The following is a 104752-nucleotide window of genomic DNA, read 5'->3' as shown; positions in this document are numbered from 1 at the left end:
CACAATAAGCTTGGGCCACCCCAAATCCTACATCAACACCACCAGAGAGAGTGCCTTCTATAAAAAGGCCATTATAGCATGTGTGGCCCAATGCTGCTCTCCGTGGTAGGTCATCGTCAACAAAAAATCAGAACCTTCCTCCGGAAAAGTTTAATGAGGGCGGAAATGACTTTACATCAGAGGCTACAGCCTTGTCCTTTCAGGAAAACGCTAGCTTTATAGATGTACAACACGTTCATGATAGGAGAGTCAAGGCTCAGATTAGGCCTTCATTCCTGAAGGGAGAATCTCTTTGCAGTAGTCCGGATGTATTGAGTACGACAAGAAAAGGTGTTCACTAGTATTTCAACTGGGATCTTTCAAAAAAGGGGAAAATATGATAGTAAACTTTGTACACCAGGGTAAAAGACCCAGATTACAATTTGCTGTGATCTATCAGCATTCTCGGGAGTCTTGCTTGACCTCATATGGCTATTACCTAGCCATATTCAGAATATAATTGGAGCAATACATAATGCAAATGATAAAAGGGTAGCAAATGGAGTCTGGTAGAAATATATAGAGTACTAAATTACCATTTTTAATATAAAATAAAAATATTTTTAATTCTATAACAAATCCATTTGCAAAGGCAGATCTGAAGGTAGAGAATATGTGGGCTCCTAAATTAGCTCCTTCAATCTCACCAGGGATACTTTTTGTACTGCAGCCACCTTTCTTAGATGACGGGAAGAGAAGTTCAGAAAGTGAGAGAACAAATGAGAAAAATTGGAATGCAGGGTGTAAACTGGCATTACAATCAACAAATACAGGCGACTCTCCACTTTCACAGGGGTTATGTTCCAGGCAACACACACTAAAACGCCTCCAAGTGCCCTCTCTGCCGCTTTCTTGAATCAAGACCAAAAATAATGTGTCCAAAACCCCCCCACCTCAACTAGAATTGAAGCTCTGGGGCCGTCTGGAGAACGTGAAGGAAAGCTGCTGCTGCTGCTGCCGCCACTGTCATCTCTGTGCTATGCCCCCCATCAGCTGTTGGGCAGGGAAGCTGAGCAGCCTCAAAGCCCTGCTGCCCCTCAGGTCTCTCTGGCTTTCCTCCAGCCCCACTGAAGTCGTCTTGGGGATCTGGGGAGGGCCTTCTCACAAGCCACAAGGACACTCCAGTGCTCTCCCTCCATTTCCAGGTCGGAATCTATTTCCTGGCACTGCACATATACATGGTCATGCACACATCGATCACGCATAAGTGGGGGGGGGCACCTGGAGTGTCTCTTACATCACACCCTGAAGTTAAACTGCAAAGTGCCACAAGACCTTTTACTCTATTGGAAAATTTGATTTTACATATAGATGAATATACCAAAAAAATCTTTATCTACACTCTTATCAAATCATGAGTTAACAATTGGAGGTTGTAACTCCTTGAAACATCGGTGGGAATGAGATTGCAGAGGTAGAGTGGAATAATCTGTGGACTAAAAAAACCACTAAAATCAGTATCTAAATTCTGATATGAGAAGATACATTTAAATTATTACATGGGTGGCATTTGACACCATTACAGTGTAGGTATGTTAATAAAAGAATCCCACCTTTGTGCTGGAGAGGCTGCAATAGTATAGGTACAACATTTCACATGTGGGCATGTGAACATAACGCTCTTCTGAGAGAGGGTATTTACAGATAAGAGCTATATTACAGGTCAACATGTTGAATGTACCACAAGTTTGGGAACTATTTTTAAAGAAGGGCAATCTGACCTTTGCTATAAAGAACCAAAAACTTTTTTAGTAGCAGCATGCCTACTAGTGGCACAGAATGGGAAACAATTGGAACACCAGTGTATTTCTCATTGGGGAAAAAAGTATGGTTTATTGCTGTATCAGAAAAATTAACAAAGAGATTACATGCATTGTATTATTCAATCTATGTGATATCTTTGTTAATTTTTTTATATAGATGATTTTGTTGAACTATTGTATCCTTATATATAATATTGATAACCCTTCTTGTAATTGTCATACCGTATTTTTCGCCCTATAGGACGCACTTTTCCCCCTCCAAAAATGAAGGGGAAATGTGTGTGCGTCCTATGGGGCGAATGCAGGCTTCAGGAAGCTATCGGCAAGCCTTGGGAGCCCGCGGGAGTTCCCGCCGGGCTCCCAAGACTTGCGGACAGCAGCCTGTTCTGGGGGCTGGGGTTGGGGAAGTTCGGGCTTCCCCCGCCCCAGCCCCATGCCTGGGGTGGAAATAATTTTTTTTCTTTATTCCCCCCCCAAAAAAAAACCTAGGTGCACCCTATGGGCCGGTGCACCCTATGGGGTGAAAAACACGGTATATTGGAAATCAATAAATCTTTTTTTAAAAAAAAAATCCCAACCCACAAGTAATCTCTGTATCTTTACAGTCAAGACTAGACAGTAAGAGCAGCCTTGTCTCTTTCCTTTCTTCCTCTAGAACCTGTACGTTGTCCTTATTACCACATTCAAAAGAGATGCTGGTGATTTTATCACTACACACACACACACACACACACACCCCGATATATATATATATATGTATATGTATATATATGAATGAGATTGTGTTTGCTAGTTGCTTGCTTTTTTTAAAAAAACATGGCTTTTCTCTTGTATTATTTTTCAGTGCCCAAAGAGGGTTAGTTTTTGCAAGGTGTTAAGTGTTAATAAAAAAGAAATTCCGGGCCTCTTCAGGTGAGCACTTGTAAAATGCTGCTCCCACATCATCTGAGTATTCTCATGCTATCCATGTGTCCCAGGAAGGCAGCACATGGCAGTTCTCATACCACAAACCTAATGTAGGAAGAAGCGCATAAAGTGCGAGGAGCTGGCGCAAAAAAAAAAAGAACCACTGGAAGATCATATTTATATGCTCATCAAATTTTATCTGTTACTCTGAATGAGAGCTTCTGAATTGTATATCCAAAAAATTAAATTTTGTTAAAGGAACTGTTTCATTTCCACCCTGGGAAGCAACAATTATAGTGACAAATTTCCATTCCATTCATGAATTACATAAAATGTTCATTGTCCAAAACGTATGGTAAGATGGGCACAGGTAATGTTATTCAAATGGAAACATGGAGATGTTTGTGGTCAATGGGAAACAATTTTTATGCATAAACAGAAGATAAAATTATTAATAAAATTATAGTTTGCATAATTATTCCAGTACCGCTCCCCCGCCCCCGCCAAAGCATGATTAACAAACACTCACTACAATTCTGGGTATTGAATGCTTTGCGAAAAACAAGGCTATTTTTACTACATGGCAGCAATTCCTAGTCATAAAAATATTGTTGGAAATTTCAGGCATTAATGAAAAAAATGTTATTCTATCAGATCAGATCCACACTTGCTCTTGTTGATTTACACACAATTTAGTTAAGAAGAGAACATTGTAGCTATATGATAAAATTTTCCAGTTTACAAATGATAAGAGATCAGGGAAATAACGTAAAGCAACTATTGCCATAATTTCCCCCCCCCCCCAATGAAAGAAAACACTTCCATACACCAAGGTTGTCCACAAGATATATTCACAAGCATACACGAGGCACTTTTGGAGGTACCATGTGGAAAAATGTGTATTACAAAATTCGTGTATTCAACCTGTAGTCCCCAAACTATTAATTGCATCATGATAATAGTTTCTGAGGCTGCCAAGGCACAAAGGCAATGCAGTTTTTACAGTACTGGTGCATTAGTTTCCCAGTTATACCATACAACTTCATCCCATGCTATTCTGGAAACAGCAGTACAGTCATAAATAAATACACTTTAGGATAAGTATTTTTGGGTTCCGCTCTGCGGAAACCCGGAAGTAATGGAACGTGTTGCTTCTGGGTTTCGCCGCTCGCGCATGCGCAGATGGTCAAAATGACGTCACATGCATGTGCGGAAGCGGCAAAACGTGACCCGCACACATGCAGATGCGCTGTCATGTCTTATGTTCTGTTCAGGATGCAAACTGGGCTATGGAACGGATCCTGTTTGCATCCCAAGGTACCACTGTAACCTCAAAAAAGAATCTTCCTGTAGCTATCTTGTCATGCCCCACTCCCCTTTGCCTCCCTAAATAGATATGGGAGCCATTTACTTTGAACAGTTCAAGAAAGCAACGTTATGAAAGTGGTGCAAAAGCTGAAGTGAAAAAATGCAACATAGTGTCTCCTCAATGTGGTTTGCTTCTTGCCATAATAGGAAATTGTTGATTAGGAAAGCTGATGGCGAACCTGTTGAACAACAAGTCTTTTCCAAGGTTTATCCCAAAGCGTGAAGGGCTGTGGTCTTCCGCAACAGTCGCTCAGTCAATGGTGAATTTGGTCTCAGCTCATCACGTTCTAGAAGGAGGCACCTGAAAGTGAAGAGTAATAATAATAATAATAATAATAATAATAATAATAATAATAATAATAATAATAATAATAATATATTTATCTGCTGCCCATCAGCCTGGGGTGTGGCAGCCACTCTGGGTGGCTCCCAACAAAAAATAGTAAAAACACAATACAGCATCAAACACTAAAACTTCCCTGGACAGACTCCTTTGACTGGTCAATGGTCATCTAGGTTAACAGGCCCACTCCATTGTTACTGTTTTTTGTAAAAGCCTCTCCACTAAGAGCTCAAGTTACTTAGTTTAATGCTTTTGAGAACTGCATCCCATAAGAAGCTCCAAAGTGATTTATATAGTAATAAAAATCACGTTAGGAGCAGTGCTACCTTACCACGGCATCTTATCGATATTTCATCTACATTTGTGAAACAAACAAAAACCCCTAATGATAAAGCGCTTACCAATTCTATGACATTAAATTTAAGAGCAGAAGATGTACTACAGTGGTACCTCCAGTTACGACTTTAATTCGTTCTGGAGGTCCGTTCTCAGCCCAAAACCACTCGTAACAAGAGGGGCGCTTTCACTAATGGCGTCTCCCGCTGCTTGGGGCCCTCTGGCATATTATAGCAAACATTTATTTTATTTATAATTTTTATTTGCAATATTGATATTACACACATACAAAAAGAAATACAGTTATACAAATAATACAAATTACCTTAACTAACATGTACCCAAAAATGAATAATAAAAAGAAAAATACAAAAATACAAAAAAAGAAAAAGTAGGAAAAGAAAAAATAAAAATATCAAAAGAAAAAGAAAAAAAGAGGAAAAGAGGAAAAAAATTGACTTCCTTCAACTACTACATGGTTCCCATAATCTCATATTTTCGGTTGTCTGTAATCATTTTAAACTTTGTGGAGAGATAATTTGTTTACCTGTGGAGTTTTTAATCTAGACTGAGCCAATCGCAATTTGGGGAACCTACCTTCTTCATATAATTTAGAAAGACATCCCATTCTCTCCTGATTTTTTCACTTGATTGATTTCTTACTATTTCAGTTAGTTTCGCCAATTCAATATATTTGCTTAATTTTAGTAACTACTCGTCTTTTGTTGGAATTGTATTGCTTTTCCACTATTTTGCAATTGTAATATTATAGCAATCATGACAAAATGGGTTCTTGAGGGTATTGTGACACAGAACCACTTTTAATGTTCCAGAAAAGCAGGGCGAGATAAAGTGTGAGCGAAATATAATGCTTAGCTTCTCCTTTCCAAGTCTCTTTGAAAAGAGAGAAATGTGTGTTGTCAGAACGTCATGTACAAGATCTACATTTCTCTGCTTTGAGTGGAACGTGGTGAGAAGGGAGGAAGCGCAGACCACTCAATGTTTCCTCTTCTGCTTCTTTTCTGGAGTGTTTAAAATGGCTCACAGTGATGCTTCCTCCCCACTCAAAGTGCTTCTCTCCCGGCAAGTCAGGTGACGGCCAGCCCTATCAGACAACAGGCTATTGAGTCAGCGAGCTCAAAACTTACTAATAGTGCCACTGTATTCTGTTCTGGTCAGACCTCACCTGGAGTACTGTGTCCAGTTCTGGGCACCACAATTCAAGAAGGACACTGACAAACTGGAACGTGTCCAGAGGAGGGCAACCAAAATGGTCAAAGGCCTGGAAACGATGCCTTATGAGGAACGGCTAAGGGAGCTGGGCATGTTTAGCCTGGAGAAGAGGAGGTTAAGGGGTGACATGATAGCCATGTTCAAATATATAAAAGGATGTCATATAGAGGAGGGAGAAAGGTTGTTTTCTGCTGCTCCAGAGAAGCGGACACGGAGCAATGGATCCAAACTACAAGAAAGAAGATTCCACCTAAACATTAGGAAGAACTTCCTGACAGTAAGAGCTGTTTGACAGTGGAATTTGCTGCCAAGGAGTGTGGTGGAGTCTCCTACTTTGGAGGTCTTTAAGCAGAGGCTTGACAACCATATGTCAGGAGTGCTCTGATGGTGTTTCCTGCTTGGCAGGGGGTTGGACTCGATGGCCCTTGTGGTCTCTTCCAACTCTATGATTCTATGATTCTATGATTCTACTAGTTCTGTTGGGTGCCAGGACTGAGTAGTGGACCTAGCCTATGCCGGATGGGGACAAAACCCTCCCTGGAACACCTGAGGGCAATGGAGCAAGTTGGAACCAAAGGTGTGAACCAGAGCACTCCTCCTAGTTTCCTGCTGGAAACATATCTCCATATATATCATCCAGAAGGGAGAGAAGAACACAACACAATGGCAATGTATTGAATTGCCTAGAAGGGCATGATAAAAAAGTCCATGGCAGAAAGGGGAATTTTTAAAAAAAGGAGAAAGGGGGCTAAGTTTTGTTTTCTTACAGGATAAGCCTATGGAGAGCAGCTTTCACCAGCCTGGTGCCTGGGAGGCTGGTTCTATCCGCTTCCCTCCCTTCCTGTAACAGAACTTTGTCAATGCCCCGGTGGTTTTCTGTGCTTTGAGCTTCATTGCAGAGTACACCCAGATATCTAAATGAAGAAGTTTCTTCTATAGACTGCTGATCCAAGCCCCATCTGTAACTAGGATTGTGTCTGCCAAAAACCACAATCCTGGAGTAATTTATAGACAGACCTTCCCGTTTACAGTAAATGTTGAACACCTCCAAGAGATTTTTGAGACCCAGTTGGGAAGAGAGAGGATCACTAAATCATTTTCATACATAAATATGGAGATCTTTCTCTTCCTAATATTACTGGAGAGGGGGAGTTTGCATTGGCTAAATAAGGCACCAAATCATTAGAAGCCAGAATGCAACTGTGCTTTACTCCTTGTGACATTTTAAAAGCATCAGTCAAACCACCATTTAAACCAGGGGTCAGCAAGGCTTACCAGCCATGGGCTGGATCACTCCTACGGAGATTGTCTGTGGGCCGGACCAGCGCAGTGCTACACCGGAAATCGCATCTGCGCATGTCTGTGGCACCAGAAATCACTTCTGTGCATGCCCAGACGCCAAAAATCGCGCCTGCGCAGAAGTGATTTTCGGCACCTGGGCATGTGCAGAAGTGATTTCTGGTATCTGCATGTGCGCAGATGTGATTTCCGGTGCCGCTCGGCGAGTCCCTGTGTTGGTTTAGCACAGCATGCAGAGGACTTGCTGAGTGGGCAGCTTGTGGGTCAGTAAAATGGTCTTCGTGGGCTGGATCTGGCCCATGGGCCGCACGTTGCCGACCCCTGATTTAAACCTACTCTGACCCTCAATTCTGTGTTGCTGTTATTGGATCAATAGCAGAAGTCTGCAGCTGATGGCTAACATAAGCAGAACATTCACATTCCCCCTCAGGGGATATAAACAGGTAGGGCTGCCATAGTTTCAATAGAACGAAATTGCTTCAACTGGGCAGATTCCATCCTTCCTCCCTTCACTGGCCATTGCCACCCACCACTCACATTTATGAATACATCCCAATTCAAGTAATAATCAGAAATTTGTATTTTTCAGAAGGTGGCACTTACCTAGCAAGTTTTTGGTTAGCTTTAGATTTACATTTCAAAGCAGCATGAATCAGTAACTGGGCAAAAATATCTCTCTGGAAAAAAGATAACAGCACAAGATAAGTTATGGGGGATTGGCATTGGGAGAGAAATCCCAATTGCTATCCGTTTATCCATAACTATAGTTTGTATTTGCTACTGTTTTTGTGTTCACTTGCCTGTTAATTCCTTTAAATACCACATGGAACAGTAAATTAACATTGCAGCCCAAATTCCCTGAGTACATTGCTGGTAAAGTGATTTAACAAAGGCAACCAAGGGCTCATTTTGCCATCAATGAATACCAGACAATACCAATTTGCTTCTGTCAGGCACGCCAAGTAGGAGGGGCCCCTCAAAATTTTCAATGAAGGGGACACTCCTCACAAAGTTCCACAACAACCATACGCACACACCATGGGGCATCTGAGCAACACACCAGCCTCCCCCATGGTGATGTCAGCACACTATGGGGCATGCATGCACAGCACGACCACACTGCGGGATATACTGACATCATGCATGCACCCAGCAGGGTCTGCTTACGTCATGTGCACACTCCATGGGAAATGCATACATTGCATGCTGACATCGTGCGGGGTCAAGGCAGTGCATGCGATACCTGTTGCTACTGATCATAGGGAAACAGAATAAGACTGGAATTGTTGGGGAAGATCAGACTGCATATCAACTATCTATTATATTTGGTATATGGGTGTAAGCTGTGAAACAGGTAAGTGCCAGGTCAGTTCACCAGATGGCTCAGGAGAGCAAGCAATGCAAAATGCTTCAGATACTCAAACATTCCAAATGCATCGTTCAGGCAACACTCATTGATGCAGGGGTTATGTTCCAAGGCATCACATGTGAAATCATGTATATTGGGAACACCATTGAAAAAGCCTGAAAATAATAATAATGATGATGATGATGATAATGATAATGATTTATTATTTATACCCCGCCCATCTGGCTGAGTCTCCCCAGCCACTCTCTAAACCACTGGAAACCCTTGAAAAACCCTCTTGCTAAAGAATGGTAGATTAGAGACTGGGCCATATTGACCAGGTCCAAAGATGCTTTTTAAGAAGCGGCTTAATAACTGCCTTTTCATAGCATTCAGAGGGTGGCAGCATTTGCCCTCAGTGATCGTCTTTCAACCAGCGTGAAAGAATGGTTGCTTATTATGTCTACATTTGTAGAGTTACAGAGAGACTATGAAGCAGAATGGGAGCAGCTTCTAGCAGGAAAACACACCTTTAGCTAGGGGGAGCGCAAGCTGTCAAGCTCTGGGCATCTATGGAGCAAGATCACAGAACAGTTCTGCCATGGAGTACTCAATTAACCCTAATACAATGACTCTTTTTAGAACTTGTTTTCAAAGCTGAAGCTATGCCTTCCCTGTGCCCTCACCCACTCCTGATTATACGACTCTGGCCTCCATTCTTCATGCTTTAATGTCACTCCACTAACAATGAACAGAACAGTCAACAAACTGAGCATTAAAAAAATTCCCTCACCTGAGCATTGCTCCCTCCTATTTCGACAATTTGGTAGCGAATGGGATACAGTAATTCCACTGCCTTGTCATAATTGCCATTATCAAACTCTACAAATGCTTTCAAAAGAGGCAGCCCTAATTTTGGAACTAAGTTTAGCTCATGGTCTTCATCAGGTGCCCTGGAGAAGAGAAAGAGAGGGAGAAGCGAAAAAAGTAGATCAAAATATTTATAAACCAGTAAGTTGTTGGTGAATTTGCACATCCAGATACTCAGAACTCTGGCAGAAAACTGAACACCTATTTAACAAAACGGTCCAGAATATACCGTAATTACTGTAGGAATTGTGTTGTAATTAGCTGCTTTATTTTACCTGGATGGTCGTACACCACCAACCTGATGCATCAGTTTATATCTTTAAGCAGATTATATCCAGCTGTTAAGCAACACTCATTTTGTTTGACAAAATAATACCTAATTAACACTTCAGTATGGTGTGGTGTGCACAGACAACATCTTAAAAGCATCGCACGGAGACACACGCTTGGGACACATGGAAGATCATGGGATGCTGGGAAGCTCCAGCCATTCCCTGGACTTATGGGACAAAATGCCACAGTATCTAATTTGCTAATCAATTCCAATTCCCGAGTGGTCTTCCTCTGAAACTTTTTAAAATTAACTTTAAGGTCTGCTACAATATGTTGTGGGAGAAAGAAATGCTTCCCAGGCAGATTTCCAAGTGTTCCCTTTTCAAGTATCTCAACTGCGTCTGTCTATCTTCATATACAGATCAACCTGCTTGGCCTTCTGGAGGGACATTGTTGGCAGACAATGATATATATCACAACAGAAGATGCACAGATGATTAAGCCCGTAATGCTATGGTTATTGTTTAGTTCCACAATAGTACTGGAATGCTTTGACTTGCTCACTTATTTACACTAGCCATCTTGCAATGGCTATTTATCACCAGTGGCTAGTTGGGGACCAGGTCACACCCATGTTGACTGCATTTTACTCATTTGTTTATATTTCGTATCCCCTTTGCAGAGATTGCACAGCATTGACTCTTGCATTGCTTGAAATTTTGGCCTCATTGTGTTTGTTTGTTTTTTAAAGGCACAATTATTTTCTCCATCATGACCAGGTATTCATTATTTACCCATCTTGGTGATCATTTTATGTATCCGATTAAATGGCTCTGGCCCACAAATGCTTCTGCCACCAGTGCTGGGTTCAGGACGATGCGGGGGGTTCCCCAGCACAGGGTGCTGAGCTGAGGGGGTGCAAAACTGAGAAGATCAATAGCAGAAGTTCCATTTGGGGGCACCAAATTTTGGCCTTGCACAGGGCACCATATTACAGAAGATTACCAAAGTCCGCCCCGGACACTACAGTAAACCTTACAGCATCTTCAAGCAGCAACAAGCTATCACTTTTGAATCTCTGTTCTGGGTTCAGATAGCAAGGGCACAATGTAAGGGAGGCTGCTCTACCCCTCAACGTGGGTCTTCCTCCCACTGCATAGTCTGAGTGCCTTTCTGAGAGAACTGCGTTACTTGCCTGCTAGGGCTTAGCATTAAATTGGGCAATAGAGAAATTTCCATAATTTAGACAACATCTTACTGTATTGTGCTTATTTTTTCCCTTCCTGTGCTTGGGCTGAGCTTTCATGGTATTTCTGGGCTATACATCTAAAATAAGCAAACTAACCATTTCCCAACACATCTGTTTTGTACCCGCTGATAGCAAGTACGAGAGTAACAGCCAAATCCTCTCCCCTCCTGCAGCAGAGAAAGCACCCCATTTGAGATAGACAGGGTAGGCATGTCTCACTCAGCTCCACTTGGCTCTAAATACAAAAAAAGGTCTCCTTGTAGATTCTCCTAGCATGAAGAAAGGTTGGGCAGGGGTTAGGTGCAAGGTTGCCCTCAACCCTTTGCACATCTTCTTGAAGTCTGGCAGCTCTATCTTTACACTGAGTAGAAATTCTAAGGAGGGGGTTTCACATGGCATTCACTGCCTACCCAGTCCCCTGAAAGGGGGCAAAAGCTAAGAAGAAGAAATTGCCTATTCATAAAACTGTTTGCTGCTTACTGGGTGACTTCATGAAGAGTTGCTAAGAGTTCATCAGTAGTTTTGTGGTCCTGGGCTCCTAATGAAGACATCAGAATATGAGCATCATTGAAAACCAGGATGTGATCTTTGGCATGTTTTTTTGTCAGCTGGTTTACTGCTTTCCACCTGTCACCAACCTTCACACCTAGGAGAAAAGTTAACAGGTTTTTTAAAAAGCAATTTGGAATATTAAAAATGGCCATGCACATTTACTTCTGAGCAGACCCCACTGGAAATAGTGGGACATACTTTGGAGTAAAGATGCATAGCTTTTGCTGCAAAGCCACTGACTGCAAAACACTTTTTTAATATGTACTTTAATGTCTATACTCATACATAAGCATTTAGGACTTCTCCAGAGTGGTTTTTTGATTTTGAGATTATTCTGTAACATGTTTTTGACATAATAATGCTCTATTACTGGCTGATTTATTCTGCTTTAATTTGTTCTGCAATGCTTCCACATTATTGCTGTCTGGAGGACTATAGCACAACAAAACAAAAGTAGTACAAAAAACAACAACTCTCAGAATATTTGTCGTATGAAAAACTATGGGATTTCAATAGGACAATGCAGGATTGGAAATGAAGGAGCCCCAAGAGATTTGCAGGTGAAAGTCTTGAAAGTGGACTCACTTATGACTGTCCTGAACACAAATCACTAGGCATATGCAATAAAAGCGACGTCTGGAGGGTCCTTTACTGGCTATATGGATTCATGTCTCAGTCATTGCTGACTGGAAGCTGCCTCTAACCCAATTCAGTTGGTCTGGGTACCCAATACATTGAAACAAAACAAAAGAGATGGAGGGGCAGAGAAATGTAGCCAAGAAAATTGTGAGATTTGCTATAGTAGCTCATGCACAGTATTGCTCAGGCCAGCTCTTTTTCGGTCCTTCTTCTGTTTAGCCAGGGAAGGGAGTGAAAGGTAGAGCAAAGAGATTCAAATGCATAAAATAAAAAGAAAACTGTTGCCAGCCTAAATAGGCAAGAGCACAGCCTCTTCGGAGTTTCTCTTTTACCTTCTAACTGAAGCCGATACAGCATGGAGCAATTGTCAACAACATCCAGCATGGTTCCACTCAACTGGCACCTGGGAGCAATCTGTAAACCGCAAAGCATTCAGAATTTGGATTGGCCTCACAGTCCAGATTTAAGATTTCTAATATTCTCCTTAAGCTGTGCTTTAGGAGACAGCTATCTTGCACTTTGCACTTCCTCCATCCCCTTGTGAACCTCTGAGCACCATCCATGTCAGAAGAGTTTGCTTCTCCTCCTCCTCCTCCTCCTTCTCTTTACACAGACTCTTTTTTGCTGCTGCTTCTCCATCTCCAGTTCTTCTAATTCAATAAGGGACTGTTCTTTCACAAAACTGATTAGAAAGTCTCATTGGGAGAGAGAGAGCACCACATACTTTTGCTGTTCTTGTTGATCCAAAACCACATATAAAAATTAATAGAATCTTTGGAAGACTGAAATAGCCCAACAAATGCTTATGATAGGAAGAAAGACATGGGTGTTGATAAAGATACAAGGCACTTTCTATTTCACATACACAGAACTATAGAAAAGCTATTTCTCAGATTGCCAGGCTAATGTGGATCAGGAAGCTAGGATGTGCCAGCAACACACCTCCTTTAGAAGAACCCATAGTGCAGTTAATGCCCAAATTGTGACCTGGCCATAGCAATGCCACATGTAACAATGGGAAGTCTCATGTGAGAGATGAATGAAATAATGAAAAGGATTCTGTGAGCCCAAGGCTCCACAGAGGAGCCTCTGAAGGAAACCTGCAATTCTGTGAAATCCCTACATTTCCTACCCACAGAGGAGACTCAACAGTTGTACCTCTGTGTAAGTTGCTACCTTGAGTTTGCCTTCTTTCAATCAGAATGAATGTCCAGAGCAATAATTTCTACAAGGAGTTATTTCCTTCTGTTACATACTCCCAGGGTAAACCTTTCTAATGCAACAATGAAGAGAACTTCCAAATTTACTTCAGAAGAAACAAGAGTGCATCTTAACTATCAGAAACAACGTTTTCGTGCAAACTCAAGAGAGTTCAAAGCAGATGAACTATCCAACCCCCCAAACACTTGAGCTAACCCAGGGGTCTGCAACCTTTAAGACAAAAAGAGCCACTTGGACTCGTTTCTGAAGGGGGGGGAAAAACTGGGAGCCGCAAAACAAGCCAAATGTAAATAACCACACATTCTTCCCCTTCCCCCATTCTCTCTCTTTTCCCTGAGTCTATTTCAGATAGCAAAGAGGGGTATGGTACCTCTCATATCCATTTTTTGCAAAGCACCATGTGCATAGAGGGCATTATACAAATTAATACATAGAAAAGTGTCTGTCCCTCCCTGCAGTTCAACTCCCTCTCTTTTTACTAACAGTACATATCCATTCCTTCTGCTGGTGCAACTTTCTCATCATTTCTACATAGCAGCATTTACAGTGGTGCCTCGCAAGAGAAATTAATTTGTTCCGCAAGTTTTTTCTTCTTGCGAGTTTTTCGTCTTGCGAAGCATGGTTTCCCATAGGAATGCATTGAAAATCAATCAATGCGTTCCTATGGAAACCGCCTTCAGACCAGGTCCGGGGACAGTCTGTCCCCCGACCTCTTCTGAAGGCTGGGGGGGGGGGACAAGGGCTTCTCCGCTGTCCGGGGCGATCTTAAAATGCTGGCGGGCGGCATTTTAAAATCGCCCCGGGACAGCGGAGGACTTCTCCGCTGTCCGGGGCAATTTAAAAGCCCCTGGGAAGGCAGGCAGGGGGGACAAAGACTTTCGCCCCCCGCCAGCCTTCAGAAGAGGTCCTGGACCTCTTCTGAAGGTGGACGGGGGGGCGAAAGTCTTTGCTCCCCCCCCCGCCTGCCTTCAAAAGCCGTCCGGGACAGGCAGGCAGGGGGGAGCAAAGACTTTTGCCCCCCGCCGGCCTTCAGAAGAGGTCCAGGACCTCTTCTGAAGGCTGGCGGGGGGCAAAAGTCTTTGCTCCCCCCCGCCCTCACACACACACACACACACACACACACACACACCGCCCTGCCCTGCCATCTCGAGCGTGCGCTCTCTCTCCCCCTCACCTCAGGTGCCTCGCGCGCGGGGCTGAGGTGGGCCTTGGTGGGCGGGGGAAGCTATGAGCCATGAAGCCGCCTGGCAGAACTTCCCTCCGGCGGCAGAAGCAGCAGCAGCAGCCCTTCTCTGGCCGCCGCCGCCTCCTCCTCCATCCCAGCAGCCGCCGCCTCTCGAGCTCCGCTGCCGCCGCTGCCTTGCTTTGCCCAGCTCGGCTGCCCAGCTCCATCCCCCTCCTCTTTCTGGCGCTTCTGCTTTTCTGCTCAGGGTCCCCGAGGATCTGCGGAGCCGCGGCAAAGGTGCAAAAGAGCCGCGGGTTGCCGACCTCTGAGCTAAGCTTTCATCTTACAAAATCAAGGTTGTAAAGCAGAGCTACGTATATTCTGAGCTAAAACACTGTTTAAAAATGTACCAAATTGGCTCAAATTTTGCAACAAAGTAGGCTGGATTATCAAATCTGCATCTTTTATGTTGTATCTGGCTAATGTTGTAAAATCAAGCATGAGCCTGCAATCCTATACACACCTACCAGAGTGTAATTCCCCTTGAAGCCAGGACTTAGTTCTGAGAAAATATGTTCTTCCTGGTGCTGAAATTATAGTTATTTTAATGGGGAGTGAAAATGCCAGCCTATATACAGCAGAAGGAAAGGCACAAATATGGTTTCACATGTCTGTTAAGTATGCTGCTCATACTTACATGAGTGTCATAAATTGTCAAAGCAGCCTCGTAGTCACCCTACAAGAACAAGGAGGATTTCATTTTATTCATGCATTTGCAAACAGTCAACTCATCATATTGTAACTTCTGTAATTACCATGCATTGGGATCAATAAATTAGACTACAGTGGTCCCTCGGGTTACATACGCTTCAGGTTACAGACTCCGCTATACCAGAAATAGTACCTCGGGTTAAGAACTTTGCTTCAGGATGAGAACAGAAATCGTGCGGCAGCAGCAGGAGGCCCCATTAACTAAAGTGGTGCTTCAGGTTAAGAACAGTTTCAGGTTAAGAACGAACCTCCGGAACAAATTAAGTACTTAACCCGAGGTACTACTGTATCAGATTTCTGACAAACTGAAACATGTTTTAAATGTGCAGGTAAGAGAAAATGCAGTTTTGTTGGTGAGTGGGGGCACTGCACATTGGCTACAAAGTCACCGCCCTTTGCCCTTAGGGAAACAGCTGCTTCGGTGTTGAGGTATACAACCCAAGGTACTGTCTGCCACCAGAATGCAGTTCCTGGGAGTAGATTATCCCCAAGGGAGTGCAGCTCCCCATAGAGAGGAAAAGCCATACCATGATCTATAGCCATACCCACAAGTTGCTCCTTCATGTGTTGTTCTAATGGGGCTTCCCATGGCATCTGCTGAAGGTTCATGCCTATTTAGCCTGAGCAGTGCTGCAGAATGGTATGGAAGCACTTCATTTTCTAAACCCTCATTCAGCTGATTTTAGCGAAGATAATTGCAAGTGACTCGCAGGCAGACACAACCTTACTATAGAAATGGGCTATCACGTGTTATCATGCTGTGTTGCCATTGGTTTTACTGTATTCAAATGAGTTCTATTGCTTTGAGCACTTAAATGGAAGGAAGTTGGCCTGGAGATCAAATTTACTGCTTCTTACTAATTAAAGTCTCTAACTGTAGACAGACACAAGAGGCACCCTGAATGCAGAGCATTCAGGGCAGAAAAGAATTTAAAGACCCTAGCAAATATTTTGACCTCACCATGGATCACTATCTGGTTTTCCCAGCTGCAAAAAATAATTTATCACATTCCTGCACTGGTTGGGGGTGCAAAATATGAGGCGGTAGTGTACTTGTTCCCAAGTATGAGAAAACTTCAAGTCAGGTATCCAATACGAAGAAAAATGTCAATGCTCTCTGCCCGTAACAATTTTTGTGTGAATGTGAGAAACAAATATATTAAAGAAACTAAAATGAGATAAGGAACTTAAGTGTAAGGGTAGCCAAAGGATGAATGGTGAAAGGATAGCAGCAAATGAAATGTATTGAAAGGATTTTCTTGCAGACTCAATACAGTTACAGAAGCATCCACATACCTTTTCAATAAAATACAAAGCCCAGTGCCAGTAGTTATGGCAAGCAAGCATGTCACTATCCTGGAAAAGATGAAAGAATGATGAATAAATGTTAAACATAGTTTTTTAATGGTCTACCATTAAAAAGTTACAGAATGTTAACATCAGAAAGTAATCATAGATTGTCTAAGGGAAACTCTAGCATTTAGACTTGGCTAGTACAGTGGTACCTCGGGGTACATACGCTTCAGGTTACAGACTCCGCTAACCCAGAAATAGTGCCTCAGGTTAAGAACTTTGCTTCAGGATGAGAACAGAAATCGTGCAGCAGCAGCGCAGCGGCAGCAGGAGGCCCCATTAGCTAAAGTGGTGCTTCAGGTTAAGAACAGTTTCAGGTTAAGAACGGACCTCCAGAACAAATTAAGTACTTAACCCGAGGTACCAATGTAATGAAAAAAAATAGAGAGCTCCAATATAATGATCAAAATTAGGTTTTGAGAGCAAAACATTAAAGCATGCCAGAGGAAAAAAACTTTCCTATATTTAGGAACAAATAGCTAATTTAAATAAAGCATCTCATTCTTAGAACTGGAACCTGGCAAACACAGTGACCTGAGAATATGAAATAAGGATTAACAAACTAGAATCATAGAACTGCAAAAACAGAAGGGACTCAAGGTCCTGAGCTGCCACAGGAAACTCTGTAATAAGGACAGTCAGCTTAGATGCTCAGGGACTCAGCCTGGCCCACTGAGGAGCTGCTCGTGACCTCTACCAGACCTCCTGCAACCATAATCTTTCCACTAACCCTGTGTTGTTGTTTAGTCGTTTAGTCATGTCTGACTCTTCATGACCCCATGGACCACAGCACACTCCTACACCCCTGTAGGGAAGGCCAATTTGCATGTGACTGATGGAAAGGACTGAGGTTGAGAGAATACTGCCTTGTCTATCAATACCTTCAGCATGTCAGTTTGCATTTTTTGGTGAAGAAAATATTGAACTATTTGGTGAAGAAAGTATTGATCCCATTCTAATTGATTCAAGATCAAGAGTGTTCTGGAAGCTTCTCTGTGTGATACAAGTGGAAGTTTCTAGCTGACAAGCAAGCTTCTATTCCAGGGGTCAGCAAATTTTTTCAGCAGGGGGTCGGTCCACTGTCCCTCAGACCTTGTGGGGGGCCAGACTATATTTTGAGAAAGAATTCCTATGCCTCACAAATAACCCAGAGATGCATTTTAAATAAAAGGACACATTCATGTAAAAACACGCTGATTCCTGGACCGTCCGCAGGACGGATTGAGAAGGTGATTGGGCTGCATCCGGCCCCCGGCCTTAGGTTGCCTACCCATGTTCTATTCTGCCTAGAAAGAGGAAGAAGATTCCTGATGTTTAGGTTATTCCTTCAGAGAAGCTGAATAGCTGGTTTAAACTGGTTCTGTTATCTCTTTCACTCAAGGTCCTGCTCGAGGCCAGAAGGAGCTTGGTTTCACTTTATCTCTCTTTTATTCTGGTGTGATGTTCTGTATATAGTATGCTTAGTGTTAATGTTTTAGTCTTATTATAAGTTATTGTAAGTTTAAGTTAAGTCTGCTGCAACTGGATTTCCTATGGGCAGTGCCAATCCTGAATGTATTGGATTTGTGACCATTATGCTCATCTGCCTTCAGCAGCAGTTAAAACTCTGCTGAATGAAACAAAATTGCCCCCGGTATATATTTTTGGGAATCAAAACTGCAATGTGTTTCAAATTTTACTCTGTTAACTATATATTGGAAGCTGCTCTGGATCAATATGAGTAGAATTCTTGACACAGAAAATTTGATGACTGTGGCATGATGTGAACCAGGGATTTTCCAGCTCACAAGTAAACTACAACAATTCTCAAAACATGTGGTGCTTAATTCCTTATTAAAAATGTAAATCCATAGGAAAGTTTGAATTAAAAATTCCATGAAAAACATGTTCCAACACAATGCCCCATTTCAAACAACAAGGTATAAGAACAGGGAAACTAATCAGGTTTCCCAGAAGTTCTCTGAAATTGAAAGGTTTTGGCCATCTTTTCAAAAGATACATATGAGCACCCCAAATTACTGTATTTTTCGCTCTATAACACGCACCTGACCATAACACGCACATCGTTTTTAGAGGAGGAAAACAAGGGGGAAAACATTCTGAATGAAACAGTGGATGTATCATTTTTGTGCTTCATGCTGTGGCCACAAACATGTGATCTGGTGGTGAATTTGGGGTGACCCAATGCAAAAATCCTGAGGATCCATGTGGATCCATGCTTTTTAACCACGTTTTTGCACCATTGCAGCCCCAGGCAACAGTGGGTGCGTGATTTTGGGGGGGCAGGCTGTAGCCATGGACATGCTATGTGCTCTGATGGTGAATTTGGGGTGACCCAATGCAAAGATCCTGAGGATCCATGTGGATCCGTGCTTTGTAACCACGTTTTAAGTGGGGAGGGAAGGAAAAACATAGAAGGGAGAAGGAGCACTGAGAGGGGTGTGCGGAGAAGCAGCTGGCTAAGAATGCAGGAGAGGGGTTTTACTGGAGGGAGGAAAGGAAGGCAAAAGTTCCCCCAGCCACCCACCCAAGCCAGCCAGCTCTCTCTCTCTCTCTCTCTCTCTCTCTCTCTCTCTCTCTCTCTCTCTCCCTCCCCCCCCCCCACATGTTGCCTGCGAGTCCCTAGATGCACGGAGAGGAATTAGAAGGAAGGACACTCTGCTTTCCCCTCTGCTTGCCTGGAGGGGAGGGGCTTTCCCTGCTCTTTGTTCCGTTTGAGCAAACACAGCAACGAAACAGAGGAGGGTGGGCAGGAAGACCCTGAGGCAGAATGCAGGAAAGCAGCCGCTTCCTCTTTTCAGGTTTCCCTTCTCCGAGACGCGCAATCTGATTTTTGCCTCCACTCGCGCCAGTCGGCTCCAGGGACCACACATTCGCTCAATAACACACACAGACATTTCCCCTTCCTTTTTAGGAGAAAAAATCTGCGTGTTATAGAGAGAAAAATACGGTACAATCTGAAAAGGCCCTTTTGTCTCTGACTTACCTCAGAATGACAAGGCACCCAAAGCGTAGCCTCATCAGATGTGCTGATATTTATACACTAGTGGCTTTGCTCCGGCTTGCTCCATTTACACCCCCCATGCCATTCCCATTAATCACCTAGAGCGCCTCCCCCACCACCACATGCAATGACTAAGCCCACCCCCCCACTTCTTCCATCCTCCTTTTTTCCAAACTCTCCCTTGCACACAGATCACCCTTATTTCCATGCCTTCTCCATGCAGCCTCTTTTGCACAAACACACATACAACACACTTACACAAGCTACTGTATTTTCAAGATGAATAGATTTTTAAGAGCAATCCTGTCAATTAACCTATTCAGTTGAAGAAGATCAAGTTCAGTCAAGTTCAGTCACTTGTTAATCAACTATTTCTCTAATTACTACACTGAATCTGGAACTTCATGTGGAAGACAACACATGGTACCAGGAGTGAAAAACCAGATTGTACGAAGGTACTATGGAATATTTGAAGCGAACAAAACAGACCTGTGGCGTTTGCCCTCCTAGGTGACAACATGCTGGGTCCTAAGGAAAGGGTTAAATGAGTGTGAAGTGATTGACAAGTGGGAACCCAAGGGGAGGAGTTAGAGTTAGAGTTAGTGTTGTTGGGGAAGGAGTTGGGTGTTAGAGAAGAGAGAGGGAGGATAAGTCTGTGGGTTGGGATAGTTTGATGTGAGAGAGTGAGAGAATCTGTTAAGAGGAGTCAGATAGACAGTTGGGATAATCAGTTAGAAGTTATTAGGAAGGTATAGGCCAGTAAAGAAACCAAGATTAAGAAACTGACAAGAAAAATTATCTGAAACCATAAACTTGCTCATGTTTATAAAATAAACTTGTTTATTTGGTTTAATGTTAACAATTGTCTGTACTCCGTGTGTACCCGAGAGAAACGGGTTGGTGGCAGCGGAGAAGCAATCACAGTGGTGGCACAGGGATCAATAGACCGTCAAACGTCCGGTAACCCTGTGTGATCGCCACAAGACCTTTCCCCAGTTCGGATCATCATCATCATGATTTATTAATTAAATTTGTATCCCGCCCTTCATCCAAAGGTCTCAAGGCAGTAAACAGCTCAGAAATACAGAACAGCACCACAGACCTTGTTTGAAACTGCTGTGCACACAACCTTGTTCCCTTTACTCACGCCTCTGCCATTGTTTAAAATCACCACTTTGCTGCTCTTTGTTTCCTTTATTCAAATCTCTGCTTGATTCAAACCATTATTGTTGTTTTATACCACCTATTTTAAACATGCCTTCTCTTTTACTCCCCTCTCCCATGCAGACTTAATGCAAATCCAGGATTGTGACGAGGCACCACAAATACAGTGGTACCTCGGGTTAAGAACTTAATTCGTTCTGAAGGTTTGTTCTTAACCTGAAACTGTTCTTAACCTGAAGCACCACTTTAGCTAATGGGGCCTCCTGCTGCTGCTGCGCCGCCGGACCACAATTTCTGTTCTCATCCTGAAGCAAAGTTCTTAACCCGAGGTACTATTTCTGGGTTAGCGGAGTCTGTAACCTGAAGCATCTGTAACCCGAGGTACCACTGTACTACAATCTGGACTGCATGATGGCAGCCTTACATTTTTATGTATATAGGAAGATAACTTGCTATGCGGAAGAACGTGCCATGGAGCAGGCCTTTCAGGGTGAGAGTGTGTGAGCAACCACCTCAGAAAGCAATATATTTTACCTTCCAGTTGTTTTCAGTTTGCTTCATAAATGACAGCCCACTCTTCAGATCTGCCTTCATTTCGTTCACGTGAGCTATGGTGTGGACAGACCATGCATCTGTTTGGTTGATAGCTAAAGCCTAACAAAAGGTTAAGAGGAAAAAATTGTACTTGTTAGCTAATGTGCTCTGTTGCTAGAAAAGCATAAATAACACTTGGCTTGGTTTCCTCTTGGTTGAGTAACATGGTGGAAAGGTCATTCCAGATGCAACTGAAGAATATTAGGCTAGTACACCACAATGAGGAGCAGGTGAAAAGGATTCTAGAATGTTTCTGGAAAGAGTCCGTTGACACCTATGAGGAAGTCACTTAAACTGAGGATATCAGAATAGCAAAATGAGGTTGCATGAGATAAGGAAATGAAAATATTGTCTGCAGTATCTCCCAAGCTGTGCCCATTCCTGGCAATATAAACTGGGGAAGCCAGGAAATCTCAAAAGAGGCCAAAAAAACCATTCCTTTTAGTTCTTGATGGGCCAGACTGGCATAACTACTAGGGCGATTCATAAAAAACTTTTTTTGGGAAAATGCCTGCTCCAAAGGTCTTATCTTACTACACTAGGGATTATATAGCTGTATCTGAAATTTCATGCATATCACTTAATACCTTGACCCTGCTCCACTGAATTGAAATTTCAGCCTTCACGACATAGGGAAATGGCCAAATAAACAGCTATTTTTGTGGAGTAGGGTCAAGATATTAACTGATATGCATGAAATTTCAGATATAGCTATATAATCCCTAGTGTAGTAAGATGAGATATTTGGAGCAGGCATTTTTTTAAAAAAATGTTTTTTATGAACCGCCGTAATAACTACCCAGCTTACCACCAATTACCTCTCTCGCTCACCTACACAAAAAATAACTTGAACACCCCATATTTCAGCCTTTTTATTTTTTACCTCATAGGCAAGCTTCTCAGCACGATCAAAGAAATTGGTTTCCATCAGTCCAAAGGAGTACATGCCTTTTAAGTAGCTAAACAGAAAAGGTAAAAACTGACAGTCAATATGAGATTACTTAATAGCACCTTGATAAATACCTTAAAATAGAAAAGAGAATTTTACTTGATGAAACTACATAAGAACTAGCATTTGCAACAGGTTCTCACTAGAAATTAGTACATTCAGGGAATCGACACTTTATTCTTAACACATGAGAGCATGTGTCCAAATTTCACTTCAGTCTGTAAAGCGTGTCAGCTCCATCCCTCCTCTGGTCCTGGTTCCTCAGAACCCCAGATGGTCTCTTGTATTCAGAGGACCCTTGAGGGAGTCCCTTACTTGGTCGCATCCTTTTATCACAGGACACCTACTATGTTTGGTTCTTTATATCGTTTATTTTCCTGACAGTCTTTGCTCTCTTCTCTGAAGTAAACAGCCACAGACCCTTCCATATGCCTTCTCCCCTCATATCTGCCTCCTTGCTCTCCTGGGTTCCTCGTCTCTTCTCATAGTCCTCCTCTTCCCTGCTGGGACCTGGGCTGGGTGCTTTAAAGAGCTGCTGGCTGCTCTCTACTTCCTTAGGATGAATGGCATTTGCATGTAGGTCCTTCTCCAGTCCCAAGGCCTCCGTGTTGCATCCGACTGGCCAAGGAGCTGCCTGGAGACTGACAATGCCTCCCAGGCACCTTACACACAAGCCTTCTATTCTCTCAGCCTCAGATCCTCTTTCTAGAATCTTCCCCTCCATTTCTGAAGTTCAAAGGCAAGTGCCATCCATTATGTAGGCAAACAGCACCAACCACACACAAGAGGGAGGTAGGAGAAAGGCTCAGGGAACTGTTTGTATTTGTGTTTACCTCAAACAACCACCACTTTAGGCAGGAAACAGCTCAATGAGGAAAGGATGATGTGGGATCAGAATGCAGATTAGCAGTTGTCAGGTGGGGTTTACAAAACCATGGGGGATGGAATTGTTTACCATGGAGGAGGATGCAGATGACTGATGGGAACAGTGAATGGGAGCCCTCCAGTTTGTCACAGGTCTCACTTGCTTAAGAATATTAGTACTGGGGGGGGACAGTTATTCTGAAAATTGAGCTTCTTATTATGAATCTTTCTCTAAAATCCAGTTGTGTTGATTTACATGTACTTTTAGATTGTACACTTGTAGACTGATCTGGACACCTTTTTTGGCTGACGAGTAGGGTAAACATGTTTTAAAATAACAAACAAATAAGTTGGACTGCAAGATCTGATAATATTTCTTATCTGAGGTTCTTGAATTTGAGCATGCAGTAGAATCAGAGAGTGCAGCAGAAGCAAAATGATCTTACCTACTAAGAGGAATGTCTGGTGTCCAATAAGGATAGACTCGAGCAATGGAGTCTCTCATCTGGGTTTGATGTCCCAAGTAGAAATAAGTGTCATGTGCAAATTTGAGGGCTAACAGGTCAGTTGGGTGGTTCTGCAGGATTTGATCCCAGGTGTCAGAAGCTTTTGGGAGCTGCCTACACAGGGGGAAAACCCAAGGCATATAAATATCCTTCAAGGCGTATAAATATCCGTTCACATAGTTGGTGCCTATTTCGTGCAGATAACCAGGAAGAAATGCTGCAATAAATAATGTATCCCCCCGTCCTTTTAGCCAACTGATTATAACCTTGTTTGGACAAGAGGGTTAGTAAAAGTTGTTTGCACCACTGGTAACTTTTGTGGGTTTGCGTGCAAGACTTTTTCATACTATAAACCCGTATTCTTATATTTAAAGGTGTACAATGCTGCTAAAATAATGTGAATGAGACAGCGGCGTAGCGTGAGTTGTCAGCACCCGGGGCAACGCAAGTAATTTGCGCCCCCTAACCCGGGGCAAGGCAAGTAATTTGCACCCCCCCAACCCCTAACCTGCGAGTTGCCCCTGGCGCTGCCGCGCAAACAACACTGCTTGCCCGGAGGAGGATGGAGGCAGAAGCAGCCGCCGCCTGTGGCTGGGCCGAGGGGATGGCGGCGGCGGCAGGGTGCAGAGGCTGCCCGTGCCCGGCCAGGCGTCGGTGGCGGCGTCGGCGCTGCTGCAGCGGCTGCTCCTCCAGCGAGCAGTGAGCGGAGCGCAGCCACAGCGACGGCGGGGGGCGCGCGCGCTAGGGCGCAAGGCTGGCGGCGGGGAGCCCGGCGGAGGAAGGAACTTGTCCCTTCCCTCTGGACTCGCGCCCCCCCAGATGTTGCGCCCGGTGCGGTCGGCACCCCTGGCACCCCCCACGCTACGCCACTGGAATGAGATCTCCCATATTTAATTACTGATTACTTGTGACTTTCTTTTTTGAAGTACTATTTGTTTACTCAAGCCTGCACAGCTTATGACCCAGGCCACCAACCACCTAGGGCAGCCTGCCAGGTGCCGGGGGGGGGGGTTGCCAGCAGGCTCCTATGGGTGCCTGGAGGGCTGTGTATGTCCTTGTGGGACACAAGAAGCACAGGTACGTCTTCATTTTAAGAGCTAAATGTTAAAAGAAGTAGCCCAAAGGAACTGTTTCTAATCCCTCTGTGTCTGAAGGGAGCAACTAAAACTAATGGCACTAAGTGTTGAGAGCTACCATTTGTGGATGAGATTCCATACATTTAACAACAATAAGCTAGAAGCAGGTTAGACCCTTGAAAATATATTTTTCGTTTAAGAACTCAATTTGAAACATCATCTGTTATTTCACTCATTATATAGGGCTACCAAATAGCATTATAACATTATGCCTTATGGACAACGAGGAAAGGAAGTTATTACAAGAAAAGATGGCCCTAGTCTTTGTGAAAAAAGTTAAATATCTGGGGGTGAATTTGTCGGTGAAAACCTGAATCTATATAAAGATAACTATGAGAAATTATGGAATGAAATTAAGAGAGATTTGGAGATTTGGTTGAGTTTCAAATTGTCATTAACGGGCAGGATATCTGTAGTTAAGATGAATGTATTGCCAAAGATGTTGTTTCTGTTTCAAGCCCTACCAATTATTGATAATGTAAAGTGTTTCAAAGAATGGCAAAAAGCACTATCTAGATTTATCTGGCAGGGGGGGAAACCCAGAATCAAATATAAATTACTAACGGACTCGAAAGAAAGAGGGTGATTTTCCCTTCCAGATTTGAAGATCTATTGTGAAGGAGCAGCTTTTTGCTGGATTAAGGAATGGATACAACTAGAGGAAACTGATGTTTTAGATTTGGAAGGATTTGACAATGTGTTTGGATGGCATGCATATCTATGGTATGGCAAGGTAAAGGCCCATGATGGCATTAAAAATCATGTTTTTGCTAGACTGTTTTTGTATGCCACAACTGCAACTCGAATTTTATTAGCCAAAAATTGGAAAACACCAGAAATACCAACAGTGGAGGAATGGCAGATGAAGATGATGGACTTTTCGGAGCTAGCCGACCTGACCAGAAGAATCAGTGACCAAAAGGAGGAGGAACATCAGGAAGAATGGAAGAAATTTAAAGACTGTTTATCGAAATATGCTAAGATAAATTATATAGAAATACTTGCAAAATAACAGATAGGCTAATGACTTAAATATGTGAAATTATAAAACAATATGTTTAAAGTTAAGATGAAAAGAGACAAAGATGTTACGGAGAAAGTAAATTTTATGAGAAACTGTCTTGGAAAACCATTACAATGATATATAATGAAATTCAGTCAAGGGAATTTGAGGAAGTCATTTAACTATGATATTAATATTGGACTAAGTTCAGTTTTGATTTGTGTTTGTTTGTTTAAAAATGTGGAAAATTAACATTTTTTTGGTAAAAATATATATATATAACATTATGCCTTAGGTCCAAGGGTAGATGTTGCAAAGCTATTGTTTGGCAAAGGAAAAAAGCAAAATCAGAAATGTTTTAAAGGAAAGTAGGGAGGGCAGGTGCCAGGGCTTTTTTTACATCCAGAACTCACCAGAACTCAGTTCTGGCACCTCTCAGGTGGGCACCAATGTCACTGCAAGAGAATGAGGAGGTGTTCATGTTGAATTCCAGCACCTCCTTTTCTAGAAAAATAGCACTGGCAGGTACACCAAATCAAGTTTTTTACAACAGACATTGCCCCTGAGAAAATGAAAATAAACTGCTTGTTCTGCAGATTTTGAGAGCTAGTTTTTACAGAAAAGGCAAAAAAGCTTTCCAACTTCACTGCCTAAAATCCAAGGACTTACCCATTAGCAAAGAGCTCCAATGCAGAAACGTGTAATTTCTCTCGTTCAGTCAATGGCTGAGACTGTGACAGTGCCACCATTTTCTTTATTGCACCATCTAGTTTTCTGTCAAGTCGAGGTGAACTCCCAGTACCAATCAGAACCAAACCATTAGCAATCACATGACCCATTACTGCAGATAAAGTCAGAAGTAAAAACTTTACGTAAAAGATTATATCAGTGGACAAAACCTGCAGTCCTTTACCTAATTTCATGCAGATTAGGAGGAGCCTGGAAGGAGAGGAGTGGGGACGAAGTCAAAACTGATGGAGTGATGGAATGAGAAAGGGTGGCAAGCCCTCTGGAAATTATTCATTCAGACTTATTACAGGAGTGATCTGTGTGTCTGCTGGCAACTCCTTGGTGGGCAGGGAGAGAAAGGGGTGGCAGAAAGAGGGAGAGAGGAAGAAAGCGAGAAGGGAGCGCTCCCAGTTGCTTTGGGCTCGGGCATGCAGCCCTCAAAAGACTGCCCAAGAAAATGGGGCCCTCAACAAATAAAAGCTATAGTCATCTTTTAGTTATATAATAGGTTGTTCCTCAAACATATTTATTTATTTTCTCAACTATACAGACAGCCTGATTATAATGAACCTCTATGTGGTTTACAAAGAATAAAAACAAAACATTAAAAATATCAATAAAAGACTGTTAAAAACAGGTATTTAAATAAAAAAGATAGTTCAAATCAACAGGAGGTTTAAAAGATGTGTTTTAACCTCAACTTTTACATATGTGGATAGGCTTGCATAAACAGAAATGTTTTAGACAGGTTCCAAAAAGAGTAAAGTAAGGGAACCCGCCTGATGTCAATACAGAGAAGGTAAAAAAAAAAAAAGTTCTATCCATTTACCTCCAAGAATCACATCCAAAGTATTTTTCATCATATATTTGAACCCATGAAGACTAGAAACATTAGCTTTTCTTTTTTTAAAAGAAAAACAAAACTTAAGATCCGACTATGGTGAGAAACTGGCCAATCTAGATTCAAACCATGGCTTACAATGCAAGTTTATTTTAAAGTAACCATATATAGTGTTAAGAGAAGTTTTTCTGTTCAGATGAAATGACAAATCTCAGGTAACTAAAAGCGGAATGCATAAGTTTCTGAAGGAGAGAGGATGGGTAGGCAGGTGAATGAGCCCAGGGGCCAGCTGAGCCTGACTTCAACCATTATGGGCATCGGTGGTCCCAAAGAAAATAAGCATTGCACCCCCCTCCCTCCCTCCCTCCCTCCCTTCCTCTCCCCCCCCCCCCGACCTCTCTCTCTCACACACTTTTTGGGCCAATTTTTCACATTTTCTACAAGGAAACAACGTTAGGGCACACAAAGATGCACTGAAGTCATTTCGTTACTTACAAAAATTAGGGTCAGCTGCCTGTAGTTTTGAGAAAGTTCCTTCAAGGCCCCCTAAACTATTATCGTTTTTCCAGGTGACATACTGTAAGAAATACAAACAATACACTGGTTAAGAATTCAAGAAGAGATAAGTTTCTTTTCATCATCTCATGCAAGCGAATTTTACATTAAGCAGAAAACAAATTTAATATATTTCCACTTCTAGCTCATGTGGCAATCCACAGGAATATTCTTAAGGTGATTTTCTTAGTTCCATTAATACAGTATACAGAATTCAGAACTACTAACCAACTTTAATTCTGTTATTCCAGTCTCTGGGACAGATAAGTCCAATTATTCCTGAGTTGAGCTCATGATTCCAGGAACTAAGATACTACTGGGGGCAGGGGGGCTGAGCACTGCATTTCCCTGCAAAGGCAAGAAGGGCAAATAATATTGTTCCTGACCAGACTGCAGCACGAAGCTTTGCTGCTTCAATTGTTTTAACTCTTTTTAACTTGTGTGGTGGGTGTGTTGTTGTTTGTTTTTATTGAATGAGAGGAGAGCATCTCGTGTTGGGGAGAGCAGGGAGGTTCCCCAATTGCAGTGGTTCAGGGTGGGGCGAGGTATCGTGTGGGAGGGGGTGCAGGCTGGGTAAGGGGCAAATGGCACAGGAGGTTATTAGTATTATTAAATTTGTTTATATCCTGCCTTTTTCCTAGGCTGGGTCTCAAGGCAGCTTACAGATAAAATAGAAACAGCTAAAAATGTTGATTTATGTTGGGGGTGGGCAAATGTCCACGACTCCTCTTGTTTTATTTAAGTATGTTTACCCTACATTTTCAAATAAGGTGCTTGGCATACATACAGAATAAAAGACAAAGTTAAGTGACTGTGCCACGTGCCAGCTCCTCCTCCAGCCTGGGCAATTGTGGTTGTCCTGTCAGCCAACCTTTGGGTCTGTTGATGAATGCCAGGCTGGCTCGGAGTAAGACCTCCCTCACCCATGACCTGATTGTGGATGAGGAAGCCCATCTGGTCTGCATCACTGAGCCTGGACGGGTGAACAGAGCAGAGTTGATCTCACCCAGCTGCCCCCACCTGGGTACTTAGGGCAGCAGCATCAGGACAGATTTGAGTGTTGGGGAGGAGGAGATACTGTGGTCCAGAGATTTTTCTCTCCCTCTCTCTCCAGGCTGTTTGTACACTTGGTGGGAAATCTAGAGTGTGTGTTCCTGGCACTGGACAACCAGGACAGAAAAGGGGATTCTGCTGGTTTACCACCTGCCTCGCTGCCAAGTAGTCTCCCTGCCTGAGCTGACAGGATGGTTTTAAAGGCAGTGTTGAGCACTCCCAGACTGCTGGTTTCGGGGGACTTCCAACAGCCATAGTGAAGCAACTGTCTCTGGGGTGGCTTAGGACTTCATGGCTGCCACAACCATCATGGGGCTGGTTCAACATGTCATTGGTGCATTGCATGTGGCAGGCCACACACTGAACCTTGATTTCTCAACCAGTCAAGAACGTTTTTATACCCGAAGGAGCGTCTCCACCCCCATCATCCATTCCGTACACTGAAGTCCAGCACCGAGGGCCTTCTGGCGGTTCCCTCACTGCGAGAAGTGAGGTTACAGGGAAACAGGCAGAGGGCCTTCTCAGTAGTGGCGCCCTCCCATGAGATGTCAAGGAAATAAACAACTGCCTGACTTTTAGATAACATCTGAAGGCAGCCCAGTTCAGATAAGTTTTTAATGTTTGATATTTTATCGTGTTTTTAATATTCTATTGGGAGCCGCCCAGAGTGGCTGGGGAAACCCAGCCAGATGGGAGGGGTATGTATAAATAAATAAATAAATAAATAAATAAATAAATAATTTGATCTGAAAGTGGAGGATATGGACATCAGTTCCTTGTCAAGGTCAGATCACTGCCTTTTCAGCACCTTTTCTCCTCTGCAGAGCCAGGGGGCTTATTAGGATGGTCTGCCCTTGGAGACTGATGGATCCAGTGGGTTTCAAGGTGATTCTGGGGGATTTTCCAGTTACTATGACTGGTTCTCTTGTCAAAGTCCTGACCAACCTCTGGAACATCTGAATGGCTCAGGCTGCTGACATTATAGTTCATGAGCAACTTCTTTCATTTCACAGAGCCTGCTTGGCTCCTTGGTATAGTCCAGAACTTACGACAATGAGACAAGCTACAGCAAGGCCTGAATGCAAGTGGAGGAAAACTGGGACTGTCTCTGAAGCGGGTTCAGAAACTTCAGGTGGTGCAGAATTTGGGGGTTACGTTGCTCACCAGAGCAAGACGGTTTGAGCATAGAATGCCAGTCCTGGCTTGACTGCACTGGGTGCCAGTTAGTTTCTGTGCTGAATTCAAAGTGCTGGTTTTGAAATATAGAGCCTTAAAGAGCTGAGGACTGCAATGCTCCTGCTCACTCCACTCATCCAGAACCGGGGAGACCAGGGCTGAAATCCCCAGCTAGTCAAGAAGCTCCGTGGGTGACCAGCCCAGCTGCCATCTCCCAGGGTGGTTGTGAGGAGGATGAAATGGAAAAGAGGGGAACGAGGTGACCACCTTGAGTTCCTCGGAAGATTAAGGTGGTATGTAAATGTAATAAAAATATTCATTTATCAAACAGCCATTGCCTTCACCTTTCTTCATACTTTTTGAGAGCATAGCAAAAGCAAACTAAAGGGAATTTTATCACTAAAGGGGATCTTTACTTTCCCTTTATTGATATGAATTTTCCCTTCACACCTGAAAGACTAACACGGCCCCTTTGTAATTGCAATTTTCTTATTTCACTCCTCCAAAATATATGGGAAAACGTATCTAATATTTACAAAAGGTAATCCATTAGAATACCGTATTTTGCGCCCCATAAGACGCTCCGGCCCATAAGACGCACCTAGTTTTTTGGGGGGGAAATAAAGGGAAAAAATTATTTCCCCCCCAGGCGCGGGGCTGGGGCAGCCCGAGCTTCCCCCGACCCCAGCCCCCAAACAGGCAGCTCTCTGCAAGCCGTGGGAGCCCAGCGGTGGTTCCCGCTGCTTGAGGAGAGATCCGCGAAGCCTGCACGTGCTGGGATCAGCGCTTGCAGGCTTCGGGATGCCTGCAACTCTCCCCAAGCAGTGGGAACGTTCCCGCTGCTTGGGGAGAGATCCGCGAAGCCTGCGCGTGCTGGGATCAGCGCGCACAGGCTTTGGGATGCCTGCAACTCTCCCCAAGCAGTGGGAACGTTCCCGCTGCTTGGGGAGAGATCCGTGAAGCCTGCGCGTGCTGGGATCAGCGCGCGCAGGCTTCGGGATGCCTGCAACTCTCCCCAAGCAGTGGGAACGTTCCCGCTGCTTGGGGAGAGATCCGCGAAGCCTGCGCGTGCTGGGATCAGCGCGCGCAGGCTTCGGGATGCCGGCAACTCTCCCCAAGCAGTGGGAACGTTCCCGCTGCTTGGGGAGAGATCCGCGAAGCCTGCGCGTGCTGGGATCAGCGCGCGCAGGCTTCGGGATGCCTGCAACTCTCCCCAAGCAGTGGGAACGTTCCCGCTGCTTGGGGAGAGATCCGCAAAGCCTGTGCGTGCTGGGATCAGCGCGCGCAGGCTTCGGGATGCCTGCAACTCTCCCCAAGCAGTGGGAACGTTCCCGCTGCTTGGGGAGAGATCCACGAAGCCTGCACGTGCTGGGATCAGCGCGCGCAGGCTTCGGGATGCCTGCAACTCTCCCCAAGCAGTGGGAACGTTCCCGCTGCTTGGGGAGAGATCCGCGAAGCCTGCACGTGCTGGGATCAGCGCTTGCAGGCTTCGGGATGCCTGCAACTCTCCCCAAGCAGTGGGAACGTTCCCGCTGCTTGGGGAGAGATCCGCGAAGCCTGCACGTGCTGGGATCAGCGCTTGCAGGCTTCGGGATGCCGGCAACTCTCCCCAAGCAGTGGGAACGTTCCCGCTGCTTGGGGAGAGATCCGCGAAGCCTGCACGTGCTGGGATCAGCGCTTGCAGGCTTCGGGATGCCGGCAACTCTCCCCAAGCAGTGGGAACGTTCCCGCTGCTTGAGGAGAGGTCCGCGAAGCCTGGAGAGCGAGAGGGGTCGGTGCGCACCTACCGCTCTCGCTCTCCAGGCTTCAGCGAAAGCCTGCATTCGCCCCATAAGACGCACCCACATTTCCCCTTCATTTTTGGAGGGGGAAAAGTGCGTCTTATAGGGCGAAAAATACGGTAAATATTGTTTTTATGTGCCATAATCTCTTCTTCATTCCTACCTGAGTCAGGGCAGCATCATACATTTTACAGGCCTCATTACTTGTGGTTGAGAGAAGAAGTCCCGCATCCTGCCAGGCCTGGAAGGCATAAGACACAGCCTACTTTATCTCTGATGTAGAAATATTAAAATTCTGGAAACTCTGAAGTCATAACAGAAAAACACTTAACATTTTTTACACACACTTAAATTTTATATACTACTTGAGAGTAGTAAAATCTCAAAGCAGTTTAATAAATACATGAATTGTTAACTGTCCTGTGATCCTCAGATGAAGGGTGGTATTGAAATTTAATAAATAAAAAAATAATTTAGAGCATTTGTACCCTTGCTCTTCAGCCAAAAAAAGGCTCCCAGAGAAACTTGAATACAATCAATTAAAACAAGACAGCTTCGTCCTGCAGGCTTACAATCCCACAAGCGCTGCAGCCAAGGGGAAAGGGACAGGGAGGGAGGAGGAAAGAAGCAAACTCAGCACCAGCGGGCAGAGAGTGGGCCCAGGGGCAAGAGGCAGAAGATGGGGCTGGTCTGGAAGAAGCCCTGCCCACCATCACTCCCACCAAAGCAATCCATCTGACTTACCCATCATACCTAAAACTGAGGAGTTTAAGAACATTAACTGTATCAAGGTTCAACAATGCATTTTCCCACAGAGCCTCTAAAATCTCTCTTCTGCTATTACAGTGTCATCATGAGAAGGAAATGTGTAAGTGAGCATTTCGGTCAATGTATAACCGGATGACAAGAGAACCTTTGAGCTTTGAGCCTCAAGTGAAAATGCCCTTACATAGTTCATGCAAAATAAAAAAATTCCTTCCAGTAGCACCTTAAAGACCAACTAAGTTAGTTCTTGGTATGAGCTTTCGTGTGCATGCATGAGATTTCGTGTGTATCTGAAGAAGTGTGCATGCACACGAAAGCTCATACCAAGAACTAACTTAGTTGGTCTTTAAGGTGCTACTGGAAGGAATTTTTTTATTTTGACTATGGCAGACCAACACGGCTACCTACCTGTAAATAGTTCATGCAATTATCCTATTGTCTCTGCAGGTTTGAGAAAGAAATTATGACCAAACACACACACATTTTATGTCCACGGACTTTTACCACAGTTTAATTTTCCAGTATGCTGGGTTTTATCTCTGCCTTTTTAGTTAATAGCTGCATTGTAAAACCTTTATGTTTCTGAACGCAGATTATACAACTTACAAAGATTCAAAATCATTACTGCATTGAGCAGATTAAGGCTGCGATCCTAGCCCCATTTCCTGGGAGTAAGCACCGTTGAATTCAACAGGACTTGCTTCTGAGTCGCATCAAATAAAGCATTTCCAAAGGGCTCCTGCTGAAAGTTTTCCATTTCCACGGGGTAAGGAACACCTGCTCGCGCCCCGCCGCCCTTTCTCTCGAGTAAGCGCAGCGGGACCCTGGCCACCGATCCGCGCTGCAAGCGCAGCCAACCTTCTCGGTTTCCCCCGCGCCCCCCATTTCTCACCCCGGGACTGAAATGCCGGGAGGAGCCGCGCGACTCACCTTGCAGTCGCGGAGATGCGCCATCTTCCCGCCGAGAGAGGCTTCGCTCTCCGCCCCGGAGTCGCCGCCCCAATCCGGAAACGGCGTCGGAAAAGAACGCGGAGTAAAAAGTCACCACGGAGCAGCGAAAGGCGAGGCTGCGGCGCCCCCTGGCGACTCCCTCTCGCTTTGCCGGAGGAAGGAGCCTGGCTGGCCGCGTCCTCGGGGGGCAGGGGCTGGCCGGGCGCGGGGGGCGCGGGGAGGCCGCGAGAGCGCCTGGGCTGCCTGCTGCCTGGCCTTGCGCGGCTTGCGAGGAGGCTCCCTTTTTTATTTTTAGAGGAAGTGCATATTTTATTACCCAGTTTGGGGTGCTTGTCTTAAACGGAAAGCATTTAAATTGGGGCCACTTTCATTTCTGAAGTGTGCCGAGAATGTAGGTGCGTGCGTACTGGTTTCAAGTGTGGGGTGCATACACGTGTACCTCTCGGGATTCTTGGGGGGAAACCAGCTCATGGCCTCCCTCTCAGGCTTGGCTCTGATGGAAACAACGAGCTCATAAATGGTGTTGGGGAAGCTTCTTTTGTTCGCTTTTTGTAGCAATGGCCTGCTCTTCTGTCGCAGAGGCCTTCGTCTTCTCCCTGTCCTGTCTGGATTTCAAGGTCAGACCCCCATCGGAGTCGGGGAAGGAATACAGGGGCCCCTAACTTGGTGGCCTTTTCAGGGTGAAACTATAAAGTTGTGAGAATTGTGTGATGCCAGTGTGACTTGCTGCAAATGCATAACTGGGGGGTGGGGGGTGGGGTTAGGCAATGTTAGGTTTTCAACATCACAATGTATCATCAGCCAAACATCATGGTTTGGCTATAAACCACCTCGGCTCTCCCCACGGGCGCTCAGCTCCCCAGATGAGCCAGCCCATCTCTCTTTCCTTGGGGCTCCTTCCTGAGGCTTCCTTCGCCGGCATGGGGGCAGGTGAACTACCTCTTTCTTCCCGCTCGCCCCCCACGCCCCGAAGACAGAACAGGCGGCGCTAGCCAAGCGCACAGAACCTGACGTGTGACTGGGGGGCAAAGTCTGCAAGGCCCAGGGTGCAAAGCCACCCCATCTGTGGCTTGCAGAGTGGGGCTGCCTGAGGCTGCTGGCGGGCAAGGAGGAGCGGGATGGGGGCTCTTTCAGCTGGGGAGTCTTTTGGTGCTGTGCACACCAGCTGACTGGCATGTCATTGCAGCCACACCAGCCTGGCCAGGTGGAGACATTGGGCACTGACCTGGCGCCTGGACACCTCCATTTCCTCACAAAAGGCTGGCACCCAGTTAATTTTGAACGCTGCCTGAGAGTTGCTGGAACTGAGTTCTGGCATGTTCCGGCTGAAAAAAGCCCTGTTTACATCTGTCCTGTTATGTACTGAGTTGAATAGGATCCAAAATGCAGCAGTCTGATTGGTCCTAGAACAATAGGATCCAAAATGCAGCAGTCTGATTGGTCCTAGAACAATAGGATTCAGAATGCAGCAGTCTGATTGGTCCTAGAACAGTGCAGCAGTATGATTGGTCCGCAGGAGCCACCCAATCCAGCTCCAGGTGGAAGTGAATCCGCAACCTGATTGGCCTACAGGAGAATCCCGGAATTAGCCAATCACGTGCGGCCCATTGTGTAAATAATGTATATAAAGCAGATTTTGGGGGGAACTTTCATTCCTCCTCACCACTATGAGCTGAATAAAGAGCATGAAATCCACTCTCGCCTCTGAGTATATTTCATGTCCCTCAACTTGTTTTATTTTCCTAGCTCTGATGTATAGCAAGAAGTCAGATGGGCTCTGTAAAGCAGGATCATCACCTTCTCATGGGGAGTGGGCTTGAATGTTCCTGTTATCCTTGTGAGTGAAGCCGTCCGGAGTCTCATACTCCTGGTAGGGTCAGCCAAGGCGGTAAGGTCAAGGGAAAGGAGTTAGACCAGGGGTCAGCAACCTATTTCAGCCATGGGCTAGTCCACTGTCCCTCAGACCTTGTGGGGGGGGCAGACTATTTTTTTTGGGGGGGGGGGATGAACAAATTCCTGTGCTCCACAAATAACCCAGAGATGCATTTTAAATAAAAGGACACATTCTACTCATTTACAAACACACTGATTCCCGGACCATCTGCGGGCCAGATTTAGAAGGTGATTGGGCCGCATCTGGCCCCAGGGCCTTAGGTTGCCTACCCCTGCACTAGACAAAGAATGATCCAGGAAGTCCTCAATGGCAAAATAGGCAGAAGATAAGTGATATGTTACAATGGCTGTGAAGGCCAATGAAGGCTGCAGCATGCTATCGTAACAGAGCCTTACTGCAAAGCCTGTGTGGTGGTCAGCATGCACTGATGTGATTCATGCACAGGCATCTTCCAAAACCCCATAACGGACTCACTGTTAATACTGTGTTCATGGAAGACAATCTTACTCTGCTACAAGTGATCAAAGAAGAAAAAGAAGAAGGTAAAGCAGGAGAGGCCACGTAGGAGTGATCATGGCCCAAGGGCATTTGTGTATTCCATAAGTCAGCCAGGACTTCAACATAGCAGCCATAAGGTCCTGAGCCACCCCAGAATTAATGGAACCAACAGTTTTGGAGTCCTCAACTCCACCTCCAAGACTATCTCTGTCAGCTCAGGCAGGGAGACTGCTGGGCAGTGAGGCAGAATCCTTAATCTGTACCAACTGTCCAGTACCAGGCACAAGCCCTCTAGGTCTCCATTCAAGCAGGGCAAAGCCTGGAGAGAGAAATAATCCCTATAGACTACAGTAAATTCTATCTGACCCCAGAGTGTGCCCAGTGCTCCACTGAATACCCAGGTGGGCAAAGCAGGGTGAGACCATCTCCACCGTGCCCATCCAGACAGGTCTTGATAATGCAAACCAACTCAGCTTCCTCATCCATAATCAAATCATGGATAAAAGAAATACATTAGTAATAACTTTTGATACAAAATAGCAACAGGAGCGAATTTCAACTCATCTAAAACTTTAACCATATCATTCATATAAAAATTAAATTTAAAAATGTCAATATATATTCTTGCTGATGCTAACAAGTGTCTATATTTTCTAGGTAATTTTAACCTATACAGTGGTACCTCAGGTTACATACGCTTCAGGTTACATACGCTTCAGGTTAAGAACTTTGCTTCAGGATGAGAACAGAAATCGTGCTCCGGCGGCGCGGCAGCAGCAGGAGGCCCTATTAGCTAAAGTGGTGCTTCAGGTTAAGAACAGTTTCATGTTAAGAACGGACCTCCGGAATGAATTAGGTATTTAACCCGAGGTACCACTGTACTGATGTATAGGAAATAGGTGACTATATTTACTGTTTATAATTTCTGACCCAGTGGGAGTCCAGCAATATTACTGCATGCTACTTTCAAATCAATGAAGGCAAAATAATAGCCTATGGAATTTCTAAAATGCAAACAGCCAGCAATTTATTCAAGTAAATATACATAACCTTTTATTCATTTGTACAGCGCAAACATAATCATTGCTTTATATTTAAAAAGATCAGGATCAACTTGATATATATATATAGATAGATAGATATAGATAGACATATAGATATATATATGAGGAATCAGGAATATAAAGAAAGAAATGTTACTTCTGTATTGCACGTGAACCTTAGTTGCTTGGGGCAACAAGTAAAAGATTCTAGAATTAAAACAATTATTGTGTGTGGAACTGTTGATGCTGGTAGTCAGCTGCTGCTCCTGAACCATCAAACCAAAGATGCTTCTTGTCTTCCTCTTCTGTTACTGTTCTCAGTATGCAACAGCTGTACCCTTTCGTTTTCTACCACCCCCACTGTTGGTCACCTGCTCAAACCCACAACACCGTGTCTATCAGAAGCATGACAATGAACTTCATGTTTCATGTTTCTGGGATGAGAGAATTGACCTGAAGTATTCAAGAGCCCAAAGTCTGCCTTCAGAGATCAAGGAGGAAAAGCTGGACACGCTACCCCCTCCTCACTGTCAGTGGTACCAAGACTCCATCTTGGTAAAGAATACAAATCGCTGGTCAGGTGAGCTGGCGTTAGGTGCAGCTCTGACTCGGGGAGGCCTCCACCCACCATGGGCTTTTATTCGTGTCACAGTGCAGTGTGTATCCGTTTCGTGCCATGTAGCCACATGTGCTCATAAGAACCTGACAATTGAAATTTCCAGGCAGGATGTCCGTCTTTTCCTCCTCTCGCCACGTACTTTACCTATTCATGAGTGGCAACCAGTGCAGCTGGGTTGGTGTGCACGCCTCAAGAGTTCCACCTGGAGTTACCGCTTCAAGAGTCAAGGGGGTATTCCTGAAGACCTCCTCATCCCCAGCAACCTCTATAGCGAGCCACTTGCACCTACTGTTTATCCTCATGCAGAAATGCACCAAGCATGTACATCATATTACAGCTACTACATAACTGTGCGCTACCAGCTCCGTGGATTCTACACTGCTTCACTCCATATTGAGAATGGACCTCCACTTGGACGTAGCCTGAGCTTCTATGTGCAGCCTGCTCTACTCCATGTGTTCAGCACCTCCTCCACACTGCTCAGCCTTCCTCACAGGACCCTCAATCTTTCATGGACTCTCCAACCCCTCAGCTCCAAAATAACAGCTTACACACTGGTGGATGTGCAGGGTTTGGAGGAATGGTCTGACTCCTACAGTTATAATCCTTTTGCTCTGCAAAGTGATTTCTGTGCTGTTCGCAAACCACAAAATTCCAGGGAGAAAGTGGTGGCCAGTGTCTATTTTCGTACTAATGAGAAGATGCCTGAAAAGCTGGCAGGAAAACTTGATTTCTTTAATGAGACTTTGATTTTCAGAGCAAGCACTGGAGCCGCAACTTATCTCACACTCAATCCACAGAAAACCAGAAGAGGCATCTACATTTTTAGCCATACACTGGGATTGTACTATTCTACACAGGAAGACAGCACTACTACCACCACTAGGAAGGGCTACAGCTCCCACTATATCTTTTACGAGGAGCAGAGCCTCTGTTACCTGATCATTGTTGAATTCATGCAGCTGCAATTGTCCAAGTTCAGCATCCATGTGTATCTGAACCGGAAAGGGACTTTGTTCAGGTCTCTAGGTGAAAAAGATATTGAAGTTCACGTTTTCAATGGACATTCTCCAGACAAAAGTTTGGTCTATATTGTGTGGTTTATTCCCGTGCAACATCCACTGCTGCAGTGTGAGTGGGTCTTTAACCTTCAACTTTTTAATTCCAGGAAAGAGTACCTCCTTTGGAACAACACTTATTCTTACAGTAACGGTGTCAAAGATGCTGCCCATTTTCTCCCTCCCTCTGTTTTATCTATCCGACCTTCACAATACATGGGCTTTGTAGCCAAAGTGAATTGCAGCAAAAGTGGACTTGCACATGCTGTTTTAAAAGCCAGTATCAATACTTTCGCGTCAAAGGTCCTACACCCAACAGTGGCCTGTCAGCAAAGTTACTGTCATGAACTGACAGCTATAATCCATAAACCCAATTTCTCTGATCCAATCATACATTATAAGAGAGAGTCAGCAATTACCTTGCAAGCAACTGCAAAGGCACAGTGCAGGACAAGTGCAGATATAGATATACTGTGGAAAATCTATAGCCTTGAAGCTGCATATTCTATTCCAGACTGGCCAAATCCTCTTAAGCTACCTGATGAGATAAATACAAGTGGAATCATATTTCATATACCTAGAAATGTCTTATTTTATGGCTTTCATCATGTAAATATGACTATGACAGTGTACCTTCCTGCATATAATATAAAAATCATGGAGTCTGATTCAGTATTTCTCCAAATTCTAGAAAATGACCTGGTAGCAATCATAGCTGGTGGTATGTTCAGGACAGTTGGTGTTTCTGATCATTGGACTTTGGATGCATCTGCTTCTTCTGATCCTTATTCAGCCAACCCCCTTGAAGGAATCACCTTTAATTGGTATTGCACCAAACGGGAATTGGACTATTCAACAATGAGGTTGAGCCCAGAGGGAAAATGCTGTCCAAATCAAGTAGATATACGCTGGACACATTCAAGTGCTCCAGTTCAAAAAGTAGAACCTAATACATTTCAGGCAAACACAAAATATTATTTTATTCTAGTAATTCTGAAGCAGCACAAATCAGCCCATGCATTCCAAACAGTTCATGTGCTGCCTGGTTCTGTACCAATACTGGATGCCACTTGTTTAGAAAATTGTGGAAAAACCATCAAAGTAACAGAGCGATTCATTCTGTCCGCAAGATGTCTAAATTGTGCAAAAACTAGTCAAACAGTCTACCTTTGGTCACTTCTTTCAGCAAACTCTAAGGAAATACATTTTGATTGGGCTTCCAAAACTACAACTGGGAGATCAAAGCCATACATGCATATAAATTCATTGGCATTCAGATACATGGAAGACAAATTCTATACTCTTAGCCTGAAAGTAAGCACAAAGGGAAAACAATCAGCTGTTTATAGGCATTCATTTTATGTTCGCTCTCCACCTCGGACTGGAAAATGTATCATTTATCCAAGGGAAGGCATAGCATTCCGTACAAAATTCATTGTCCAGTGTACTGGATTTGAAGAAAAAAATGGGCCTCTTATATACAAAGTGATAGCACATTCAGATCTAACAAGAATGACTGCAATATCTTCTGTGCAAAATAATACATTTGGAATAATAGTGTATATCGGTCATCAGCAAAAAACCCCTCCATCATTTCTCCCTGCTGGTATTCCGTCTAAAAAGTATGCCTTAGACATATATGTTCAAGTATATGATGCCTATGGAGTATTTTCTGAAGTAACTTTGGAAGCAAATGTTTATGATCCAAGAAGTAAACCAACTGTTCTTCTCCGCGAACTGTATGGTTTAATCAGTGGGCAAAGTGGCCCTATGTCCTTTTTCTTTGAAACTAAAGATTACTTTAATATAGGCTTTCTTACCTATATGGTGGCCTCTGTATTAAATAATATTGAGACTTTGCCAACCAGTCAAGGCTCTAAAACTGATTTGCGGGAAATCCTCCTTAATGTGTCTGCAGTGATTCCTTTGACTGAAATACAGATGATAGCCCAAACGGTCTCAAGTATTTGTCAAGTGACACAGGATGCTAATGAAGTTAATAGGAAAGCACAACTGTTTGCGGTCAGAACACTAAAAGAGGCCACTGAAGCTCTCAAAAGGCTCCGGGACAAAGATCTAGGGTCTCAGGAAGCAGAAGTCCTTGGCAATGGTATATTTACTGGCTTGTCCAATGTGTTGAGTGCTTCTCTCTTAAACCATAGAAATGTCAATGTCAATGCAATTAAAGAAATAATTTCTGTGACAGGAATATTAGCTGACCTCATCTTACAAGGTAAAGTCCCTGGGGAACATGAAACTAATATGGAAGCTAAAAACTGGTCAGTTCACTTATGGAAAGGTGAAAAGTGGGAGGTTTCTAGGACTTTCTCTAAGGGGAGACAATGCAAGAACTACTTTTATCCTCAGCTGAAGCAGGAGAACCACATTGAGTTACCAGCAGATGCTGTGGTTTCCACAGTGCATTATGTGTTTGAAGAGAATCCCTTCCCTTGGATGGCAGATGCAGCAGATATTCATACAGTAGTGACTGGACTCAAAATGGTGGGAGTCAAAGCTAATGGTGATATCTTGGGGGTTACCCCCGAGGTGGTGGAAGTTATCATGGCAAGGAAAAATAAGGACTTTGCAACATTTAATCTGACAATTGGGCCAGATAAAAAGCTTTCCAAAACAACTGGTGGATTTAGTATTGAAGTCAAAGGAAACTTCAAGTATGTATTTATCCAGATTTTGTGCAATATGAAAGTTACTTTCAACATATCTATCTTTCTGGGACTCAATGTCAGCCATTCTCCAATAGCTTCTTATATTGTTTTCCATGACAAACCTCCAGCACCACGTGAAATGAATCCTGGCCTCACTAACTGTGCATTTAAGGCTGTGCGCATACTTTGTCTTCCTCAGTCATTGCTTCAGTCTCCGCTCCAAGGCAATAAAGCAAGCAAGTGGAACATTTCAGTTGTACTACAATCACACCCAATTGTGAGAGGACAAACCAGAAAGATTGTCCGCATTGCTGTTTATACACCCAATTGTCTAGGTATGGATGGCATTCAGAAACAGTGGAAAGAAGGACTGTGCCGTCTGGGCTCTCAGACCACCTGGTCTAAGATACACTGCATCTGTGAAGCAAAAGCCCACAGCACAACAAGAAGTAGACGCCGATCACAGGAGGCTTCTCATGCTGTCAGATTTGTAGCTGGCAGCTTCATTTTGTACCCTAATCCTTTGGATATAAACAAGGTCCTCTCAGCAGACTTTGACACAAACCCAGTGACAATGCTGGCTGTGTTTTTCATTTTTTCAGCCTACATCTTGTGTACTACCTGGGCCATGATCAAAGATAAAGCTGATTTGAAAAGAAAAAACAAAATACTAGTTTTACCTGACAATGACCCCTACCATAAAGTGCGCTATGTGGTCACTGTATACACAGGAAGTCGCTTGGGGTCAGGAACCACAGCAGATGTTTTTCTTGAATTGATAGGTAAAAATGGTGTCAGTGATGTCCATCACTTGAAACACCCACAGTTTCCAACTCTCTTTCGTGCAGCTGTTGACACATTTCTCCTAACTACTAAATATGATTTAGGGGATCTTCTTTCTCTTCATGTCTGGCACAATACAGGGGGTTCCTCCCCTAACTGGTTCTTAAGCAGAATCAAAGTACAAAATATGCACACTAAAAAATCTTGGCTGTTTATATGTAGAAACTGGTTAGGTCTTGGCAAGGCTGATGGCAAAATAGAACGATCAATTGTTGCTAAAAACCTAAAATCAAGCTTAGATAAAATGGATTACTTCTGGATAAGCTTTGCCAAGGACTTGGAAGACAATCATATATGGCTCTCAATATTTTCTCAGGTTGTCACCGGTTCTTTCACAAGGGTACAAAGGGTATCTTGTTGCTTAGTAATAATGCTGTGTAATTTGCTATTCAACATCATGTTCTTCAGTGGTGCAGATGATCGGGAGATTCTTTCAGTGCAACTACGGTATCTGAAATCCATGTATATTGGATTTGTGAGCGCTTTGTTTTCTATTCCTTTACAACTGACCATACAAATCTTGTTTACATATTCCGAGGAGAAGCCTTTGCTGCATAACACGAGAAATGGGTCAAAAAGAAGCCCCTCTCTTATGCCTGAAACCCTTGAGAAAGAAGGCAAATCAGCATATTCAAATGGGAAAGACCAGCATCTGCCATTATCAGAAAGCAATGCTAGCAACAATAATGCAACAGACAGTACTACTTTCGAAAATGAGGAGCCGCTGCACCCAGAGTTCATGTTCTTTAGTAAAAAGCCACGCTTTTCATGGTGGTGCAGATATGTTTCTTGGACACTGGTCTTTCTCATATCTGGAGTTTCTTCATCTTTCATTATATTATATGGTTTGACCTATGGCTATACAACATCAATGGAGTGGTTTATAGCATCCATGACATCATTTTTTGAGAGTGTGTTTTTGCTGCAAACCATGAAGTTGTCTCTCATATCTGCTATGAGTACTATAAGTCTCAAATACTGTAAAAACATCCCCTGGATAAGCACAGAACAGTACCAGAATATGAAGCTGATCCAATCAAGTGTGGATGAGAAAGATCTGAGAAAGATTCACCATGATCTTTCCAAACTTAGACACAGCAAGGAATATGAACCTTTAACAGAGGATGAAGTCATAGTCTTGAGGAAAAGAGTAAGGGCTCAACACTTAGCATTTGTGTTTGTAAAGGACATCGTAATTCACATTGTCTATTCATCCTGTGTTTTCATTGCTGCATTTTCCGCAGAACCCACCACCACTTTTTATTACAATAAAGCTATATATAATAAATTCTCGTTTGGTTTATCAGATGTAAGTAAGCTGGAGCATATTTACATGTGGACGAGCAACGTCTTTCTGCCCTTAATACATAATGACTACCACCCTACCTATGTTTCAGAATCTTGGTCTAAAATTCTTGGTTTGCCCAGAATGAGGCAAGTAAGAGCGAAGAATACTGAAAAGGAATGTTTCCCTGCTCGCAACTTTGCGCAAGGTCATATGATTAGTGAAAGCCACTGCCGCTATAAATATAACAGTGATCCAGAAGATCAAAGTAACTATCTTGGGTCATGGACAATCCCAACCAATCAACCAACTCCCAAGCACTCCAGCAGTTTTCAAGGATTTACATACCAGTCAGACATTGACCAATGGGAATATAAATCATATGGTGTTGTAGATTCATACGGGCCTGGAGGATATTCCTTTTATTTTTTTCCTGGAGAGCAACGACCCAATACAACAATGAGGATGGATGATCTGCAAAGAAACAACTGGCTTGATAATCGGACCTGGGCAGTGATTTTTGAGTTAACAACTTTTAATCCAGATGTGGATCTATTCTGCAGCATTTCTATCGTATTTGAGACTACTGATGTAGGTGTCGTTAATTCAAGTTTGGTAGTTCATTCTTACAAACTCTCTATTTTCCAGTATGAACCCACCTCTAAGAGGGTTGTGTATGGAGTTATAGTGTATATTCTTGCCTTTTATCTTGCTGATGAATTTAACATGTTACGTCAAGAAAGGATAGGTTATCTTCAAACAGCAACTAACGTAAATAACTTTGCAATAAAGACAACCTCTATGTTTTTTCTGTTGTTAATTGCACTGAAATTTAAGCTGGCATTTACATTGTTGGAATTTCATCTACTTAATCCAGAACAATTTGTTCCCTTCCATGTAGTTTCCCAAATCGATCAACTCTACATGATGATTTCAGGTTTTTTGGTCTTCCTTCTGATTTTGAAACCATACCGATATTTCAGATTCTTGTACAATGTGCGCCTTGCAGAAAAAACAATGTCAGTAGCTTTTCCTGAGTTTGTTAATTTGACTCTGTTTGCGGCCGTATACTTTTCTGTATTCACATCATTTGGGTACCTAACATTTGGCCAAAGTGAGTGGAGTTTTCATACTTGGATTCTTTCCCTCCAGACTGTAGTTTCATATTGTTTTGGAGCAGTTAAACTGGCTAGTTTTTCATCCAACCTGTGGCTAGGGATATTTTTTCAGGCTTCATGTATGTTTACAATGATGTTTATTTTCATCAATTTATGGAGAGCCCTAATAATCTCTACTTATAACTCAATGAAACAACCTACTTATGAACAACATTCTGATGAAGCAGAAGCAATAAACTTTGTGGTTCTGAAGATCCAAAGTATTTGGTTTTCCATCACCCGTCAGACACCACCCACAAGTGACAGTGATCATGTCAGCACTGTAATATTTGGAAGATCTGTGGTCAAGGATGACTACGTGTGCGGCTTGAGAAGCAGGCAAGTAAATGGCAAGAAAATTGTTTATCTTTCTGTTTGAGAAAGACAGAGTAAACGGTGAATAAATCGCATAATATTTCTATCCCAAGCTGATCTCCACAGTTTCCATTCTCTTCCTTCATAATTATTTCCACTTCAATTGTTTGTCTCATAATTTAAAATTGATTCTCCTTGGGTTTCAAGTACGTATGAACTCTTATACAAAATTAGGTAAAGGATATTATCCTGTGTTGATAATTTAGTTCAATGTCCTTTAATAGACCAGTCATCCCAAGCAGAGCCTGCAGGGGTGGGTCAGATGCCATGTGCCAAGGGAGGGGAGAGGCTAAGCTCACCTTTTCCACTCACTCACTCACTCACTCACTCTCTTTCTCACACACACACATATACACGCACAGCTTTTGTCCACTCAGAAGGTCTGTCTGTCTGTCTGTCGATCATATCACAAAGCCTCCTCCTCCTCCTGCACTCAGCCCCACATGCATAAACACACACACACAGGCTATGTACACAAGGCATTTTAAAGTGGATTTGATCTATCCAATATTTTCATTTTTTAAGGATTCTCCAAATGAGATTGTCCTCACCCAAGTGGCAAACTGCACTTTTACCCCCCTTTAATTTGAATTCTTCCAATCTGTGGGAAATGTGGTAAGGGAAAAAAATCCAGCATAGGATCAAATGTTACCCAACTGGTTGTACTGTAGCACATGGTATGGGTAGGTTTTTAAAACATGTTCAGGGATATTTGGGCGGGTGCCATTTTATCACCACACTCCCCTACTTTCAATGGTGAGGCATTCCTGGTGAGCTGCTGGTGAGACTGAGCACAGGATCACACTTTTTCAAAAAGACAACTGGCTATTTTGTTCCAAGTCTGGCATATCAGAAAACTTGTATCTCATAAATGAATGAATGGCTAAATGCACAGGCCAACAAATACTTGTGCCCATGCCCACAAGGGACCTTGGGTTTCCAGAACTCTCAGAGGATTTTGTTGTTTGTTGTTGTTGCCATCCGTCGGTCTGAAGAGACAGTGGAGTGCGCCACTGGGGGCAAAGTCAAACTGTTGAAGAATCACAGCATTTGCTGTGGCTGCAGAGATCAATAACTCATAACTGCTGCCTCCCACGTTTTGCTGCATCTACAGCACCAAAGTGGCTTGAGCAGTGCATATGGAGGTCGTGGGCAAGACCTCCTTCTCGGCCTCAGTGATATGGTCCAAAAGAAAGCAGAGCGATGCGTTTAGCACCAGCTTGGCTGCAGGAGTTGCTGAAAGGAGGTATACAAGGTGCCATCCCACCATCTTAGGAACTTCACTCCTAGTTTGTGTAGGGTTTATTCCTTAGCCTTTTCTTCCCCTGAAGATATTCTGCAAAGCAGCAGTTGTTTTCCTTCTCCTAGATGGGCTATCTTCCTTGGTTGACCAACCTCACACTTCCCTCTATAGCATGTGCAGAAGCTGCCTTCTTGACTATTGGACCCACAATTGGTCTCGTCTGCTCAATCTGCCGGAGCCTGTCTTCGCATGCAGGTGAGGCCCATAGGCTACCCGCACCTGGTTTAGCTGGCAGTCAGGCTGTTTCCCGGGGTGTGGACACTGTCACATGCTGACAGCTTCTAAGAGCCACAGAGTGGGGACCAAGGGCAGACAAACTACCCCAGAAGGAGCACAACATGCCCCCCACTAAAGGCACTGTTTTCACCTAACATCCCATAGAACCCTCTGGGAGGATAGGAAGTAGTAATTGAGGGGATGGGGAGTCAAACAGTGTGAATACATTCCATCAAGCACTACCCACTAGTGTGGACTGGAAATATTGAGATAGAGTTCAACTGAAGGCATGCACAAAAGTGCACATGGAAAAATCAGATCTGTGTATGTGCTTTAATACTCTGTTATGTACATAGCCATAGTCTGTCACGTGTGCACTCACCCTAAGTGCACCAGGATTGTGAGGTTTAAACCTCCACTTGTACCTCTCCACTGCCATACCCTCCAACATTTTCTCACCCAAATCTGGGGCATCCCCTTTCCCGCATCATGCTGTCCCCCTGTGCCCACATCACCTCAGCCTCCTCAGCCTCTTTGCGGTCTCCTTGGCCTCACTGCGGCCTCACCGTGGCTGCCGGAAGTGGTGCATGCATTTCCAGAAGTGTGCTTCTAGATGTGCTGTGCCCGCTTCCGGGAGTGCAGTGGAGGCCGCCATGGAGGCCGCAGCAGCGGCAAGACAGCGGAAGCAAGACATCCTTGATTTCAAACAGAAGCCACAGTGGCTTCTGTAAATCTCACACTAAATACAGTGGTACCTCTGGTTACGTACTTAATTCGTTCCAGAGGTCCGTTCTTAACCTGAAGCACTTTAGCTAATGGGGCCTCCCGCTGCTGCCGCACGATTTCTGTTCTCATCCTGAAGCAAAGTTCTTAACCCGAGGTAATATTTCTGGGTTAGCGGAGTTTGTAACCTGAAGCGTATGTAACCTGAAGCGTATATAACCCGAGGTACCACTGTAACTCTGTACTGTTAGGATATTTCTGTTCCACCTTAAAAGGGAGCAGGCTTTGTGAGTCACAGAGTCTGCGCATTTCCTGTTCACAGGATGTTTATGTTTTCTGTTGCTTTCGTTTCTCTCTGTGTCTGGAGACACTGAAGCAGGCAGTCATGTTTTTCTTTGTTCTGATCAACGCTGAATAAAACTTGTAAATAATGCTCTCCTGAGTGCGACTTTTGCTGTGCATTATCTGCTGATAAGAGTGTGCATCAGTTCCAGAATGTGGAAAGCTATTTCTGGAGCTCATGTCGCTAATTGCTGATACTGCGTGTCTACGGGAGATCGATGGACGTCCGGAGGCGACGTGGGGCCATGATGGACTTTGTCTCCCTGGCAGTATCCCAATAACAGGTTATGGGCCCAGATTCACGGCACTTACAGGAGAGTAAGGCTGCGACGGACTGCTGAGAGGTATGTGGAGTGTGGAAAGTGAGGCTTTTCGTTGCCGCGGCAGAGTCGCTTTTGATGTCCGGCTGGCTTAATTGGCCTGGGAGTCGAGCCAAGCAGAACTCAAGATTAATGAGCTGCCGAGATTAGAAGTCTCCGAAGTGAAATAGACTCACGGCTCAAGTAAAAACCTGGAATGGAGTTTTTCCAAGCTTCTGAGGCTGCTGAGTGCCCAAAGCTAAATGGCCACAATTATAAGACCTGGGCTGTGTGGTGTGACAGTTTGGAGTGTGGCATGCTGTGTGTGAAGCCCCTCCAGTTCCTCTGACAGATAGATGGAAGGCCCAACATTCGAAGGCTATGGACGTAATAGTCTTGTCTGTCTCTCTGGAGGAAATTGCCACGCTAGCTGGCAACACGACTGCACGTCAGATGTGGAATGCTTTGAAGATAGCCCATCTGCCAGTCATCCCAGCCCAGAGTTTGACTGCATCGGAGGTCCTGGCTGTTTCCCAGAATGAGAATGTATGCAGGGATGCTGAGGGCACCGGTTGCAAGCTGCAGGGGGAGCTGACTGTGATGTCATCCCAGGCAGCATTCCAGCCTCCAGGGGGAGCCAAGGAGTCGGCAGCTGAGAGCTCTGTTTCTCATGGGAGCCAAGGTCATCCTCACAGATACCGGAAGGCCAGAAGTAAACAGAGACAGATGCCCGCAGATGGCCAGAAGCAGAGGGAGGGTGAAGAGCCCATGCCAGTGGAAAACAAGGCTTTGTTTGCTGGCACAGCTTCACCAAAGGCTAAAGGCAAGTCTGATGGCCAGGAGCAGGGGGGCAAGCAGCAGAAGCCCACGCCGGTGGAAAACAAGGTTTTGCTTGCCAGAAAAGCTGCTCCAAAGGCCAAGGCCAGATTTGTTGTTGATTCTGGTGCCAGCCGCCATTTAGCAAAAGACCGACATCTCTTTATCTCCTTCAAAACCTCAAGAAGGTGAGATCCACCTGGCTGACGGAAAGACGTAGCGGATTGCAGGAGAAGGGACTGTGAGACTGGCAAGTCTGCACACTACCATCAAAGATGTACTTTATGTTCCAGGTGCTGTAAACAATTTGCTCAGTGTCCCACAGCTGACTGGGCGTGGCTTTGAGATTTCCTTCAAGAGGAGCGTCTGTGTCATCAGGAAAGGCAAAGAGGACATTTTGCATGCAAAGTTTATAGATGGTTTGTTCTGTATAACTTATGATGACAAAGGTGCTGCTGTGTCTAATGTTGATTCTTGTTGTGTTGCACAAACTAACAAAGTTCTTCATGCAGGATGTATTCATGATGCACACAGAAGATTTTGTCACCTATCTTGGCAGGCGCTGGCCAAGATGCCAGAGATGGTTGAGGGTTTGAACATCAAACCCTGTAAGTTTCACATGAAATGTGTATCTTGTGCAGAGAACAAGGTGAAGGTTGCTCCAAAAGGCAAGGAGTCTAGCAGGCAGGCTTCCAAACCCTACCAGCTAGTCCACGCAGACCTGGTTGGTCCACTTGCGCCCTCTTTGGGTGGAGCAAGGTACTTCATGGTTCTAATTGATTCTTTTTCCAGGTACATTCATGTGTTTATCCTCCAGCAGAAATCGGACGCATTTCCTAGGTTCAAGGCATTCTGTGCTTGGTTGGAGAATGTTCACGGTAAACGTATCGGCTGTCTCTTTACTGATCGGGGCGGGGAGTTCACTTCTCAGCAGTTTGAAGCTTTCCTGACTGAGAAGGGAATCCAGCATGACTTGTCAACGCCTAGATCGCCATGGATGAATGGGCTTGCGGAGCGAGCAAATCAAACTTTGCTTCAAGGCCTGAAAACCTTGTTGCATGATGCCAATCTCCCTGATAAGTTTTGGGGGGAGGCTCTGTCGAATTTTGTTTACACTTTTAATCGCAGATTGTAATCACCTATTGGTTGCACTCCCTATGAGAAGATGTTTGGTAAGAAACCGTGCGTCAAGCACATGAGAATCTTTGGTTCTGACATGTGGGTACACACCCCACAAAGCAACAAGCTTGGGAAGCGTGGGGCACATGGTTTGTTCATGGGGTACGAAAAAGGTGCATACAGGGTATGGATGACTGACTCTAAGTCCATTAAGTTCACAAGGAGTGTTGAGTACAGTCCTAAGTGGGGGGAAAATGTGGGAATTTTCCAGAGTTACCCAGAGGAAGATGAAGGTGATATGAAAAAAGCAGATGATGCTGAGGAAGCTGAGGAAACCGAGGAGGAGGAGGATGATCAGAGTTCGGATTCCAGCTCAGTGGGCGGCACTGCTGCTGATGTCGGTGACAGTGATGACACAGCAGACAGACTACAAGAGCGCAAAGGCCTCAGTCAGACCATCTGATGCGTCTGACAATGAACTGGAAGAACCACTGTTCACCATTGGTCACTTTTCTCCTAAGAAGGAGGAGATGAGTCCAGAAGACTTGCGTCTAGTACGCAGATCTGAAAGGGCGACCAAAGGCAGACCTCCAAAGAGATTTGCTGATGAGTTTGCTAAGACAGCAACTGCTGTTCTTAGTAGCTCAGAGAAGGTGTGGGAACCTTCAAGCTTCAAAGAGGTTCAGGAGTTAACCTCTAAAGATGCTGAGCCCTGGCTTAATGCCATGAAGGCTGAAGTTGATTCCTTGAACAGGAACCAAACTTGGAGCTGGTACCGGTAGTCCCAGGGATGAGACTGGTTGGCAGCAAATGAGTCTTCAAGGCCAAGACAGACCAGAATGGCAAGGTTGTCAGACACAAAGCCAGATTGGTTGCCAGAGGTTTTTCACAGGTACCAGGACAGGATTACCACAAGACCTACTCACCCACCGTCAAATATGAGAGCATTCAGCTGATGCTCAAGATCGCTGCAGAGGAGAAACTGCATGTTTCCCATCATGATATTAATACAGCTTTTTTGTACGGAATTTTGGAGGAGGAGCTGTTTATGCTTCCACCTGATGGAATCCAGATACAGAAGGGAATGGTCTGTAAACTGCGGAAATCCTTATATGGTCTCAAGCAGAGTGCCAGGTGTTGGAACACAAAACTCACTGAGACGTTGCTTTCTCTAGGTTTTCACCAGGGCAAAGCTGATCCGTGTGTGTTTGTCAAGGAGGAGGGACAATGCAAACTGTATTGTTTATGTTTTGTTGATGATCTTCTGATGTTTTGGAAGAATCAGGCTTTTTACCAAAGCACCCTAGCTCAGCTGAAGGAGCACTTTGACATGAAGGATCTTGGTGAGGTATCCAACTATCTTTCTCTGCAGGTGGAGAGGGACCAAGCAAGTAATTTTCTGGTACACCAAACACAGAAAATTGCTGATGTATTAACCAGGTTGAATTTGGTTGATGCAAACCCAGCAAACACTCCGATGGTGACAGGTTACCAGGTAGATAGTACTGCTGAAGCGTTTTCTGACACTACGCTGTACAGATGCATTCTAGGCAAGTTGAATTTCATTGCTAGATGTTCAAGACCTGACATAGCTGTAAGCACTAACCTGCTTAGCAGACATGCTAACAATCCTACTGTTCAGGATTGGAAAGCTCTGAAGCGCATAGCCCGCTATCTGAAAGGGACTTTGCACTACAGGCTGAGGTTCACCAGTCAGAAGACTGGAGGTCTTGAAATCTTTGCAGATGCAAGTTTTGGAAGTGACACCATGGATGGTACAAGCACTTCTGGAGTATGCTACATGTACAACCACTGCCTGTTTGACTGGTTGTGCAAAAAGCAGACGACAGTGAGCCTAAGTTCCTGTGAAGCAGAACTCAATGCTCTGTCATTTTCACTCATGGATTGTGAATGGTTGATGCAACTGTTTAAGGACATCAGAGTTTCTGTGAAATGTCCTATACAAGTGTATCAAGACAATAGATCTTGTTTGGCTTTGCTGAACTCAGAGAGTTGCAAGCAAAGAACCAAGTACTTGCAGATTAAGCTACATCGTGCAAGAGAGTGTATTCAGAAAGGACTTATTCAGGTGTCCTACATGGCAGGAAATGAAATTCCTGCTGATCTGTTGTCTAAGGTTGTTAACAGAGAACAACTTAAGGTTTACGTACAAAGGTTGCAATTGGGTTGAACCACGGGTACTACAGGTTACACGGAAAGGGGGAGGAAGCGTATATAACCCGAGCGTATATAACCCGAGGTACCACTGTACTCTGTACAGTATATAGTTTACAAAAACAGACAGACAGACTACAAGAGCGCAAAGGCCTCAGTCAGACGCATCAGATGGTCACTTAGAGGATGCCTTTAACACACAGGACTGGTTTCTGTTGACTTCCCCCTCTCCCCTACATCCCCAACACTCTTCTTTTATCTTATAGGTCGCAAATTACAATGGCCTTTGGTGAGTTAGGATATGAGCTCTTTATTTTAGTGTATTTGTAAGCCATTTGTTCTGTATTTTAATTCCTTATTTCTGAGATTTCATTGTAGGCTGTTCTTTTTTGTAAACTGCCTTTGAATTCCATTCCTGTGGAAAGCTGAGGTATACATGTTTTAAATATCACAATTTTTACCACTTACTCATTCTAATAGTGACCTCTAATAGTATCATTAATGTGCATGACATAAATTCAACTTGAAGGAGGGGGAGGTGAAGGGGAAAAGGAGAAGTTATTTAGGCTAAATTTCTGTGTGATGTGTTGTGTACTCAGTGGTTCTGCCAAAGACTCCATAGGAAGACTTCCGGGTTGGTGCCTCCGGCAATGGCGGAATTCCTCTGACCGGGAGGAATTTGCCCCGTGGGAATTTGGGTCTGTACCGCCACGGCGAAGGCGGATACCCGTAAAAATCACAGGCGGGAGAAGCCTGTGAACGTGGGATTCGGTGGGCACCTTTTGCGCCTCCCCTACTCGTGGGGAAACCCGGTTTCAGTGATCCGGAGCGATGTGGGGTGAGTGGTGCGGTGCTTCGAATTGTCTGCTTCTTCCACGGAGCGAAGCCGCATAGCTGTTGTCGGAGAGCACTGACTTTTTCTTGTGGACAATTTGACTCTAAAGTAATTACCCGTGAGTAGAGCTGAATTGGGAAGAATTGGATTTTTAAACGTTTAATCTGGCATCGAAACGGGGAGGTTCAATACAGGAAGTCCGCCTCCCTTTTTTGTAGATTAACTGAAGCAAGGAGACTGCAAGCTAAAGTCTTGGAAAGCCTTTTGTAAAGGACTAAATTTCCATCGGTAAAGAACTAAATCCCCCCCTTTTGGAGGCAGGAGAAGAGGGGGGGAAGTGGTGGACTGAATATGCCTGTAGGAGAGAGTTAAGAGAGTTAAAATACCGCCGCTCTGACCCTGGAAACGGGCTGCTAGCAGGATTGATGTTTCTTGGAACGTCCATTGACAGCGTTTAGAACGTTCATTGACATCAAGAGAATACATTGTTTCTACTGTCTCCGGTTGTTTTTTAAAAAAGGAGGAAAGTAACTGAAAATTGAAACTAACTTTGGATTATTGAAACTGTGTTTAAAAGAAGACATATTGACTGATACAAATACAACCTGTTTTCCCCTAGTGGAAGCTTTTGAAATTGGTTACTTTACAGGAGCTGGGCTAGGGGAATTTCCAGCTGCAAGATAAAAAAGTGTGAGACTTTGGAATTGACCTTGAATCTCTTAAGTGTTATGGTAAACGGAAAGGAAAAAACAGACGGGATGTCGACAGAGGAGGCCTTAGTGGCTGCATTATTGAAAATAAACGATTCGCTGGAACAACTCCACAAGAAAACAGATGCGATAAATGTGAAATTGGGTGTTGCAAATATTGAAATTGATTTAATTGTAGAAAGTTTAAATAACTTGGGACAAAAGGTGAATACCAATTCAGAAACCACCCAGAAACTGACACTGGAATCTACTCTGATACGGCAAACTGCAGATGAAGTCAGGGGAAAAACCCTTCCTGCTGAATCTAAAGCAATACAACTGGAGAGGAGAGTCCCATCCATACAAAGACAACCTGATGAACATAAGCTGACATTCATTATGATTGAATTTAAAGAAGAATGGATGAATTTGAAGACCAGAGCCCTATCTGAATTGGAAAAGGAAAGCTTGACAGAGTTTCAGGAGGTGACAGGACTAACATTGGTTGAGAAAGAGAGGTATTTGGAGGTTAGTATGACCGCCAAAAATGTGAATCTGCTTAAGGATAACTGTGAAGGATGTTGGATTGAAGAGAAGGGGGATTTGGAAATATGGACAAATCAGAAGTTGTTACTGTTGGGCCGAGTTACTGTGGTGGGGATGAGGGCTGCTGTGTTGCTGGGAATGTTGCTTTTGTTTCAAACATTGCAAGCTTTGGATGGGATGGAGGGTTACAGAAGGTGGCAGAGGGATGCTCCTAGAGTTGTTTGGCAGGGCAGGAAGCCTTGAGTAAAACTTAAGATATTGATGGATGCCAAAGAAGGAGGTGGACCTGCCCTGCCAGACCTTTAAACGTCGTTGTGAACCATCTGCTTTTTGCTGGTTGAGAGAATGGTTGCTTTTTGAAAACACTGAAGTGTTGGACAATGGCAGACGAAGTTGATGGACTATATGGAATTGGCGGAAATGACTGGCAAGATCCGAGACCAGGGTGAAGAGTCGGTGGAAGAAGATTGGAAAAAGTTTAAAGACTATTTATAAAAATATTGTAAAATTAAGGAATGTTAGAAAAATGTTGGAATGAAATTACATGGCTTTAGTAGAAATGTCATAAGGAATTAAGTATAAATAGATTAATAGAAAATTAAATGAAAAGTATGGCAAGAATGTGTTAAGATAATTATAGAACAGAAAACAGAGTAAGATGGAAAAGAATTGCTGAAACAAATAATAGAAGTGGAATACAAAAAGAGAGGTGTGAGGAGGTCGCTGGAAATAAGTGAATGAAATATAAGATATTGAAAATGTTTGAGGTGTTTTTAAATTGTTTTTGTTTGTTTTTGTTTGTTTTGTTAGTCCATATAGCGTTTTTGTATTGTATTTGTATTGTTTTTTCTCTTTTTTCTTTTGTTTGTTTGTTTGTTTGTAGTGTTGTGTTGGAAATGTTGAAAAACTAATAAATATCATTTATAAAAAAAAGACTCCATAGGAAGAGTTGGCTTGAAAGAAAAGAGAGGCATCTTTTACCCAAAAGCCAACAGGTAGCAGTTCTAATATGTTCCCATTTCTCATGGGGTAATTTACAGAGAAAATTAAAGATCTGGGATTTCCAGTGCTTATGGGATTCATAAGATATAGAGATAAGCATACACGCTATTTAGATGGAATATAATCCTGGGAAATAATCACTCAAGCTCCAGTTTTATCACAGTCATTGCCTTTTCAAAATTAAAGTCCTACCAAACATTCTCCATTAAAATTGTAATAGATACATCTGGGCAACATGGCAATAACACAGGTTTATACAAATCCAGGGTAATGTGAGGACTATGAAGAGGAGTGTGGGATTCAACCACAGAAAAAGACAAGGACTATTGTGGCCATATTGAAAATGGGCATGAGTTGCCTAAGGCAACAGCAGAAAGGTTCTAGAATCCATGCAGACTTTCTTTTTGTGCTGTTGCTAGGAGATAACTGTTACTACTGAGTCAGGTTTCTTTTTCCTGTCAATGATGAGGTACCTTTCATGTCATGTCTTCCTCTTCTGCTGTTCATGTTGCTTGCAATACCGAGTGGCAGCTCCTCTTGATCTCCTTCCACCACCATTGTTAGTCACTTGTTCAAAGCCAGAAAATCGTGTTTATCAACGTCAAGATAACGAACTCCAGGTTTCATGTCTGTGGGATGAATACATTGAATTGTGCTACTCAAGAGCACGAGGAGTGAATTCTAAAAAGAGAGAGACAGACTTACAACCCGCTCCTCATTGCCACTGGTACCGAGATTCCATCCTGGTAAACAGTACAGATAACTGGCTAGGTGAGTTGGTGCTGGGTCAAGGCCTGCCAGGAGAAGGTCCCTATCCACCATGGGCTTATAGTCGGATCACAGTACAGTGTACATCAACTTTGTGCTCTGCACCCTTGTGCTTTCACCACAACCTGAGCATTGAGGTTACTGGGCAAGATGTCCGACTTTTCCTGCTCTGGCCACGCACCCTTCCAGTTTTTGAATGGCAGCCAGTGCACCTGGGTTGGTGCGCACGCCTTAAGAGTTCCTCATGGAGCTATCGCTTCAGGAGCCAAGGGGGTAGTCCAGAAGATCTCCTCATTCCCAGCAACCAGCACAGTGAACCACTTCCATTCGCTGGCTACCCTAATGCAGAATTGTACCAGGTCTGCGCATCGTACTATAGCTACCACCTGACTGTATGCTATCCCCATCGTGGATTCTATACCGCTTCAGTCAGTGTTCAGCATCGACCTCTGATCAGCCTTAGCATAGAATTATATGTGGAGCCTGCCCTGTTGCATGTCTTTAGTGTACGTTCCAAATTGCTGAGCCACCCACATGCGACAATCAGCCTTTCCTGGAGTCTTCTACAGCTCAGCCAAGGAATAGTAGCTTATAAACTATTAAGCACGCATGATACAAGAGAGTGGTCTCACTTCTACAATTACAACCATTTTGCTCTACGCAGCAATTTCTGTGCTGTTCCCATACCATATCACTCCAAGGAGAAGGTGGTGGCCAGTGTCTATTTCCGTACTAATGAGAAGATGCCTGAACAACTGGCGGGAAAACTTGATTTCTTTAATGAGACTTTGATTTTCAGAGCAAGCACTGGAGCCGCAACTTATCTCACACTCAATCCACAGAAAACCAGAAGAGGCATCTACATTTTTAGCCACACACTGGGATTGTACTATTCTACACAGGAAGACAGCACCACTAGGAAGGGCTACAGCTCCCACTATATCTTTTACGAGGAGCAGAGCCTCTGTTACCTGATCATTGTTGAATTCATGCAGCTGCAATTGTCCAAGTTCAGCATCCATGTGTATCTGAACCGGAAAGGGACTTTGTTCAGGTCTCTAGGTGAAAAAGATATTGAAGTTCACGTTTTTAATAACAGTTCTCCTGAAGACAGTTTGGTCTCTATTGTGTGGTTTATTCCTGTGCAACATCCACTGCTACAGTGTGAGTGGACCTTCAACCTTCAACTTTTTGATTCTAGAGGCGAGTACCCAGTTCAGAACTATACTTTCACCTACATAAATCATGTCAAAAATGCAATGCAATTCATTTCTGATTCTTTCTTAACTTTCAACTCTGCCCTCTTCACTGGTTTTGTAGCAAAGGTGAAATGCATTGGAAATGGACTTATGCCAGCTATTTTAAAAGCCACAGTCAACACTTATGCTTCAAAGGCCCTCAGATTTAGCATAGCTTGCCATCAAGAACCCTGTTCTATTAAGGAAATTAGTATCCAGAAGCCAGATGCTTCTCAACGTGTGGTATATTATACCCAAGGAACAGAGTTTACTCTGGCTGCTGATACACGTATCACTTGTCCAGGTCCTAATCAAACAAATGTCATTTGGAACATCTATAAAGTTCCAGATCTGACTACTACACCAGATTGGTCAAAACCTTTTAATCCACCTAGCATTGGAAGAAGAAATTCCACCATATTAAAAGTACCTGGTCCTGTCTTAGATAATGGCTTGTATCTCTTTAATTTTACAATGAAATTAACCTCTTTGGATACATGGAAGAGCATGGAAGGATCTGATTCACTGTTTGTCAAGATTGGATCAGATACCTTTGTGGCTGTCATTGCTGGAGGCAGTATCCGGACAGTTGGATTTTCTGATGAGTGGATACTTAATGGATCTTCATACTACAATGGTGAGGCAGTCCAACCCTCTAAAGGGCTGTCCTTTACGTGGTATTGCAGCAAACAAAAATCAGACTACACATCAATGACTCTAAGTGAAAACGGGAAATGTCATCCAGATCAGGTAGATTTAAAATGGATAACATGCTCTGTTCCAGTTCAAAGAGTGCAACCTGAAACACTTCAAGGAAATAATGTGTATTATTTTCGCCTGGTGGTTCAAAATGGTAGCAGAATAGCTCAGACGGAACAAATAGTACATGTGCAAGCTCCTCTTGCCATAATCCTAAATGTCACATGTATTGAAAATTGTGGTGAGTCAGTAATTCCAACAGAAAGATTTTGTCTTTCTGGCAAATGCCTAAATTGCAGAAGTGGCAAATCTCTCTATTACTGGTCACTTTACTCAGCAGAGTCCAGTGAAATAAATTTTGATTGGTCTTCAAAAAGTACAACTGGAAGATCCAATCCATATCTGCATATAAATGCTTATGCATTTGTATCCATGGCAGAGCGGTCATTTACATTTAGTCTGAAAGTCACCACAAAGGAAGGACAGTCAGCCATCTACAAATATTCTTTTTATGTGAATGGCCCACCTCAGATAGGAAAGTGTGTTATCAATCCAAAGATAGGCATGGCATTCCTAACAAAATTCATCATTCAGTGCATTGGATTTGAAGACAAAAATGAACCTCTTACATATAAAGTGATAGCATCCTCAAATCAAATCAAAACCAGTGCCGTATCTTCAGTAGAGAATAATGTTTTGGGAATAATAGTGTATGCTGGTCATGAGCCTAAAACTCCTCGTTCTTTTCTTCCAGTTGGTATACCATCTCAGAACTCTACCTTAATCATATATGTTCAAGTGTATGATGCCCTTGGAGCGTCTTCTCAGGTAATATTACAAGCAACTGTGTATGAGCAAATAAAAAATAAACCAACTCGTGTTGTTCAGCATGATCTACATGGTTTAATCAGTGGACCAACCGCTCCTATGACAACTTTGCTTGCAGCTAAAGATTACTTTAATATAGGTTATTTTGTATATATGGTGGCCTCTGTATTAAATAATATAGAGACTTTGCCAACCAATCAAGGCTCTAAAACTGATTTGCGACAAATCCTTCTTAATATAACTACGAGGATACCTACAACTGATGTTCTGAAAATAAACCAAGTGATTTTGAGTATTTGTCAGGTAACACATGAAACTACTGAAGTAAACAGGGAATCACAACTGCTTGCAGTCAGAAAACTAAGAGAGGTCAGTGAAGCTCTCAAAAGGCTCAGGGCCAAAGACTTCGGTTCTAAGGAAGCAGAGATCCTTGGCAATGGTATATTTATCGGGTTGTCCAATGTCTTGAGCGCTTCTCTCTTTAACCATGGAAATGTCAATGCCAATGCAATTGAAGAAACCATTTCAGTGACAGAAATATTAGCAGATCTAGTCTTACAAGGTAAAGTCCCTGGGGAGCAAGAAACTAACATGGAGACTGAAATCTGGGCCATGCATTTACGGAAAGATGAGAAATGGGATGTTTCAGGAACTTTCTCTGACAGACAATATTGCAGGAACTGCTTTTATACTGAACTGAAAAAGAGTAATCATGCTGAATTACAGGTAGATGCTGTGGTATCCACTGTTCTTTATGAATTTGACAGAAATCCCTTTCCATGGTTGCTTTATACAGAAGATATTGGAACAATGGTGACTGGATTAAAAATGACAGGAACCAAAGCTAACGGTGATGTAATCAGTATCACACCTTATGTGGTTGAAATGATCATGGCTAGAAAAGAGGAGGCCATCTTTGACTTGACTATAGGACCAGACAAAAATCTCCCTAAAACAACTGGTGGCTTTAGTTTTGAAGTAAAAAGAAGCTCCAAAGATATTTTTATCCAGATTGTGTCTAAAATAAATATTACTTTTCATGTATTTATATACCTAGGCCACAATATCAGCCACCCCCCTGTAGCTGTGTATGCTGCTTCCCATTCCAGTCCTCCTACACCAACTAAAATGGATACTAATGTCACTGGTTGTGCAGTTAAGGCTCCATATATCCTTTGTCTTCCTCAATCATTGCTTTGGTCTCTTTTCCAGAGCAATAGAGCAGACAGACTGAATATCTCTGTTGTCTTACAATCACATCCAATTGTCAGAGACCAAACCACAAAGATAGTTCGCATTGCTCATTTTGCAGCAGCCTGCCTAGACCTGGATGGAATTCAGAACCAGTGGAAAGAAGGGAGTTGTCATCTTGGCCCTCAGACCACCTATTCCAAGATACATTGCATCTGTAAAGCAAAAGAGCGTAGCAAAAGAACAGCCAACCCCAGGCCATCAAGGACCTCAGGACTTGGTATCCAATTTTTGGCTGCCAAAGTACTTTTATTTCCCAATCAAGTTGATATGAAAAGGTTCCTTTTAGCATCAAGTGGCCAAAATCATGTAACAGGGTTGACAGTTCTTGCTATTTTTATAATCTACATCTCTTTGGCTATCTGGGTCATAAGAAAAGATAAAGCTGGCATCAGGGATCAGGTCATAGATTTGCCAGACAATGATCCCTTTCACAAGGTGAGGTATCTAGTCACAATATACACAGGAAGTCGTTTAAGATCAGGCACCAATGCTGATGTCTTCATTGAACTGATTGGCCAAAATGGGGCCAGTGATGTACATCATTTAAAACATCCACAGTTCCCAGGGATCTTCCAGGACGGATCCATTGACACCTTTCTCTTAACTACTGAGAGAGACTTAGGAAACATTTGTTCTCTTCATATCTGGCGCAATAATCATGGCTTTGGTCCTAACTGGTTCTTAAGCCGAATCAAAGTACAAAACATGGATACTAAACAGTCATGGCTATTTATATGTAGGAAATGGTTTGATCCTGGCAGGGATGATTGCCAAATAGAAAGGTCATTTACTGTTACAAATCCCAGTGTACCCTTAAGCAAGACTGATTATTTTTGTATTATGATTAGCAATGACCTGTTCAAGAACCATCTTTGGCTGTCTGTCTTTGTTCATTTAGACGATGACTCTTTCAGCAGATTCCTCAGGCTGACTTGTTGCTTAGCAATACTGTTAAGCTCCCTGATGTTTAACACTATATTCTTCAACGATATTGACCAACATATTTATTCAGTAGAACTACAGTATTTGAGATCAATAACAATTGGAATAGAAAGTTCTTTGATTTCAGTTCCTGTGCAATTGATTCTGGTAACCTTGTTTAAGCATTTATCAAAGAAACCTTCAGCCTGGAATGCAGCTCCAGCTCACCCAAAAGGAAGCTCCTCCTTTTCATCTGAAAACCTTTGTGAAGAAGGCAATTTAAAAGCTGCTCCAGCCTCAGAGATGAAGTCCCAGCAATTCCCCCACAGAGACACCAATTCCAGCAATAATGTTGCAGCAGAAAATGAAACATTTTCTGAGAAAATACACAAACCACAGTCTACTTGGTGGGTTCTATACATCGCCTGGATCATGGTGCTTTCTGTATCTGGTGTGCTCTCATTCTTCATTGTACTACTTGGCCAATCCTATTCCACTAAAACCTCTTTTGAGTGGCTAATAGCTTCCACTACCTCATTTTGCCTAAGTGTGCTTTTCCTTGAGACCTTTAAGGTAGTTTTTTTTACAGCCTGGAATACCATTTATCCAAAATACTGCAGAAATATCCCATGGACAAGATACCAAGATCTTAAGTTTAATGATAGAACTATCCCTGCAAAGGAGATGAGACAGTTACACGAAAACCTTGTCAAACTTAGAGCTTCAAAGAAATACCAACCAATTAAAGGCGAAGAGCTTATAATATTGAGGAAAAAAGCAACTGTTAAGAGTCTAGGTTACATTTTAGCAAAAAATATGGTCTGTCACTTTGTCTTTTTAGCTTTAATTTTAAAGTATACTCATCCTACAGAGACCACCAGTAGCTTTCACTACAATCGATTTATGCGTAAGAAATTTTCTCTTGGTTTATCTGAAGTAAATAAAGTAGAAGATATTTACAAATGGGTGAAAAATATCCTTCTGCCGTTGATACACAATGACTATCAACCAACCTATCTTTCAGAGACCTGGTCCAAAGTCCTTGGGTCGCCCAGAATGAGACAAATAAGAGGTATACATTCCGACAGGGCATGTACCTATCTACATAGCTTTCAAAAAGCATTTCTGACGGATATTCACTGTGTACACCGATATGGAGGTGACCCAGAAGATCAAGCTGACTACAATGGGTCATGGTCAGCTCCAGTCAATCGTCCAGCTGCCAACCCCACCAGCTTTTCAGGCTACACTTATGAACAAAGCATTGCTGAGTGGGAATATGAGTCATATGGAGAATTAAACAGCTACCCATCCAGAGGATACAGCTTTTATTTTTTCACAGGAGAACCACAAATAAATTCAACAGAAAGATTGAAGACTTTGGAAAGGAACACCTGGCTTGATCACAGGACCTGGGTAACTATTATTGAGCTGACCACTTTTAATCCAGATGCAGATCTGTTTTGCAGTATTTCTGTCATATTTGAATTTTCATATGTTGGCCCTCTTGTCAGCAGTGTGTCAGTTCATTCTTATAAGCTCCCACTTTTAGCTGACCAAACCAGTAGTGTGGTTTTCTTTTTTTTATGTATTGTAGCTATACTTATATTTTATATTGTGGATGAATATCGCATGCTGCGTCAAGAAAGGCTGAATTATATAAAAACAGCTGCCAATTTAATTAATTTTGGAATTAAGACAGTCTGTCTAATTTTTTTGCTGCTGATTCTATTCAGATTGAAGCTTGGTTTTGAGTTAATACAGTTTTATTTGTATAATCAAGAACAATTCATTCCCTTCCATGCAGCTGCTCATTTCGATCGAGTTGTCAGAACAGTTAAGGCATTACTGGCTTTTTTCCTCGTTATGAAAACATACCGGTATCTCAGGTTTATGTTTGATGTCCGCTTGGCCCAAAAGTCTTTGTTTGAAGCTCTTCCTACAATTACTAACTTGTCTGTAGGAGGGGCCATTTTTTTTTTTGCATATATGTCAGTTGGGTATTTAGGATTTGGCCAACATGAAGAAAGTTACCGTACTTTGCTTTATTCCTTTACTACTGTGTTATCTTACTGCGCCTTAGCATTCAGGGGAACTGAATTTGCAGCTGATAGGTTTCTGGCAGGGCTCTTTTTAACTTCCTTTTTGTTTGTGATGATTTGTGTTTTCCTCAATTTATTGCAAGCTATTATGATCTCTGCTTATACGGAGGCAAAGAGATCTATCTATCCAGAACATGCACATGAAGCTGAAATGATGGATTTTGTGATCCAAAAGATCTATAGTGCATGGGTTTTTGTGACCACTGGTACACGGACCACAACACAGACAGTCATGTTTAACAGGATGCTGTATGGAAAACAAAGAAAAAACTATGTGCAACAGTTTAAAAAGGAATAATAATAATAGAATAATTGATAAATAGCTTACCTTCCAGTTTGAAAAAGAGATGGATAAGAAATTGATTAATTTCTGCAATGTTTTCCTATACATTTCTTATACATCCTATACATTTTCTTGCTATATCATCCAAATACCCAAACTTGCATTAAGGTAACTTATCAGTCACCTTTCAGTGATCCCATCTCTGATATCTCTAGTGATTTCCATAATTACTGGCAGAAGACTTATCAGTGAAGTGAACATATACATTCGAAATATACACTGATTCACTAATTTCAGGAACTTCTCAGCATGCACATGTTTCTGCACAGGAGTGAGAACCTCTAAAAAGATGGGGAACAGACCAGTTACATGTGAAATAGATGTTGCTATGCCTTGGGTTTGGGTTTGGCACACAGCTGCTGAACTGTGGTTATTATCCAGCCTGTATCCCTACCACAAATTTACCTCAACAGCTCCAAAGTTTTCCAAATAAAGATGAGTGATAACCAGAGATAACCAGCAGGCAGGATTCACTGCATATATAGAAACTTTTGATGGTAATAGAATAGAAATGCTTTACACAGCATGCCTTCCTCTCTGAGTTTTAAACTCAAATTTCATCATTTTCCAGGAAGCCAGTTTTCTGTGGCTGCATCCAGGTGTCTTAGTTTAACATTACCTAGTTGTTAACACAAGATAGTTACTCTATGTAGTTAGAAGTGTTTGTTCATACAATTAGTCTACGCCTTTTCTTAAGAATTCCACTCTTATTGCACAATATATGTTTGATGTTTAAGAAGTTAAAGTGGGGTGGGGTTTTCTTTTTTAATGAAACCATAGTAAACATCCCTTCAGTGTTAACTTTTCCTGCTCATTTGAATAAATTCTATAAGTTTCACAAAGTTTTGGTCTTTGACAATTGCTCCTTGAATTGTGTTTATTTCTTTAATTTACATAAAATAATAAAACATAATTAAAATAAGGTTGCTTCTACCCATCTGACTGACACACAGTATTGCTCTGGAGAGGAATAGGTGGACTTTGGGCTTTAAAATTTCAGTGGCGCCTTGTGTGGTGCCAAATGTTGGTGCCCCCCCCCTTTGCCTTCTGTTATTTATCATTGTTGCAGCACCCCCTCTTGGCTCAGCACCCAGTGCAAGCAAACGGATTGCGCTCCCCTAAGTCTGCCCCTGCTGTTGTGTCTGTGCCCACTCCCTTTCATTCTGTCCCTGTGTGCTCCTCCTTCCTTTTCCTGCAATGGCAGATGTTTGCATACCCAGTGGCACAGTGGTAGGAGCCATGTGAAGCAGCTGTACTGTGCAGTGATGATAAGATTTGATACCTGATTATGAGACTTGAATTCAGCCTCCCAAATTTTACAAGTTGCTCTGCTAAAGTATAAATCTACTTAACACTAAGAAAACATAGGTTCAAAAGACAACAGCAAATCACTCCTTTCATGCTTAAGGGAAAATAGGAAGAACCGGTGAGGTTGACATCAATACAGTGGTACCTCGTGTTAAGTACTTAATTCGTTCCGGAGGTCCGTTCTTAACCTGAAACTGTTCTTAACCTGAAGCACCACTTTAGCTAGTGGGGCCTCCCGTTGCTGCTGCACAATTTCTGTTCTCATCCTGAAGCAAAGTTCTTAACCCGAGATACTATTTCTGGGTTAGCGGAGTCTGTAACCTGAAGCGTATGTAACCTGAAGCGTATGGAACCCGAGGTACCACTGTACCAGGAATGGTCCTAGAAAAGGTAATCAAATGGTCTTTCCGTGAGCATTTAGAAAAAGATGCTGTGACTACTAAGACCCAGCAGGAGTTTCTCAAAAATAAGTCCTGTCAGACAGATCACATTTCCTTTTTTGAAGGAGTTACAAGCTGTCTTTGCATCCAGAGAAAGTTCCTAACTCACCAAGGGTTTGAGAGCCATTGCCTACCCTCCCCTGTTTTAGCCAGCCAGTTGGGGCGTGTCCTCTGTCACACGCTGGCAGCTTCGAGGAGCCCCAGGTGAGAGCTAAGTGCAGGGTGGCGACACCAGAAGGAGCACAACATGCCCCCCACCAGAGGTACTGCCTCTCCTGTAACACCTTACGCATTACTTTAGCTGCTGGATCACACATAAAACTCGAATGTTAAAAAGAAATAAGAAAAGCACAACACATTTGATGGCAATGGGGAGTGGAGTGAATGAAGCTGAAGGGAGCGTTCTTGGGCCACAGCAATTTAAGGTTGTGTAGCTGAAGTTTTTTGGGGGCGGGGAGGTTGTTGGTTATGACAACTAAATGTTCCTCCAGAGCAGGGATGCCGACAGGATTTTGGGGGCCCAATAAACTCTTTGTAGATTGCCTTCCTCTGCTCACACATAGCAGACACCACAATCTATTGCAGATGTCAGGGGTACAGGGACGGAGGCACAGGGAAGGCAGGAAATGGAGAGCGATGGAGAGGAATCCCAGGACAGCGAGGAAGAGGATGACAATGACGCAGGGGATTCTATGAGTCTCTCCAGCGAATCAGAGGATTCCCAGAAGGGGGCGCCCGTGGTCAGGGCAAGGGGAGCCCCAGGGGGAGAGTGTCAGGAGCGGGGGGCCAGCAGGGGACCACAAAGCGGCAGCTGGGAATCAGGGCCAGCTTCCCCACCAGAGCGCAGTGAAGGGGGGGGGGAGGTTCCAGTGTGCCAGGGGAAACAGCTCTGGCAGCAGAGAAAGAGGAGGGGTCAGAGCAAGCCATCATCCCGGAAGGGGAGGAGGGCAGTGAAAGGAGTAGTATAACTGTCAAAAGGAAAGTTAGAGGTTGGGCGCGCACGCCAAGTTCAAATGTGGAGGCGCGCAGAAGTACAGGGAGCCCGGAGGAGGAGCCAGGTCCCAAAGCCCGCAGGAGGGGGGAAGAGCAGTCTGGGGAATCAGCGTCAGGGGAATCCAGGAGGAGCGGAACCCCAGCGGGCAGAAAGACCCTGCGGAAAAGGAAGGAGAGAAAAAGGTGGGGCAGCGTAAACCTCTTAAACTGGTGCAGGGGAGGGACTGATTCAGAGGGGACTTCAACGGTCTAAGGCTAACAGACGTGGGGGCTGCACGCCTCGGAGATGGAACTAACTATGAACTGCAATAAACATCCTTGTATATAAGAAGAACTTGGCGTTGGTCTTTTGTGAGCTGAGACCTGAGGCAGCCCTGACAGCAGAGTTTTCCCAACTTTTCATGTTGGTGATACACTTTTTAGACATGCATCATTTCATGACACAGCAATTCAGTTTTACTAGCAAACTGGAGGTTAAACTAATCCATAAGAGCGCGGGGAGCATTTGCACGACACACCCACACACTGCAGCCAACACACTAGCGTGTTGCAAGACCCAGTTTGGAAAGCTCTGATCTATTGGCAGGAACTTAGCCTACCTTACCTCATAAGGCTGTTGCAAAGATAACAGGTGGAGGGAATAATGCATATAACCTGGAGTTCCTGGTGGAAGAGCAAGATACAAATACATATTGCAGGTCATGCAAAGCAAAATAGACAAGCACAAACCTTAGAAAACCCTTGCTTTAATTGAAACGCTTCATAGTCCTGATGATGCAGGAAAATGCCAAAAAAAATAAAAAATAAGCATTTTGCTAACCCTGAAGCACTGCAATATCAATGTTAAAACGTTGCAACTCTCTTGCAGTCCTGTGCTCGGGATTCTCATTATCTGTCTTATCCAACAAATTCTGTATATTCCAGTTCCAAAGTTCAATTATCTTTTATGACTGCTGGGTGGTGACCCTTCAGGGCTTGGTAATCCAGTCAGGGAAAAAGGGAGGCAGACTATGTTTAGAGCACCTTTTCTAGCCCTTTCCCTTTTTGGGGTGAGCAGAGTGGATCCTAAATAGGGCTGCTCAGTATTGCCTTAGAATCATAGAATTGCAGAGTTGGAAGGGACCTTGAGGATCCTGCAATGCAGGAATGTGCAGCTGCCCCACATGGTGCTCAAACCTGTGAATCTGGTGTTATCAGCACCATACTCTAACCAGCTGAGCTACCCAGGCCTTTCCTGATTTTAAATTTGTATTCATTCTTTCTTTTGTATAGAGACTGGCCTGTTTGTCCTTTGTAGAACTTAGTGGACTCAGCGCTAATTGGGAATGCTTAGGTGGTGGGAGAGGCCAGGGGCAGCTTTTACCAGCTTAGGGTCCAATTAGGTCCTTATCCAGCCTATCTGGAGAGAGTGGACTTTGCCCCAGTTATCCATGGGGGCTGGACTACTGTAAGGCACTCTGCAGGGAGCTGCCTTTGAAGATCATCCAGAAATTTCAGTTGACACAATTGTAGCCAGATGTTGGAGCCAGATTGTCAGAAGTAAAGGTAAAGGACCCTTAGATGGTTGAGTCCAGTCAAATTTGGCAATGGGGTGCAGGCCTCATCTCACTTCAGGCTGAGGGATCCAGCGTTTGTCCGCAGACAGCTTTCCAGGTCATGTGGCCAGCAGGACTAAACCACTTCTGGTGCAATAGAACACCGAGACAAGGGCCAGAGTGCATGGAAACGTTGTTTACCTTCCTGCTGCAATGGTACCTATTTACTCGCACTGGTATGCTTTCAAACTGCTAGGTTGTCAGGAGCTGGAACAAAGCAATGAGAGCTCACCCCATTGCATGGACTCGAACTGCTGACCTTCCAATTGGCAAGCCCAAGAGACTCAGTGGTTTAGACCATAGTGCCAGCCACCCCCAGATGGTCAGAATACATATTGTACCTATTCAAAGTCCTGGTGATTGCCTTTAAATCCCTGAATGGTTTGGGCCTTTTTGCCTGCAGCTGTATCAACCTATGTGTACTCTATGATCTTGGAGGCCCCGTTGAGATGTCTGCAAGTAAAGATTAAAAGGTTGTTGGGCACATGGAACAGGGCCATTTTGGCAGTGGCCCCAGAGTTATGGGATTCAGTTCCACATTAGATAAGGCAAGCCCCATCCCTCAGTATTCTCAAATGGGTCCCCCCACAAATACTTTATTATTTTTACTTATTTATATGAGAAACACGAAGCAACAATCAACATTCAGAAATCCCACCCAACCCCAGCAGAGGCAGCAGTTGACTACTTACAATTAACTTGTTCTATCAATGCTGCACGTTGGGTCTTTTAATTTTTAATTTTTTTAAATGGCATATTTATTTCTGGTGCCATTCAGGCACTGGGTCGGGTGATATCCCTGGTCACATGACAAGGAAGGAGCAGAGATTTCTGAGAAGTGGGCCAGCACATCTCCAGCTTTCTTCTCTGCCTTGTTGACAGTAGCCAGCCTTTTATTTGCTCTGGGCCTTTTTATTTCCTGATCTTATCTTTGTTCTAATTGACTTTAGCCTTATCTGCCTTACTCCCTCACAGCCCTTCTCCTCGCCCTCCAGAGTGGCTGTGCGCCTTCCCCCACCCACATTTAGTTTCCTTCTGCAGCTATTTTTTCCACTAAAGCTTTATGAAATTACAAAGAACCTTTCTTCATGTTCTCCCTTTCCTTGCTGCTGCTGTCGGGTGGGAGTGATCAGAGGACATGACGGGGGGGGGGGGGAAGCCTCAGAGTAGTCCTACTGCTTGACTGCAGTTTCCCACCCAAAATGCTTGCTGTGTGGTTGGTGGCCTTGCACCCTCACTCCTGGCACAGGTGCATATCTAGCCTTAGCCCTGCTGAAGGGCTATTGAGTTATTCCTCTTCTGTACCCAGGAAGGACATCAGAGCCAGAGATGGTGGCAGCAACAATACCTGAACCCTCTTGTGGGTCCAAGGAAAGCAGTGCAGGAGTCTAAGCATATAGACTGTGCTGCAGAGACATTGTGCTTGCAGAAAAAGGCAGGCTGTGCTGAGATAGAATCAAGAAGAGGGCGACCTGATAAAATCTACTCCTCTCCCTCAGCAAAAGGCTGCAGCGTCCTCTGAAGTGCCTAGGGCACAATTCCAAAAACTGGAGTGGGGGATTACTTCAGCCATCAGAGGAATTATGTAGTGTTTTTCATTCTTCCTCCTCTGAGGAGGATGAATTTATGGGGTTTTAAGAAACAGCTTCTTAAAACCATCTTCCTGAGACCTTAGTGAACTGCTGCTGTTCAGGTACTATGATCAAGGGCGGAGATTTTTATTTTTATTTTGATGAGCTGGGAAGCATGGATACTGGTTGCCCAGTGATGAGTAGAATTCTAGAATCCCCAGTCATTCACTCTATGGCAGTTGGGGCTATCAGGAGATAGTGGCTGCTTGTGGTCCAAGTTTTTTTTCTCATCCTCAAGATGCACCTTCTATTATTCTTCACTCTCCTCTTCTTAGGCTGGGGTCGTTTTCAATATGCAGCAGCCATGACCCCTTATTTACTGCTACCTCCATTGCTGGTCACATGCTCTGACCAACAAAACTACATCCATCAGCTACAAGAGGACAAACTCCAGACTTCATGTCTGCAGGATGGGCATCCTGGGCATAATCATTTAACAGCTGTAAGATTTGTTTCAAGGACTGGGAAACAGAAGACAGTATTACCATCTGCTCACTGCTGCTGGCACTGGAAGGTTGCTTTCATGTGTAATATGATTCTTTGGTCAGGCCGGATAGTGCTGGTCCCTAAGTTAGCAAGAGGAGACATCCATCCATCCCGCTGCATCCTCATACAGTGTGCGTCACCTTCCTGCACAACACCTGCATGCCTTCACCGCAACCTGAGCATTGAAGTGTTTGGGCAGGATGTCCAACTCTTCCTGCTTTGGCCGCTCACACGTCCCATCCACGAGTGGCAGCTGGTGCAGCTGGGCTGGTGTGCACACCTCAACACTTCAAGTTGGCGTTATCACTACAGCAGTCGGCAGGGTCGTCTCCTCCCCACCAGCTATCATCCAGATTCTGCACACTTTGCCCACTACCATAGTGGTGAACTGCACCACAAGTGCAAATCCTTCTTCAGCTATCGCCTGACTGTGCATTACACGCACCAAGGGATATATATTTCGTCCCTCCACATTAAGCAGAGGCCCCAGATTAGCCTTAGCCTCGATTTGCAGGTGGAACCCATTCTGCTACACATTTGCAGTACCCATTCCAAATTGCTCAGCATCTCTCATAAGACCATCAGCCTCTCTTGGAGCCTCCTACCTGTCAACTCCCAAAAAATGGCCTACAGACTATGGGATGTTAAGGGTAGAAGGGTCTGGTCTACTTTCTACAATCCGTATGCTCTACAGAACAATTACACTGTTGTGCATATCCCACAGCATTCCAGGAAGAAAACAGTGGCCAGTATCTACTTCTGTGTAGACGAGGCGGCCTCTGGGGAGCTAGGTGGAGAACTTGGTTACTCTAATACCACCTTAAATCTAACATCAAAGAGTGAGCCCCGGGCGCACCTCACTCTCAACACACAGAAAATCAAGATGGGCACTTACATTTTTAGCCGCACGCAGGGGCTTTACTATTTCGCCCAAGGAGGAAATGCTGCCACTTCCTCTGGCAACCTCTCAAGCACGCACTACTTTTTCTATCAGCATCAGTCTCTGTCTTATTTGATTGCAATAGAGATTATTCAACTACGGTGGTACAAGTTCAGTGTACATCTATACCTTAACAGGAAAGGAGCCCTTCTGAGTTATTTTTCAAGGAAAGATATAGAGATTCACATTTTCAACAGTGGTCCTTCTTTTTTACAAAGTGTGGTCTATATTGTGTGGTTTATTCCAGTGCAGCACCCTCTCCTTCAATTCAAGTGGGCCTTCAACTTAGAATATTTTGATTCAAGGAAAGAATACCTCTTTTGGAACAATACCTATGCTTACAGGGATCATGTCAGTAATGCTGCCCAATTCATTCCTCATACAGTTTTACCTTTCAACCCTGCCCTGTATGCAGGGTATGTAGCCCAAGTAAACTGCACAAGAACTGGGGATACTCAAGCTGCTTTGAAAGCTACAGTCCACACTTATGCTTCAAAGACTGTGGAATCCACAGTGACTTGCCTTCAAATGAGTTGTTTAATTAAGAAAGTGAAGATCCAGAAACCTCATCCTAAAAACTGTATCTTAAACCATATTAAAAGGGTACCATTTACTTTGTCTGCTGACACAGAGGTGAATTGTCCAGGTTCTAAACTACGAGACCTAACCTGGAAAATCTTTAAAATCCAAGATGTGAACAGTACTCCAGACTGGTCAAAACCATTTAATGCACCTGGCATTGGAAGCAGAAATCTTCTCATGTTAGAAGTTCCTGCATCTAGCTTAGATTATGGTTTGTACCTCTTTAATTTTACAGTGAAATTAATTGCAATGGATACTTTGGAGAGTGTGGAAGACTCTGATTCAGTGTTTGTAGCGATTGGACCAGGCAGTCTTGTGGCTGTCATTGCTGGAGGTGCTGCGCAGACAGTTGGTTTTTCTAGCCAGTGGACTCTGGATGGATCTGCGTCTTCTGATCCTGATGCAGCCCAGCCCCTTGAAGGACTCACATTTACTTGGTACTGCACTAAACAAAAAACAGACTTTGCATCCATGATCTTAAGTGGAAATGGAAAATGTTATCCAGAACAAGTGGATTTGAAATGGACAGCTTCCTCTGACCCAGTTCAAACAGTTCTACCCAAAACGCTTCAGGAAAATGTTGTTTATTATTTTCTCCTGGTAGTTCAAAAAGGAAGCCGAACAGCTCAAGCTCAGCAAATGATACATGTGCGGTCTGACTCTGCACTGATGCTGAATATCACATGTATTGAAAATTGTGGTAGGTCAATAATACCAACAGAAAGATTTTGTCTTTCTGGTAAATGTCTAAATTGCAGAAAATCTAGCAGACCACTCTACCACTGGTCACTTTTCTCACCAAGTTCCACCGAAATACATTTTGACTGGGACTCTAAGACTACAACTGGGAGATCAAGTCCATACTTATGTATACGTTCTTTGAGTTTTGTGAATATGAGAGAACAATCATATATGCTTGTTTTAAAAGTGAGCATGTGGAAAGGAGAGTCATCAGTCTATAGTTACTTATTTTTTGTAAACTTTCCACCAGTAGCGGGAAAGTGTGTCCTTAGCCCTGCCATGGGAATGTCATTCTTAACAAAATTCATTGTTCACTGTAGTGGGTTTAAAGATAAAAATTTGCCTCTTACATATAAAGTCAAAGCAGTATCAGATAAATGGACATCTACTAGACTACATTCTCCAGACAACGGTATATTGGGGACAATTGTGTATTGTGGGCATCAGCCTAAAACTCCACCAACTTTTTTACCCACTGGTGCTTTAACAGTATATGTTGAAATTTATGATGCACTTGGAGCATACTCCCAAATAACTTTACAGACAACAGTGAATAGTCCATTGAAAGGTAAGCAAAATGATGCCATAATAAATGAATTACATGATTTAACCCATGGACCCACAGCTCCAATAGCATCTTTTCTCAAAAGTGGAGACTATTTTAGGGCAGGTTATTTTGTCTACATGGTGGCTTCTACTTTAAATGATATTGAAACCTTGCAAAAATTTCATTCCTCTAAAACTGAACTACGGGAAATCCTTCTAAATAGGTCTGCAGCTATCCCTACAATAGACGTAACAGGGACAAACCAAATGATCTCAAGTATTTCTCAGATAACACAGGAAACCACTGAAATAAATAGGAGATCACAACTACTTGCCATCAGAAAACTCAAAGATTTAAGTGAAGAAGTGAAAATGCAGAGCAATGACAAGCTAGGTTCTAAAGAAACAGAGGTTCTTTGCACTAGTATTTTTGCAGGGTTGTCCAATGTCCTGAAAGCTGCTCTGTTAGAACATAGAACTGTTCACAAAAATGGGGTTAAGGAAACCATCTCTGTCAGTGAGATTTTAGCGGACCTAATTTTACAAGGTAAAGTTCCTGGAGAGAGTGAAACTATTATGGAAGCCAATGGTTGGAGCATCACATTAAGAAAAGATGAAAAGTGGGATGTTGTCAGTGCTTTCTCAAAGAGAAAAGACTGCAGGAACTGCTTTTATCCCAAAATGAGACAGGAGAACAATGAATTACCAGTGGATGCTGTGATCTCCACTGTTGTCTATGAGTTTGACAAGAATCCTTTTCCTTGGTTGCCAAATACAGATAACATTGGCACAATGGTGACTGGATTCAAGATGACAGGGACCAAATCTAATGGCGACATGCTTGGAATCATGCCTGATACAGCAGAAATTATAATGACCAGAAAAAATGAAGAAACTGTCATCTTTGAGTTGATGATGGGACATGGCAGCAAACTCCCTAAAACAACTGGGGAATTTAGTTTTGAAGTCTGTAAGAATTCCAAAGATATTTTCATTCAGATTATGCCAAAACTAAAGGTCACTTTCCAGGCATTTGTATACCTAGGTTTAAGGAACAGCAATCTTGCTGTAGCGGCTTTTAGTATTTTCCATAACAAACCTGCAATACCAAGGAGAAATAGCTCCAGTAATAATGGCTGTGCACTTCAGACTCCGTACATATTTTGTCTTTCCCAGACATTGCTCAGAACAATATTCCAAGGCAACAGTGCAAAACAATTGAACATATCCATTGTTTTACAATCCGACCTTTCTGTAAGTCAGCTAGTTGGCATTGTGATTTTTACTGCCAACTGCTTACACATGGATGGAGTCCAAAGTCATTGGAAAGAAGACCTCTGCAGCCTTGGCCCTCAGACCAGTTGGCAAAAATTACATTGCATTTGCACAGGCAAAAAGCGTATTCCAAGGACTGCAAATTCTCAGCCAAGAAGAACCTACAGAGATAACATCAACTTTTTGGCTGGAGAAGTAACTGCATATCCCAGTCCAGTAGAAATGAAAAAGGTCCAGTTAACCCAAAACGACAAAAATCCTGTGACAATGTTGACGGTACTTTTCATTTTGATAGTATACATCTTCTTGGCTATTTGGACAATAAGAAAAGATAGGGCCGATTTGAAGAGCAGAGACCATGCCATAGTCTTGCCAGACAATGATCCTTTTGATCAAGTGTGCTACCTGGTCACAATATACACAGGCAGCCGTTTTGGAGCGGCAACCACAGCCAATGTTTTTATTCAGCTAATTGGCCAAAGTGCTGTCAGTGACGTACATTGCTTAAGGCACCCCAAACACCCGACTTTTCTTCGAGGGGCCATTGATACTTTTCTCTTGACGAGTAAGAATGACCTCGGAGAAGTTTATTGCCTTCAAGTCTGGCACAATAACGCAGGTTCTTCCCCTGATTGGTTCTTGAGTAGAGTCCAAGTGGAAAACATATACTCCAAACAGTCTTGGGTGTTCATGTGCCGGAAATGGTTTGCTCTTGACAAGGCAGACGGCCTAATAGAGAGGACATTAGTTGTTACTCAGCCAGCAGCACCTTTAAACAAAATTGATTTCTTAATGATAAACATTGCCAATGACCTGGTGGATTGTCACTTATGGTTCTCGATCTTTGCTCCTGTCTGTACAACTTCTTTGAACAGGCTTCAACGGCTTTCTTGTTGTTTAGCAATACTATTGTGCATCCTGCTTATCAACGTTATGTTCTTCAACGCAGATGAGGATCGAAACATGTTTCCTGAAGAGTTACAATATTTGAGATCCATAATAATCGGAATCCAAAGTGCTTTCATTGCTTTTCCTTTGCAAATGATTGTAACAGCTTCCCTGAAATATTCTCAGAAGGAACCTTCACCACTGAATGCAATGGAGACCTACCCTCCAGAATACTCTGCTTTCATGTCTGGGGACTTTAGAAATTGGCAGGAGCGTCTGCAGAAGTGGTACCTTGTAGAAACTGGTTCAAACATCCCAGGACCTAATTTCCCAAGGAGGCCTTCCAGTGTCTCAGAATCATCCGAACTGGAACAATCAAAAAAGATAAAATGGCGACAGGCAGGAAAAAGTTGGACCAACTGCACAATTTCTGAGGGTGATGCAAATGTAATTGCAACAGAAGAGGACATAACCCAAGATTCTAAGCCCAATATCAATTCTAGTAATAATTATGTAAAGAATATGTATCCTCAGATAAAACCACCAAATATTCCCCACATGCTCTTTTATAGAAAGCCACAAATAGTGTTTTCATGGTGGAATCAATCTATTTTGTGGGTGGTGGCCTTGGTCATATCTGCCGTGTCATCATTTTTTATCATATTTTATGGTCTGCACTATGACTATGAAACATCGTTCGAGTGGCTAACGGCATCCACCATCTCTTTTTCTGCATGTGTATTTTTGCTTCAAACTCTGACCATAGGGATTTTTTCAGCCTTGGAGACACTTTATCCCAAATACTGTGAAAATGTTCCATGGTCAAGCAAAAACACCTTCTTAGAGATTAATCTGGAAGATGCAACGATGGATGCTGATGATATGCGAGAATTGCATTATGATCTCGTTAGAGCGAGAGGTACCAAGCACTACCAACCCCTGGAAGAGGATGAAATCACAATTTTTAAGAAAAAACAGAAGATTGAACAACAAGCTTTCATTTTCATAAAGGACATAATATGTCACTTTGTCTTTTTAATTCTTGTTTTAAACATTGCTTACTCAATGGAAAACACTGCTAGTTTTTACTACAACCAGGATATTCAAAACAAGTTCTCTCCGGAGCTTTCAAGTATCACTAAAATAGAGCACATTTACAGTTGGCTTAGCAATGTCTTTCTGCCTTTGATCCACAACAATAACAAACCATCCTATCTTTCAGATACCTGGTCCAAAATCCTTGGGTTACCCAGAATGCGGCAAGTTAGAGCAAAGAATACAATAAAAGAATGTTTCTATCCACATAGTTTTGTACATAAATTTGTGATTAGTACAAGCCATTGCCTTCACAAGTATGGCCATGACAGTGAAGAGCAAAGAAACCACTTTGGGTCTTGGGCAAACACAGCCAATAGGTCTGTTTCAAATAATTTTGCCAATTTTCCAGGCTTCACTTACCACTCCCTCCCTGATCCTTGGCAATATAATTCATATGGAGAACTAAACACTTATGGAGCAGGAGGATACACTTTTGATTTTTATCCAGAAGAGCAACTGCATAACTCAACAAAAAGAATCAGTGCTTTAAAAGGGAGCAGCTGGCTTGATGAAAATACCTGGGCACTGATAGTTGAGATGACAACTTTTAATCCAGATGTCGATTTATTTTGCAGTATCTCAGTTGTATTTGAGATTTCTAATTTAGGCCCTGTTAACACAAGCTTGATGATCCATTCATACACACTCCCCATTTTCAAGCAGCTAAGTGGTATGAAAAAGTTTGTCTATATAGCTGTTGGCTATATTCTTGTCTTTTACATCATCGATGAATTTTCTGTGGTGGAGCAACAAAGGCTAAAATACATAAAAACTGTTTCAAATTTAATTAATTTTGGGATAAAGGGTGTGTGTGTCTTCTTCCTTTTGCAGCTTGCCTTCAAATTTAAATTGGCTTCTGCAATAACAGAATTGTTTTTACTTCACCCAGATGAATTTGTTCCATTCCATAAAGTTTCCCATGTTGATCAAACATTGCGGATAACTCTGGGTTTCTTGGTCTTCCTCATAGTCTTGAAAACTCTCCGGTATTCCCGATTCTTTTACGATGTGCGCCTGGCTCAGCGATCTATTTTAGCAGCCCTTCCTGGCATCTGTTCTATGGCTTTAGTGGTGGCGGTGTACTTCTTTGTATACATGGCTTTTGGTTACCTGGTATTTGGACAACACGAATGGAATTACAACACAATGACTCATTCTGCTCAGACAGTATTCTCTTACTGTGTTTCGGCTTTTAAAGACACTGCCTTTACATCCAATAGGATTCTGGGGGGTCTCTTTCTAGCTTCATTCATGATGGTGATGATCTGCGTTTTGATCAATTTATTTCAAGCTGTGATTATGTCTGCCTATGAGGACATGAAGCAACCCGTCTATGAAGAGCCTTCTGATGAAGCAGAGGTAGTGAATTTTCTGTTTCATAAGATTCGCAGGGTCTGGTTTTTTGTAATCTGCAGGTCAGCCTCCACAGCTGATGCAGAGCTTTTCAACAGAGTTCTGTTTGGGCATCCTGAGAGGAAAAGCACCCACCACCTGGGGCTCAAAGCCAGAAAAATAAACGGCAAAAAAATGGTTTATCTTGTCATTTGATTCTTAAGCTGGCTTTTTCAAAACTGAATGAAAACTGCACATTTAAAAAGACAGAAAGGAAGAAGTAAGGAAAAATGGATTGCTCCGAATATTAACCAGTGCTAATTCCTAATGAAACTGCTTTTCAGTGCCACCCTCCACATCATCCCATTTATTCACAGAAGCTATTATGGAATGATTACACTTAATTAACTGCAAGCACTCCCATACCACTAGTCTGGATGAAGAACCAGTATCGGTGTAACCTCAGTTTCTTACACCTCCACCCGTGCCTCCCTCAACCTCTCTTGTCAGGTGAGAAAACAAGGAGGGAGGGTGTTATAAAACTGTAGGAAAGGGTTGGGGAACAGGTCTTTGGTGTATGTATCCTGCACTCAAAAACCCTGTTATTATTGTTGTTGTTTCAAATAGAGATTTCATTTGGGTGATCTAATTTATTATCTCTTAATCTCTTAAAATACAGCAATATACAATGTTTGAGATGAGAGGGTGTGTGTGAAGTGTAATGAGTGCCTTTTTGCCAAAGAGGAAGACTGTAACCTTAACAGTAAAACTGTCCTGTCATATGCATGAGGCGTTTTGTTTGCTTCACTATTTTATTTGTGTGTCATTACTACTATTATTTTACAATTGCTTTGTGGCATTCTTAATATCAGGCTGGATCAATTGCAGAGCCATGAGGGGTAATAGCATTCAGGAATGAAACACATTGCCCTTGATTTCATCTTTTGTACCCCATATGTTTGTAGGACTACTGTGCCATGCATGTGCTTATGCAGATGCAGCTGAGCATGCAAATAGCTATGGTGTGCACAGACTGTACAGTACTCATGTTGACAAATGCAGCATATATGCTACTGAATCTAGAGACCAGCCCACTAATTCATGGGTTATTAAAGCTATTTCAGATGAACCCTATTGTGTAAGGCTACCCCAACCCCTGCTCATGGCACCCCTAGCAACTGTGTCTTCAGCATACATAAGAAGTAAAACTACACATCTAGAGGGCTTCCTCTGAAGAGGTGTTCCTGATTGGGCCAGGACCATCACCACCAGCCTTTGCCATGGAGCAGCTCTGCATGTGTACATCAGTTTGCATGTGCTCCTGGGTGAGTGGGGGGGGGGCAATCGGTGTGTCAGCAATGGGAGCAATGGGGTTAGCCCATGCAACCCTGCAACTCCTTTGAACCTGGTTAGGTATACTTAGCAAACTGAAATGTGGTACATATGTGGTCCAATAAATATTGAACACTAAAAGTCTAGTATGAGACAGGACATAAAATGCTCTGCCTATGTTACTTCCACACTAGCTGAAATTCTGGCATTTGGTATAGACAGGGGGGGGGGTCCATTCCTTTTACAGATGTAAAGGTGCTTTTGGATGGAAATTGCTGATTTCTTTACCTTCTCATTCCACTTTTATCAGAATATCATTTAGCACAGCACCATTCCTTACAGATTTATACATTTTTACATCTATGGTATCCAGGCACCACCAATGCATGGCGCATAACTGAAAGTGCCTATTTCCCCCTCCCTCCCTGCCCTTTCTCCACGCTTCCCATATGCTGCACTTCACAGAGCATGTACAAAAATGACCAAGCTAGGAGTATTTGTTTGTAATTGTCTGGCCACGGAAAGCATCTGAGTGTACCATGGATTGTGTAATTGTTGTGCACAATTCTTGCTGCCCTTGCACGTGTGTGTGCTTAAATAGGAGCTGAGCAGAACCTGGCCACCAGCAACAAGCCCAGCCCGGAATGTTTTACAGTGCTTGTCGTCATTCCCTTGCCCAGTGTAGTGGACTGAGTGGGCAGTTTGAGGCTACAGGGCAAAGGGCAAAGGGCTTGCTTGACCCTTCCTTGCTGTCCCCCTTCCTACTGCCCCTTTCCTTTTACAAACACATCCCACCAGTGCCACAAGAGAATCACAACCAGTCAGACTTGGTTTCTGCAGGAAGGGAAGGAGGAACTGCTGAGGAGCCAGCCCATTTCACCCCAAGCACCTTTGATGCCTCACCTGTTTTGCAAACTTTACACACACCAACAGAGTTGAGCAGCAAAATTCCAGGTTAGACTTTTTAATGGTGCACAAGTCCTGCTCCACTGCTACAAAGATGATAGATAGATAGATAGATAGATAGATAGATAGATAGATAGATAGATAGCTGGATAGCTGTGCCAAACCAGAGCTGAGGAAGCATGGCAGTAGAGCAGCTCTCCCAAGAAATGCCACAAAACACGTCAGACATCAACCGCCTCCCCAAATCAAATGGTTCCACTTTGAAACAGCTGCAGCTTTGAAGCTTTTGCCCCTACGCCACCCTTAACTGCACCAACTAGATCCCCTCCCCCAAGGAAGGGTGGGGAGAAATGGGATGCTGTTGACTCCAGCACAATGTTGTGTGGATGCCACCCCCAAATTAGTGCCCTCCACCTCAGAGGCTTTGCAGTGGCCACCAGAAATGTTTCTGGAAATGAGGAAAAAAACTTATGATAGGAGGGGAAACTATTAAGTTACATCATCACATGTCTTAACAATCAAACTAGGAGCCAAAGCAACAGAATACAGAATCCTGGCTAAAATTAGCCAGTCGAGCCAAGTTTTCCTATCTGCAGATTTTACTGAAGAACTATTGTTTATCTTTACTGAAGAATTAGAGCTGAACCTTTACAAAATGATACCTCTTTAAAGTTTGCATTGAGCTTACTGTTTCGCACCTGCAGCTCCCCAATTCTCCAAGTAGTGTGGGCATTTCCAAGGGCAGCTGCTACAGGGGTGTGTTTGTAATCAGAGTCAACATTGACAGTCAGCATCACTAACCACTTGCCAAGACCCACACCTCAGCTGAGGGCCCACTGCCAACTCTTAGGGCTCCCGGCCCTCCTGCTGCCGCTGCCGGCACATGCATGCCTACCCACCCTCTCCAAGCAAGCGAGCTCTGAGAGGAGCAAGGAAAAGAAGCAGCAGTCTCTCTTCCTCTCTAGAGAGACGTTGCCAATGAGCCTGCAGGGAAGATCTATTCAGGCATTCTTATTGAGGGCCAGCCCAAGACATTTTGGCACCAGAGGCGAACCAGAAAATGGCACCCCCCCCCCCCGCCAGGGAACTAGAGGCTGAGTGAAGATCTACATCAGGAACAAGGTGAAAATCTCTTTGCATTTAGTGTCAATGAAAATCACTCAATGCATAATAATAATAATAATAATAATAATAATAATAATAATAAAACCTCCCCATGTCAAAGAGAAAAACAACTACCAGACTTTTAGAAGACATTTGAAGGCAGCCCTGTATAGGGAAGCTTTTAATGTTTAATAGGTTATTGTATTTTAATATTCCATTGGAAGCTGCCCAGAGTGGCTGGGGAAACCCAGCCAGATGGGCAGGGTATAAATAATAAATTTATTATTATGATAATGTGAAATTTGATGAAAATGTATTGAATTCCGCCTCCCTCAAAAACTGGTGTAGCCAGGTTTATTTTATACCTGTGGAGGAACTAGAACTGCACTGGTTTTTATCACCTGCATGATTTAGTTTAGATTCTTGCCTTGCAGGGGACTGGACAACTCTACAGTTCTATCATTTACATGGAGCCTGGACCTGTCCATTTCAGCGGGATTTAATTCCAATGGGTATTTTTTATTGCTTGCAGACTTCACTTCCGCTGGTGCTATTTATAGGTTTGCTCGGAAATGAAGTCCTGTAAGTGGGACTTGCGTCCCAGTAAGGGAACTATCGCAGAATCTGAAGACGTCCAGGCGGCCCTGAGAAGCATCTGCTTCCCCGCGGGGCGACTGCAACGTTTCTGCTTCCCGGACGGGAGCCTTTCTCTCCCGCTCCTTTAAAAGGAGGGGCCGGGGCCGGATCCGAGGCCCAGGAAGGGGCTGCAGAGGCGGAGCCTCCGAAAGAGGAGAGCCGCGCGGCGCTGCTGCGGCCTCTGCATTCCTTTTTGCAGGCGGCTCTGACTCGAAGCTGACTTAAGAAGGGAAGGGGCGTCGCCATGAGCATGAGCTAAAGCCACGCCTTCTCTTTCTGCTGGCAGCTGCCTGGTCCTGGCCGCTACTTCCTCGGAAGTAAAGGTCTTTGGTTTGCAGCAGCAAAACGTGGGCGCAAAGAGACTTGGTGCCTCCTCGCTGGAAGCGGCCCCTTCGGCCAGGGAGCCCCGAGCGTAAGTGAGACTTCGGACTCGACTGCTCTAGGGCAGAATCGGGGCCCGCCTTGCTGCCGGGAAGCGCCAGGTGGGGAAGAGGTTTGGCGAGCGAGCGAGGAGACGCTTGGCCCTCGGAGGCGCGTCTCCCTCTTGCCCTCGGAGCTGCGCGTTGCACAAGTGTCTCTTCCTTCCCTTCGAGGGTCATCAGTGGTTTCAACATGCGCCCCCCCCATCCAATTTGAAACCATAGCGGCCCCCGCTTCACTTTGCCAATGTGCTAGCAGTTTTATTGCTGCCAGGTCTACGAAAAACAGGTGTGGAGAGAGACATGCCCTTGTCAATCATGGAATTGCAACCAGAATGTAATGGCCGGCTTGGTGAGTTTCCACGGGGGGGGGGGGCGGGATGCGCAGCGGGAAGTTCTGTTCCAGGCCTCTAGAGGGCAGCGGTGCTCACACCTTCGCAGGGCATCCTCTGGCATTCATGGGATTCTTGAATGAGCTCCCGACCTTGACTGCAGGAGTTGCCAAACTTTGTGGACCAAGAGGCACATAGTGGAGTTTGAGAAAATGCTGCGGGTACCACAAACTGGCTGCTATTTGGGGTTTGTGGCACAACAAAATTAGAAGAGGGTCGTTTGCTGTTGCTCTTCACACCCAGCCAGCGTCAGGTGGTAAGTCTGCAAGGTCCTGCTGGAACCGGTCTCATCACCACACATGCCTCTTCCTCTCTCCCTCCCATTCACAGGTCACAAATTCATGCTCTTGGTCTTTCTCACCTGCCTGCACCTCTCCATCTCTGTTTCTGAGGCAGAGCACAGATTCAGAAAAGAAGGAGGTGCCTGCTGTCAGCTCCACAAATGCTGGTGGGTTACAACCAGCTGAGCATATGGGATTATCCCTGTCACTTCTCCCTCAGCTAGCATTGCAACACCCCTTTTAAAAAATAAATATCTGATACCTTCATTTTACATTTGCAAATTGAGTTACTTAATATAATTACCAATAAATGAAAAAATGATGATGAGCACACCAACTCCAAATATTTACAGGCCCCAATCTTATTGATTTACATGGTAGTCCACATATTTCCCCTCCTCATTGACTAAGAGTTGATAAAATAGCTGACTTCCATGTTTTGCCGTTGATGTCTCTTTGTTGACATCACTCAAAGAAGTAGGAGGCCCAGGGTTCACTCTGATTGTTTAGAAATACACAATCGCTTTGAGGTCCTCTCCCCTAGCATGGAAGACGAAGAGCAGACTCCATTTGAGGATCTCTCCCTCATTACAGTCGATCAGGTATATGAAGACGAGCAGCAAAGTCAGTCCTCAGGGAATGTGCAGGCGACCTTGGAACGGACAGCTCACGGAAGAACCCCGACCAAACCCAAGAGGAGGCGTGTAGTGGTGATAGGGGATTCCCTACTGAGGGGAACAGAAGCAGTGATCTGTGGGCCTGACAAGATGTCTCGGGAAGTGTGCTGTCTCCCCGGGGCTAAGATCCAAGATGTAACTGAACGACTGCAAGGAATCATAAAACCCACTGACAAATACCCCTTCCTCTTGGTTCATGTGGGAACCAATGACACTGCAAGCAATAGCCTCCAGAAGATCAAAAGAGACTACGAGGCTCTCGGCAGGAAATTGAAGCAACTAAATGCACAAATTGTCATCTCGTCTGTCCTCCCAGTTGAACGACGTGGCCCAGGGAGAGAGGGGAAAATAGTGGAAGTGAACAGCTGGCTTCGCAAATGGTGTAAACAGGAACGGTTTGGATTCTTAGATCACGGACTGCAGTTTCTTGAAGATGGACTTCTGGCAAGTGATGGGCTGCACCTCACAACGGTTGGGAGGAATGTTTTTGCCAAAAATCTCAGAAACCTCATCAGGAGGGCTTTAAACTGACTAATGTGGGGGAGGGAGACAGTGCTCCTGAAGGTAGGAGTCTATCAATTAATGAAGATGATCATCCAAATGTCATAGACCAAATGGAGCAAACAGCACGCGGACCTAGTGGTGGGAGGAAAAAATCCTTAAATAAGAGACACGGGGGAATGATTAATGGACTTCAATGTCTGTACACTAATGCGCAAAGCATGGGAAATAAGATGAGCTTGAGCTCTCGGTACAGCAAACTAAATATGACATAATAGGCATCACTGAAACCTGGTGGGATAAGTCCCACGATTGGAATGTAATAATGGGGGGATACAATCTATTTCAGAGAAACAGACCAGACAAGAAAGGAGGAGGAGTGGTGTTATATGTCAGGGATGTGTATACCTGTGAAGAGATCCAAGATTTAGAACCTCAAAGCCAATGTGAGAGCATTTGGGTCAAAATTAAGGGAGAGAAGAATAACAGAGACCTCATTGTGGGAGTTTACTATAGATCCCCCAAGCCAAACGGAGGACATAGATGATGCCTTCCTGGAACAGATGGCCAAGCATGCAAAAGGAAGGGAGATAGTAGTAATGGGGGACTTCAATTACCCGGATATTTGTTGGATGTCAAACTCAGCCAAGAGCATAAGGTCAAACAGATTCCTCACTGGCCTTGCAGACAACTTCATTGTCCAGAAAGTGGGAGAAGCAACAAGAGGAACAGCCATTTTAGATCTGGTCCTAACCAATGTTGATGACCTGGTTAGTGGGGTAGAAGTGGAAGGATCATTAGGCGCGAGTGATCATGCTCTTCTGAAGTTTACTATACAGCGGAAAGGAGCAGCCAAGCATACTAGGACTCAATTTCTTGACTTTAAGAAAGCCGACTTCATAAAACTTAGGGAAGTGCTGGGTGAGATCCCATGGACAGCAATACTAAAAGGAAAGGGAGTTCATGATGGCTGGGAGTTTGTTAAGAGGGAGATAGTAAAAGCACAACGTCAGGCAATACCAATGAGACGGAAACATGGAAGGTGCCTAAAGAAGCCAGGGTGGCTATCTAAAGAACTTTTAACTGAATTAAGATTAAAAAAGGATGTGTACAAAAAATGGAAAAGGGGGGAAACCACCAAAGAGGAATTCAAACAAATAGCCAGCACGTGTAGACACAAAGTCAGAAAAGCTAAAGCACAGAATGAACTCAGGCTTGCTAGAGAGGTTAAAAGCAACAAAAAAGGCTTTTATGGGTATGTTCGTAGCAAAAGGAAGAACAAAGAAACAGTGGGGTCACTCAGAGGAGAAGATGGTGAAATGCAAACAGGGGACACAGAAAGGGCTGAACTCCTCAATGCCTTCTTTGCCTCAGTCTTCTCCGATAAAGAAAACAATGCCCGACCTGAAGAATTTGGAGCAAATGATTCAGCAAAGGAAACACAGCCCAGAATAACTAAGGAGACAGTACAAGAATATTTGGCTAGTTTAGATGTATTCAAATCTCCAGGGCCAGATGAACTGCATCCAAGAGTATTAAAAGAACTGGCAGATGTGATCTCAGAACCACTGGCAGTCATCTTCGAGAAATCCTGGAGAACAGGCGAAGTCCCGGCAGACTGGAGGAGGGCAAATGTTGTCCCTATTTTCAAAAAGGGGAAAAGAGAGGACCCAAATAATTACCGCCCAGTCAGTCTGACATCAATAGCAGGGAAGATTCTGGAGCAGATCATTAAGCAAACAGTCTGTGAGCACCTAGAAAGGAATGCTGTGATCACCAATAGTCAGCATGGATTTCTGAAAAATAAGTCATGTCAGACTAACCTGATCTCATTTTTTGACAGAATTACAAGCCTGGTAGATGAAGGGAACTCAGTGGATATAGCCTACCTTGATTTCAGTAAGGCATTTGACAAGGTGCCCCATGATATTCTTGTAAAGAAGCTGGTAAAATGCGGTCTTGACTCTGCTACCACTCAGTGGATTTGTAACTGGCTGACTGACCGAACCCAAAGGGTGCTCATCAATGGTTCCTCTTCATCCTGGAGAAGAGTGACTAGTGGGGTGCCACAGGGTTCTGTCTTGGGCCCGGTCTTATTTAACATCTTTATCAACGACTTGGATGATGGACTCAAGGGCATCATGATCAAATTTGCAGATGACACCAAACTGGGAGGGGTGGCTAACACCCCAGAGGACAGGATCACACTTCAAAACGACCTTGACAGATTAGAGAACTGGGCCAAAACAAACAAGATGAATTTTAACAGGGAGAAATGTAAAGTATTGCACTTGGGCCAAAAAAAATGAGAGGCACAAATACAAGATGGGTGACACCTGGCTTGAGAGCAGTACATGTGAAAAGGATCTAGGAGTCTTGGTTGACCACAAACTTGACATGAGCCAACAGTGTGACGCGGCAGCTAAAAAAGCCAATGCAATTCTGGGCTGCATCAATAGGAGTATAGCATCTAGATCAAGGGAAGTAATAGTGCCACTGTATTCTGCTCTGGTCAGACCACACCTGGAGTACTGTGTCCAGTTCTGGGCACCACAATTCAAGAAGGACACTGACAAACTGGAACGTGTCCAGAGGAGGGCAACCAAAATGGTCAAAGGCCTGGAAACGATGCCTTATGAGGAACGGCTAAGGGAGCTGGGCATGTTTAGCCTGGAGAAGAGGAGGTTAAGGGGTGATATGATAGCCATGTTCAAATATATAAAAGGATGTCACATAGAGGAGGGAGAAAGGTTGTTTTCTGCTGCTCCAGAGAAGCGGACACGGAGCAATGGATCCAAACTACAAGAAAGAAGATTCCACCTAAACATTAGGAAGAACTTCCTGACAGTAAGAGCTGTTCGACAGTGGAATTTGCTGCCAAGGAGTGTGGTGGAGTCTCCTACTTTGGAGGTCTTTAAGCAGAGGCTTGACAACCATATGTCAGGAGTGCTCTGATGGTGTTTCCTGCTTGGCAGGGGGTTGGACTCGATGGCCCTTGTGGTCTCTTCCAACTCTATGATTCTATGATTCTATGTGCATGCTATGGTTGGCATATATGCAGCTAATACAATGTGTGTTCTCTTCTAACTTCTTATTTTATTGCTCTCTAACAACATGATTTGAGGGTTTTGTTGCATCCCATTTCCTACTTTCTAATATCTTGGAGACCCCTTTAATCATGTCTGAATGGAGGTGAGGAGGCAGTTTACACCTTCAGGGGTAGATGGGGGCAGCTTGATCCTGAGAACACTCTGCTATCCAATGCTGTAAATATGCTAATTGGTCCTCCTTGGCATTTAAATAACCATGTGTGCGAACTCCCTGCAGCGGAGGAAGGCCACAAGTGCCAGTATGAATTTAATCTGGTAAAATTAAATAAAGGGTATGGAAGGCCTCCCTGACATAAACCCAAGATTCAGTTCAGGCTTGTCTGTGCAAAGTACATCTGTTTGTGCTTCCTTAATATGCAGAACAATTAGCTGATAAAGAGCAGCTGTGGAGAATTAAAAGCCACGTAAAAATAGTCACTCTTAAAGGGTTGCATAAGAAGATAAGAAGCAAGTAAAACACGATACCTGCCCACTTTACTTTGCTGTTCTATTTGGATTTGTAAGAGAGCTTCTGGAAGGAACCTCCATCCTTACTGGCGCCCAGCTCACACATCCACATGCCTGAAGATTCCCTCCCAGCAGTGCACATGTGTTATGTGGGCACGACATGCATCGGCCTCTATGCCTTTAGGCCTGATTTGTGTGACTATCCTCCCCTCCCCCCACAACACTTTTGAGGGTGAAGGACATTGGCCCAGCATGTTCAAGCATTGTATCCCAGTGCTCCCACCCTGTGGAAATAACAACCCTCAGTTGGTTGAGCATATAAACTGGGCGCATGGTGGTAAATAGCATGTCTTCTAGTGCAAATAGTTGTATGATAATGACAGTCTCCTACTGGTTCAACATCATGCTATCTTCTCAGTGAAATCTCATTATACTCTACACCAATCATGGTTAACTCGTTTAAGGATTTCACGTGGAGCCACCTAGACTGTCACAGCAGTTGCACAACACAGCCCTGTTGCGACTAAATGCTCCACCTCCATTTCTTTTTAATTAAACAACAACACCAATCCCTGCTATACATTCAAAATTAGAACACCAGAAGGAGATTTCTGACCTATTTCCCAGGTACACTAAGTTTGTAAGTGCTGAGAGTTTTGGTGCATAGTCAATACAGTGGTACCTCGGTTTACAAACTTCATCTGTTCTGGAAGTCCGTTCTTAAATCAAAACCGTTCTTAAACCGAGGTGCACTTTCCCTAATGAGGCCTCCCGCCGCTGATGCCCTTCCACCGTTCGGATTCCGTTCTTAGACCGAGGTAAAGTTCACAAACCGGGACACAATTTCCGGTTTTGCAGAGTTCGTAAACCAAATAGTTCATAAGCAGGGCTGTTCTTAAACCGAGGTACCACTCTATTTAGTCCCCACTTCAAATCTCATATCTGGCATGAATTTACAGGTGATCTTTGGCAAGGTATTATAACTCCTTAGCCTTAGCACTCATGTGTCCTACACATGCCTACAAAGTGCAATATGGAGATACTCTCATCTACAAGATTGTAGTAATGAATAAGCTAAAACCTGTAACCTGATCCCCATGCGCTCGTGTAACCAGGCCTGTCCGTCATTCTTCCTCTTCCTCCCTGCCTCCTTTCCTCTGCTGTCTCTTCTGTACCTGTTGGGGGAAGAGGCCTTTCCTCCTCACTCTTTGTTGCGTCTGCTTTGAACACTCAAAAGTTCTAGGTTTGTCTTATCCCCAGCTGCTAACCCCAGAATATTTGGTGACATGAGTTCCAACATTTTCAGAGTAAGCAAATAATAACTCCCATCTTAATTCCACACTGGCTGCTTTGAGATGTTATGAAACGGCTGACTGTTTTGAGCAGATGAGAAGATCCCTATTTAAATGAAAAGCCCACCTCACCCCACCTTCTGTTCCCCGTATGGTGGCCAGCCAGATGCAAGGCTGACACTGGAGGTAATTAAGACCCAGGACTGTGATTGGTCCCCCTCCCCCTGCCATGGGGTGCTGCTAATACAAGTCTAGCTTTCAGTTTCAGGTGCAGCACATGTGGACCACTCTGGGCAGTCCTGGACCAGCTGAGTGGCTCCACGTACAAATCCATCTGTTTGGGCATTTGGTCGGCAGCATTCTGAGATGAAGTGCAGCAAGGAGTCCCAGTGCTGTGGCACTTTTGAGTGTGAGTTGTGTGGATTAACTGCCCCGTACAGCTACTACGGACAGAAACCTCCAAATGCTGCCTGTGTTACGTAAGTACATCTCTTACCACTTACTCCCTGTGCTGTCCACCAATGATAGTATCTCCACTATGGCAAGCAGCTCCTTTGAATGATCAATGCCATGTAGCCGAGGGCCAGTGACTAGCCCAGAGATGGGAATTTCAGCCACCTGGTCTCTTTTTGCAGTGATTTGCAGAGCAGCCGTGATGGGTGGTCCCCAGCTTCCCTTCCCTTCCTTTGTCTGCTGCTTTCTCCTTGCTACACCCCAAGCAGATTTTCCTATGAAATTGGGAAAAGTAACAGTTTCTGTGTGTAAGCACCTCCCCACACCTGTGTCTTCTGAAAACTAGGTCTGCACCTGCACAGAGAAAGGGAGTCCCAGTCATGTGTTTTTTGCCAAATGTGTAGCTAGGACCGAAATGTTTGAGGAGTCTTGCTTTCAAAAAAGTACAAAGAGGCTTGTGGCACCTTCAAGATGAACTGATGTCGGGCCTCTTGCCACATAAAGTAGGAATGTGGCAAACAGGGATCAAAGAACAACTGGTTCTTATAAGTTCACTTCTCAAGAGATCCAGAAATTCTACTTGGTGAGGGTCTCAAGAATTCCCTGCTAGAAATCCTGAGGTCTGCTCACTGTTTCCTGAGAACTGAGAATGAAAGTTCCAGAGTGTGACCTATAGCTCTGGCCTTACTGCAAAGTGATGCCCTCCAGATGTTTTCGGCCACAACTTCCAGCGGCCACAGTCAGCAGTGGCCATGCTGGCCTGTGCTGAAGGGAGTTGTCGTCAAAACATCTGGAGGGCACCAGGTTGCAGAATCCTGCATTATGGATTCAAGAATGGCTTGCTAATAAGACAGCGGAAACTGCTGCCATCTAACATGGGACACAGTTTTATTGAGAGCTTGATATTTAATGGGGACCATGTTTCTATCCCTTACTTTTTGCAGGGAGAAGGATCATTTTCAATTTACCTGTCAGTGATAAACAAAACTGTTCCTTTGCCTCACAGTGACCCTTCACTGTTTTTCAGCTGCATTCAAGAGTCCCCTAGTTTCATGATGAGAAAATCTATTTTGGTCCCTGGAGCATTCAGCATCTGGTGTCTGCCAAAGGCAGGCAGGGTTGGAGCCAGGAGCAAGTTGTTCTGTGCCCTTTTGGAGTGTGAGAATTGTCCTTTGGAAACAGCAGGTTAATTCCTGAGAGGGCACAAAACGGTTGCCGTCTCCGGCAGATCCCTTCTCTTGTCTTGCACCTCAGCTGCTCACTCCTATTTGCCTGTGTCTTGGCTCATGCACGGAGTTGGTTGCTGAAGGCCGGAAAGAAAGCAACTCCCGACATCCCCACTGTTGTGGTTCTTCCTGGGAGGGGGTGTGGCGCTCTGGAGCCTTTGCCTTTGTCTTGAGAAAGTCAGCTGAAGAGGGGAGCTTAGGGAAGGATTCAGCCAAAGCTTCACTTTTGAGGGAGGTCTGGTATGCTGTTTCCCACAGTGGTGAATGGAATGCCTGTGAGAAGGGCATCATGCCTCTCCTCTGGCTCTGCCCCGACTCAGTGCCATTAGCCCTGCAGCCCTCTACTCAGTACAGATACAGTCCCTGTTGAATATTAGCCACTGACCTGATCCTTAAGATTGGATATGGGAATGTGAGTTGCTCCTTGCCAGTGCTATCTCTTTAAAATGTGGAATGATTTTTTCCCAGCCTTCTGGAGGAATGCTATGTCATGAAGGATCCATTCACCTCTGACAAGGACAAATTCCTTATACTTGGATCTCAGTGCAGTTTGTGTTGCAAGCATGTGTGTGTTGGCACAGTAAGTAGCACGTGATGCCTGCTGCATTTATATCTCTGATGTTAGTTTCATAGGCTGTGACCTAGAGGCTGAAAAGCAAGCCAAGTGGAACATAACCTTTTTTCCACCCTTGCTTTGCCATTACCTTTTATATCCTACTTCAAAATACAGTTCCATAATTCAGTTTTTTTAATGGCCCTCTGAAGGATCAACACCTTAAGTGCTCCTTTTCTCTGGTCATTTTCTTATCAACAGTTCAGGGTCATTCTGTTCCCGGGCCTTCTGTGAATCTCCTGCCAGGCTCAACAGAAAGTCTTCACCAGCAGGTGAACAAGTGGCCATCTCATACTTGCCCTTCAGCTGCTTGAATGTTCATAAATATGCCATGGAACTGCAGGAACTTAACTACTGGGTGGGTGTGTTTGTGATCTCAGGACAGTTGGTACCGGTCACAGTGCCCAGTGTGAGCCTGTTATTTACATTGCTCACCATAGCAACATACCATACCTAATGCCTGGTTGATTTGACCATGAAGGGAATACTTATACTACAAATGTATATTGGTTTTATGCCATTTTCATTTTTGTGACTTCCTCCAAAGAATCCTAAAAATTGGATTTTGCTGAAGCATTGAGAGTGTCCCTTGAGGAGGCCCCCAGCACTTCTCCCCTAGGCTGTGTTTCTAGAGCTTTGGGGGGGCAACAAGAATTCTGCCATTTATTATCGTTTGCACAGGACATAGCAAACGGCACAGTCCTTTTGGGAGACTGTTTCTTAGCTTTTGAGCTTTGTTTGGCTTCTTTTGTGATGAAGATCTGTGGGTTGCTTTGGTGTTGCAAGCTTCTCTGGATGTTATCTCCTATAGCCACAATGCTACACCTTGCGTCATGACAAGCAGCCCTTACTTGAAGGAGTTGTGGATATAAGGAACCATTATGAGGCGTTGCAGGAAAAACGGATTTTCCCAAGTTGTGCAACTTGAGGAACTGTTTCATCACATCTGCTACATGCTAAATGTTTCCCTTCCAACTGTAAGATTCTCCGAAAAACGTAATTCATAACCCATTTCTTTCCCCGCTTCCAGTTCTCTAAAATGATATTGAGCTAAGGATTCCAGATTTGTTCAAAGCAAGTCTGATAGGAATCAGTTTTGGCCTCCTCCTGGAACAGATCTTACACCCTTCATTGGCCTATAGCAAAATATATTTATTTAGGCTCATTATACAGACCTTGCACAAGTTGTAATTGACCAGGGAGCCCTATGCAGTCAGCCAAGGGTCCATTAATGTTGGCCATAGGTCAACCTTCTGCACTCTGATTCCCTGCATATGTTGAACTCCAGCTCCCACCCGCCCCATTCAACCTGGTCAAGAGTCAGGGGTGATGGGAGTGGTAGTTCCACATGGCTAGAGAGCATGAGGTAAGCTTCCATAAAGGCTGCAGTGAAGATGGTGAGCAGGGCTTGAAAGCAAGAATAGTGTTGCTGTGTTGTTTGCCCACAGCTTTTGGTATTCAGCTTTTCATTGCCTCTGACCTTGGAGCTTCCATTTAGCCATTGAGAGACTATGGATTTGCAGATTTTTTTAAAAATTAAAAAGCAATCCTGTGCACATTTACCTGGGAGAAAGCTCTACTGGACATAGTGGGACTTCTGAGTAGACATGAACAGGGTTGGACTGCTCTGCCAGTGACCATCACCACGTCTTCTGACCACGATTTCCTTAAGTGGAGGAGGATTGTGGGCATCTTAATTCACCTGCTGGATTAAAGAAACCTTTGATCTTATATTTCCCTTCATTAATTAGTCACCCTCAATCCAGCTGCAACCGAGCTACTGCTCCATTGGGTGTGGGCCTAGCAGTGTATTGCACTTGCTGAAAATGGGTGTAGTAAAATGTAGTAAACAAACAGAGGCTGCTTGTGAGGAACGTTTAAAAGAGTTCATACAAGCAGGTGGAGCGCAAGCCACCCCAGATGGCAAGACTGGCTGTTAAATCTTAAGAAGTGGCTGGATCTGTATGTATCTTCATTGCTGAGCACAAGGGGGGTTCTAGAGCAGGAGGACCCTTGTGGTCTCTTCCAACTCTATGATTCTATGATTCTATGATTCTAGGAGCAGTCGAGTCCTTTGAGTTTCAAAGCTAAGAAACGAGTTAGTCACAACTATGCCTCATCAAAAGCACTTGGACTAACCTTTTGGCTGGATTGGGGCCATACATAAGAGTAGATGTAATGTGTTAAGTTTGGTGAGTTTAGGAATTTCTCTGTTCTTTTTCAGGACTGTAGCCTTTTCTACGCAAAAAGATTCTGCCTTCCCTGTCTTAAGTTACACTTAAATGAGTTTCCAGTGGAAATAAGGCAAGATTTGGAAAAGAAAACTCATTCTCAACACCAATCTTCAAAAAAGGGAGATTCCAGGACTTTGAAGAAAAACTAGGTTGCTTTTGGCCCAAGTGTGTTTTTTTGTAACAAATAAATATAAAGCTGTGTCTGATGAATCTCTTCTAGAACCGTTTTTATATGATAGTTCAGATGGAGGATTTAATTTTCGCCCACCAGGTGTTGTGGACTAGAGCATCCATCAGCCCCAGGCAGCCCAGCCATGGCAGAAAGCCCCAGTGAAGAAAGTGCAGCTTGCTTCTGACTAAACAGTAGGCATGCACTGAACAAGTTTGCACTGCAAGTAAGGAAACAAGCCTGAGCAGCATCAGACAGAGCTGTTTTCCTGTTTAGACTTGTTGATTGATTAAACAGGAAAGTTTTATCACCAGATTAGAAGAATAATGAACTGTGATTACCATACATATAACTAACGAGCATTTATGACTGTTCTATCACCTCTCTGCATATTTTATTAAAAACTTACCACCTGGGGGCAATGAAGGGTCGTCATGACTTTCAGTATGACTCCAACTTCTCTGTGCTATCACCACATTTAACTGTACTTCAGAATTTTTCCTGCTGCTAAAATCTTATAATTATGCCAGGGGGTGTTACCAATAGTTAAATCCTCCAGCTCAACAATGAAAATTGTGTTGGTTAAATTGAACACGCAAGGCAGCTCATTTGCTACCCCTTTATGTCAATCATTGTCATAGCCAGTAGCCAGTAGGTATGCTGGAGAAGGGCTGGTTAAAAACATAAGAAATAAAACTACCAAGATCCTGCCTCATTCAGTGTAGTTCAGGTACAATTCAGCAGTCCATATCTATCAGCCGATGACTATGGAAGCCTGCATTGAAATAACTACACTTAAAGGACCAAGCCCATTCCTAAGGCTCCGTAGAAGCTGCAATTGCACAGGAACTCCCATAAAGTACAGAACAGGATACAGGGTACACCATTCTTCATTTTGCTTGCTATGTTAAAAGGAAGACTTCACCCTCTTTCAGTTGCAAATACAGACCTGCAATTGTAGACATTGCTTCGGAAAGCTGGGAAGTGAAGCAAAGGAAGAGTCCCAGTGATTTGGGAGGGGCAGATCTTCAGTGCCTTTGCTCTTCTCCACAACTGGCAAAACCAGAATTATGCAAAAAAGGATAAAATGAATTAATAACGTTAGGGGGAAGCAAAGCCATGCAAATTATGTGGACTGCAGAAATCTGCTTGTGTTGGAGCTGTATTTTAATAACCATTGCATGACCAGTCTTATCTCTCTTTAGCACACACAGCCTATCCAAACACATCAACAGAATGACCTTCCTCTCCGTCAATCTTGAACATCTTGGCTATTGGATATTAAACTACATTTTAAGGGTGTTTCATAGATAAATATTGCATAGGTGCAATGAATTTAAGTGATGTAGTAGAGCACCACATAGGGGTTTCATACCATAAAGGTTTTGCTGAGAAATTGCAAATGGGTCATTGACAACAGGTGGTGGTGGTGTTTTTACACTTACCCCAGAAAAGAGAACACTAAATTAAATGGGGAAAATGTGGGCTGGCATTTTGATTACAATGATGTCATATGGATGCAGCAAAAAACCTTGTGTTTGAGAGCACAGATCCCACAACACACACATACCTGGAGGCATCCTAAAGGTGCAATCCTAAAAAAACAAAACACTGGGAGGTGAGCCCTCTTGAAAACAGAGGGACATATCTCAAAGTAACGTGCATATAATTTTGCTACTGTGTTAAATGTCACCACCAGAGGGTAGCAAATAAGTCATGCTATTGTAGGATTGTTTTTTAAAAATGCACGCTATATTTATGATTGGCTAACAACAACCCTGTATGTTATTTTAGCAGAGTGTAACTTTCAGGGGTTGACTTGGCAAATGTTGACTTTCAGAATATGTCCCAATCCCAAGACTGAATAACTTGCTTAGTGTCAAACAGGTCACACATTACAAGCTTTCTTTAACAGCACATGTTTTACTACCATCTTCAGAAGTCTCAAATGAATTGGGGGAATAATGAGCAAAGAGATCAAACATCCTAAATTAGGCTCCCAAGAAAGATCAAATACAAAATCCCAATAATCTAATTGTAAAGAAACTTTAAAAAAATAAAATAAAATGCAAAACTATTGAATTTTAGAGAAAATAAATTCTCTTTGGTATCTCCTGTTCACATCACTGGGGATTCTGCAGGAAATTTTCAAGATTGTGGCTTGTCATCTTAGTGCAAAATTTGCTGAACACATAGCATGTCTTCTATACAATGGAGCCACAAATTCTAGTCACACAAAAGTTCAGCAGCCTATGTGACAAGTTCTGTGTAAGCCTTGAACTTTAAGCAGCAGCATATGATAGAAATATGCATTTTAGAGTAGAAAGTGCAATTTAAGTGATTTCTGCTATAGATTTAATCTTTGTACTACAAGCAAATAAAGTGGAACTTACAAAACTGTCAGGGGTTTAGGAGCAGAGGCACGGGCAAGGGAGGAAACAGAGAGCGAAGGGGAGGAGGCAGAAGAAAAGATGAGTGATGACGACGACCCGAGATCTCCTAGTCTTTCCAGTGAATCAGAGGATTCACAGAAAGGAGCACCAGTGGCCAGGGCAAGGGGGGCACCCCAGGAAGATAGAGCCAGAAGGGACTCAGGGGGGAGCAGCTGGAAATCGGGACCAGCGTCACCGCCAGGAAGCAGGGAAGAGGAAGGGAGCCAGGGGGGAAGCGCTGGCAGCTCACCACAGGAGGGAGGGCATGAGTCAGGAGTGGCCACACCTCCATCGGGGAGCGAAGAAACGGTTAAGAGGAAGGTGGAAGGTTGGGCGCGCGCGCCAAGTTCAAATGCAGAGGAAGGCGGCGCAGTAAGCAGCCCCGAAAGGGAACCAGGTCCTAAAGCCCGGCGCAAGGAGGCAGGAGGGTCCGGGTCAGCGTCAGAAGAATCCCGGAAGGAGGAGGCCCCGGGGGGTAGAGGGACCCAGAGGAGGACAGTCAGGCGGAAAAGGTGGAGCAAGGCTAGGATATTAAGCTGGTGCTCACGGGGCGGAGACTCAGACGGAGCTTCGCCGATCTAGCTACTAGACGTAGAGTTTGCGCGCAGCAGCGTGAGAATGGAAACTGTAATTCAATAAAGACTTTTACTTAATGATCGCTGGCTAGCGTGATCCTCTGTGAGCTAGGATCTTCAAGCAGCTCTGACAAAAACGTCATAGTATGAAGTGCTTCTTTTCCGGATACTTCTCTCTGTTCCTCCACCTGCTTTCCACTCCTCCAACATCCAGCCAATATTGCATGCACACCAAACACTTCAAGTCTTCAGTGTGATGGCTTTTGTTCCTAAATGTTTCATACTTTTGCAACCGTGCTGGTCCCTCTTGTGTGCAGCTGGTGACATTTTGACTTCAGAGACCAGTGATCATCTCTTTAACATCAGAAATAGAGGAAACAATAGTGATCGCGCATCTACTGCATGCATCGAAGGATGCTTCCACACAAGGCCTTTAAGGGAGAACAGCCCTGTTCACTTAGCATCGCCTATCCTGTTTCCCAAGGCTGCGTCTGTCTTTGAGAAATGTAGAAGAGGAGCACAAGCCCTAAAGTTATAGATGCCCTTCAAGCGTTAAGAGGTGTGCTTTGGATGTGAGCAGGTGACCCTTTCACAGCTCGTCACACATCAATATAGCCTTTGTGTCAGGCAGCATTTTATCACCTTTAATTTTAAAAGTTGCTCTTTCGTGTAGCACTGTAGTGCTTTGCTATATTAAAAAAATTCTGCAACCTGCCTTTTTACACCTGTCTTGCCCCACCCTCCAGCCCTAGGGGTCTTCATGGGGGAGCTGTTTCTCCCCTCACAGTTCTTCCTCTGGAGAGTCTCTTTGCCATGGGGGGGGGAGGGCTGGTTTCACCTGGGCTGCCCCACCTGCAGCCTGAGGAACCTTCAGAAGGGAGTTGCTGCCACAGGCATTATTTGCAAGGGTATTTTAATGCACTGAAAGATTATGAGTCATGGGGGTGTGGAGTGTGCCTGAACTTAACCCTGCTTAGTTTGTTTCTTGGCTCCTGTTGTTATGAATACTGTTTTATAGCTCATAAATGCAGCATTGATTTGTTAATCAAATAGGACAAGTAAAGATTTTCTAGTTTTACAAAAGAACATGCGTTCTCTTTTTTCCAAATTGTAGAATCTTCTTTACTTTTGATGTGAGAATGTGTTGTTTCGAATACTGTTTGGGAAGGAGAAGGGGGGAGAGGGAGGTGGGGTGGTAATACTTAATAGTGGGCATGTGTGGTTTTACACCCGTGTCACTGGAGTTCTTTCTATTTGATTATACAGCCAAGACAACCAACCACACCCAACTTCTCTCACTACCAAGGAAAATCATATATGACTTTTGCTTTAATTGTGGTGGTGTTTTCAGTTGTTGCTTTGTTAACAGTGGTTTTTTTTGGATTGCAATTGTTTCACTGATGATTTGTTAGTTATTCTGTGTTATTTATGCTGTTTTTGTGATGTTCTATTGGTGTTTTATCATTTTACTGTTCTTGTTTGCAAGCCGCTTTAGAATTCATTTCAACAAAAAGCAGCACAGGAATATAATCAGTCAATTAAGTGCAAGATGCAATGCTTTTTCTTAGAGCAGGCATGTCCCAAGTCTGTTTTGGGGCCTAATCTGACCCTTGTGGGTAAAAAAAACTCCTGGGGTAAAAAACTTCAACAACTTCAATCCTAAAAAAAGGTTATCTTTGGTTGGCCCTCAAGCATGTTCACATCATCAAATCTGGCCCTCTTTGAAAAAAGTTTGGGCACCCCTGTCTTAGAGGCTAACAAAAGCCGTTGTTAAATGTGAGAGGTGTTGCTCTGGGGGTGATAGTGCCCAGAGTTTGTTTGTTTTCTACATTTTTCTTGTGCGTCATGCGTTTCAGAATAAGCTTAAGGGTTGTGGTTGTGGTTGTGTGTGGCAAAAGGGTGGGGTAAAAATGCTTTCAGTATCTAAAGCAATAACAATAAAAACCAAGATACATTTTAAATGAATATTTTATTTTATGAAAGACTATTTTAAACCATTAAGGCAAAAATCACACTGTGAAGTGTTTTTACATACATTCATCAGTCCTTACAGAGTTTAATGTACACACAGATTTGGACAATATTCCAGCAGACTCATTAAATACATTTTTTCTTATTCAATCCTTTGTTGTCTGAACAGGAAAATCAAAATGTCAAAAATTAGAAAAATACATTGTCAATTAATAGGCATTTTTATTCTAAAATGGATAGACCAGATTTAAATATTCTGCATGAGTTTTTCTGCAAGCAGAAAAGGGAAGAATTCAATGTTACTCCTCAATAAAACTCATATTTTACTAAAGAGATTTCATACCCACATCTAAATGCTATTACTGAATTTGACCTGAGTTAAGATTCCAATCCTGTAAGCCCCTTTCAACTCAGCAAAACCTTATTTCTGAGTGAACATGCTAGGATTGCATTGTTAGTGTTACTCTAAAGAAGGCACATAAGAATCCTCCATCACGTAGAGAAGCTACATACAAGAATATAGACTGTTCGTCCAGCCCCCTGCAGGCAGCCAGGCACACGATCCATTCCCACCAGTGGGGGAATGTGCTAATTCCCCTTTTTTCTTTTTTAAAGGAGCTTGTTTCATTTGCACTTCCTCTAACTGTAAATGCAGAGAATGACTTAAACCAATCTCATAAACCTGTTCAACAGTTTTTGCGAACAACATGATGCATTTCCACAGGCTATTGTACATCACAATATAACCCAAGGTTAAGTTTAAAACAAATAATCCAAAATACGTGTGAAGTTATTTCATTTTTATACATTTGTATCAAAGAATGTAGTATCGCCTATGATTCTGTACTTAAATACTGCTATTCAAAATTTCTTAAGTCTCTGAACCTGCAGATCACTCCAAAAGGCACATGACAGGATAGTAGAATTAAGGAAAACATTTTAAAAATCAAGTTGCTCTGCTGCCCTGCTTCACAGCTTTAACCCTGTAACTGATCACTGGTAATAAATGAAAGCAAGAAGTTATATGCATGTCTAGGATTTCCCATGCCTTAATCCTGGTAGCTTTTATGAAGCTTGAAGTTGCATTTAGCTTATTCAACCAGAATGCTGTTATCATATGAACTGAAAGACTGAGCTGGTCAATAACCAGGACCTGAATTTAAAACCCAACACAAAATCCAGATGTGCTAGATGATGAAGTCTCCCTAGTTACAACTATTACATTATGAAAAATGTTGTGAAGCATTGCTTTGTTGTTCAATGCAAGGTCAATTAAAGCTGGAATGCTCTCCTCCACTACTATTTCTCAAGTGTTTTTATTTATAAAGCAAGTATAATACACATTTCCTCTTCCTAAAAGCTGTTTTGCCGTTTTGGTGGAAGGCCTAGGCATTTCTCAGCTCCCAACATAGTAAGTCTTGCAGTAAGTTAACCCTTGAGGTGGGATGAGGGAACACATTGAAGGGTATTACCCAACTATCACTTTCATAGTGAACATAACAAGTCTTTTCCCTTCTCCGCCTCAAGTCCCTAGGATGAGAGAGAGAGAGAGAGAGAGAGAGAGAGAGAGAGAATCTATAGAGTATTTGAAGTGCAGAACTCAATACAGTCATACTTCGGGATAAATGTGCTTCAAGTTAAATATTTTCGGGTTGCACTCTGCGGCGACCCGGAAGTGACAGAGCGCATTACTTCTGGGTTTCGCCGTATGCACATGCATGCGCAGACGGTCAAAATGATGTTGTGCGCATGCGCGGAAGCGGCAAAACGCGACCCGCGCGGACACAGGGTACATTCACTTCAGGATGAGACCAGGGCTCCAGAATGGATCCCGTTCGTATCCCGAGGTACCACTGTACTTTGATACTGTGCACATGGATGCACAAATTCTCACAATAGTGGCAGCTCTAAAAGCATCCCAATCGTGGAAATCAGACCATGGTGATGGTCCCTATATAGAGAAGTCAGATGAACCCAACCAGGCCATGCCCCCCCCCCGGTGATTTTATTGGTGTGGGAGGGGCTGTATTTCTCATGAAGCATGTGTCATGAAGCAAAACCCGAGTTGTTTCTCTTCCCTCCGTTTTGAACAAATATTACTAAAATTCCTTAAAAGCTACTGAACTGCAAGGCAGAGCTGGGAAGTCTAAAGGCCACCAGGACAAGAGAGAGATGTCTGGAGTTAAGTTCTCATCCCCAGTATTTCATTAAGTAACCCACCTTCAAAATAAGGCAAAAACCCCCAGCTTCAACTGAATTCTCATTTGAGAATTGATATAGTTGCATTAGGCGCATTGAAAAAACGGAAAACATCAGATTGTTCAAGTGGCAATCTAAACTGGGGGGGGGGGGTTGAAGCGGCCTGGATTCCCTTCATCTCATTTGCCAACTTGTCAGTGGGATCTCGTTTTGGAAAGAATCAATTAGATAAATGACTGTTCCTCTTTGCCCATCATGTCAGTGTAACCCTAACTGTTTTCTTTCATTGCCTTGGAAATCAACATGTTGACAGAATTTTCATTAATTGTACATTTCCTAGGCATTAGCTAGTAAAGCTTTTAAAAAGCAACACGTCATTGAATTAGAAATGGCGCTCAGGGATTACTTCCTTCACCGTGTATCTGTAATGAGTCTACCTTGCATTCATTGAGTAAGTGTCCATTAATCCTTGGGTGAAATCCTAAGATCTTTCCTTTAATAAGTCTCCATTTGTGAAAACTGTTCTAAATGCAGACATGAGGTTTGATCCTTGGTCATTTTCTTCGTCTAACTCTTGCTTTGCTCCCCCCTCTCCCAATTATGATTTAACAAACATCTTTAGAAAAGCCTGATGACCCAGGAGCATAACAGATTCAGAAGCAGAGTCTCAGAAAGTAAGCTTGCAATACAGTTATAATACATCTGATGGAGATTTTCACAGGTTGTTTTATTGCTGCCTAGAAAAAAATAAACAGTGCAGAAAAATAAAGTTATAGACTATGTTGTCAGTTAGGTACTCTGGTTCAAGCCCGCATTTTAAAATTGTTCTACACAAGGAGGTGTAAATTGTAAATATCAATCAGTAAATGCCATTGCAAGTAGAGCAGGCATCACCTATATTGCTCAAGGCAACAAATCAGAATGCTTCCAAATAAAACTAAAATCACAAATATTTAAGTTACCAACATGTTTTTATATGAGGTTTGTTTCCATTAGCTCCAAAGTAGACTTAATTGGAAGCATCAGGCTCTGTCTCTATGGCTTGTCTCTTTCCTTGGGCAATCAAAAGTCACCATTAAATAGCACAACCTACCAAGGAATGGTGCTGTGCAACTCTCCCATCCATCTCAATGGTGCTGGCACATTAAGTGGGTTGCATAGCAATGTTGGCTTATTAATTGTTCCCTATATATTTTTAAAAAAGTTTTAATTACAAATGCAGTGCAAATTCAGTGCAAAACATACTTAAATCTAAAGTTTGTAGCAACAGAAATAAGCTGGTGGGTCTAATTATGCCTACTAGACCACAGATAAAAATCCTAAAAACTGTAAAATTCAGGTTTATAACTATTGTAAACAGTTATATTAGAGTCTCCTTTACTCACTGAAGAACTAACCATGTACATGAATGGCAACTGTAACTGCAACATAACTCTAAACAAGCGCATTACTGCTATAATATACAGCTCCCAATTTTTCATCTGTGAAAGTGTCCATATTATTGGAAATATTTGCATATTTATAACTGTGAAAAATTAAATTTAACCCAATGCTTTCTTTAAAAATTGTTACACCACCAATTTTCTATAGGTTTGTTCATGGCATTATTTATATGAAATGGATCAAAACTATCACGTTTGATTAAATAATAGCAGCACAACATCAAATATATTTCACAACGGAGAAGCATAGCAAATTCAACATATATAATTATTTCCAGGTCACAGTGAAACATCATGAAATGAAACCCAGAGGAGAGTTACACATATAGAAAAGACAGAACAATAGGATCAGTATGGGCTCACTTCTCAATTACTCTTATTATCCCATTGAAGTCAAAGTCAACAACATCAATTGAGACTCAGTTTGAGGAGGAGAGCACAACTGCACCATGCCCCAGTATAACATGCTGAGGTGGTGCTAGATGGCAAAGTGAAGAAATTCTACAAGGCACTGATAAGCAGCAGCTATAAATATGGGCCTAAAAAGAAATCTAGTCACAGGGCCACAACTCAATCTACACCTACTTCCTGTGGTCTCATTGAAAGTGAGCTTGTGTCAGTGTTAAAAGCCGTTGTCCATGTGGTGCCATTGCTGCCCAAGCTACGTGAGGCACTGCCCACCCACCACTTCTTTTGGTGGAAGTCAACTGTACTGATTTGTTTTAAGAAGCATTTTTGTTACGTAGAGCTCTCTGGTTTTGGTTAGCACAGGGAAGAGAAGGGAAGTGGTATCTCCAGCGCAGAGGCCACAGAGAAAAATCACTAACTTGGCATCTGGTGCTGAGAGATCTTTGCAGGACTGAAAAGCGTGTTGGGCAACACGGGACTTTACAGGAAAACTGCATTTGCCACTCCTATGGCACACAAAATCTTGCTGTAGTGTGAAAAATGTCAAGCTTTATGGGCTCACTTGGGGAATAGGAAAAAGTATACCCCAAAGTGCTCGAGAAAGCGAGGGGAGCAGACTCAGCTCAAATGTCCATGCATTTAAGTGCCCCCTCACATTATAATTAAGTAATAATTAGTAGCTAACAGTTAATGAAAGTGCCACAGGTTAAATACACAGAAATAATGCAACATGGATATGAGTGTGCAAAAAATAAAGTAGTGTGACTCCCCCCCACAAGCTACACAATTTGCATGATGATAGTAGATATTATAACTGTTTCCAGTTACCTTGGACTTGCAACCCTGAGTCATATATTATAAATTTATTGAGCTAGTCAGCTTGCTGCCTTCTTTTTCATAATTTGTTGAGGTAGCCAATTTCATTTTTGGAAAACAATTTTTTCTTCAACATTGCACCTTGAGTTATGGTCCCAATCCTGAGTACTCTGAAAGATAGTGCAAGCAGTCTTCTAGTGCACTTTCTGACAGTGCTTCTCCTAAAATCCACTGACTAACATATTACTGAAGTTCTGTAGGCTCTCGAAAGTTATTTCAGCACTTGTAATTCATAGGTGCATAGATAGGTATTCACAAAATACTAGAGATCTTCACATCATCCTACAACTGCATCCCATAGCATTCTAAATTATTCTAAATTACATGGAAGGCCACGGAAGGGAAGGCCAGAGAGAGAAGGCAAAATGCTGGTGACTGGTGAGTTAGAAACCAACAGCAGCTTGCAAACTTTTAAAAACAACATGGTAAAAAAACCAGGTATGATCCTAGTTTGTTGACATTAAGCCAGAGTTCGCCAGTGTGGACACAAGAGTGAGCCCGGCCTTAATATAAGCAAGGCTCTTCATGCCACAGCTGGTGCACAATATGAGGAGAGCCAAAGGGCTCTCATACTGGTTTCAGTCTTAATAAGCCATGGTTTATGAAAGACAAAAGATTTAAACGATCTGGAGAAAAACCAGCATATAGTAGCCAGGAACAGAAACCTGAGGCAGGCTACTGTTTCAGGCTATACAGAAACCAGGTCAAATTTTAAAAATAAGGGATTGTCATTCGGTAAAGTAATTAAGAATGTAAAGGGTGGAACTATTTGGATCTTGCAATACAAACTCAATACTTTTTACAAAATCACAGAATGCCCCTCTTGCAAATGCCATCCATGTATTTTAGTGGGAAGATATTTAATGGAAAGATGGAGTTGCCACAAAAATAACCAACTAAAGCAGATCTAGGATTTTTCTTCTTCTTCCAAAATCAAGGTGACTGATTTTGCTATGATCTTATAAATCTTTGAAACAGGTGTTCTAATAAAGTATTTGCACAAAATACAAATGAAGCAATCCTAAAGAATACAGAGGACCTCACAAATTACAGTTTTAGCAGACACATGTGACTAGTTGCAGTGTGTAGCCTATAAAATAAAAGGTAAAGGGACCCCTGACCATTAGGTCCAGTCGTGGCCGACTCTGGGGTTGCGGCACTCATCTCGCTTTATTGGCCTAGGAGCCGGCGTACAGCTTCCAGGTCATGTGGCCAGCATGACTAAGCCGCTTCTGGTGAACCAGAGCAGCGCACGGAAATGCCATTTACCTTCCCACCGGAGCGGTACCTATTTATCTACTTGCACTTTGACGTGCTTTCGAACTGCTAGGTTGGCAGGAGCAGGGACTGAGCAATGGGAGCTCACCCCATCGTGGGGATTCGAACCACCAACCTTCTGATCGGCAAGTCCTAGGCTCTGTGGTTTAAAACACCCGTGTCCCTAGCCTATAAAACAGTAGTATTTAAAAACATCAAATGCACACACCTAGAAATACAATGAATTAAAAACAAGCAAACCCTAGCATAGTTTTTGTAATATCTGCAGCCTTTCATGTGCATCCATTAAAAATGATCCTCAAAGGAAGCACTGTTGTGAGAAGTTGTGTATGCATCTGATATAAAGAGCTCTAGGGACATATCTACACTGCAGACATGTTTGATACCATTTTAAAGGTTATGACTTTCTCCAAAGAATCCTGGCAACTGTAGAATGGTGAAAGTTCTGAGATATCTGAATGAGATTCAT

The 104752-nt window shown here is 43.5% G+C and overlaps 3 protein-coding genes across 12 annotated transcripts; 2 read left to right on the top strand and 1 right to left on the bottom strand.

Moving 5' to 3' along the window:
- Positions 1-2683: 2683 nt before the first annotated feature.
- Positions 2684-95499, bottom strand: TTC38 (tetratricopeptide repeat domain 38). 6 transcript variants are annotated; one of them, XM_081191028.1, is made up of 17 exons: positions 94052-95499; positions 92263-92404; positions 57042-57128; positions 38792-38878; positions 32247-32324; positions 28014-28095; positions 26618-26789; positions 23750-23923; positions 22374-22449; positions 21431-21550; positions 16672-16731; positions 15302-15340; positions 12551-12632; positions 11508-11673; positions 9429-9588; positions 7891-7964; positions 2684-4377 (listed from the first exon to the last, which is right to left on the bottom strand). In XM_081191028.1, exons 2-17 carry the CDS (start codon positions 92389-92391, stop codon positions 4284-4286), a joined length of 1680 nt encoding a protein of 559 aa, XP_081047154.1. In that variant the 5' UTR covers positions 92392-92404; positions 94052-95499; the 3' UTR covers positions 2684-4283. The 6 variants fall into 6 exon arrangements, with proteins under 6 accessions (XP_081047154.1, XP_081047153.1, XP_081047152.1 ...); XM_081191027.1 differs by lacking the exon at positions 94052-95499 and having other exon boundaries at positions 92263-92563; XM_081191026.1 differs by lacking the exons at positions 92263-92404; positions 94052-95499 and adding an exon at positions 80211-80357.
- PKDREJ (polycystin family receptor for egg jelly) lies at positions 68762-81418 on the top strand. Of its 4 annotated transcripts, none has more exons than XM_081191010.1 (2): positions 68762-72739; positions 77990-78094. In XM_081191010.1, exons 1-2 carry the CDS (start codon positions 69661-69663, stop codon positions 78004-78006), a joined length of 3096 nt encoding a protein of 1031 aa, XP_081047136.1. In that variant the 5' UTR covers positions 68762-69660; the 3' UTR covers positions 78007-78094. The 4 variants fall into 4 exon arrangements, 1 of the variants encoding a protein (XP_081047136.1); XR_014007364.1 differs by lacking the exon at positions 77990-78094 and adding an exon at positions 81213-81418 and having other exon boundaries at positions 68947-77820; XR_014007365.1 differs by lacking the exon at positions 77990-78094 and adding an exon at positions 81185-81418 and having other exon boundaries at positions 68947-77820.
- Positions 80466-93143, top strand: CDPF1 (cysteine rich DPF motif domain containing 1). 2 transcript variants are annotated; one of them, XM_081191081.1, is made up of 4 exons: positions 80466-80670; positions 88670-88886; positions 90555-90666; positions 92924-93143. In XM_081191081.1, the coding sequence occupies exons 2-4, from the start codon at positions 88774-88776 to the stop codon at positions 93080-93082; spliced, it is 384 nt and encodes a 127-aa protein (XP_081047207.1). In that variant the 5' UTR covers positions 80466-80670; positions 88670-88773; the 3' UTR covers positions 93083-93143. The 2 variants fall into 2 exon arrangements, with proteins under 2 accessions (XP_081047207.1, XP_081047208.1); XM_081191082.1 differs by lacking the exon at positions 80466-80670 and adding an exon at positions 81682-81700.
- Positions 95500-104752: the final 9253 nt, after the last annotated feature.

Source organism: Podarcis bocagei (assembly GCF_964188305.1).
Source record: "Podarcis bocagei genome assembly, chromosome: 4".
NCBI classification, from domain to species: domain Eukaryota; kingdom Metazoa; phylum Chordata; class Lepidosauria; order Squamata; family Lacertidae; genus Podarcis; species Podarcis bocagei.
The sequence above is the reverse complement of the archived record's forward strand: the minus strand, read 5'-3'. Positions and strand labels throughout refer to the sequence as shown.

What these genes read in the sequence shown, in the direction of transcription:
- PKDREJ (XM_081191010.1), top strand. Translation starts at nt 69,661, where the DNA reads ATGCACCTTCTATTATTCTTCACTCTCCTCTTCTTAGGCTGGGGTCGT.
- CDPF1 (XM_081191081.1), top strand. Translation starts at nt 88,774, where the DNA reads ATGAAGTGCAGCAAGGAGTCCCAGTGCTGTGGCACTTTTGAGTGTGAG. An exon ending in CCAAATGCTGCCTGTGTTAC is followed by an intron (nt 88,887 to 90,554) that starts GTAAGTACATCT and finishes ATTTTTTCCCAG; the next exon opens with CCTTCTGGAGGAATGCTATG. An exon ending in AGCATGTGTGTGTTGGCACA is followed by an intron (nt 90,667 to 92,923) that starts GTAAGTAGCACG and finishes GTTCTTTTTCAG; the next exon opens with GACTGTAGCCTTTTCTACGC.
- TTC38 (XM_081191026.1), bottom strand. Translation starts at nt 80,342, where the DNA reads ATGCTGACTGTCAATGTTGACTCTGATTACAAACACACCCCTGTAGCA. An exon ending in ATGAATTCAACAATGATCAG is followed by an intron (nt 38,879 to 57,041) that starts GTAACAGAGGCT and finishes TTTTTCACCTAG; the next exon opens with AGACCTGAACAAAGTCCCTT. An exon ending in ATGATGCTGCCCTGACTCAG is followed by an intron (nt 28,096 to 32,246) that starts GTAGGAATGAAG and finishes TATTTCTTACAG; the next exon opens with TATGTCACCTGGAAAAACGA.